Source organism: Choloepus didactylus, chromosome 13 (genome assembly GCF_015220235.1).
Source record: "Choloepus didactylus isolate mChoDid1 chromosome 13, mChoDid1.pri, whole genome shotgun sequence".
Taxonomy (NCBI): domain Eukaryota; kingdom Metazoa; phylum Chordata; class Mammalia; order Pilosa; family Megalonychidae; genus Choloepus; species Choloepus didactylus.
Window position 1 is genome coordinate 40,354,361 of NC_051319.1, and position 144,179 is coordinate 40,498,539.

Consider the following 144,179-nt stretch of genomic DNA (forward strand, 5'->3'; position numbering starts at 1 on the left):
ACAGCTTGGTGGTGTATGCTTTCTCTAACTAACCAGCAGATGGGGTCCATGATTCACCTCTTCCCCCCAAGTCAGTTCTCCCCAACTTTGTCGTTGTGGTGTGTGGGGGTCTGATTGTTGTGGGGTCCAGTTGGTGCACCAAGTTTAGGTACACTGTTGGTGCTGTCTGCCCTGAATGTGGGGCATGTGTCTAAGCAGTTAGGGAGGCAGGGCAGCTTTAATAATCAAACCTCCCAGCTGTTTCTGGAGATTTAAGGCTGTTGCAAGAGTCTAAACCTTCATTTCAGTCTCACCACAGATTGTCTCTGCTGCTGACCCACAAGTCTTTGGTATTGGTGTATGGTCCCTGGGATTTCTGAGTGGGTCCCTCTTCCAAGCTGTGCCCTTCTAAGGCTTCTGCTGAGGGAAGGTTGTGCTATGCCACAAGTTCATGCCGTCCCTCAAGGGAAGTTCTGGGCCACCAGGCCACGTAGGTGCGTTCCCAGGATGGCTCTATGGTGCATGCCAATTTCTCCCTTTTTGCACAGATCCGCCTTCCCAGCTCCAGAACAATTAGCTGTTGGTGCATGAAAGGCTACTGTCCACACCTGACACTGTGGCATGTGCTGTGCTGCTGGAAACACCCCCCATCACCCTGGGTTTCTTGGTGTGGCTCTGGGCTGTGGCCCCAGCACCAGGCAGGAGCGTTCCCAGCCCACCAGGAAGATGGCTACAAGGGGTGTGGTTTTTTCCCCTTTTGGCTTACCTCTGCCTTCCTCACTCTGAGACAATTAGCAGTAGGTGCATGAAAGGCTATCTTCCACACCAGATATTGAGGCATTCACACAGCCCATTCCTGCCACGCTTTACTATGCAATTCTCGCTGCAGTATCTGCAGCCATTTTTGTTTTTTTTTTTTTTAAAGTACTAGTCCACCTTCAAACGCCAACCCTCGGTTTCCCCACATCACAGAATGGCTGCGAGATATTCAGTGGCTTACTCACTCATTTCAGAATGCAGACTCCCAGTTTCACCAAGGACACAGTCCCTGTGGATTTAGCAGAACTTGTCCAGGTGGTGCATTGCTAGAACTGGTGTTCTGGGTCACTTTCTGGCTTTTATCTAGTATTTTTATGGAGGTGTTTTTTGCCCTGTCTCTCATAGCCGCCATCTTATGTTCTCTCTCTCCTCCAAGGGTTTTGAATCTCCAAGCATTGTTTAACCACACTGAGAAGTGAAAACTACCTTATGTTTGGTTTGCATCTTTAATTACAATTCATTTTGAGCAGTCTACTGCACTTTTTGGCCATTTCATATTTATTTTTTTCAGCAAATTGCTTGATTTTTAACATTTTAAAAACTATCAAGCCTTTCTGAACCTGATTTAAATTTTTTATTGGAAATGAATTTTGTTGTACATGTGAGGGACTCTGATGTCAGACTTAAATTTGCATATTCCACAATTTACTACTTGGAAGACCTTTGGGACATAATTAACCTTTCTTTGCATCAGCTCCTCTTCTAAAAAATGAGGACAATGATAATCTTCCTATAAAATATGGATGATTCTATGTTTTCTTATTTAATAATAAAATGGTTATATAATTTATCTTATCATATTTTATAAAATAAAATAAACAAGAAAAACACCATTGTTATCAGGCATCTCAACAAGTTTGGCAAACTAAGGCCTGTGGTCCAAATCCAGCCCGTCACTTGTTTAGGTGAAAAAAAAAATAATAAGTTGAACTGAAGAAAGACTATGTTCATTTATCTATGCATTGTCTATGGCTGCTTTTGTGTTATAATGGCAGATTTGAGTGGTTGTGACAGAGACTGTATGGACCGTAAATCCTGAAATATTTACTCTCATGTCTTTTACAGAAAAAAGTTTGCTGGCCCCTGGTCTAGACTGTAGTTTACTTCTTCCACCACCATGTAAGTCAGTGATTCTCAAACGTGAGTAGACATCAAAACCACTTGCAGGGCTTCTTAGAGTCCAGATTCCTGGGCCCACCTCCAGAGTGTCTGATTCAGTAGATATTGCTTGCAGTCTGGTTGTCCACATTTCTAACACATTTTCAGGTGATGCTGATGCTGCGGGTCCTGCAGCCATACTTTGAGAACCACTGACCTAAGCTATTTCACAAAAGAGCTACAAACATCCTAAGCAGCTGAAGTTGGTATTTACTTCCTTTTTCCTAAGATCAGATGAACTTCTTTTGCTTTGTCTGTTCATTTGCTTTTGTTTTCTTTGAGGGGGAGGAGATTCTAATTCCATGTGGAAGGAAAAAATAATCTCTAAACTCAGACACAACCAGGAATGCTAGTTTGCCCTGTCTCCTCCTGTTTAAGCTGTTGAACATCCCCAGCTTCCTCCTCCCTCCCAGAACTACTACAGTTGTCACCCAGGCAGCATCTCCCCCAGAGTGTAGCTTCCTAGACTCAGATGCTTTTACAGTCTTTTCACTGTAAGGCTGATCTGGGAATCTGAGGAATGATAACTGAAAACTAAAATAGCTCTGTTTGTGAGGATAGGAATTAGTTTTCTGCAGGAGCACTGTTCCTTTGACAATGATCAAATTATCAGATCACAAATTAGATGCATGTTGCAGTTGCAATGACTAAGTTGTTAACTAAAGATTAATGCATTTTTAAGCACTGGTTTGGGGGATGTGAGTGACCCTGAAACTGTGTTTAAAGTGAAATAAAAATTCATTTTAAGCCATCAATTCTATCTACAATTTCCTTCCATATTAGGTTTATTTTAAATTTTAAGTAGTGGAAAATTGATAACACAAAGTATAGCTTTAATCTAGGCTTCTTAAATTTTCATAAATTCCAATAAACAAGTATCTATTAAGCATGTCTAAATACACAGCATTGTAAGGTATAATAAAAGGATCAGTAAAAGATTTCCTTGTTTTCATGCATTTATGTAATAGGAGGGATAGAATTAATGTATAATTAATAATAATGGTAATAATATATAAATTAGTACATATGTAATGATAAGATGGTAAATGCTCTTAAAATACACAAATCTCTAGGAGATCAAAGAAGGGGAAAACCCCTTTTGGCAAGGGAGATGCCAGCAATTACCTTGAGGGATATCATATTGGCCATGGGTCATGAATGATGGCAACATTTCCACAGATGGACAGGAGGGATAAGGGCATTTAAGTTAGAAGGAACAGCATGTGCAAAGTGAAATAAGCAGACACAAAAGGCCAAATATCATATGATTTAGCTTATATGAAATAAACAGAATAAGCAAATTCACAGAGACAGAAAATAGCTTATGGGTTATCAGGGACCTGGGGGAGGTGGGATCAGGAGATGTTGCTTAATAGATTCAGAGTTTCCATTTGGGGTGATAAAAAAGTTTCAATAACAGATGGTGATGAGGGCAGCACAACATTGTAAATGTAATTAATACCAGTGAATTTAAGTTGTATATGTACCACAATAAAAATTTTAACTATTTTTTTTTTAAAGCAAGGAGTCAGAAAAGTATGAACTCTTCAGGATGTAAGGTGGTGCTGTTTGGTTGAATGTATACAAGTAAGAAATAGATGACGAAACCAAAAGTACAGATTTTATGAAAGGTGTACTTAATCTAGGTTGGGATATGTAGCAATTTTTGAGCAGGAAATGATCCGTTCAGAAATAAACTGCAAGTTGCTAAATCTGGCAGTACATTTCTGATATTTAGGAATAAGGTAAAGAATAATGAGCATCTGAATAGGGTGGTAGCAGAAGTTATAAAACGGGAGGTGAGAGATTCCGTACTACATGCATGGAATAGATAGAGCATGGTATAGAGTCAGATGTTTAAAATATATCATTTTAGGTACATATAAAAGTATTTAAGAATAATTAGGGGAATTGCTTGGAAAAACAAAGGACACAGATTGGTAGTTTTTTCTATGTGGTGATGTACAGCACAAAAATGGAAATATGTATACCAAAATATTAACAATGAGGAGATTCTCAAAGAGGTGATATCAGAAGCATTGTTTATTTAATTTTCCATTTTCCTTATTTCTACATTTTAATTTTTATACAGGAGTACATGAATTCTATTATAAAAATCTTGAAGTTCATTTATTAGAATCACATGCGTACTAGACTTGAACTTCAGTTTTCATCCAGGCTATTTTCAAAAAGTCCTCTTTAATATTTGTGCTGAACCATTTGTTATGTCAAATAAAGTATGATAACATATTGACTGATCATTTGTTAACATTATTGGAGTCACATACATTACTTTATAATACCACGCTCCTGAAATTCAGTATGGACTCATGGACTCTTTTCCCATTTAATATTGTTGGGAAACCAGTAAATAGTCCTTGGGATATAAACATTAGAAAATGTTAAGGATAAAATTTTAAAAACATGTCTGTATTAGTTAGGGTTCTCCTTGGAAACAGAATCAATGAGAGATGTCTCTGATTATCAAATTGTAAAAGTGACTCACACAACTGTGGGAGCGCATGAGTCCAAATTCTGCAGAGCCATCCATAAGCTGTCAACTCCAAGGAAGATGTCCAATGAACTCCTCGGAAACGAACCGACAACTTTGACGAACTCCTCAGGAAACGAACTGGCAACTTTGACCAGCTCCCCAGGAAATGCTTCACTGAGCAGCCGAAGAAGAAGTGAAGGTTCTCTAACCTTCCGGCTTATAAGCCTCCAACTGATCACCCGGACCAAATCCAGCCAATTGCATTCTCTCATCGTGGAAGGCAGGCCCCTTGATGAGTCATCAGTCAGCTGCAGTCAATTGACTGATGATCCAACAAACCAGCCCGTTGGTTTATTAACCAGCCTCAAATATCCTCACAGCAATCGTCAGGCCAGTGCCCGCTTGACAAGACAGCTAGGCCACCTAGCCAAGTTGACACATGAACCCAACCATCACAATGTCACATTTTGGAGGATTCTTAATTTTAATTCTGAAGGAAAGTGTAACTTGTTACAATGCTTCTTAAAAGCATAATTATCATGTTTGCGTGCTAAAGAAAACACTCCTACGTGATCGGAATTTACTGGTTTACCTAGGAAAAAAGTGGGGGAAAATCATTAAATTTATAATGGTTGTCATTTCTTCTGTTGGGATTATGGTGGTTCTGTTCCCTTCTTCTTCAATCTTTCTATATTTCTAAGCATTCCCTAGCAAAACTTAATATACACATTTCCTGCTCACTGTGAAAAAATTCTTACAGAGCATCATGTGTTAAATGTAGTTTTATATTTCTATCACTTTTACATCATTCAAATTAATAGTAAAGCTATATTAAATGTAAATGGGTAGAAACTTAAGGCTCTAACTCTGTTGCTTAAGTTATTTCAAATATATGACATTTATTTATTCATTGTATCAATTAAAGCACACACACACATACACATACACAATTGAACTGCTGGCAGGGGTTGAGTGTGAAGTTGATTATAAGAGCTGGATGAAACATAGCTCTGTTCAGGAAAAACATATAATATCACTGGACCATAGATTCCAAAGTAAAAATTGTAGTAGAATCTGGCAAGTGTTTAATAGAGATATGTACAAGACTCTATGGTAAAACAGGTTAGGAGATGCCTATTTCTTCCTAGGGAATTAGGGGACAATGTCTCAGAAGACTATTTGAGTTGAGTAATTAAGTATTTAAAAGGAGAATAGGAGTTCATAGTAAACAGCAGACAAAGGAGGAAAAATGTGTAAGAAAGGCATTAAGGAATATGACATATTCCCAGTTTAAGATGTTTCAAGCAAGGAATTATTTCATTTGCATTACAAAAAGATAATTCTGGTGTCAAATAGAGAAATGGTGGGTAAAAAGGAAAGTTCATTACAGAGTGGGCTTACCCTGATCCAGGTTGAATATTTTTTCTCTTTAGACTAGGGGCCTCTTTATATTCGAGGACCATTCTAAACACTTTATTATTAGCTTAGTAGTTATAATTTCTGTAGAGTTGTATAAACAATCTTATTACCAAATTCGTGTGTAGGCGATAAAGGAACACTGGTGAAAGACAAATATTCCAACTTCTAAATATTTATATGGTATGTTTTCTTTGGTGAAGACTCAGAGGTCCATTTGTGAATGGTTGAACGTTTACCCCTCTGATGACTCATGTTAGTCCAGATTTACCTTGCAATTTATTTTACCCTTAATTTAGACTTTCAGTGTTTCTTGATGTTCTAATAGTCCTTCTTTTAACTCTGAAATTTTGCTTCATGACTCATAAGAAACTTCCATGTCTTTATCAACTTAAATCTTCATTTTGAATTTCTTTATGTAACTGTAAGGTAAATAGATTAGTCATAGTTCTTTTTCTAAAGTTTTTGCAATTACTTGAAGCTATTTCTACTAAAATGATCAAATCTTATAAATATTTATCCATTTGCAATGCTAGTTTTTAAGTTCATCAAAGAGTTCATCTTCCCACAGGCAATTAATGGCCTTTGAAAGTAAAGAAGGATAAGGAGAGTCCACCATTATCATCTTTCCAGTTTTTTGTTTGTTTGTTTAAGAAAGCAATACCATTATTCATTTTAAACTGCTCAAATTGATATCCAGCAACTAATAGGTTAGTTAATTGCAGGGAAAGTTATAATGATTCTGTTTTAAAATAATTGGTGTCATCCACTATATACTTATACATAGCAGTTTTTTTTTTTTCTGAACTTGATTTCTTTGACATCTACCAAGCCAAGTCCAATAATATTCATCATATTATTTTGCATTGAATCATAAGTTGCCTTTTCCTTTTTATAAAGTAACTTCCCAAAACACATATTTTATCTATTAAAATTAGAAAGTTACCAGGTGTCTGCAGTTGGTAAATAGATGGGGTAAATGATGGTGCAAAACAGTGGATTGGATTTAAAGGGAGAAGATAAATTTGAGAATATAAAACAAAATTATAGAATATTTTAAAAAAATATAGCTTTTAAATGCCACTGCATACAAAATATTCTTTTTAGTTTTTATTTTGAAAAAGTAGAAAAGTTTATTAGTAATTAGAATATGCTTCTCTTATTTGATAATCAAAACTCTGAAAGTGCTTGATTATAGTTTATAGCCCTAAGCTATTTAAGGAACAACTAATAGCTTTTTTATACAACTCATTCAGCCAAATGAGTTAAATATATGGAATAAATAAAGCCCAATGTCACTTAGACTTCCTAGATCTGAAATATTTCAACTTCCATACTAGACACTGTCATTGATACATCTCTATTTTATACATAATTTTATTCCACTTTTATTAACTACCTTCTCTTCAAGTTGACTTGGTTGCCAAATGTTAATTCCAAAGGGTGACAGACTTAATATTTTGATCTGTTCAACTCTGGACAAGGTGCTTATAGACAAAAAGTGGAACAGAAACTGAGGTGGGAAAATCTTTCCTTAGGGAGGATGACTGCTATCAAGAAATGAAAGAAAAATAGTGTCCTAGAGAAAGTAAATTAGAAGTGTCCCTGAGTTTGTAGTCCTCTGCAAAAAGGGCCACTCAAGGGATGACATCAGGTGCATGAGATATGGCCCAAACCTACACTGTCTGTGATTTCTTTCCTTCCTTTTTTTTTTTTTGTTTAAAATTATTTATCAAATAAAATAAAAACACATTTCCAAACAAAACAAAGCAAAGCAATGGTTTCTTTCATTTCTTTCTTTGTTTCTTTTTTAATTTACTCTTGTCTTTGACCCATATTGTTTAATTCTCAGCTCTTTTGCATACTTTTTATTATATCTATTGAAAAAATAAATACTTTAAACATTTCTTATTTATGTAGTCTATTTTAGAAATATTTATTCAGGCAAACAAAACTACTAACTACTATTTTTAATTCTCTCTTCTCTCTGCTTATAAGAAATAAATGCAAGTATGTCTATTAAACACATTTTCCATTTTTCTCAATTATTCTATTTAAAAGAGAAATCTTTGCTTCCTGGTTATTAAGGATGTATCCTGACTTGCTTTAGACTAAGGACTATGTTGGCTCTGGCCCACAAAGTCCCCATTTTATTACATCCAAAGGCAGAAGTAAAACTGGGCATGTTTATCAAGCTAACAATAAAACCAATATTTGGGTGTAGTAAAGACGTTGAAAGATGACATTTGAAACCAAATCTCTTAAAAGGTTGAAGATAAAGAGATGTGGACAATTTGGGGTAAGAAAGAAATACTGTCCACAGAGGTTCAAAATGAGTATTTGGGGGCAGTGATTATGAGTCATCAGTAGTCCTCCTTTAAAAACAAAACAAAACAAAGCAAAAGGCAGCTCCTGTTGAGGTTGTCACTACAATTTATAAACAATAATACCCTAGTTTAGGACCTTGCATTTTTTAGAATAAGATCTAACAAAGAAGAGCAAATATTATTAAATGTTTGAAAAATAGCACCCAAAAGAAAGTTAAAAGACATAAGATTACTCATCCTTGATGCTAAAGCACAAAACCTACAAATTTAAACTAAAAAATAGAATATGTTTTAAAACAAGTAAATATTTTTGTCAGAACAAGAAACATTTGGATAGTTATAGGAAGGATTAAGGAATTATGTGTCTTTTTTCACCTCCCCCACTAAACTTCATGTGTGAAAAATAAGAAACTTTATTTGAATATAACTAAATGTAAATTATCTTGATGCCCTATTTCAAACAAGCAGCAGAATTTATAAATTTACCAAATTAAAAAAATATGTCAGTCAATTCTGAATTTCTCAGTCAATACAGGAATTTCTTCTTGCCCATTCTCCTTGTGTCTGGGTCTAAATTCTGGAGACCTAAGCCCTGCCATCATTTAAAGAAAGAATCTCATCCTTGGACAAAATGCTATTTACTGGTTTCTGTGGATGCTTCTTTATAACTTAGTTTCACTAGGCCTCTTACTCATCCTACCACGAGATCTCCTTAGACTCAATGGCCCTCTCTCAGATATGTGTTTTGTTTTTCTTTGTTTTGTTTTGTTTTTTTAGGAAAACTTTATGTTATTCTCTTACTCAGTGTGTACATAATGTGCTTGGGAACTTTCTCAGGCCTTTCCACCTTGATACACCAAACTACTACTCTTTCTATTCCTCTTCTGTCTCAGCAGAACTCTAGGGAGCAGAGATAACTGCATCCTACTTGTCATTTGAAAAGAAATGTAGATGAGCTCCCATATAATAGGTAATCCTTAACTGGGATTTCCTGGCATCCCGCTATTCCAAGGAATGGATCTGAGGGGATTGGATGGTGGAGGGCAGAGTTCAGGGCCTGTTTTCAGGGATACTCAACCAAATAACTTGCTTTCCCTCAATTCTTTCTCTTTAACCTAAACCATTTAATTATTCTCTGGTAGGAAAAACTGGCTTCTAAATTATTCTCTATTATTCCAAACATTTTTGTTTATTCCATAAACTCTGTGTCTGAAATCTTTAAATATTTACCTTTAGATACTTGAAAGACAGTTTTTAAAGACTCAAAAAAAAACTCAAAGAAACCACCATACACCATAGCAACAACAAAAAAAGCCGTATTTCAAAACCTTTTTTCTGCTATAACATCCTGAAGTCTATTCTGAAACCCCAAAATTGAGAACTGCCAACATTTCTGTAGGATTAACAATCTGCTGAGGACAGTGATTTTAGGTTATAGCCTTTCTGCCTGGTTGGAGGATAACTAACATAAAGGAACTAGAAACACATTGGTTTGACAGCACTGTAATATTTTGTAATGACTGGGGCCTGGGCCTGGGTACTAAGAATACCTGCCATGAATAACCACTTTAATTCTTTACTCACCAAAGAATTGGTTATTTGGGACTCTGCAGTATTCACTTATTTATCTGACTTTGTATTCCTTCCCTCTAAAAAACGTTCTTTTTGTTTGTTTGTTTGTTTGTTTGTTTTTTCCCAAGTTTGCGTCTGTGGATTTTATGGAGGAGGTGATTGGGTAGAAAGCTATCCAGAACAGTGACTTTGTAATTCATTCCCATACAGTGCTTACTTAAGATGCTGTTAAAGAATTTTATTTAATGGTATGTGTTGGGGATTAAGTCATGTCTTTCATAAAAGGCAAGTACAAAGTCACAATTCCTGGTCCTGTATGTATGCACCCATTTGCTAATTTGTAGATTTGAAGATGTTATTAGTTAAGTTGTACCCAAATTGAATGAGGTTGGGTCTTAATCCAATAAGGCTGAAGTCTTTAAAAGCACAGGAGATTGGACAAGAATGAGAAGACACAGGGAGCAGCCAGAGGCAGAAGTCAACTGAACCTGGAAGAAAAAGGAGAAGACACACCATGTGCATTGCCATGTGACAGAAAATCCATAGGAACCCCAAAGATTGTGGGCCAGTCAAAAGAAACCAAAAAAAACCAACCCCATGAGGAAGTAAGCCTACTAGCTTCTGAAACCATGAGCCAATAAATTATTGTTGTTAAGCCAAATGATTGAATATTTGTTTTAGCACTAGGAAATTAATATATGTTTAATGCAAAATGTTCTTAACAGACATAAGCCACTTCCTGAAAACTGTTTGTGATAGTCTGGCTCTAACTTAGCTTGCCTCAATATACAATCTAAAACCCATACTAATCACAATAACAACTTCTCATACATACACTTGCATAGGCACTGTGCTGGTTTGGAGCTGCTATGTACCCCAGAAAAGGCCATGTTCTTATAACCCATTCTTGCGGGTGCAGACCTATTGTGGGTAGGAACTTTTAATGAGGTTGTTTCATTTGAGATGTCACCCAGCCAATTAAAGGTGAGTCTTAATCCTTTACTAGAGTCCTTTATAAGAGGATAAAAGGTAGAGACATTTGGAGAGAGCAGAGAGAGAAACTCCCCAGAGATGCTAAGAGAGAACCCACAGACACTCAGAGAGAAAGCCACTGGAATCAGAAGCTGAAAGCAATGAAACCTGTGAGTGAAGAACCAGCAGACTTCAGCCAAGCACCTTGCTCACTGACAAAGAAACCCCGAATGTCAGCAGCTTTTCTTCAGAGAAGGCATCCTCTTGTTGATGCCTTAATTTGGACATTTTGATGGCCTTAGAATTGTAACTTGTAACTTAATAAATCCCTATTGTTAAAAGTCAATCCATTTCTGGTCTGTTGCTTTTGGCAGCTTTAGCAAATTGAAACAGCCACCCATTACTGGAAAAAAATCTATGTATTTTTCCTGTGTGAATTCTTTTTACACATACACATACATGCATCTTTTCAATCTTTTTTGTAAGACTAATGATTGTTGGTTAACAATTTGAAACCATTTGAAAAATAACTTTGGAATACGTATACTACAGAAAAATATACAAGCGGGCATATCTTAAGTTATATTGTTTCATTTATCCAAGATAAAAATCTTTCATACCTTCTGTTGTAGTTATGTTATATAGTTAGCCAATAAACAAGAAAACAAATTCAAACATTTTAACCTTGTTTACACAATCATCTATCCTTTTTTCAGAAGCAGATTGAAGGATATCATATACTTTCTTAGATTCAAAAAAGGAATATTGATTTAATTTAGAAATATGTATTTTCTATGAATAGGATCCCTGATTAACTAGACCAAGTCAGAAATTTACTAATCCATAAATGTATTAGTGTCCTATGGCTGCCATAACAGAGTACCACAAACTGGGCAGGTTAAAACAATAGAAATGTATTCTCTCACACTTCTGGAGGATAGATGTCTGAAATCAAGGTGTTGGCAGGTCCATGTTCCCTCTGAAAGTGTCTAGGGTCAGAATTCTTCTTTGTCTCTTTCTAGCTTTTGGTGGTAGCTAACAAACCTTGGCATTACTTGGCTTGTAGTTGCATAATTCCAATCTCTGCCTTCATCTCTGAATCAACTTCTTCTTTCTGTGTGTCTCTGTCTCTGTGTCTTATTTCTTTTTATAACAACACCAGTCATAATGTATTAAAGGCCACCTCTATTCAAGTATAACCTCGTCTTAACTAACTGCATCTTCAAGAACTCTTATTTCCAAATAAGGTCACATGAAGGTATTGGACATTAAGATATCTTTCTGGGGGACACAATTCCAATCATAACAGTCCACCTCTGGCCCCCAAAACCCATGCCCTCCCCATGTGTAAAATACAGTTGCTCCATCCCTGCATCCCCCAAATGCTTAACCTAACCAGGCATCAACTCTAAGTGCAAAACTCATTTAAATATAATATGGTCAAAAAGTTCCAAATATTTTCTTCTGAATCATCTAAATCAAATATGAGTTAGACTCTGAGTGTGGTCCATCCTAAAGCAATATGTGTGGACCTGTGAAACCTAAAAAATACACTTCTGATTCCAAAGTACTATGGTGGGACAGGCATCACATAGGCATTTCCATTCTGAAAGGGAGAAAATGGAAGGGATAATGAGGTACTGCTCTAAGGCAAGTTTGAAATCCAAAAATTGCATCAGGTTTCAGGGCTCTATGCTCACAGCAGTGGCCTTGCCTACTAGGTTCATACTTTCTGGTCAGTGGTGGCAGCAGCCCTGCTGGCCAATGAATAATTCTCAAGGTCATTCTTCCTGATTGGATTGGATCCATACATCCTGGGCCTGATCTCTTTAGCAAAAGGTAGTCCAACCACATCCTTGGCTCTGTCTCCAGAGCACACTATCCAGATAGGATGAGAATTTTCGTAATCATCAAGTGCTGGTTCCTATTTGCCAAATGAATCCTTCCTGAATTTATTCCTTTTCCCTAATATTCTACTATGAGCAGAAAGGAGAAATGAGGCCACATCTTCCACAATTTGCTTGGAAATTATGGTAGTTTTAATTATGTTCCCCACAAAGACATGTTCAAGTCCCAACCCCTGGTCCTGTGGGTGGGAACCCATTTGTAAACAGGTACTTTAAGATGTTATTAGTTTAGGTGTGGCCAAAGTGAAGGAGGGTGGGTCTTAATCCAATACTGCTGAAGTCCTTATAAGCAAAGGAAATTGGGCATGGAATGAGGAATTGGAAGAAGAGAAGGAAGACACAGGGCACCATGTCATCCTGCCAACACTTTGATTTTGGAATTCTAACATCCAAAACTGTGAGACATTAAATTCCTGTTGGTTAAGCCAACCCATTGTGTGGTATTTGTCATAGCAGCCCTGGAAAACTAATGCGGAAATATTCTCAACTAAATATCTACATTCATTACCTACAAATGTTCTTTTCTACAAAACAGCTGAATGTAAGTTAGCCAAGATTTTGCCACTTTACAACAAGGTTCACCTTTACTCCAGTGTCAGTGTCCAGTAGCACATTCCTCTCTTCCTTTTAAGGCTTCAGGAGAAGCACTTTTAATGTCCATATTTCTATGAAGGCAACGTTGGCCTTTTAAATCATGTGCTTCACAATTCTTTCAGTTACTACCCATTACTCAATTCCAAAGTCACTTTCACATTTTAGGCATTTGTTGCAACAGCTCACCACCTCCAGTTACCAAAATCTATATTAGTTTGCTGGGGCTGTTGTAGGAAAGTGCCCACAAACTGGCTGACCTAAAACAAGAGAAAGTTTTCTCTCACAGTTCTGGAGGCTAGATGTCTGAAATCTAGGTGTCATCAGGGCTATATTCCCTCTGGAGAATCTCAGGGAAGAATCATTCATTGCCTGTTTGTAACTTCTGGCTATGGCTGACAATCCTTGGTGTTCCTTGGCTTATAACTACTTAACTCCAGTCTCCACCTCCATCTTTACATGACTATCTTTTTATTGTTATTTTTTTGTCTTTGTTTCAATGCTTCTCTTCCTATAAGGACACCAAGCATATTGGGTTAAAGGCACACTGTAGTCCAGCATGACTTCATCTTAATTAATTACATCTTCAAGGACCCTATTAAAAAATAAGGTCACATTATAAGGTACTGGGGGTTGGAACTTCAACATATATTTGTGAGAATGTGATATAACTCATAGTAATAACCAAAGAAGGCTTCTATACCCCTGAAATTCTAATCACTTAGTAATACTTCTTTTACACATTTAATGTCATATCATATTATAAATTTGTGATTCTACAATTCTATTTAATCTCTTTAAGTAAAATTCTGGGTCTTTAAATTCTATCCAAAACAGAGAGAATACTCCACCTATATTGCATATGTATGAAGTGTTATGTCCCCAAAATTAAATATGTAACTCAGATACATATTGGAAGAAATAAAATTAAATTTTATAGTGGTAAGGTAACATTTTCCCACATTTCTGGATGTTTAAATTCAAAATGTGTGTGAGGAAAGTGAATTAGATACAATTTTAACTGTATAAGCCAACTATTCCTATATTTAAGATAAGCAATCCCTAAATTATTATTATTCTAAATTTCTCAAGATATTTACCTTATAATACTTTGCTTATGGAAAATGACTTCCCATAGGAGTATAGATGAAAATGAACAATTAAGACAAACAAACAAGGCATATAACAGTCAAAAATCTTAGACTGCAATTTAGGAGATTCTGCTTCTAACTCTGTCTCTGACATAAACTAGAAATGGGATTTTTATGCAGGTCATTGTTTTAGTTTCCTAGGCTGCTCAAAGCCAATACAATGAAATAGTTCAGCTTGGACAATGGGAATTTATTAGCTTACAGTTTTGAGGCTGAGAAAATGTCCAATCAAGACATCACCAAGGTGATGCTTTCTTCCCAAAGATCTGCTGCTGCCAAGCCTAGGCTCCTCAGCCACATGGCCAGGCACATGGTGCATCTGCTGGTCTCTGACTTCTCTTATGGGTTTTGTTTATTCAACTTCTTGATTCCATGGCTTTCTCTTCTCTCTTCTTACTTATTCCATTTAAAAAGGACTCCAGTAATAGGATTAAGACCCATCCTGAATGAGGTGGGTCACACCTTAATTGAAGTACCCTCATCAAAAGATCCTACTTACCATGAGTTTGCACCCACAGGAACTGATTAGATCTAAGAACATGCTTTTCTGTGATACATACAGCTTCAAACTGCCACAGTCATAATGGACTCTCTAGAATTGATTTTTCACATTTTAAAATAAATGAAAGCTGAAAAAATGTTTAAGGTTCTTTCCAGTGCTACATCATGTAATTATATTTTCTCACTTTTGGCAAAATTAAAGCAAAAATAGTCTATGCTAATATAGATAGCAGTAATGATGCAGAAGCATCATTAGGAGAAAAAGACAGACAATGGACCAGGGGCAATTGGGGGAGTATCATGCAAAAAGATACCTCTTTCTAATCAACCATCATATGGATCTCACATTGTACTTGCACATTGCTTTCCCTAACATTTTTCCAAACTGGTCTAAAATAATCATATCAACTAAATAACCCTTAAAGTAGCTGTTGGAAGCCTCTACTTTTGGAGATCATGCTCAATTGGGAGACAAATTCCCCTGTTGTTTTCTGTATCCTCTTAACTTTGTTCCCTAGCAGCCAAGGAGCTTTGTTAGAAGAGGTGATAAAGATGCCATGATTTCTGCCATGAGTGGTTAACATTTGATAGGAGAGATGGTTGAAGTCAAAACCACATGAAAACTAAATGAACCTCAAATCATAAAGTTATCATATCCTCATCACAACTGGTAATAATTTTATAGATACCTATCCTAGAGTCTAAGGTCCTCTGCGGTAACGTTCTGTCTCATTTCTAGATCCAAAGTGGTGAAAAATCTCAAAGTTTATTTCCAGTTCCTTCCATAAAATTAATTTTTACTCCTTTGCCAGTTGCTTCAAGTGCTGTACCTTTTAGGATTCTAATCTTGGTTTTTCACATTCTGAAAATTCTGATAAAAATACTATTTAATATTTACTATTTAGTTCTAACAAAGTAATTATGCTTTTACCCATTTCAGTTTTATTTTATAAACAGAAGATTTTTTTAATTTGTTTTAGTTTTGTTTTTGAATCTAAAACTATAGTCTTTTATTCTACCAGCCATACTCACTCCTGAGTGAATTCACTTGACAGCACTATGCAAACTACACAATGTAGTTTCAATGGTTGACTGCCTTTTCTTTACTTTTGGTTGTATCTCATGAATCCTCTTGATATTTTTCTTGCAAAGAAGTTAAATTTTTATTGCCACCTTGTTTTTCTTTTACTCGGAAAGAAGATAGAGGTCATATCTTAGTTGGTTTTCTAAAAATACACTTAGAAAGTATACTGAATAAAAGGGGCTTATGTAACATTTTGCTATGTAAGTGGCTGCCTCACAAAAATCAAAACATATATTGAAATTATCTAAAAAATCCATTTTTACAAATGTCTTGTAAGCCTAAAATCCCTGCCCAGAGTTTGGTCAAATTGCACAGTTAGAAGGCACAGACCTCCACACGAATGCCCTCACTTCAGATACTCACCACAAGTTTGGGGGTCTCCAGAAACACCCTCAGTTCTGACTAGCTGGCTACAAATTTGGAGTCCCCAAAGTCTCCCCCTAGTTTGACAACCCACTAAAATGACTCACAGAACTCAGAAAAGTGCTTTACTTATGATTAAAGTTTTATTACAGCAAAAGATACAAATCAGAACCAGCTAAATGAACAGACACATAGGGCAAAGTCTGGGAGGGTCCCAAATAAGGTATCACTTTCAGGGATACCTTACTCTCCTGCAAATCAATGTACGACAATACTCAAAAATTATTGTCAATCAGGGAAGCTCATCTGAGCTATAGTGTTCAGAGTTTTTATTGAGACTTCATTATGTAGGCATAATTGATTGAATTATTAGTCACCTGATTGTATGATTGAATTCTACCTGCAGGCCTCCCTAAACTCTCCCAAGTTTGGAATGATATCACATAGCTAAAAGCCTCAACCCTCTAATAACATGGTTGGTCCTTTTAGTATGGCCAAACCCCATTTTAAAACAACAGTATGGTCAGCTTTATTCTGAGTCATTCATTACCCTAAACTATCAGTTTTGTCATGCTGATCCATCATGATAAACAAAGACACTCCTATAGCTTGGGAAATCCCAAAAGTCTAGAGGTTACCTGCCCTCCCTCACCCTACTCAACCAGGCACCACGATAAAGATCAGATGTCTTTTGAAAAAAGTTTATTCTTCAAAACCCCACCGCTTTGTTAATTCTCCGGTAATTTTATATTCTAATTTTCTCTAATAGAAAGCAGAGTCTCAATAAACTGTCAAGAATCTATGTACTCAAGTACATCTACAAATTATATTTATTAACAGTTTTACTATATAAAAACAACTGTAGGAATGATGGACAATTCAATCAAATAGAATGTTTGATTTCAATCAAATAGCATGAACATTTTAAATGATTATTGTTTTCTGTTTTCCAGAAATAGCATGTTCTTTTGGGAACCGTATTCATACCACCTATTATAGTTAATATTCCTAAAGTAGTTTCAAATGTATCTACACTTTTAAAAGATTAAAACAAATATTTATTCTACACCATATTGTCCATGGAGGCAAACCAGAGCCTGGTTTATGTGTCTATCATAAAATGACAGATTTACTCCCAGTATAATGACAATTGGGCTGAAAATTATTTATCCACATCAGGCAACTTGATGAAAACTTTTCTTATTTTTGGACATTCCTGTTTTAATTCTTTATTGATTTTCCTACTTCTGTGAATAGTATCAATGTTCTTCTGAACTCCTAACTTTAAAATCTCAGGGTCTTCTCAGAGTTATATTGCTTATCGATCCTTCTGAAAACTGACACATCAATTGATTTTTCATGGAAGTTTATTTTGTATCCTCCTTTTCATTCATAATACTACCAAACTAACTTGGTAGTTGCTGCTCAGATTTATATACAATTTTACAATAGTTTCATAAATAATCAAACTGATTTGTGTATGTTTTAGTTTCCTAGGTTGCTTAAGCACATCCTATGAAATGGCTTGGCTTAAACAATGGGAATGTATTTGCTCATGGTTTTGAGGCTGAGGAAGTGTCCAAATCAAAGTATCACCAAGGCAGTGCTTTTTCCCAAAATTAGCATCCTGAGGATGGTCCCCAATGATCCTTGGTTCCTCTGCCACATGGCAAGGCAAATGGCAGTGTCTCCTTGGTCTCTAACTTCTTCTCCAGATTCCATTTCAGCTTCTTGCTGCTTGTGGCTTTTCCTCACTCTCTCTCAATTTCATTCTCTTATAAAGGACTCCAGTAATAGGATTAAGACCCATCCTGATTGAGGTGGGCCACATGTTAAGTGAAGTAAACTCATCAAAAGTTCCTACTTACAGTGCATTTATACCCACAGGAATGGATTAAATTTAAGAACATGTTTTTCTGGGGTCCATACAGTTTTGAACTATCACTGTCAGCATCAACTTTTACTACATTGGAAGAGTTAATCCTCATATCTTGTTTCTTCATGAACTTTTACAACACAGAATCTTGAAACTGTCCTTCACAATTGAATAAATTCAATTCTTAGTTTGGTATTTAAGGCTCTGCCTAGATTTTCAAACTCTCTCCCCACCCCACTACAATTCAACACAAATGATTCTTCTCAATGCTTATTTTAAAAACATTTTTATTAAAGTATAATTTGAATATGATGCAATTCACTAATTTTAAGTGCACAGTGCAAAGAGTTTTAATAATTTTATGTAGTTTTGCAACCATCACCACAATCAAATTTTAGAAACATGTATCATCCTGAATATTTCCTTATGCTTATTTGCAGTTAGATCCCTCTTCTGCCCCCAACCCCAGCCAATCACTTATCTAATTTCTGTCTCTATAGTTTTGCCTTCTCTAGAAATAGTACAATATGTAGTACTTTTGTTCTGTCTTCATTTAGCATGATGGTTTTGGAAATTCATCCACGCTGTTGTATGTATCAGCACTTTGTTCGTTTTTATAGTTGATGAATTCTATCATTTATGGATATACCACATTGTGTTTATCCATTGAAAAGTTAATGGATATTTGGATTATTTCCTGTCTTTCTTTTTTTTTCTTTTGCTATTTTGATTAATGGAGTTATGAAATCTATTTAAAATTATTTTGTGCACATATGTTTTAATTTTTTTGAGTAATGAAAACTGGGTCATGTTTAAACTATGTTTTCTTTTTTTAAAAAAAAAACTAACCTGTATTCTAAAATTACAGTTAGATTTCTACCAGTGATATATGAGTGTCCTAGTTTCTCTACATCTTTGACAGCATTTGCTATTAGCCTTTTTAAATTTTAGCCATTCTAGCAGTCTTTCTTTTGCTTTTAATTTAAATTTCCCTAATGGATTCTCATAATGGTAGTAATTTGTGTTTTCCTAATGACTAGTGATGCTGAGCCAATTGTAGATCTTCTTTAGTGACAAACTCTTTCAAATGTTTTACCAGTTTTGTTTCAATGGGGCCATTTATCAAAGTACTATTGAATTTTAGAAGTTCTTTACATTTTATGGTTAAAGCCCTTTATCAGGTACCTGTTATGAAATATTTTCACCATGTATGTAATGGTTTCTTTGAAGACAAACATTTTCAGTTCTGATGAAGTCCAATTTATTACTTATTATTTTTATTCATTGTTTGGATTTACATAATATCTAAGAAATTTTGCCTATATTTGCTTCCTATGTTTTCACCTATAAAGTTTTTTAACTCTGATTTTTAATTCTATAATCTATTTCAGGTTTATTTTTGTACTGTATAAGCTATGGGATGATGCTAATAATATATATGGCTATCCAATTTTTCCAGCACCATTTTTTGAAAGGTCAATTTATTCCTTCATTCAATTACTCTGTCTACTTTTTCAAAATAAATTGAACTATATAGGTAAATATCTATTACTGCAGTCTCTATTCTGTTCCACTGATCTTAGTGCTTATCTTTATACTAATAACCTGTTCTCTTGATTACTGTAACTTCATAATAAGGTTTGAAATGAGAAAGTTCCTATGTTATTGTTCAATATTGTTTGGCTACACTGGATATTTTACATTTCCATATTCATGTTATTATCAGTTCAGGAATTTCTACAAATAGTCATATTTGTATTATTGATATTCTGATAGGAATTCCATTACATCTATACTTCAATTAGTGGAGAATTATCTTTTAACAATATTCAGTTTTCCAATACATGAACAATGCATATCTCTCCATTTATTTAGGTCTTCTTTAATTTGCACATTTTGCTCATTTTTTTGTAAAATTTGTTCCTAAGTGTTTTATGTTATTTTTGAGGCTATTGCAAATGGAATTGTTTGAAATTGTTTGTTGCTAGTACACTGATCTTGAATCTTAAGATGCTGACAAAATAATTCCTAAGATCCAGTAATTTTTTTTAATTCCCTAAGACTTTTTATATAAAAGACTATATTGTCTCTGAATAATTACTTCCTCCTTTTGAATTTGTAAGCCTTTATTTCTTTTTCTTGCCTTATTACAATGACTAGAACCTCAAGTACAATGTTGACTAAAAGTAGTAGGAATGGTCTCCTTGCCCTGTTCCTGATTGTAGAGAGCTATATTCAGTTGTTAGCATTAAGTATGATGTTAACTATAGGTTATTAATGCCCTTTTTCAGATTCAGGAAGTTTTTGTCATAAATGTGTGTTTACTTCCAATCAAGTGCTTTTTCTGTATCTATTAATAGGATGTGCTTTCTATCTTTTCTTTTATATATTTATATATAATCAATTTCAGATACTAAACCAACCTTGCAATCTTGGGATAAATCCAGGATTTATATTGATAGTGATTTTTATATCCACTATTCCTATGCTGGTGTTCTCTTTGGGTTTTCTGTCAAAAGTGATATGTCACTTTTTACTTTTGATTCTGTCAGTTTGGTTTCCTGTATTTAAAGGGTTTGTTGTTATTGTGTATGCATTTATAATTTATATATCTTCTGAATGCATTGACTCATTATCATTATGAATTTGTCCCTCTTTATATAGAGTAATATCTCCTGTCCCTCAAATCTCTTTACCTTATATTAATAGAGCCAGTCCAGCTCTCTTAATGTTGCATGGTATATTCTTCATCATAATGTTAATTATTTTTCTCTTTCTGCTTTCATCATATTTTCTTGGTCTTGTCCTTCAGCAGTTTAAGTATGATGTGTCTGTGTGTTTGGGTTTATCCAAAGTAGGGACTTCTGATATTCTCAATCTGTTGATTAATGTTTTTCATCAATTTTTTTAACTATTTCTTCAAACATTTCTGTGTTCCCCTCTCTTCCTTTCTTCTCTTCCTGGGACCCTCATTCATATTTGATGTTACACTTTGTATTGTTCCACAGGAGATTTTCTCTGTCATTGTGACTCCATTTCAACATAAGGTCTTCACTCAACTATAACATTCTGTTTCTTTGCATGTCTTAGAAGTTTTTTGCTGAAAATGGACATTTAAGAAAATTTATTTTTGCTGTTTTGTGTTTGTTGTTAAGAAATTTGCCTGGACTTAGTCTGCAGAATCTTTCTCCCCTCTCAGAAAATGGCAGCTTTTTTAAAATCCATTTTTTTTTTTATTTTTAACTTGACTTCCTAGGTTTTCTACTCATGTTTGCATAGCTTAATATTCAGTCACAGATTGTCAGAAGTTATGCTCTAATGCTATGAGTCAGTATAATTTCCATACTCAGCCAACAAATCTATAATTGGGCTGGGAAATACAAATTACAGTCATAATGTGATAACACTATACACCATTTGGGTGGATAAATTTTTTAACAACCCTAAACATTCTGAGTATTAAAGAAGATTTAGAATAACTGCAGCTCTCATATATTGATAATATCTATGTTAAATGTAAAACACTTCAGAAAAGTTTTCGACAGATTCTAAAACTTTAAAAAGCATTCAACCCAACCATTCTAATCCTAGGAACTTATTCAAAAGTAATAAAAACACAAGACTTGCAAACAAATGTTCATGGCAGCTTTAGTCACAGTAGGAAAAAAATAAAATCAACTCAAATGTCTAATCAAACACAATGTGGTATATCTATAAAATAGAATACTATTCAGTAATAAAAAAGAAATAACAATACAATGCAAAACAAAAAATATCAATTGGTAATTGTGACAGCATAGATTTAAAAATAAGTATTCTGAGTGAAAGAAGCCAGGTATGAATGAAAACATTGTATGAGTCCATGTGTATAGAACCGTAAAGATGGCAAATTAATCTAAAATAACAAAATGCCAATAAGTAGTTCCCTGGGCTGCGGGCTGAGGAACAGAAAAGCTGCACATGGCCATTGGAAACTTTTGTGAATGAGGAAAGTGCTCTGTATTCTGATTATAGCAGTTATTACATGGTGTGGTGGTTTGAAGCTGTATGTACCCCAGAAAATCATGTTCTTAAATCTAATCCATTGCTTTGGATGTTAACCCATTTTATGTAGGACCTTTTGATGAGACTATTTCAGTTAAGGTGTGAGCCACCTCATTCAGGATGGGTCTTAATCCTATTACTGGAATCCTTTATAAACAGAATGAATACAAAGGCCACAGAAGCGAGAAGCTGAAAGCAATAAAACCCAGAAGAGAAGGGAGAGACCAGCAGATACCACCATGTGCCTTGCCTGTTGAAATCCAGCTGCCAGTCTTCAGGAAGAATGCATTGCCTTGATGATGCCTTGATTTGGACATTTTCTTGGACTCTGACTGTAAGATAATAAATTCCCTTTGTTCTGGCTGGGCCATTTCATGGTATTTGCTTTGAGCAGTCTAGGCAACTAAAATACATGGGTATGTACATTTGACAATGCTCATCAAATTGTGTAGTCTAATCAATGTAGTTTATTATACATGCCTTGTTCCTCAAAACAGTTAGCAAAATATGAAATTTGCATACATATCATTGTCCTTAATCCATTGACCTTCTTTTTTTAGAATATCTGCTTATGAAAATTTTGAGATGGATGGATACTTCCCAGTGATCAAGAGGAAACTAGGATGGAAGTGCTAAGTTTTAGGCCTTTAGGATGAAAAAAATGTTAACCCTTGGTATGTGCAAGTATTAGCTTAACCTAAATTTGACAATCTTAAATAACTTTAAATTGAATTCCACACAATTTCTTTTCTAAGTAATTGTTATTATAATTTGTGTTTTATAAATTATGATTAAAATAATTTTAAAGTACATGCCAATATTTGACTGATGATCAGATTCACATCTTTTAAAATTGGAAATGTTCATTTCATTAATTGAACAGTATATTTTAAGATCAGAATTAAGCTACAGCATCTTGTTAATCTGAAACATTGATGTATACATTGACAATTCAGATACGAGGTTATGTAGAGCTCAGGAAGAGAGCAGTTTAGCCACAAAATGTCAATAAGCTCTATCTCAAGCAGCAATTGCATTTTTTACTTAACTTAAATATTTAAATAGTTTTCATAATTTGAGCAAATGTGGTGTCTATTAAAAGATATGTGTGTAAATATGAAGCTTAATTTCATCACTGCTTGATTGACTTTAAACTGCTCCTGTGTTCACCAGCTCAAAAATTTCTGTTTGGCTGATTTACAAGCTTTCAACCTTTGAAATTTATTAAAAATTTCATCATATGGCCTCAAATAGCAAATTTAATTAAATTTCTTGAATATTCATTGCCTTAATCACATTTATAATTTATCTTTAAGATATCCCACTATCAGCTCACAGTTACGATACTGAAGCAGGAGTCATGTAATGTTTAATTAGTGGTCTTTACTAGCAGCTGTCTGCTTTCTTCTATTCAGTTTTCCTGTTCCAGAACTTTTGGATCTCTTAAAGGATACCAAATATAGATTCACTAAATAGGTCACAATCTAAAATAAGTATATTTTTCACCATATCCATATATAATGGCAGAAAATTTTAACCTTCTTGAATATGTGAATAAGCATACATATATGCTTATATGTGTATACTTATATACATGAACAGATAAGTAACTAATAAATAATATAAGTAGGGAAAAAATCATTGTCATCTATCAGTTAAGTAGTAAGTGATAAGCATTTGGCTATATGCTAGATACGCATTATCTTTAAAAATCAGAGCTATTCTACATATATAATGCCATCATGTCCATATCAAAAGCAGAGGATCAAAGAATGTTGGCCAAGACCAAACAACTAACTGTGGGTAGAAACCAGGTTGAAAAACAAGGTTTTCTTGGCCCCAAAACCCTGTTCTTTTCTTTGTTTCATGTTGCCACTAGGTGATTTAAAGTGAAAAGCAACTGATGAATTAAATTAAATAAAAATAATTTAAATAAAATTATAAATAATTTAATAAAATTTATTACTAAATAAAAATAATTTTATTATTAATATTCTGCTTTTGTTTCATATGTTCATGGAAATTAGAAGCTACTGAGATCAGTAACCCTGGCACTTGTCATAAACAGAATACATATCCACTGAGCCCCAAATTGTGTTAGTTTTCAGGATCCTTCATTTGGCCATGAGTCATCAAATTACTCTGCATTTTTTCATGCCCAACTCCACAGGACAATATCAAAAAGGTTTTAAATGGGAATACATATTTTACCATGTATTTTTTTTCAATCCTTTTCCTTCTCTCATCATCTAAAAGGAGTTCTAGCTTTTTTCATGTAGTGTTTGCCCTCTTTAAACATTTGAGGAAGGTATCAACACCAGAAATTTTTGACGTGGAATTGGAAGAAAATAGAGGTATGGAAACAACAAAAATAGTATAGTGTATTCTAATTACCCCCATTCTTGGGGAAGAGGCTTGCATGTCCCTCTCTACCCACAGGAGCCCACTAGGAACCAGATCCCAGGTGGCAAGCCTTGAGAGTGTGAGAAGGGTGCCAGCAGTCACCACTGAATGATTTACTCCCAGGTATGATTTTTTTGTTGTTGTTTTTTAACCACAATGTCTCAGCCGCTTCACCCTGCTCTTCCCCAGATGCTATACAATGATTCCCTGGCCTCCATAGCCCCAGAATAGTTGTTTCAGACACTTTCTGCCTGTCCACCAATTATTTTAAGAAGAAGAGTGAGCATTGCAGCCCCCTACACCATCTTCCCCAGAAGTCTCTCTCTCATACTCACCAAGTTTAACAACAAATAAAAACTACTCATGAACCCCCAACCTGGCCTAAATTGCTTTGTTAGAATACTTTACATATAAGTTCAGATAAAAAACTACGGATAGAATTTTTATGCTTATAAATCTTTCAGTCTAAAACTAAAATTTATAATAAATGCAAAAATAAATAGTGGATACACTCTTCATTGTATGCTTCCTTATTTCTTGCTTTCCTAGCTCCATACCTCCCTCTCTAGACCCATAATTAGCCTAGTGAGCCTACTGTTGGATTGTAGAAGTCTGGCTTGAAATTCTCAAATGTCACATTAATATTCCACTGCCTCTTTATCAGGCAAAGAATAAGGGGCCAGCAGCACAAGATACACTAGCTTTTCTTGGAAACAGTTTGGAAAATCAGTGGATTTAAGGTGAATTGGGCTAAAATTGCTTGTATATTCTACCAGAGAAGAACTGAACCTGCTATTTTGTTAAATGCACTTTTGAAGGGCCATGAGTGCTGACATTTCCTGATGGGATAAAGTGAGAAACTCCATCAGGTTGAGAAGGGAATATATATCTGGATATTTAGACCAGAGATGTACCTGTAGACAAACAGTAAATCTGCCAATTCAATAGCTACTAGCCCAGTGAAAAGAAAAACAAAACAAAATACAGCAAAAAAACAATGAAAAGAGAGCATGTTTTGTACTGCCCACTGACTTATAAAACTGCAGTTAAATAAAAAGAGAGAAATTATTCAGACTATGCAGAAAAAAAATGACATAATACCTTCAAAGGAGCAATATTAAAACTTATAGATTACTTTCTAACTTAAACAGCTGAACTAAGTATACAATAGCATAAAATAAAATAATTACCAACATAAAATTGATTGAGGCAGGCCATACCATAACTAAAGTAACCTCACCAAAAGGTACTACTTACAATAGGTTCACAGCCACAGAAATGTATTAAGTTTTAGAACATGTTTTTCTGGAGCACACACAGCTTCAAACCACCACAGATACAAACTTGACTCTCACTGTTGATGTTGATCTTTCATCAGTTGGCCGTTGCAGCATTTGCCATGTTTCTTCAATGAAAAGTTCCTTTTTTTTCCTTTGTCTATATTGTATTTTTAGATCAGGAAATCATTATGCCCAGTTCACACTTACAGGGTGGAGAGTTATGCTCAACCTCCTTGGAGTAGGAGTTTTCTACAAAAATTATTTGGAACTTCTCTGCATGGTGTTTCATTTATTCTTAACCATTTATTTATTCATTCATATATTAATTTATATTATTATGAATTTATAGATATTTATTTTGTACTTTAGGCTATAATCCAGTACTACTTTTTTAATTTGGTAGCTCAAATTATTCCAGCTTTGTCATTGGTTCTTCTTTTGACTGGCTCCTGTGTCCCACTGACATATACCCATCATCGTTGTTTGGTTGTTGTTATTTATTTTATTTTACTTTTTTATTCCTCTTTACTTTGCAGCATTACAAGATGCTTCAAGCTTGTAAATGTTATGAGATTTCTTATAGGAATTGCCTCACACAGTGGAGAATGGGAAGTCCAAATTCTGTAGGGCAGGCCACAAGATAGGAACTCTTGAGAAGGTTTTCCTTGAATTCCCCAGGAGAAGCTGCCTGGCTGAAGTTGAGTTGGAAAATTTCCTTCTAACTGCTGAAATCATCAGTTCTCCTTTTAAAGTTTCAACTGATTGGATGAGACATCACTCATGGTTGAAGAAAATCCCAGTCAATTGTAGATTTAATATAAAGTAGATGCAATCAACTTACCAAAGATTTAAATCCATGAAATATCCTCACAGTAGCAATCAGCCCAATACTTGCTTTAACAAACATTTGGACACCATAACCTAGCTAAGATGACACTGAACTTAACCATCACATCTTGTCTATTCCCTACCCTGACATTATAATCAGCCATTTCTCCTACCACAACACATAAATATATTTATGTGTAGTAACTCATATATTTATAAAGATTTCTATAAGTATCTATCTGTATGCAAAAACATTAGTTTATACAATGCATATCTAACACCATATAGATAATTTTAGCTTTCCCCCAACTTCCTTGTCTATAAACTTCCACATGATAGATAAGAAACTTGACTACCACCATTTATACAATCGTTCAATTGTGGAAAATAACTGTATCAACTAGGGTGCAGCACTTAAATAGTTTCTTTTGCCTTTCAGTATCCCCTCATATCCAAAGTAACTTTTAAGAAAATTTTTCCCTTGCCCTCTTCAATGAGATTATCTCATACATTTGGAATATAGTTAGGTTCTTTGGTCACAGTTTATACTCCATACTCCAATCTCCAGTCCTCCTAAATGGTTTTTTTAAAAATAGTTATTAGTCTCACTCTTTGTTGTAGAAAGTCTATGGGCTTTGACAAATGTCAAGTGCCATATATCCACCATTACAATGTCATACAGAATAGTTGTTCATACTAAAATATCTCCTGTGTTTCACCTATTCAACTCTCCATCATTTTCTTTGATCCCTGACAACAACTGATATTTTAATTGTCCCTACAGTTGTCTTTTTCAGAAAATCATATAATTGGAATCATACAGTATTTAGCCTTTTCAGACCTATTTATTTCACTTAGCAATATGCATTTATGTTTCATCCAGTTGTGTGTAGCTTTGTAACCTCATTAATTTTAGCACTAAATAGTAACCCATTGTATAGATATACAATAGTTTTTTCATCCATTCACCTATTGAAGGCTATTTTGGTTGCCCCCAGGTTTTGGTAATTATGAATGAAGCTGCTATAAACATTCATATGCATATAAGTGGAGTTATTTTATCAATTCATGTAAGTAAATATCTAGAAGCATGATTGCTGGATCATTTAGATTTTGTGTAGCTTTTTAAGAAACTGCCAATCTCTTTTTCATAGTGGCTAGTCCATTTTGCATTCCCACCAGCAATGAGTGAGAATTCCTTTTGCTCCCATCCTCACCAGAACATGTTATTGACATCTTTTATTTTGAGGAAGAGGAGCAAGTTTTTGCTGTACTAGTAGGTATATAGTGATATCTCATGGCTTTAATTTGCATATCCCTAATGACAAATGATATTAAGCATCTTTTCATATGCTTATTTTCCATCCATAGATCTTCTTTGGTGAGGTGTCTAGTCAGACATTTTGCCATTTTTAAATTGAGTCATTTTCTTATTTCATTGACTTTTAAGGGATGTTGTATATTTTGGATACAAGTCGTTTACCTGACACATCATTTGCAAATATTTCTCCCATTGGAGATTTGACTTTTCATTTTCTTAAAAGTGTGTTTTCCAGAGGAAAATATTATTATTTTGATAAAGTCCAACTTATCATTATTTTTTCTTTCATGGATCATGCTTTATGGATTGTATCTAAAAACTCATCAACAAATACAAAGTTTAATTTTTATATAAACTAAATTCACCACAAAATAGCACTTATATTGGATCTCATCTAGTGCAGATAGGTTAAAACAGATTATTCCCAAAATATCCCTTCTGTCCCTTGGGACTTCATTGTCATTCATTTCACTTATCCATATGCTAAAGTCACCAATACACATTATTATCATTGCTTTAAACAAACAGTAATCTTTTAGATCACTTATGAACAAAACAATTAAAATTAAAGCTTTTATTTTATCTTAAATTATTCCTTCTCAAAAGCTGCTTCTTTCTTAACAAAGATTAAAATATCTAACCTATATAATCTTTCTTCTGCCTGAAGAACTTTTAACATTTCTTGCAGAACAGGGTCTGCTGGCAATGCATTCTTTCTGTGCTATTTTGTCTCTGAAGAACTTTAATTCTCCTTCACTTTGAAGGACTATTTCACCACATAGAATGGTAGGTGGGTGTTTGTTTTTTTTTTTTTTTTTTTTAAATATTTCAACACTTTAAATATTTTACGCCACAGTCTCTTTTTGCCTACATAATTTCTGATGAGAAATCCCATTATTCTTACCATTGTTCCTCTATATCTAAGTAAATCCCTCACCTCCTACTTCTTTCAAGATACTTTCTTTGTCTTTGGCTTTCTGCAATTTGAATATGATACACTTCAGCATGGTGGTAGTGCAGTGTGGGGGATGGGGATAGGCCATACTTCTCTTCAGGGCCAAATTCCCTACTACACAGAACCTAGTAATCATAGTCATTTTAAATTTCTTCTCTGATAATTCCAACACTTGCATCATATCTGAGTCAGGTTCTGGTGATTGCTTTGCCTCTTAAGACTATGTTTATTCTTGCCTTTTGTAATGCCTTCTACGTTTTTGTTGAAAACCAGACATATTGTTTTGTGTAATAGGAACAATGGTAAAAAGGCATATAATGATCAACTCACATCAATTCTCCATGAAGTCTAAGCTGACTCCTCCAGTTCCTGCCAAACTTGCTTTCCTCTGAAATCATTCTCACAGTACTCATTTTCTCAGGCTTCTTTGGGGCTTGCCATGCATTGTCTTGGTTTTACTTTTCAAGTGTATGCAAGGTATCTAGAATAACAGGACCTTTTTAAAAACTAATTCAGAGAGGCAGAAGAAGATCTCAGCATAGAGAGGAGTGGAAGCTAGTTAGATCCCCTGGAATAACTAATAAACAACTGGGAACAACTAGTAAATAATCTGGAAAAACCACAGGGGAACAAACATGATTGTCCACTCATCATACACCAACCTGAATTGGGAGGAATGCCTGAGATTGCAGCATAAAATCTGTAAGTAAAAACTGTGGACCTGAGCTGGGAGCCCCTCCCCCAACAGCACGAACTACAAAGCCTCACTGTAGTAGAGAGCAGCACTCTCTGAGCAAGCAAATATAGCTCAGCCCAGCTCCAACTGTGGTTTTAAAAACAAACTTGGACTGCCAATACAAGTTAGGAATCCCCAAAAAGCAGACAGAGGCTTTTGGTGACAACTGACCTTGGAGAGCTGGAGGAACTCTCTGGGAGGGAGGGGGAGCCCAGAGGACCAGGTGCCATCTTTTGCTGACACCTCCCTGAAGAGGAACTTTCTGTCCCCTTTTTGGCACAGTGGAGAAAGTCTCAGAATTTCAGTTCCCAGTGCTCTGACCCAGACAAGGGTGGAGATAGCAGAGTCAGAAAGATTATACAAATGCAAATGATATCTCCCAAGGGGGTGTATTTTCCCTAAGAGGAAAGAGGTGGGGCTCAGCTGTACTACCCACCTTACATTCAGAACCATACCCCGGAGCCTGGGGGAAAACAGGCATAGGCCTCACCTCCTTACATCAGTCTGGAGCTTCAGGCTGACAGGCACCACTGCTGGGCAGAAAAGCACAGTGAATTGAGGCCTCACAGAGCAAATCAATCATCTAAGACACTCTCATGGAAACCAGATGCTATTGCCTTCTTCCAAGACCTGAGCTTGTTGCGGTCTGAGAAAACCTGATTGGGGTAACCAAAGAAACCAGATGCCAAGACAACAGAAAACTACAACCTACACTAAGAAAAACGAAGTTATGGCCCAGTCAAAGGAACAAACTTACACTTCAACTGAGATACAGGAATTGAAACAACTAATTCTAAATCAATTCAAAAATTTTAGGGAAGATATGGCAAAAAAGATGATGCATATAATGATATCATATGAGGTAGAAATCAAAACTTTGCAAAACTGGCAGAATCTATGGAAATGAAAGGCACAACACAAAAGATGAAAGACAAAATGGAGCCATACAACAGCAGATTTCAAGAAGCAGAAGACAACACTCAGGAACTGGAGAGCAAGACACCTGAAAGCCTACACACAAAAGAACAGATAGAGAAAAGAATGGAAAAATGTGAGCAATGTCTCCAGGAATTGAATGACAACATGAAACACAGGAATGTACATGTCATGGATGTCCAAGAAGGAGAAGAGAAGGGAAAAAGGGCAGAAGCAATAATAGAGGAAATAATCAATGAAAATTTCCCATCTCCTATGAAAGACATAAAATTATGCATCCAAGACGTGCAGCATACCCCAAACAGAATAGATCTGAATAGACTTACACTGAAACACTTAATAATCAGATTATCAAACATCAAATATAAAGAGAGCATCCTGGAAACAGCAAGAGAAAAGCAATCTGTCACATACAAAGGAAGCTTGATAAGACTATGTGTGGATTTCTCAATAGAAACCATGGAGGCAAGAAGGAAGTGAAGTGATATATTTAAGATACTTAAGGAGAAAAACCACTAATCAAGAATCCTATATCCGGCAAAACTGTCCTTCAAATATGAAGGAGAGCTTAAAATATTCTCTGACCAACAGACAATGACAGAGTTTGTGAACAAGATACCTGCTCTACAGGAAACACTAAAGGAAGCACTGCAGACAGAAAGGAAAAAACAGGAGTGAGAGGTTTGGAACACAATTTTGGGAGATAGTAGCACAGCAATGTAAGTACACTGAGCAAAGATGACTGTGAGTATGGTTGAAAAAGGAAGGTGAGGAGCATCTGGGACACCAGAAGGAAAGAGGAGAGATAAAGACTGAGACTGTATAATTCAGTGAAACCTAGGGTGCTCAATGATTGTGATAAAAGGTACAATTATGTTTTATCATGAGGGAGAACAAATGAATGTTAAAAATAGGGTGGTATTGGGGGGGAAATGCAATCAATGCAAGCTAGAGACTATAATTAACAGAAACATTGTATTATGCTTCCCTTAATATAACAAAGGCAATATACCAAAGCTAAATGCATATGGTGGGGGCATACAGGAAAGGTATGGGACACTTGGCATTGGTGATGTTGTCCGACTCTTTATTCTACTTTAATTTAATGCCATCTTTCCTTTTGTTGCTTCCTAGCTGTCATGTTTTGTTTTTCTTTCTTCCTTTTTCCTTTTTCTTTTGTTTCTCTAACTTCTTTGACTTTTCCTCCTTCTTTGTGGAAGAAATGGAGATATCTTTATATAGATAGTGGTGAAGGTGCTGAATACATAAATATGTGACTATACAGGGAACCATCGATTGTTTCTTCAGGCAGAATGTATGGTGTGTGAACAAAACCATCTTAAAAAAATGTGTTGAAGAAAGCTTGAGGGCACTATATTGAGTGAAATAAGACAGACACATAAGGACAAATATTGCAGGGTCTCACAGATATGAACTAATCATAATCTGTAACCTCATAGGCAGGGAATATAAGTTATCAGGATATAGAACAAGGCCAAAGAATGGGGAGTGGTTGTTTATTATGAGCAGAATGTTCAACTACAGTGAACCTAAATGTTTGGAAATGGACAGAGGTGATAGTAGCATGTTATTATGAGAATAACTAACAGTGCTGAATTGTGCGTGAAGGTGGTAGAAATGGTAAACTCAAAGTCATATATGTCACCAGAAGGGAAGTTGGAGGTTAAGAGATGGGAATGTATAAAACAGTGAATCTTGTGGTGGACAATGTCCGTGATTAACTACACAAATATTAGAAATCTCTCATGAACTAGAACAAATGTACAACACTATAACTAGAAGTTAATAACAGAAGGACATATAGGGAAATATATACCTATTGCAAACTGTATACTACAGTTAGTAGTATTTTAACATTCTTTCATCAACAGTAACAAATGTACTATACAAAAACTATGAATCAACAATGGAGGGGGTTGGTTAGGGGTTTGGGAGGATTTGAGTTTCCTTTTTTGTCTTTATTTCTTTTCTGGAGTAATGTAAATACTCTAAAAATTGGAAAAAAAATGTGGTGATGGATGAACAGCTGTATGATGGTACCATGGGCAATTGATTGTACACTTTAGATCTTTGGATAATTGTATGATATGTGAACAATCTCAATTTTTTTAAAAAAGGCATATAACGTGTATTTGTGTTGATCTGTCTAGGTATTGGATTGTGTTTAATTTCTCTTGTCACTATAGTTATCATAGACTTCATATTCTTATAGTATCCTCATTTATGTCTTCCTTCTTTGCTTTGGAGGATTTCATAGGTACTTTTTCTTAGGAGAGAGTGTGTATCTATAGCTCTTTAAGCTGTAACCCACTGTTGTTATGCTGGAGACTTTTGGTGTGGTGTTAGGATATGAGAGAGGTAGAATGTCACACAGTCTTCTGCTTAAGTCTCAGATTTTTAGCAGGTACATGTCTCAGGCCTGTTGCCTTCATAAGTGTTTCTGTCCTCCTGCAGTGGTATAGCTGTTTCCCCTTTATCCCTACTCCCTTCTCTGTCTGGTTGAAGCATTCCCAGCCCATTTCCTTGAAGCTCTATTCGCTGTTGACTGTGAGTCCACTCTATTTAGGTGAAACAGAAAGGCTTGAGGGTGCTGCAGTGGGGAGGAACTGTGATTGTGGTCTAGTGAAGTCTTTTCCCCTGAGAGTAGTCTTTTGATATAGAGAAGGATCTGGCAACAATAGGGTTTGGCATGATAACTCTCTACTCAGCTAGGAGGGAATATTTCCAGGCTCTTCACCATTAGAACCTTGTGGAGTTCCTGGAGGGAAAGTCCATGAAAGTCTGTGGTTGCCCTCAGACTTGGCCCCCAGTGGTTTCTTATTTGATGGTAGTCCACATTCATGATCCAGCAATTAATGAAAATTTATATTTAAATGTTTCTTCCAGTTCATTTTTTTTTCTTTTGTAATGATGTGAATGATGCTTCCAAGCTTTTTAGAGTTAAAGCTAAAATCAGAAGTTCTCTGTTTTTTCCTTTTTCAATAAATACCTATTGAGAACCTGCTTTGTGGAGGTAACTCTTAAGCACTAACAATTCAAAGATAACGAAAAAAAAAAAGAAAGAAAGTCTAAATTGAATCATTATGGACCTTAAAATTGAAAACAGATATTGTGCTAGTTCGTATATATTATGTCACCCAGAAAAATCCATATTCTTTGATGCAATCTTGTGGGGACAGACACATTCGTGTTGATTAGGTTAGAACCTTCTGACTGAGTGTTTCCATGGAGATGTGACCCACCCAATTGTGAGTAACACCTTTGTTTAGGGTGTGACCTCTTGATTGAATGGTTCCATTGAATTGTGGCCCTGCCCTTTCAGAGTGGATCTTGATTAGTTCACTGGAGTCCTGTAAAAAGAGTTCATATATAGAGGGACCAGAGAGCAACTGAGAGTGACATTTTGAAGAGGAGCTGCAGCTCAGAGAGGATAAAACACCCTAAGAGCAACATTTTGGAGAACACCATTTTGAAACACCACTTGGGAGCAAGCAGATGCCAGCCACACGCCTTTCAGGCTAACAGAGGTTTTCTGGATGCCAATGGCCATTCTTCAGTGAAGATACCCTAAAGTTGATGCCTTACTTTGGGCACTTTATGGCCTTAAGACTTAACTTTGTAACCAAATAAACTCCCTTTATAAAAGCCAATCTATTTCCAATATTTTGCATAATGGCAGCATTAGCAAACCAGAACAGACATTAAATAATTATGTTCAAATCTAATAAATTTTCTAAATAAAACAATAAATGTAACAAAAAATTATGATAATATAACAAAAGAGAATTAAGGGTTGCTATGAGAACACATGATAGGATGATCTCCACACCCTTATGCTATAATATCAAGAACTTTAATCAAATTTAATTCTTTAATTTCATAAATTTACATGAGACCTGCATGTATATAAAGAACTTCAGGCAGCAGTCACTTAGAAGAGAGAAGATAAAGCACGACTCCTGCAATTGCTCTAAAATAATTTTTTATATGAGTGCTGGGCTCACTGTAATATTTATAATATGAAATAACAAAATATGAGAAGAATGAGAAATACTGAGCCAAACCATTTCATTTACTACAAAGGGTATGTCATGAGCTTAATTCCTTAAAAGAAATCAAGCAAACATATTTGGGTGAAGAGCTGGTAATGGTGACCAAGTGGCACATGTGTGTTTCTACTTTTCCTTAGAGACAAAACAGGTTATGAAAACAAAATTTTGGCAGTAGCTTTTAAAAAGCTGTTATGCACTGGAAAATTTAAAGCTTTATTGGAAATTATTTAGCATTTCTCAGACCAACTGAACACAAAGAAATTTTACTACAAGTTTTTTTTTTTGCCATTATTCACAGAAAGAATTTGAATAAATAGCAGGATCCTTAGGGAGGAAAAGATATAGTACGTTTTATTTAAAGAGTACACCAGACTTCTTCAGCTGCTCAGTGAAGCTTTTCCTGGGGAGCTCGTCGAAGTTGCCAGTTCGTTTCCTGAGGAGTTCGTCAAAGTTGTCGGTTCGTTTCCTGAGGAGTTCTTCAAAGTTGCCGGTTCGTTTCCTGAGGAGTTCATCAAAGTTGTTGGTTCATTTCTCGAGGAGTTCGTCGGACGTCTTCCTTGGAGTTGACAGCTTGTTGACGGCTCTGCAGAATTTGGACTCGTGCGCTCCTGCAGTTGCTTACTCCTCCAGGAAAGTAGGTAGAAAGCCAGGAACTTCATGGACTGGACACCACAGAGCAATCTGACTTTGGGCATACTTCATACAACACTCATGAACACGTCGAACTGCTGAGATCAGCGAAATCTTTACTCTAAGAAGCCCAATACAGAAAGCTTCAAAGACTTGCAATTTGGGCAGGTCAAGACAAGAGCAGAACTAAGAGAGCTCTGAGACAAAAGGCAATAATTCAGTGGCTGAGAAATTTCACTAAACACCACAACTTCCCAAGAAAAGGGGGGTGTCCACTCATAGCCATCATCCTGGTGGACAGGAAACACTCCTGCCCATCGCCAGCCCCATAGCCCAGAGCTGCCCCACACAACCCAGTGTGATGGAAGTGCTTCAAATAACAGGCACACTACACAAAACTGGGCGTGGACATTAGCCTTCCCTGCAACCTCAGCTGATTGTCCCAGAGTTGGGAAGGTGGAGCAGTGTGAATTAACAAAGCCCCATTCAGCCATCATCTGAGCAGACTGGGAGCCTCCCTACACAGCCCAGCAGCCCAGAACTGCCCTGGGGGGACGGCACTGACCTGTGACATAGCACAGTCATCCCTCAACAGAGGACCAGGGGGTGCACGGCCTGGAAGAGGGACCCACTTACAAGTCTCAGGAGCCATACGCCAATACCAAGGACTTGTGGGTCAGTGGCAGAGACAAACTGTGGCAGGACTGAACTGAAGGATTAGACTATTGCAGCAGCTTTAAAACTTCAGGATCACCAGGGAGATTTGATTGTTAGAGCCACCCCCCCTCCCTGACTGCCCAGAAACATGCCCCATATACAAGGCGGGCAACACCAACTACACACGCAAGCTTGGTACACCAATTGGACCCCACAAGACTCACTCCCCTACTCACCACAAAGGCAAAGCAGGGGAGAACTGGTTTGTGGAGAACAGGTGGCTCGTGGACGCCACCTGCTGGTTAGTTAGAGAAAGTGTACTCCACGAAGCTGTAGATCTGATAAAATAGAGATAAGGACTTCAATTGGTCTACACATCCTAAAAGAACCCTATCAAGTTCAGCAAATGCCAAGAGGCCAAAAACAACAGAAAATTATAAAGCATATGAAAAAACCAGACGATATGGATAACCCAAGCCCAAGCACCCAAATCAAAAGAGACACAGCACCTGGAGCAGCTACTCAAAGAACTAAAGATGAACAATGAGACCATAGTACAGAATACAAAGGATATCAAGAAGACCTTAGAAGAGCATAAAGAAGACATTGCAAGACTAAATAAAAAAATAGATGATCTTATGGAAATTAAAGAAACTGTTGACCAAATTAAAAAGATTCTGGACACTCATAGTACAAGACTAGAGGAAGTTGAACAACGAATCAGTGACCTGGAAGATGACAGAATGGAAAATGAAAGCATAAAAGAAAGAATGGGGAAAAAAATTGAAAAAATCGAAACGGACCTCAGGGATATGATAGATAATATAAAACGTCCTAATATAAGACTCATTGGTATTCCAGAAGGGGCAGAAAAGGGTAAAGGTCTAGGAAGAGTATTCAAAGAAATTGTTGGGGAAAACTTCCCAAATCTTCTAAACAACATAAATACACAAATCATAAATGCTCAGCGAACTCCAAATAGTATAAATCCAAATAAACCCACTCCGAGACACATTCTGATTACACTGTCAAACACGGAAGAGAAGGAGCAAGTTCTGAAAGCAGCAAGAGAAAAGCAATTCACCACATACAAAGGAAACAGCATAAGACTAAGTAGTGACTACTCAGCAGCCACTATGGAGGCAAGAAGGCAGTGGCATGATGTATTTAAAATTCTGAGTGAGAAAAATTTCCAACCAAGAATACTTTATCCAGCAAAGCTCTCCTTCAAATTTGAGGGAGCGTTTAAATTTTTCACAGACAAACAAATGCTGAGAGAATTTGCTAACAAGAGACCTGCCCTACTGGAGATACTAAAGAGAGCCCTACAGACAGAGAAACAAAGAAAGGACAGAGAGACCTGGAAAAAGGTTCAGTACTAAAGAGATTCGGTATGGGTACAATAAAGGATATTAATAGAGAGAGGGGAAAAATATATATGACAAACATAAACCAAAGGATAAGATGGCTGATTCAAGAAATGCCTTCACGGTTATAACATTGAATGTAAATGGATTAAACTCCCCAATTAAAAGATATAGATTCGCAGAATGGATCAAAAAAAATGAACCATCAATATGTTACATACAAGAGACTCATCTTAGACACAGGGACACAAAGAAATTGAAAGGGAAAGGATGGAAAAAATATTTCATGCAAGCTATAGCCAAAAGAAAGCAGGTGTAGCAATATTAATCTCAGATAAAGTAGACTTTAAATGCAGGAATGTTTTGAGAGATAAAGAAGGCCACTACATACTAATAAAAGGGGCAATTCAACAAGAAGAAATAGCAATCGTAAATGTCTATGCACCCAATCAAGGTGCCATAAAATACATGAGAGAAACACTGGCAAAAGTAAAGGAAGCAATTGATGTTTCCACAATAGTTGTGGGAGACTTCAACACATCATTCTCTCCTATAGATAGATCAACCAGACAGAAGACCAATAAGGAAATTGAAAACCTAAACAATCTGATAAATGAATTAGATTTAACAGACATATACAGAACATTACATCCCAAACCACCAGGATACACATACTTTTCTAGTGCTCACGGAACTTTCTCCAGAATAGATCATATGCTGGGACATAAAACAAGCCTCAGTAAATTTAAAAAGATTGAAATTATTCAAACCACATTCTCTGACCACAATGGAATACAATTAGAAGTCAATAACCATCAGAGACTTAGAAAATTCACAAATACCTGGAGGTTAAACAACACACTCCTAAACAATCAGTGGGTTAAAGAAGAAATAGCAAGAGAAATTACTAAATATATAGAGACGAATGAAAATGAGAACACAACATACCAAAACCTATGGGATGCAGCAAAAGCAGTGCTGAGGGGGAAATTTATAGCACTAAACGCATATATTAAAAAGGAAGAAAGAGCCAAAATCAAAGAACTAATGGATCAACTGAAGAAGCTAGAAAAAAAAAAAAATAAATAAAAAAAAATAAAGAGTACACCAAAATTTTTAAAAGAATATTTGGTTCTTGACCCTTTCAGATATGAATAATGGAGCTGTCATTTCTTTACTAACTTTATAATCGTCCAATAAAAAAGCATTCACTGAGTTCTTCCTATGGGTCTAGTACTGTGGTAGTCACTTTAGAGTATAGTAGAAAACAAGGTTATGGTTCCTGTATTCATATAAATATGTATTCAAGTAAACATAAAATATGTATAATATGGGAAGCTCAATAATACATACCTAATTGCAAAATGGCTTCATATAGACAGTAAGTGTAAAGGAAGTTTAAAAAATGAATAATGGAAAGAAGCTTTCAAACTAGAATTGTCAGAAAAGTTTTAGTTGAAAAGGCAGGATGTGTGATGGCTCAGACTTATAATATGCCAGAGAAAAAAGGCAAGGATATTATTCAATGCAAGGATTGGTCTGAGAGGAGATTAAAATGAGTTAAATGACCCTGGAGACCATTAAGCTAGGACCCAGGATGGTCTGAATGGTCTGTGACATGGAGCAGGGATTAGCTCTAAGACTTTATTTGACTTCTCAGACTAGGAACTACTCAAAGGAGACAAATGTGGGAACCCATGAATCATATTTGACACATAGCATATCAGTCTACTCCAAAATGCTATAGAAATCAACAACCTAGCTGAGCTATGGCATTTACTTGGGGTGGCTGGAGTTCATATGGTCAAGTAAAATATAACATTCCAATGAATCAAGTTTCAAAAATTCTGAAAAGAGTATTTTTCTCCTTTTTAATACTATCAAATAGCCCTAAAAATCTTTTTTGTTTTTGAGGGCCTTAAAAAATGGATTATTACGATAAGTAATTGACTATAATTATACTCAGTACAATGTGGAAATTATAAGAAAGGGAACAGGTTTTCATAAAACCAAATAGACAAATTATTGGTAAATAATTAGTATAACTTTAAGTGATTCCTAGTATTTATGAGAGAATTAAATTGGTGTGGCACATTATGTGAAGTAAGGGAGCCTGTGTTTTTTATTGCCTCCAGAGTGCAATGGGCATTTGAAAACCATTGGTGCTTGAGCACACTATACAGCAATCACTAAATTGCAGTAACACCCATGACTTAGGGAATTGAAAAATAAAACGAATATCCAGGTCAGATTCCCTCACTTTTCCTTTTCTATTTTTAAATATGAAGTCTCTGATACAGAATGAAAAGAAAGCCCTATGAGAGGGAAGAGAAGATCAGGCTGCCAACAGGAAAAGATCTTAGAGTGCTTCGTGGAAGACAGAGATTAAAACTGCAACTTTCTCATGGGTGACAGGAAGTGAAGATGGATGCATCACCCAGTGCTCAGTGTTGTTCAGGAACTAAAAACAAGGCAGAGGAAAGCCAATGCAGAGCCCTTTCTCTGCGTGGTTCACAAAGCCAGGTGTAACTAAAGAGCACAGTAAGCTGGCGATGGAGCTGAGCAACTTGGAGCTTGTTGCCTTTTTATAGTTTTTTTTTTTTTTTTTTAATCTGAGAGGTCAGCAAAGCAACTTTTGATCAAATGAACTTTTCACAAAACATGCTAGAATCAGGACGAAAGAGTGGGTTTGTGTTGCTCATTCTTGTCCATAATTCACTTATTTTCACCAGAGGCGGCATAAAAATATCTCATGCCCTCTTCTAGAAGCCTAGAGGTAAGCAGACCTAAGCGCTGAGTCTTTCTGGATATGCCTTTCTCTCCAGATTTTGAAATGAGAGTTTGTTTTCTGACATCAGATCTCTGATGAGTTCAAGAAAAGTGGGTGCTTTTCAATTTGTCCAACTTTTTCTTTATTGTAAAGATTGGAATGATACTTTGCAAGCTTTTTATATATCAAAACTGAAACTGAAATTAATGTAAACTTTTAAAGAAAACTGTTATCCAACGAGACTGACTTGACACTTATTGAACATTCCAAACCAAAACAGTAGAATAAAATTTTTCTTCAAGTGCACATAAAACATTTACCAAGATAGACCATATTCTGGGCCACAAAAGCACATCTTAACAAACTTAAAATAATGGCAATAATTCAAAGTTTCTTCTTGGACCACAAAATAACTTAATCTGTAATTTTACGAGAAGGAATGATCTAGAAATGTCTCAAAAACATGGAAATTAAGTAAACCCTATATAAATCAAATCAGGGACAAAGACAAAGTCTTAAGGAAATTTAAAAAGTATGTATAAATTTAACTGAATAAAAATGAAAATTAAAGTTTTCAAAATTTGTGAATTATAACTAAAACAGTGCTTAGGTGCTTACATTGGAAAAGAAGAAAGTTCTCAAATACTAAAATAAGCTTGCCGCTTAAGAAATTAGAAAATAAAGAGCAAACTAAACCAAAATCAAAAAGAAGGAAGGAAATAACAAATAAGAGCAGAAATCACTGAAATTTAAAAGAGAAAAACAATAGAAAAAAAACACAATAATAAAACTAAAAGGTGATTCTTTTGTAAGATTAACAAAATTGATAAACCTCTACCCAGACTTCCCAAGTGTATCATCCAGGATTCTACCAGAGAAACAGAACCATTAGGAAACATATGTGTATATACATAATTTGTCCCATATAAAATTTCCTGTATAATTTTATGTGATAGCAAAGTCTGACTAGGCAAGTCCAAAATCTTTAGGACGGGCTGGCAGGCTGGAAAGTCTTGTCTGGAGCTTACACTGCAGTTGATAGGGAATACACAAATTGGCATTATCAAGAACAAAAGACAAAATGTCATTAGAGACCAGGAGGACATTAAAGTATAATAACAGAATATATTAGACGCTCTATGTTCAGAAATTTGACAGTTTAGATTAAATGGGGCAACTTTTTGAAAGGCACAAGTTACCAATATTCACTCAAAAAGAAATAGGTTAATTGAATACTCCTATGTCTAATTTTCAAAAATGTAATTCATATTTTAAAATATTTCAAAAAGGAAAACACCAGAGCCTAATGGTTTCAGTGGTGAACTCTACGATATATTCTCCATAATCTCTTCCAGAAATAGAAGCAGAGGAAACATTTCTCAACACATTTTATAAGGCCACCATTACTATATCTTCATAACTTAAAAAGATATCACGAGAAAAGAAAACTACAGATCATCATCCCTTATGAACACAGAAACATAGAACCTCAAAAGATTATTAATTATTCCAATACAGCAATATATAAAAAGACAGTACCTGATGACCAACAGCGTTGTCAGAGGAATGCAAGAAAGATTCAACATTCAAAAATCAATCACTGCAATTCACCATAGTTTCAGGTCAAAGAAAAAATATTCAATCATCCCGTTAGATTCAGAAAAAATAGAACAATTTGACAAAATGTAATATATATTTATCATAAAAACTATCAGCAAATTAGAAATGGAAGAAAATGTCCTCAGTCTGATTAAGGGCATTCTTAAGGAGCCTACAGCTAACAACGTATCTATCACTTTCCCCTTAGGCTTGGAAGTAAGGCATGTGTATCCTCTCTTATGACATACTGGGATTCTTATCCAGTGCAATAAGAAAGAAATAAAGAAAGAAAAGAACCAAAAGGGATATAAATCATAAAACAAGTTAAATAAAATTATTTTTATTTGCAGATGACATGCTTGTTTTAGAGAAAATCCCAAAGAGTATGCCAGATCTCCTAGAAGTAGTAAAAGAATTCAGCAAGGTTGAAAGATACTTGGTAAGCCTACAATATTCAATAGCATTTCAAAATTTAGTAAAGAAAAATTGAAATTAAAATAAAAAATACCATCTAAAATAATACCAAAAAACCTGAAATACTTAGGTGTACAGCTAACAAAATGTAGGCAGGATCTGAATGCTATAAAACTACGAATACTGATATGTACTATGTTCATACATTGGAATACTCAATATTGCTATGTTGTTCAATGTTGTTAAGAAGTCAATTCTCAATTTGATTTATACATTTTCTGCCGTATCAACAGTTTTTTGTTTTTGTTTTTGTTTTTGTTTTTTTGTTTTTTGGTCATTGTTGTTGACATCACAAACTAATTCTAAACTCTACATGGAGTAGTAAGGGAATTTAGTAAAAAAATTGGGAAAGAAAAAGATGAAGAATTCACATTATTCAATTTCAAGGCTTACCATAATACAATTGTAATCAAGAGAATGTTGTATTGCCAAAAGAATAGCCACTAAAACATGGAACAGAACAGAGAATCCAGGAATAGGCCCACATGAATAGAGTTAATTGGTTTTTGACAATAATGCAAAGGAAATTCAAAGATGAAAGGATTAGTTTTTTTTAATTAATGATGCTAGAGCAATTGGACTCACATATGAAAAAATAAACTTAATATATATCCCAAATTATACAAAGTCCACTCAGAACTGAATCCTAGCAGTAAATGTAGAATGAATAACTATAAAATTTCTAGAAGAAAATCTATGTGAATGTGGGATAGGAAAAATGTTTTTAGAGGTGATACCAAAAGTACAACTATGAAAGAAAAAAGGTGATACTTTATATTTATTATGATTATAAATGTTATTTGAAATAAACTAGTAAGAAAATGAAAGGCAAGCCCAGGACTTTAGAGGAAATATGGAAAATCATATTTCTGAAAGAGCTTTTATCCATAAATATATAAGGAACACTCTAAACTCAAACATTAGAAAATCTGGAACCAAATAAAAAAAAATAATAATAAAACCTGCCAAGGGACCTTGATAGACATTTCATCAAAAAACAATATATGGATGGTGAATAATCATATGAAAAAATGCTCACCAGCATTAATCAACGAGGGAATGCAAATTGAAACCACAATGATACACCTCTACAAACTTATTAGTGCTGCTGAAACTGTTATACCTCATTGGTGGAAATAAAATTGGCAGAGCTGCTAAGCACAACTCTGGCAGTATCTTATTAAGTTAAATTCCCACCATATGACTCAGAATTGCCACTCCTACATATCAACCCAATAGAAATGAAAATGTAAATTCACACAAAAACTTGTACAAGAATGTTTATAGTGGCTTTATTCATAAATACCAAAAACTGAAAAAAAGTCATCCTTTAATCAATGAATGAATAAACAAATTGTGGTGTATCCATGCCTCAGGAAAAAACGAATAATAGGATTGAATCTCAAATGCATTTTGAAAGAAGTCAAACCTATAATGTAAAAAAAATCATATAATCCCATCTATATGATGGTCTGGAAAAGGCAAAATTCTAGGAGTGGGAAACGAATCAGTGGCTGCCAAAAGTTAAGGGGATGGTGTGAGAAATTGACTGTAAAGGAGCAGCAAGAGGGAATTTTTGAGTTAAAAGAATTGTCAACTATAAGGAGCTGTGGTGGAGATACATGACTTTATGCATTTGTCAATCCCACAAAGTATAAAGTTGACTTTATATTAATTAAAAATAAATAACCTGGGTGTGGCAGGAAAGATGGAATGCAGACTGTGATAAAGGAATCTAATGTGTTACAAATGAATCACATTGCCATACTGAAGGGAATGGGGAGAAAGCAGCTAAATTAAGTCAGTCTGATAAATAATGTTTTAACTGGATGCTGTATGGAATACTGGAAACCCTTACTCTGGCACATTTTTTTTCCTCCTTTGGGCATGGGTTAGCAATTCTGAAATTAACTGAGAACTAGGATTGAACCAATAATTAAATATGCAGTAGATGATGAGGGGCAGCTTTCTTGCTTGGAAAAATACTTTACTAAGGAAAGAGAAACATTAGAATCAAGGCTGTGCTGCTAGATTGGAGTTGGAGCTATCAATATTGACTAATTTTCTCCCTCATATACACACATACTGATTAAACGATACAGACATAAATATACATGTGTATGTATTCAAGGCTTAGTATGCATACATATATTTCTGGCTTTATTGACTGAGATGGACTAGAAGTAGTGACACTCAGAGCAATGTGCACACCTAGGTTTCTTATCAAAAAAGATCATTTGCACCTGTCTAAAATATTTTCAGCTGACCGTGAAGGGATCCAGCTGATAGACTGATGCTCTTTGGGTCAGTTGGTGGTCATGTTTACATTATCTCTGACTGTAGCCGGGAGGTATGGTCAGTACATGTTGTCTACATCAGAGGAGATAACAGAACTAATGATTTTCTCATAGAAGTGACTGTGGATGTGGCTGTTTTCCTGTTTAAAAATAAAAAAAATTTGAATGTTAGCTACCTGCTGGTGAAACAAAAGTGAAAAGGCTTTCACAAACAAGGATCTTAAGGAGCTTAAAATTAAATAAAAGATGCAAAATTAACAGCACATAATAAGTTACATATAGAAATTGTGCACTAATAACAAATTAACCAGTGGGTTGTGTCGGATAAATTTTTAAAAAACTATTTAATTTAAGGTGGTCAGAGAAGACCCTCAGAGGATGTATTAATTCGGCTGATAACTAAAAGATGAGAATGAGCTATGTTAATATCAGGAAAAGGCATTTCAAAGTAGAGAGAAGGCTGTTGTAAAGGTTCAGCAAAGAACTCAGCATATTGGAGGAAAGAAAGGAAGAAGAGTACGGCTGGTGCATGGTAATTCTTTGTAATGGCTATTGCAAAGAAAACTGTCTGAATCACACAGGATTTCATAAGGAATTTAGATTTGATTAAAAGGTGGTTAATGTCACTACAAAGCTTGAAACAGGAGAATGATATGACATGTCTTATATTTTTAAAATAACTTAAAGGGGTGAAGAAATAGAAACATGAAGTTCAGGCCAAGGAAATAAGAGGGTTGCAGTTGATAAGGAAAAACTGATGGGTTCAAAAGATTCTTTGGAGACAGAATAAGCAAAATTTGATGATACATTAGATGTATTGGGTGAGAGCAAATGAGGAGTTGTGTGAAATGCAAAATTAAAAAGGATATCTAACTTAAGTTCTGTGTGATAAAATTAATGAAAATTTTAAAAATACCTAAACCAATGCTATACATAATTTATAAATATAAGCAGAGATAGTACCTATATAAGACTGTGGGAAAAAACAACAACGAAGGATTGTACCCCCCTCAAAGAAAAGAAAGGGAATATAATTAAGGAGAGATGACTTCAAATGCATCTGAATCATTTTATTTCTTTTCATTATCCGAAGTGAATATGGCAAAATTATAGTACTTTCTATGAGCACGAGGACAAATGTTATATACATCTTTTTTGGGTACATTTTGTAATTTAAGAATTCAAAGAAGAAAATAAAAATGGGAGGTGAGAAAAAGAAACAAGTATAGAAAATTTTTAAAGAAATGTTACTGGAAGGGGGTCCAGATAATTAGAGAAATATATAAAAGCAAATTTAGGGTAAAAGGGAGGAAAATGCAATGCACAAAATAAAATAAAATAGTGGGCTAATGTAGATATATAAACTTTTGGCATACTTCAGATTTAAACTTTTGGAGCTTGGCAATTTAGCTATTTAGAAACATTTTTAAAGAAAATAATTCAGCCAACACCAAGAAAATATTCCTTTGAGAACCTAATTACTAATGTCATCCAGAGGACATTCTGAAAACTCATTAATTCATAACACCCCCTTTTCTTAATTTAAGTCATTTATTCACAGAAAAGAAAGCTAATATGATCAAAAGCCTATTTACATAATTAACTAGCTGCTGGTGTTAAAATAAATATACTTACTCTTCAATCCATTTACAAATGTCTCTTTATGGGCAATAACAATGCATTGAAGATTTGAATCTAGATTTCATTCACTGTCAAAGCAATCAACCTTTGGCACATTTTATATTGCCCTGGATGTATAATAATAAGAGCTATTTGAAACTAAATATCAGTGTTTTTAATACTTTCCATTAACAGACATTTATTCAGTAAATTAATGCTGCATTTTTTGTTCCTTATAAATAAACATGGCCCATAGGAGTTTTGAATTTTACAATAACTTAATAATCCAAGCATCTCTTATTAATGTGCCCTGGACTCACACAGTAAAGCAAGAAGAATAAATTGCTAGGAAAATATAGTGACACTAGCATATTTATAAACTAAGATCTGAAAGACAATACTACAGTGTTTCAAGATTTCTATAGTTTGGAAGAAAGGTTGCAAGGATTTGTTGACATTCAAATCAGTTACAGTAAAGTAAAACTTTAAACTTCTTTAATCCTGTGATTATGTAGATCAGTCAAACATGGTTAAGTGAGACCAGAAATTAATCACCATCCATGTTATTTTTGTCTTTTTAGTAAGATGTAGACAGAGATCCCAGGCAAAACTTTGAACTCAACTGAAGAAACTGCATAAAATTTGGTTGCTATAATATCCTGTGAAAAAATATTGTTTTCACATTTTTACAAAAGAAATTGAGAAACATGAATTTAATAGGCAAAAAATGAAAACAGAAATTTAGGTCATAAGTTACCTTTTTATAGGCTAAGCAAATGGATAATTAATTATAATAGCACTCTATTTAGATGCTTTGTAGTTTATAGCTGGAAGTGAAAGGAATAATCTGGTTTTGAGCAGTAGAATGATTGCAGTCATCTAGGCCCAGCTGGAACATTTACCTCAATTGGTTTCCTAAATCTCAACTCACTCACAGTTTCTTGAAAAAGCATGTGCATAAAACCTTGAACAATTAAAACTTGGGAAAGACACTAATTCTTTGGGTTTCTGTAAAATGAAAAGATTGTACTGAATGATTTCTAAAGTATCTTCCTGTCTTAGATTCTGTGGTATTTTGAATAACCCAATCATCTGAAGTCTATTTGCATTCAGACCATTTAAATGATGAATAAAATCCTAAAATATAGTGATTGCATCCTTGAAATTAAGCAGTTTTAGGCCACTGGCAAATATTCTGACACACATATAAACCAATTTCAAGTCAATGTAATATATGGATAAGGAAGAAATTTCTTTCAAATATGTGCCAGAAGTAGCATTTTATCTTCAAAGAAGCAATATTCTATTTCTCATTAATATGTCCAGTTATAAATAAATATACTATCCTTTATGTGATAGGAAGATCAGTGCCAATTTTTCAGACTAATATTAGTTACTGAGTATTAGGACAGGGGTGGGCAGCCCTAAGGAATAAAGAGTCATTTGCCTCATTCCCCAGAGAATTAAGAAGCGATATAGCATACCATTGTTAATGCAAATCCCAAAGGATATGCCAGCTATATTGGGATATTAAGCCACTGGGCGTAATTTACTTAAATTATTAAAAAAAAATTTATTTTGAAAATTTACAGTGCTGTGGAGTTTCAAATATGAATCCTAAATTAAAAGTGACAATGTTTAATGTTTGTCACCAAGTTTAATGTTTGCAATGAATTTGTGATCAAGCTACTTCTCAAATGGAAAACTCTATGCTCCTGGGTCGGTAGCAGCAGTGATTTATTTATTCATCTCGGGTTTTCTGCTGGGGAAGAACATACAAGCATATAGAAAGCATAAATAAGAATATATGTCTAATTGTTAATTGTGATCTTATTCTGGAGACTGAGGAAGGGAAAGGGAAAAAAAACAAAACTATATATATTTCTGTAATGGTTTGCAGTTTTTCATCAGGGAATGTCTTAATTTTGTGATTCCTTTATTAACTCTAAACAAAACAAATACTTTTTGAAAATCTACTAATTGTTGTAAGGGACTGGGGAAATGCAGTGAACAAAACAAATAAAAACACCTAACTTCTCAGAGTTTATAACCTGGTAGACTAATCACAAAACAAAAATGAGATTATAAATGTGAAAGACAGACATTGAAAAACTCAGCTCCCTAAAATATTTCTCATTAATGATGTGGACAAAGTAATTGTTTTTCTAACCAATTTGTTTTTTTCAACTTGGCCTAATCTTTTAGTTGACTTTTATAAAAACCTATGCATTTAACGATCAGAAAAATAATCATGCCACATTTTCTTTTGTTAACACTCTACAAGAATGAAATGATACTTCATTCAGCACAGAACTGCTGATCTCATTTTGGTTTACTTGATTATAAAATGCAAATTATTGTATGATAAAAGTTACCAAATTATTTCCTTTTGACAACCTCAGATTAAAAAACAACCAAGCTATTATATAAAAATCCTTCTTAATTGTTTTTTAATATTATTAAATATATGACCTCACTTATTTAAGAACAATTCTATTTTTTCTTTAAATTGTACATATTTTTAAATATGATTTACTTTAAATTATTTTTAAACACTGAGGCAAAGTGAGGAATTTTAAGTCTTATGACTCATACGAATGAAAAATGAAGCAAAACTACCTAGTATACAGAAAAAGAGAAATAGAGAAGCATTGTACTATTGAACCATGTAAACACAAGGATCCACTTTTCCTCTGCAACTAGACATCACCAGAGTCTATGATCCCCTTACATTTCTTTAGCCCTGTTAAGGGCTATTTATCTATCCACATCAGAAGATTTAGGTGAGATGCAGCAACTGCATATCATACTGCTGAAACATAGAACATATATGCATTAGATGACTTGATTTTTATTTCTCTGCTTTCTTATATAAAACTCATGCTCAGTGGAGACTGGTGAATTCATTATGTCTACAAAATGATACATACATTCCCAACATCACTTTGCCTATAGCAGTCCCTTAACTGAGAATCCACCCACGTTCTCTACCAATCTGTCTGAATCTCCCCCATCCTACAAGGTTCTGATAGTCACCATTCTGCCAGAAAGCTACCCCAGGTCACTTCAGATTCTGCATTCCTCTCATGCCTCTGTTCAACCAGACCTCAGTACCCCCAGGGGCTGCCAGCAGGAAAATCATAGCCAGGCTTTGTGAGAGCACAGCACCTCAACTTCACCCAGGGGTTACTGGACAAGTCTGGAGAGATTGAGAAGCAGTTTTCAAAAGCATTTCAGGATATTCAGATAGAGACCCTAGATCTCTCATCGGACATGTCCTCATGTACTATGATCTATTGTGATGGCTCCAGGTGGCATTTCACAGTTTGTAAATTCCTGTGTTATTTGTATTTTTGTGTATAACTTTCCAAGATTGTGAAGAAAGGGTCTAACCACAAATTATTATTCTTATATTTTTTTCATATATTGCAGAATACTTATTACTTCACATTCGATGTATTTTTGAATGAAAGAATAAATTTATTAATTGCTTTTTAAAATAGTTTGTGGAATCTCTAAGTAGAAGAGCTTTTTTAAAAAGTAATTTTGTCATTTAGCTAAGCTTAGAGAAAAAAATCTATCACCACACTTCTAAATTATAAAAACTGTATACTGTACTTTTACTTTTCAGAGAAAGAAATATGGTGAGATCAGTCAGTTATAAACTGAGCACCAAGATAAAAATTGTCCTTTATTCTTCTTGTCTCCTAAACATTTTATGACTTTTGTCACATTTTGTGATATTACTTTCCATGGGATTGATCATTTTAGTGACACTACCCTGTATTTTAAAAGAATTGGCTTATTCATATGGAAGATAGTCATCAAATATCAGTCAGCTTATCCTTTGCAAGCTATTTTTATATACCTTTACACATGGAATACTTACGTGTATTTTATATATTTTATAAAGAAAGGTTCTAACAACAAACAGTAAATTATCTTATGTTGCAAAATGTTGGGACCAAGTAGAAATGATAGATTTCTTCTTAAAAGATAACAGCAAAGGAAAACACAGATGTATTACTTTTTCAAAGACTACTAAAGCTCTAGCAACTGCATATGACATGCTAAACCATAAGATACCCCTGGGGTAAGAAATGAAATGACTTCCTATAAGGGATGATTCCATATATGGCAGTCTCCCCCTTACTGCTTGTAGAGTAATCCAAACCAGGATCCCTCCTGTATAAGGATAATGCATTGGTCAGGGTCTATGAAGGAAAACAGAAACTGCTTCCAGCCTTTAAAACAGAGGAAATTGAATGTAGGGAATGGATTATATAAGGGATGGAGTTTATAAAAAAAAAAAAACAAAGGATAAAGGTGAACAGAAGAGCAACAGTGAGAAAGCAGGACACCCCCACCCACCCTTAGCCTGAGGAAACAAAGGGAGAAGGGCTTGACCCAGGGCCAATGGGCTGGGCCATGTGATGGAAACTGGAACCAGGGTGACCTGGTCCAGAAGAAGAAAGTCCCACAGATGGAAGCAAATGTTGTCAAAGAAGCCACCTGAGGCGGAGAGGGAAGAGAAAAATATCCTGTCCCATCTCTTGCTCTCTGAGCCCTACAAACCCTTTCCAGTGCTTCCCATTAGCCAAACCCTCCTGAAGCAGATAATACAAGAGCCTGGGAAATGTAACCAACAGTTTTCAGCCCCCGTGTGATCCTGGGCAGAGGAAGGGAAGGGAAAAGAATAGACCTGAAGTCTCACAGGTTCAAGCCAGGTGGAGATGGTCCACTCCAATTTTCTGAAATTGAGTAAAAAGAGGCACAGAGACATTTGTGGAAGTTGTCATCAGCCAAGACTAATATATGTGGATATAATAATGCCAGTTAGAGGACATTTATTGCACCAGTCTCTGAGGTAAGTTCTTTATACAAACATTTAAATTTTAAATAAACAGAAGAGGAAGGCATTATTGGTAATGTCATTTTAGAGATGAGACTCAAAATCAGACTGCTAAAAAGTGTCAGATTCAGTATCCAATTTGTTTCTATTTTTTGGTTCCTCAAACAACTTAGATATTCTTTACAACCAATTTCATATATTCTTTAAGAGCAAAAATTATATGCTACCTTTCATAACCCTCAGAATACTTAGACTAATGGAAATGGAGGGTACCCTAAAATTGCTTTGGCTCACTAGATTTTAATATTTTTAACTATCAAATAATATTGGCAAAAATCTAATATATAAAACATAAAGAAGCAGACCCACCCTGCTTTAACACCCTGAATTTTCCTTCTGAGTCCTAGGGTTTCATGGAGCATACCGTGAAGATCACTAATCTATTTAAACATCTTATTTAATTCAAGGAGAAAATAAGATCTAGAGATTTTAAAAGAAGTGTCTCAGGTCACTTGGATTAATATTGGTAGAAATGGGAATATAATCTAGGTGTTCTGACTCTCAGTCCAGTACAAGCTTTGTTATTTTTTTTAATTAATTTTCCATAGCATACTGTAATCCCATTGGTTGATAACAGTTTAAGAGCATTTATTATATTTTCTGATCAAGAAAAACCAAAGGGAAAATTATTAAATATTAAAAGAAGAAATTGAGAAGAAATTAAAATCAGATAACCATGCATATTATTTGGGACATACTCCATGCCTACCTAGATACACAGTTAACTCTCCAATTTAAAGATGGGAACTTGTAAACTAATATGAAACCAATTGTGGCAGGCTGAACAATGGCCCTCCAAAGACGTCCACATCCTAATCCTAGAAACCTGTAAATATGTTCCCTTAAACGGTTTATTAGAGAACTGTAGCTGCCAGTTTGATAATTACATTCTTGAAGGGCTCTTTCTGCTGGCATTTCCTGCTGAAATAAAATGAGAACTACCACCATGCTGAGAGGGGAATGCCTATCCCTTGCTGATCTCACAGGACTTTAGAGGAGGGATGTGTCTGTGGGGAGACACTAAATGTGGCAACTCATTAACTACTGGCCCTCTGAGAAGAAAAGCAAACAAAACAAATACAAAAACAAAGCAAACAAGAACAATGAATAATAATTAAAAAAAGAACATCTTTTCTACTGCCTGCTGCTTTGTAAAACAACTGTTAACAAAAATACTTCAAAGAGCATGAGAAAAAATTCAGTATGAATCTGTCTGTGGTAGACAGAATATAACACACAAAGGTGCCCATGTCCTAATCTCTGTGACCTGTGGATATGTTAGCTTACATGGTAAAAGACTCTTTGCAGATGGTATCAAATTAGGGATCCTGAGATGGGCAGATTATCCTGGATTGTCACCATGAGCCAACGTGTTCACAAACATCCTTAGAAGAAGACAGGAGGCTCAGAGTTAGAGAAGACAGAAGGTTGAAAGTTAAGTTAGGAGAGGTGAGAATATACTGTATTGCTGCTGGCTTTGATGAGCTTTGGACAAGAGCCAAGCATAAAGACAGCTTCTAGAAGCTGGAAAAGGCAAGGAAACAGATTGCCCCTAGAGCCTCCAGAAGGAACCAGCTTTGCTAACACCTTGACTTTAGCCCAGTAAAATAATTTCCTTCTGGCTCCCACAACTGTAAAATAATTGTTGTTTTAAGTCACTAAGCTTGTGGTAATTTGTTATAGCAATACTAGGAATCTAGTACAATGATTTAAGGGTTAAAGGAATACAGTCAATAGAACAGCCATTAGTAATTACAAGTGAAATATATGTTTATTTTAAATTTCTAAACTTTCTATTTTGAAATAATTTTAGTTACAGAGAAGTTGCAAAATTAATACAGATGCTTCCCATATGCCCTTTACCCTCTTACATATCCATAATACAATTATCAATAAGGGCAAATAATACTGATACAATACTATTAACCAAACAACTGACCTAATTTTAATTTCACCAGGTTTTCCACTAATGTCCTTTTTCTGTGCTAGAATCCATGCGAGATCCCACATTGTGTTTAACCATCAGTTCTCCTTAGTCATCTCCATTCTGTGACACATCCTCAATCTCCCCTAGTCTTTCATGAACTCAACACTTTGTAAAGTACTGGATAGATTTCTTATAAACTTGTCCTCAATTTGGGTTTGCCTGATGTTTTCTCTTGATTAGACTGATGTATATTTTTAGCAAGAATTCCACAGAAATTATGTGTTCTCAGTATAGCACAACAGAGGAACTATGATGTCAATACATTTTATTACTGATAATGACAACCTGGATCACTTTGTCAAGGTGGTAGCTGCCAGATTTCTCCACTGTAAAATTATTAATTTTTTTTTTCCTTTTTAATTACTTTTCAATAATGTTTTGGTATTCAGAAAGTTCTGCAGTTTTGCTTTAGGGGTTACCTTTGTCTTTTCACCTTTTTAAATGCATTTAGTCCACTGTTTTCTTGTTTAACCTTTTATTATCTGATTCATCAGAGTTTTTGCTTGTTTTTATTTGTTTTCAGTATCCTTCAATGACCTCCAATTGCCTATACAATGATGTACTTATACTATTTTCATCTTTTCCTCTCCTTTTTCCTCCTGCCTTTGAGTTGCATTATTTCAACTGTTCACAATATGTGGCATTTCGTCATTCAACTTCATTCTCACCGCCACCTTTTTTTAGTGGAAATACAAATGACCATATTTAAAAATACTTACCATCAGTTCTTTTGATGAAGTTTTCCCAATTATCACGTGGTTGGATAAAGTTCATCTTCCAGCAGTTTCCTAAAGAAAAGCTGATGGGTGCAGAATTACCTAAATTTTGTACCATGAGTTTTTCTACAGCTTTTATATTTGAAGGACATATTAGCTGCATATAAAATTCTTACTTCATGCTCTCTTTTATTGAGCTTTGGGAAAATGCTCCTGTATTGTTTCTTTGTTTTGCACATTTGTTTTGAAAAGTCTGCTGCCAGTCTATTTCTTTTACCTTTGTGGGTTATTTGATCTTTTATGCCTGGAGACCTTGAGGATTTTATCTTCATCTTGGAAATTAAATAGTTTTAATAGAATGTGTTTCAGAGCTGATCATTACGAGTTGATTCCCTCAGGTAGCTGGTGATAACTTTCAATGTATAGAGTCAGGCCTTATTCTATTTCTTGAATGCATTCTTGAATTATGGTTTTAAATATGAGGTATGTTCCATTTTTTTGTTCCTATTCTTCATGGACTCTAATAATATTAGCATCATTCCTTCTATGTCTGGCTAGCATTTCTACTACGTTCTTTCTGACCCATTTTACTTATTTCTTTATAACATTTTCATTTTTTTGGTGGTTTTTCTGTCTTTCCCCAGTGCTGCTTATAAAATTTCATGTGAGTCTATTCTCCCTTGGGCAGCTTGTTATTTATTCTTCATTTCTGAGACTTTTTTTTTCTTTTTCTTCCATTTCTTTTTTGAGTTCCATCAACATTCTTTTCTTTGTATAGTTTTTGAGCTTCTGATTCAAGGTGGCTTTCCTGCACTCAAATAATTAAGTATATCTAATTCTCTTTGGAATGTTGAATTATAATTTCCTTCTTCCTCATAGTTGTTTTTCAAGAGTTTCCTCATGTGATTTGTGGGAATTTCATTACCTGTGTTTGTTCAATAGGTCTGGGTGAACTTGATATTCTTTTTGTTCATTTTTATGGTATTGTGGTATTTTATAATATTTGCAAAGCCCATGTACTCGGGTTGTTGTTTATTGTTTTGTTATGAGGAGAACAGTTGTGAGTCCTCTAATTGTATGGTTCACTTTTGTCATACAGGATTTTATTTTTAGTTTTTAACCTGCTCCTCTCCACCACCCCCTATGAGTTTTGAAAAGCACCCTTTTAAATCACAGGTTAAATCATGCATACTTTAAATTCCCTTCCTTATAGACATAATCTGCTATACTGGGTATCTTTAGTAATTTCAGAACTGAAGGTAGGTTTAGTATTTCTGACAAAGCTTCTCATTTTCTGTCCTTTCATTCTCAATCACTCTTATACTTCTCATCAATACATATCCCACCAGTCCTCATAAGTCTTCCATTTAATCTTGTTTCCATTTTCCAGATTCTGTATTATTAAGTCTGAAAACAACTCTGAAAGACATATTCACTCCAGTTTGAGGGGAAGCTAAGCAGATAATTCTCCTATTCTCCAGAAAGTAGGAATATGGAGGAAGACTATAAATGAAATTGTCTGACATTTATGTACATACACAAAAGATACAAGTTTGGATCTGACCACAGTGAGAATCGAAAACACTTTCCAATATCACTAAATGTTTGTAAATAAAGGTGAATAGTTTTTCCTTTAAAATTATTTTTCTTAATATGAAAGCAAGATGTAAAAAGTAAAATATAACACTGTCACAATCAGTTCTTTTTGTAATGTTAGGAAAACCAATATATGTCTATATAAAGTGCATAAAAATAATATTATCACAAATATCCAAACCATGTAAAGGTTAAATGGTTAGAAACAAATGTCTTCACATATCTTCACTTTCTAAGATTTGATCTTTCTTAAGAAATACAGATAGATATATCATTACTATTAAAATATATAATATACATATTATTGATATTGCTCATTTCAAATTAGAAAATATTGTGAACCTATGTTCATGTGAATACAAGTTGTTACAATGCATTTGCTAATGAAGTTGCATACCATTCCATACGCAGTATACTGGTTATTTTTCCAGCTCTCAGTTCAGTTACTGTCCTTCTGTGCTCTCCTTTATACCACAGGAAAGCCAGAGGCTAACAAAATATATTTCCTGGACTCATTTGCAGACTGGCTTCAAGTTAGAGCCCATCAATAAGAGCTATTGGCAGGACACTGTACAAAGGCAAGAAAAAGATGAGCTTTTTTTTTCCCCACAGTTAGAAAAAGCTCCACAAATGATGGACAAGTGTGGGTTCCCAGCTTCCCATTCAGGCAGCAAGGTTCCAATAGCACAGTAGCAGCTGTGTTTCAGCATTTTCAGCAGCACACTCTCTGGGTTTCTGTTTATACTAATGTTGGATGACTGTGGCTTACTGCAGGATTCTGCCATAATGACAAGTAGTGGCAAGTGGCTGAGAACAGGGCTTCTTCTATCATGCTAGGAAATTTGTAGTTATAATGGCATAAAATAAATTATATTTGGTGCCTCATCATTTTGCCTAGTCATAAGCTCCCCTTTTGAGAGACCACCCCAGCTAGCCCTGCCCTGGGCATAACTGCAACTGGTAAGGCATGCACCTCCATAAGGTTTGGATGTTAAGAGCCACCCCTGGCTTCTCCAAATGGCTCTTACCACTTCTGCCCTCTGTGCTGTATAATTTAGTAGCAGGGGAGGTACTGCCATTTGGCTTGGGTGACAAGAGCTGTCCTCAGCTTCTCGGAATAGCCCTTGCAGCTTCTGCTTTTCACGCAGTATAGTTTAAAACTGCCAAACTCCAGTATCCGCAGGAAAGTCCTATGCCTTTCCCCTGGGTTACAATAAAGGCAAGAGCCAGGGACCCACATATCTTCCCCTTCCTCTCCTCCTCCACCACAGACCTTCCCAGGAGCCTAGGGTAGGTAAATCCTGGGGCCCTCTGCCATGCTCATTCTCCCCTCTTACCCTCCAAGACCCTTGATCTAACAAAGCTATCCTTTCATGCATTCTGAATATTCTTTCTTGCATTCTGAAATAGAAGACTGACTATGGTGTTTGAGCCTCTTCACCCAAAGAACTTCTCACGTAACATCCAAAACAGATCTGGTACTTACAACAGAAGCATCACCAGCTGCTGATACCCCAACATGTTTGATTTTTGTGTAATACCATTTTCCATTTTGCTTCTCTAACCACAGTGCATGGTAGCAGCCTTTGGTCTTTACTATTCCTGGGTAAATTCGCTTTTGCTTTTGACCTTTGGCCATTCTTTCTCCTTTTAAAAAAGTATATATTCTTTCTGTAGAAACACTTAAAATGGCTTCCGTTTTACTTCATGGGCATGTACTGATATATATTTATGATGTTATTTTTCTGATGAGTTGCCAAAAAGGATAACGGTTTCACTCACAATTTTTCCTCCTTAAAGAATGTTGAAGTAAATATACTTAGATATGCCTACTCATCTGATAATTTCCTTAGAATAAATTTAAGTACAGGAATGATTGGATAAAAATGTAATTGTTTATTTTTAACATATGCTGTCATATATTCTTCCAAAAATGCTGAAACATTTCATTCCCTCCAGTGCTGGAGGACACTGCCCTTGCCAGTGGCTGTTGTTATTTTTAAAAATCTATGATATTTCAAAAGCCTAAAAATCATGGCTGACTGATTTAGGAAAGAAATATGGCATCTTGCTACTTATGGCTTAAAGCAAAGATTACAAAATATTACATAAAGCCAATTTTTAAAAATAAAAAATGAAATCCAGGAAAAGTTCAATTTCCTACCTGTTCTCCTTGACTGAATTGCTAAGCTTGCTTTAGGCAATCAAGCATATAAGGTTCCAGAATAGCTGAAGAATAACAACCAACCACTACTATATAAAAACCTTTTAATGTTTACTATGGCATTTCCCACATTTTTTCATTTCAAGGTTCACTCAGTGTCTCAGTCGTTTCTTCATGGCACCTTAGACCAAAAGAAATACCTACGAGTTCCATTTTTTAAATATTTAGGTCCAAACAACTTAATAAGTACTTATGCCTAACCACTTAGCACTTGTTGGTCATTGCACAACTTCTCAAATATTGAAATTATATTGGACACCACACCCTCATTTCCTGTGCCACATTGATTTTAGCATAATACTTGGTTTCTATCAAGGCAACCTAAAGTCCAGCTTTGCAAATATATGTCACTATCAAAAATAATGTAGCAATCTATTATTAAATCTATGAACTACTTCAAGCTAGTAGTTTGTGTTGTGTCCAACAGAGGTTGCTATCTTTCCCTCAAAAATTTAAAATATCCCATAGCACCCCTGTGGTGCCTCGAACCTAGCTTGAGAACTTCAAGTTTAGATGTTTGTTTGTTTGTTTGTTTGTTTTTTTCCTGCACCCTGGAGATGGTAAATGTCATTGCCATCCTTGCTTTCATTACGATTTGCTTAGCTTGGGGTGAGGTTATTTCCACCCCAAGTATGAAAGTTTTCTGAAGACCAGCAACTTCTACCTGCATTTAGTTTAGACTCGTTCTTAATATAATCGCATCTCATAGAGACAGTAGGTTTTGTCCCAATTACATTTTAATACCTTTAAAGCTTACTCTCTCCTTGATTGTGAATGATGCCATGACTGCAGCTCTATAATTTAGTATGAAATGTCCTTTCAATATTAGTGTCTTTTAGCTTGTTTAAATGCCTAAAACTGTTAACATTTGTATCTTTATACAGTTATTAAATTGAGCTACTTTGGAATAGTAGAACAGATTGATTTGCTTGCTTTCTTAAGGGGATCAATTGGTGAAAAAAGGCTGTCATATAAAAGCTTGTTTCTTACTAGTCTTCTTATTTGGTTGGGTGTCTTTTGAAGAAATTTGGGAGGCAGTGTTTTAATCAATACCATGCAAAGTTTCAAATATCAAGAAAATCCTTGATCACACATTTAGCAAAGATGCAAAGTATCATTATTCCTTGGTTTCCATTTTCCTCACACAGGGTCATGCTTACACAGTTTATCTTCTCTAACTGTATTTAACCAGAGAGAATTTGGGGTCTCAATTTTCAAATCCTTTTTTTGCTTTACCACTGATTCATTTTAAGAATTTGGCTTAAACTTCAGAGCATGGAATAACACTTCTGAGAAATGTCTCCTTTTGCGGTCGGGGTTACTGCTTCTAGGGGGAGTGGCGGCCGGTAGCCGAGCCCTCAGCTCTCGGGGCTGCTTAAAGGGTACCGGCGGCGGGGGCTCTTTCCCGGAGGCGAGGGCGAGGCGGAGGACGTGGCCAAGGTCCTCGGCGAGAGGCGTGCAAGGTGTGGAGGGCGGCGATAAGGACAAAAACACTCTTCATACAGTAGGAGTATGCGCCAAAGAGATTTATTCAGGGGTGATTACAGGTTATAGGCTGGTAAGAGGGGCAGGGCTGGAAAGGAGGTGAAGTAGCCTAAAATGGCAATATTGAAGGGAGAGGGGCTAGGATTGGTTCTGAGAGGACGCAGGAGCCGTTGCAACGGGCGGGGGTTGTTCTGGCCACAGTGCATGCGCACTGGCGGTGGCAGGAGTGGCCTTGGCACAAGGGAGTATGTGGGTAAGATAAGGAAGTGGGGAAAGGGCAGTTGGGAGAAAGGCGGTTTCCTCCGGCAAGCCTCCCCTGCCAGTGACATTTTGGGTGAGGAAAAGGGAGCTGCCTTGACCTCGCTCCTCAGGCTCAGGGGGGCTGCAGAGGGCACTCACGCCCGTACCTACTACCCTCCCCAGGGGGTGATCAGGTCCCCTGGCCCAGGCCTGGTAAGTCGAGGCACAAGCTCAGACACCCGCATCCTTTAATACATTGTATTCTTCTAATGCTTTCAATACTAGACCCCGGGTACATTTAACCAAAAAAAAAAAAAGAGATATCATTTCAAATCCCAGTCAAATGAAAATAAACACTGACACACATACATTCAGAGTTTCAAAAATAAATTAAGACAACACTGGGTCAGTACCATATGGAAAAATAAAGTTGTTGCCATAGGAACATTAAAAGGTGTTAAGCTTATCCTCTCCTTTGACCCACACAGTTGGCTATTATCTTCAGAATAAGTTACTCTTACATAACATATTGTTCTCCTAGCTGTCAGCTGTGTTCTGACATCAAAAAGGGCAGGAATATCCAAAAGGGTGAACTATAGGGAGAGAGAATATAGAAATAAAGTCAGAAAATAATTGTATACTATCAATTATTTCTCACATGCTTAGTAAATATTAACTGGATTAAAACTGAAAATGTATAGTACTCCAACATTCCATACCTTAAATCAATGGGATTGGCTCTAAAGCCACTCTACATTTTTATGATTCCTTGAATAATTTGTTTAATTATCTTATCAATAATTCCACCTTTTGCTATATTCATGTTTTTTCATAATTTATTGCACAATTTTTCAGCAATGGTGTATATAAGACCCCTAGAAATTGGAAATAGACTTCAAGTCATTCATATAAAGGCTTTTTATCTGATAGTGGGTAGATCTTTCAGGAGAGATATAAATTTTTTAATTAAGAAGATAATTAAATACAGAATAATAAATTTTCTTATCTCACATTAAATTATTCTCATTGTAGGAGCTCAATGAAACATTCTTTAAAATACTGAAAAATCATAAACAATCTAGAAATCACATAGAAAATGATTGATATGTCATACATTTTTACTGTTAAAACTTGTCAATGTTTTATTTATTATATGTGCCCATTTGAAACTGTTACATACCCCAGGAAAGACTACATTCTTTAATGCAATCTTGTGGGGGTAGACTTATTATGGGTGGGATCTTTTGATTAGGTTGTTTCCAAGGAGATGTGACCCACCCAATTGTGGGTGAGAAATTTTGACTAGATTATTTCCATGGAGATGTGACTCCACCTATTAAAGGTGGGTCTTGATTAGTTTACTGGAGTCCTTAAGAGAGCTCAGGGGTGGACACAGACCCAGTCACTTGGAGATGGGGACAGAAGAACATTTGGAGATGCTAAGCTAAGAGACGAAGCCCAGAGTTTGCTCTGGTGAAGCCAAGAGGGGACCCCCAGACACTTAGAAAGAAACACCCTGGGAGAACAAGCAAGGATGCACAGGAGCTCAGAGAGAGAAGCTAAGAGAAGCAGAAGCCCAGAGACATTTTGGAGAAAACCATTTTGAAACCAGAACCTGGGAGCAAAAGACCAGCAGATGCCAGCCATGTGCTTTCCCAGCTCACAGACGTGTTCCAGTTACCATCAGCTATTCTTCAGTGAAGGTATCTTCTTGTCGATTCATTGGTTTGGAACTCTTTTATGGCCTTAGAACTGTAAATTTGTAACCTAACAAATCCCATTTAAAAGAGCCAATCCATTTTTGGTATTTTGCGTAATGACAGCTTTAGCAAACTGGAACATTATATTTCACAGCAAACAGGACCAAAACCAAATTTCAAATTTTTATCTACTTCCATGGAATTTCTAGGTTATGAGTAAGCTTTAGATGAAAAATTAAGTTTTGTCCCCTTCCTACACCACCCAGGAACTTGGTGATTGAGAAGGCACATGAGAATGTCAGAGCTTTTCTGCTTAGTGTTAGGTTTTCAAATGTGGGCATGAGAAAATTAGAGAGTATGAGGACTAATGAAGTGACATTTACAAAGGCTTCTTGGCATGCATAGTGTATTCGTTTCCTCTCCCAGTGTCTCAGAGGTGATTTGACTTCACTTTCTTAGAATAGGCCTTTCTCCTAGCACCTGTTCCCATCCAAATCCGTTATCAATGCCCAGCTCTGGGAATTCTTTGTAAGATTCTATACAGAATATTCTCAGTGGTGCCACATGATTGTTTCCTTGAACCACATGGAAAGCAGTAATTGTGCAATATTTATGGAGATCACAAAATTAGCTCTGTGTGCCAGAAACAAGAGAAAATATGCCAGAGCTGCAATGCATCTGTTTTATGCCATTTGGAGCGAGTTCCTATAGCTAATTATAAAGATTTTTCTTTGTCACCATCTAGAGTCTCAAAAGACCTACTTTCAAATAACATGAATAAAGCAGTGAATGTGTTGTGTGATGGTTTGACCTGCTGTTCTTAGTATATAAAAAATAAATAACTCCCACTCTGATGCCTAAAGACACAGGTTCTCAAGGTTCCACCTTTTAACCAGAAGCCATTGACCCTGAGTATTCTCCAATCACCTGATTTCATATTGTGGTTATGGTTCAAAAACAAATGGTTTATAATATCTAGAACACTAATTTAAGTCACAATTATATGTGCAGCATAAATATAATTTAGTTCAAATTTGAACACATTTTGAATGTCTAAAATTGACACATATCATCCTTTGGCCATGAGGTACTGATTTCTATTTTGAGATACTAACAAGCTAACAGGAATTTCTTGGCAGTGTTTTTAGTCATCACCTTTCTCATGCCATGAGGGTAGCTAGTGTTAGAACTAAAAACATTTTTATTGTTGCTGGTGGTATTTCTATTGTTTGAGAAAGGGTGAACTTTGTAGTTTTGTGAAAAGCAGTTTGATACTTTTTGTTGTTTTATCATTGAAGGCATTGATAAATGCTACTTACAGAAGTATCTTAATTTTTGTAGTCAGAATAATAGAAAATACTAAAAGATTTCTGATATTAAAATAATTCTATTTCAGTGATTTTGGGAGTTTGCGCAACAACTTAAGATGCTTCTTTTAAAAATTCCTCCTGATAATATAAAACATACTTTGGAACAAAGATATTTTTATCTGTTTGATTCCTTAAAGATACTGTGCTTTTTGTTATTTCCTTTACATAGTTTTCATTTTATGGCCATTTTGTATGGTTGTACAAAACTCTGTAAGACTCCATTTCCATTTTTGTATGTTTAATGACAGTTTTCCATCACATGACGGTCATGTGTTTTGAAGAGGATTTTTTTATTTAATTCACTCATAGGCACCATTTGGTTTTAAGGATTTGATTTTTTTTTTTTTTTACTTTATTTTTTAGGTTGCTTCACCTTTTCTTTGCACCCCTTTATTTGTATTGATAATCCTTTTGAGATGTATTATATTGAGGACTTTTTTCTGTTACTAATAAACTGGAAGCTTTGAGAACAAAGAATGTGTTTTATCTGCTACTATGTTTCTGGAAACATTGAGCATAACAATTTGTTTATTGTAAGGACACAAAAATATTGGCTAAATTTATGAAATTGAAATGAAATTAAATTAGTAGGGTAGAAAATGCAGGATATAAGATTAACTACAGTCAGGATCCTTTCCAAAGCTATCTGAAAATTCCCTTTCTTACATGGGCCTCTGCAAAAGGAGGTGTGGAGCTAGTTAATCCTCAACTGTCACCAGCCAATTTTCACTTTCAGGAAGGATGATGTTTTTTTTTACTACAAGCTGTGTGATCTAAGGGTAGGCAGCCCCACTCATTGGACTAGAAATACTTGCCTGATTCAATGCATGAGAAGCCTCAGACCAGTGGTGTTACTGGCACTCAAATTCCTGTGTTAACGAATTTCCTTGTTCTGGCAGCTTTATTTTTAGAAAGCCTATGATTTTATACATTTATTTGTATTCACATTGGCTTGGCGACAAAATCTTCACTAAAGAGAATGTTCCAACAGTATCTGGCAGGGATATTTTTGGATCAGAAATAAACAGGAATTTGTGTATGAGCAAGACTTTTCATGTGCAATGAAAGTTTGTTTTCAACTCCAGCAACTATGTGTGTTGTACTGTACTTTATACTCACATTCTTTTCAGGCCAAAGTGCCATCTGATGTAGAACAAGTTAGTGGACTCTGTCCTTCACAGTCAGACAAACAGCAATTTGGTACAGTTGGAACTTTTTCTTGGCTATGGTGGACTAGGGAGTCCAAAGCAAATAGAATTCTCCTAAATGAATGGCTGAGGTAGTTGTATAAGCTTAATTTCACATTTATCCTTCAACTAAGATTAGGGGTTAAGTCCCTGCCCTGGAAATTGCATCTTAAACTAGTGAGAAGTAGGACTCACAATATTAATTTTTTTTTTCTATTTCCTACAGCCATGGAATTTTTACCTTGACACGTAGTTCCATTATACTCCTTTTCAGAAATGAGTATTCTTTCCCTTCAGAGTTTGCTTGCTGTGTGAGGCTGTCTGTAACTTTTATTAATATGACTCACCAATGACTTTCTCAAATTGTCATTCTATAGTGTGTAGAAGGTCAGCTGGTAATTAAGTTGTGGGCATTCTGCAGAGTGTCATTAGTTGCCATTTTTCATCATGTCTGCTTCAATAAAGCACTGCTCTGTTCAAGAAAGACAACTGTGGATGGGTCTGAAAGATGGCTGGAACAATAGTCAGGGGGATCAACAAATGACAGTCCTGTGTAAAACCTCAGATTACTCAGGATAATTTTGGAATGTTTTAAATTATGGTATTTGTTTTTCAGATGCCATTCTTGAACATAGATATTGGTAACCACAGAACCTCAAAATTATTTAATGAAGAAAAAAAACTTGGCCCCAACAGGGGAAAAAAACAGTAATGGTTTTGTAACTGAGAAGTTAGGATTTAAGGGATGATTATGATTACTGAATCATTATATAGATATTCCTTTTTACTTTCTGGTATTTTAGAGTAGACAGAGGGAAATACCTGAAACCTGAACTATAATCCGGCTGCCTTGATCTGATAATGATTGTATAGCCTCTATCTTGTGCCCTTGTGATTATAAAAACCTGTGACTAACCTTCACTTGTATCCATTTATCCAGGTTTTTTTTTTTTTTTTTTTTTTTTTTTTACTTTAAAGTCTTTATGATCACTAAAGCAGCCCCTAATGTTTATTAATGAAGGGCTTTGGGTCAGCCAGAACAAACCCACCCCAAGTTAAAGTTATCTTGATAACCAAAGCTGGATCCAACTAAAATGTGCCCACTTGACATGTGCAGTAGCTTAGACTTTAACCTACAAGTCACCTATACCTCACTATAATACTAAAAATCATGCCCATCATCTTTTAAGGCTGCCATTTTCTTACATATGTTCTGTGACTAAGCACATAATCAATCTGTGCATGTGCAATAATTGAACCACTTCTAATTACATAATCTGGGGCCATTATACTCATTAGCCTAAAACCTGCCCATCTTTTGATACTATAAAACTATCAGAATTATTGAAGTTTGAGGAGCCAAATTTTGGACCAATAGGCCATCTGTTCTCCTGCTTCATGCCTAGAAGTAAAAACTCTTTCTTTTTGAAACCCAGTGTCTCAGGAACAGGTCATTTGAGTGCATTGGACAAAGAATCTACCACCTTAGTCTGGTAACAGTTTCACAATGATGTAGGACACTGTCCAATGGTTGTGGTTTCATGTGCAATATAACACAGATCATTCAGGTTATTTGCGAGATAGGTACATCTCACAAATAACTTGATTGCCATTTTCCACTCTAGCTAACTGTGGGGGTGACTTCCCTCAGGATTCTGTGTAAGCTATCCCCTGTTTGTACACAGCAGGGAAATTAGCCTCAGATAAATCCTAAATACACTTTCTTTATCTCAGTCTTTACCAAAGGCAAAAAAAATTAAAATAAAATTTTAAAAAGAGCTGGAAAGCTGTGTTCTGCCTTGAATATGATCTGCATGTTTACAATGTGCAATGCACTGACACGTTTAAACCTGCTAAAGCCTCTTCCCAAACTCAGAACATATTGGGTAAGTTGAGTAAAGAATAATTTCCCTTCTGATTAGAGTAAGTTATGTAGAAACTGATTGTCTCTTTGAGTTTTGATAGCTTAAGTTAATCATTTTTATTCAAGACTGTACTCTAAAACAGGATGCGTTTTTTGTGCAAGGTTAAATATTTTCATATGTTTAAAAGCAATTTTAATTTTTATGTTGTAATTTGGGTGTTCATAAAATTTTCAGTCATTTGACTGGGTTATTAATCTTATTGTTTTATTTCCATTAATTTCCTACAAATTCTTTGTCTCTTATATATGCTTCAAACATTTTCCGCAGTCTCTTACTAGCTTTTAAAATTTGTTTCTGAAATATTTTTTCATATAGAAGTGTTTAGCATTATCTAATCAAATTAACCAGTATGTTCTTATATAGTTTCCTTGTCTTATGGCTTATAAAATAGGTCTTCCTTATCCTAAAGTAAATGTACATATTTTATTTTATTTTTTTAATATTTTGAAAGTTTTAAATTTTCCATGTAATATCTGAAATTATTTATGGTATATGGTATAAGTCAGATTACAACCCATTTTTAAAAGATGGATATCCAAGTTTTATTGCACCCTGTATTGACTAGCCTATGCTTTGTTAATATAAATTTACCTGCAGTGAAACACACACTTTTTAACGTACAATTCTGTGAGTTTTAAAAACTCCTAAATATTCTTGTAACCTCCAATACAATTAAGATATCAAACAATTCAATCATAACAAAAAAATTCTTGTGTGGCCCTTTTTAGTCTAACCCCTCTTCAAATATCCATTCCTGGAAACTACTGATCTGTTTTCTGTGCCTAAAAGTTTGGAATCAAATGGTATTTTGGGCCTGGCTTCTTTCACTTACCATAATACATTTGACTTTCATCCATGTTGGCACGTGGTTAGTGTTATATTCCTTTTTATTCCTGAGTAGTATTACATTTTTTGGATATACCAAAGTTTATTTAATCATTCTCCAGTTGATGGATATTCATGTGATTTACAGTTTTGGATGATAGTTAACAAAGTGTCTATATACATTAGCATACAGGTTTTTACCTTAAGGTATGTTTTTTATTTCACTTAAATAACCTAGAAGTGGGGTTGTTGGGTCACAAGATCAGTGCATCTTTAATCATATGAAACAGGTTCTAATCAATCTATAGCATCTGAGATGATTATTTTGATAATATTCAATGTATCAATTTTTTGTCATTTGTGCATTTTGTATCTTATTTAAGAAATCTTTGCCTAACTGAAGATTACTATGTTTTTTCTCTATGTTTTCTTCTAGAATTTTAATAGTTTTAAGTACAATCCTTAGATCTATGGACCACAAGGAGTTAATATTTATATCTGATGCAAGGTAAAGTCAAGTTTTCTTGTTTGATTTTGCATATGGTCACAGTTATTCCAGCTCCATTTACTGAAAGGATTTTCCTTTTCCCATTGGCAAGTGTACTGTAAAAGAAAGAAGAAAAAGAGGAGGAGAAGGAGGAAGAAATCGAAGATGTTTACAACAGTAAAAAAAAAAACAAAAAAAACAAGTAATCAACGAAAACAAAAATATGGTTATTTGAAAAAAGAAATCAAATAGAAAAAATTATATCAATAATAATTACAAGAGAGGAGACACAAATTACTAATAACGAAAATTAAAGAAGGAATGTCATTAAAGAGCTTACAGACATTAAAATAAAATACAACTTTATATCAATAAATTTAATAGATTTATGTATCGTCTATAACATAATATATAACAGAATGCATATGAATAATAAAATATAATCTTCATATAAGAAACACTATATATGTGTATATATATATAGAGAGAGAGAGAGAAGAAATTAAATTCATATTTAAAACCCTTCCACAAAAAACAAAACCACCAAGCCCAGATGGCTTCACTGGTGAACTCTATTGAATATTTAAGGATGAAAAAATACAAATTCAACAAAAAGTCTGCCAGAAAATAGAAAAGGAGAAAACACATCTCAATTCATTTATGAGTACAACCATCATTACCTCATTACAAAAAACAGACAATTTCATTAGAGAAAAAGAAAATGTCAGACCTATATCCCTTATAAACAGTTATACAACTCCTTAGCAGAATACACTTAAAGAAAAACTGTATACGTAAAGTGCTAAACCTGATTTATCTTTTAGGTGAAAAGTAGGAACAAGTTAGGAAAATTTTCAAGAGGAATAAATTAATAATCCAGTCATGCTTCATATTTAACTATAAAAATTATTTGTTAATTATAGAGATGGAGAACAATTAGTGGTTGTCAAAAGTTGTATGGGGCATGAGAGGAGGGGTTTGTCTGTGACTACTATAATTAGGATGGACCTGTTCTGTATCTTGACTGTTGTGGTGTTCACACAGCTGATAAAGCATCATGGAAATGAGTGCACACACACACATATACGCACAAATAAGTACACTGAAAACTGGTAAGCCTGAATAAGGTCAATGGACTGTATCATGTTAATTTTCTGGTTATACAAGATCTTGAAGGGAAAACTTAGTGAAGGGTATGGGATTTTTCTGTAGTATTCTTACAATTGCATGCAAATCTATAATTATTTCAAAATAAAAAAGTTTATAAAAAAGTATTTGTCAGGACATTCTGAAAGGGTTAATACTTGTCACAAAAATAATTTTGCAAATCACTGAAAAGTAATCCAGGGGTTATATGAGCCATGCCTGAGTTTATCAATGATCATAACAGCAATAGTACAGGAAAAAAAACAAATTTCAACTCAACATATTAAATAAACTGGCAACTATTGGAGGGCAATTATGCTACTGATCTGTTCAACCATCTTATTTAAGTAAGCTTTTTAATCTCAGTTGAATGTCACACAAAACAGGATAAGGTGAGGTAGTCAGTAGGAACTAGTGAAAGCTTTCATAAAGCAGGCTAATGACCAGTTAAATTCTATAAGAGGAGATATTTACGCTACATCTCCATGCAGCATTGATTTGATTATTTGACTCTTCAGTCAATTAGACAAATAACCTATTCAGTAAAAGCTATTTAACCAGTTGTGCATGTAAAAGGAATGGATAAAAATGCAGTTGCAACAGAAAAGTAATTAAGTGATTAATTAATTAGGGTTATAGTTCTCCTTCATTTATTAATACTTAACATAATTTTGAGCAAAATCTTCTTCCTCTTCAGGAAGTTTATCCAGGTCTAAGAAAAATGACAGTGCAATTTGTTTCTTTGAGAAAATTTTTTAAAGTACATGTCACCACACCTATAGGAATGCAATGGGAAGATATCCTTTCAATATAAAACAATTGTTCTACCATTCAGAAATGTTCAGAGATTAAGATAGTTTACTCTTTTGAAGATATTAAGTCCTCTTTTTCTGGAAGTGTTCAATCACAGACACAGATGTTGAATCACAGCAATAATACAAAAATAATTCTATTTTCAGTTAAACAATTGGCCTGGAAGAACTATAAATTAATGTAAATGCATATATTATATTTAAAACACCCTTCTTAATGGATATACTTTTAAAAGGGGACCTTAAATTTAGATGGTCTGGGCAATCTTCTAACAATTCTAGCATAAAACTGCACTTGAAAATGAGGTAAACAGGGCTCATATATGTTAGTGGTGCAGCTCAGAATAGAACCCAATTCTCCTGAAGCTATAAAGACTTTGTTAAAACTGTTCTTTCTTTTCCTAAATATCAGATTTTGGTGAGTTTCCATTTCACATGTAAATGCTCAATTCCAAAAGGAATAAAAGAAGCAAGGAGTTGTACATATAACTAAACAATCATTAACATATTCCATACTTATTCTTTTTTTAACCCCCTATTTATTGCCATGCCTGTCAGGTACCCTACCAAGATCTTTTTTTTTTTTTTAATTTTTAATGCAATTTTATTGAGATTTATTCACATACCATACCATACAATCATCCAAAGCATACAATCAATTGTTCACAGTACCATAATATTATGCATTCATCACAATTTTTGGAACATTTTCATTACTCCAAGAAATAAAAATTATAATAAGAATAAAAATAAAAATATGAAAGAACATTCAAAACATCTTACACTCCCCCCCCCCATTATTCATTTACTTTTTGTCCCCCTTTTCTCTACTTATCTGTCCATACACTGGATAAAGTGTGAGCCACAAGGTTTTCATAATCACACAGTCACACCATATAAGCTATATAGTTAGAAAATTGTTTTCAAGAATCAAGGCTACTGGGGTACAGTTCAACAGTTTCAGGTATTTCCTTCTAGCTATTCAAATACACCAAAAACTGAAAAGGGTTATCATAAGAATAATATCCAGAATAACCTCTTGACTCCATTTGAAATCTCTCAGCCACTGAAACTTTATTTTGTTTCATTTCTCTTCCCCCTTTTGGTCAAGAAGACTTTCTCAGTTCCACAGTGCTGGGTTCTGGCTCATCCCCAGGAGTCATGTCCCACGTTGCCAAGGAGATTTACACACCTGGGAGTCATGTTCCACGCAGAGGGGAGGGCAGTGAGTTAACCTGCAGTATTGGCTTAGAGAGAGAGGCCACATCTGAGCATTTTGTCTTTTGGATTTTATATGTCGTATCTTATTTCATTTTTATTTTTTTCCTCTCTCTCTCTCTATTTACCTTTACTGATGGTCTTCATTTCCACACTCTTCTCCAAACCTCTCTCTCCTGCCCAATGTCTTCTTTATATCCTTCATCTCTTTTGCCATATCTTCCCTCAACTGGCTGATTTTATTTTTGAATTGATTTGACATATGTGTTTGAAGATCTTTATTTATGGATTTTTTCCCATCAGCCCTGCCTCCTCTCTGCTGGGAGAAACCTCCAGGTTCCTTTCCTGCTCGTTCCAGGTTTATCTGTGCTCATAACTTCTGTTCAGTAGTCCAAATTCGTTAACTAAAGCCACAGTTGGAGCTTGGATGGGCTACCTTCCCTTCCTCCTAGTAGACTACTTCTTTAACCCACAGGAAAGTGTTTCAGCTCATCCTGCAGTGCCGGTGGGGGAAAGGTGCCAGCTCTGCAGTTTGGGGAGCTTTACTTATAGCTCTTATGCTGTGATCTCAGCTGTTTCACCCATTCCAGACTGGTGTATGATGTTTGTCCAGTCACAGATGTCCCCTAAACAGTTGCTCTGGACTATTTACTAGTTGTTCCTGGCTATATGCTAGTTGTTCCAGAGGACTAACTAAATTCCACCCCTCACTATGCCACCATCTTGCCCCACTTCCTGGATTGGCTTTTACAATGGGGATTTGTTAAGTTACAATTTTAAAGTTTTAAGACCATAGAAATATCCAGATTAAGGCATCAAGAGGAGGACATCATCTCTGACAAAAGGCTGCTGGCATCCAAGGTTCCTCTGTCAGATAGCAAGGCATGTGGCTGGTATCTGCTAGTCCTTCGCTCGAGTTTCATTGCTTTCAGCTTCTGATTCCACTGGCTTCCTTCAAAATCCTACCCATTTTGCTTTCAAGAAAGTTGGGTTACTGACACATAGATCTCTCAAGATATCCAAATTAACCATCCTGAATATCAGACAACTCTTGGTGCATAATAAAATTTTAATTGCAGCCTCTTTTAAAGAGCTGGTGACTGAAGGAATCATTCACACAGCATGCAAATATCAGGAATAAGCTAACTAAATTGTACATGAAGTATTAACATGATACACAAGTGTTACTGAATATACTAAAAACAAATTTGAGCTTATTGACCTTGTGCAGCTCCAGGGATAAATAATGGAGAAATTTGGTGTTTTTCAACACAGAAGAGGAAATACGGAGCACTGGTAGGTATTTCTGTCAGTGGCTACAACCAGTAGCTTAATCATAATCACTTCTCTCATTCCACATGCCAGAGATAAGGGTGATAGACATGACAATCTGTCAGAATAAGACACCTTCAGCAGAACAACTAAATATGAAGAATAAGCTTATGCAATGTACATGTATTTATGACAGCCCTTAGGTAACCTGTCCATTTGCACAGGTGCACCTGGAAGCAAATGAGCAGATGGGTGCCTCCCAAGATTAGAGACTCATTTAACTTTATTCAAAATTAAGTTGTGTCATGCTTAAATAGAAGTTAGAGCCCTGGAAGAATTCAGTTACCTGTGAGTAACCTAAGAACAGTGAGCACATTTAAAAACTGTTTACAAGTCACAATTAAGTTAAATTTTAAGCTTTCATCATTTAAAAAAAAATCAGCATCTGTTATAGAATTATTTAACTCAATTTGAATTTAATTTCATTTAATGATATATTATTTAAAATATTCATCTGAATTACAGGTTGAATATTTTAAGTTTTCCAAGATAGTTCTAAATCAGGTTTCATGTTGCCTTTATATTAAATGAGAGGTTTTTATCCAAAAGGAATTGTCCTCATCTGGATTCTCTATTCAGGCCTACTTTCATGTTTAAAACTAACAAACTTTAGCACCATAATAATTATTTGAACAGAATTCTTGAATTTGTCAGTATTCTTTTCCCTCTGAATCTCTGAAGTCAAATCCTAGTAACTATCAATATTCTCCCATCTTGTCCACACCTTATTATCGGTAGCACAAGTCAGTGTAATCTCACCTTCTCCAAGTAAACGTGCACACCCATCAGAGTCTTTCTGCAATTTCTTTTTGTATTATGGGCAGAAAAGCACAGTGGCTTAATGCCTCAAAGGGTGTATCAATTTTCTAAGACACCCTCAGGGAGACCTGATATTGAATATTGCCCCCTTCTGTGATCTGAGCCTATTCTGGTCTGGGAAAACCTGACTGGGGTAACCAAGGAAACCAGATGCCTAGACAACAGAAAACTACAACCTACACTAAGAAAAATGAAGTTATGGCCCAGTCAAAGGAACAAACTTATGCTTTAACTGAGATACAAGAATTGAAACAACTAATGCTAAATCAATTCAAAAAGTTTAGGGAAGATATAGTAAAAGAGATGAAGCATATAATTAAAACACACGGCATACATGAGGTAGAAATCATAAGTTCGAAAAAACAACTGGCAGAATCTATGGAAATGAAAGGCACAACACAACAGATGAAAGAAACAATGGAGACATACAACAGCAGATCTCAAGAGGCAGAAGAAAACCCTCAGGAACTGGAGAACAAGACCCCTGAAAGCCTACACACATAAGAACAGATAGAGAAAAGAATGGAAAAATACAAACATCTCCAGGAATTAAATGACAACATGAAACACAGAAATGTACATGTCACTGGTGTCCCAGAGGGAGAAGAGAAAGGAAAAGGAGCAGAAGCAATAATAGAGGAAATGATCAATGAAAATTTCCCATCTCTTACGAAAGACATAAAATTACAGATCCAAGAAGCACAGCATACCCCAAACAGAATAGATCTGAATAGACCTACACTAAGACACTTAATAATCAGATTATCAAACATCAAAGACAAAGAGAGAATCCTGAAAGCAGCAAGAGAAAAGCGATCCATCACATACAAAGGAAGCTTGATAAGACTATATGCGGATTTCTCAGCAGAAGCCATGGAGGAAAGAAGGAAGTGAGGTGATGTATTTAAGACACTGAAAGAGAAAAACCAGCAACCAAGAATCCTATATCTGGCAAAACTGTCCTTCAGATACGAGGGGGGCTTAAAATACTCTCCAACAAACAGACAATGATAGAGTTTGTGAACTAGATACTTGCTCTACAGGAAACACTAAAGGGGGCACTACAGACAGAAAGGAAAAGATGGGAGTGAAAGGTTTGGAACACAATTTTGGAAGATGGTAGCACAGCAATGTAAGAACACTGAGCAAAGATGACTGTGAGTATGGTTGAAAAAGGAAGGTGAGGAGAATGTGGGACACCAGAAAAAAGAGGAGAGATAAAGACTGGGACTGTATAACTCAGTGAAACCTAGGGTGCTCAATGATTGTGATAAAACGTACAAATATGTTTTTACATGAGGGAGAACAAATGAATATCAACCTTGCAAGGTGCTAAAAGTAGAGTGGTATTGGGGGAAAAATACAGTCAATGCAAACTAGAGACTATAATTAACAGAAACATTGTATTATCCTTCCTTTAATGTAATAAAGGCAATATACCAAAGCTAAATGCATATGGTGGGGGCACACAGAGGAGAGGTATGGGACTCTTGGCACTGGTGATGTTGTCTGACTCTTTATTCTACTTTAGTTTAATGCTCTCTTTCCTTTTGTTGCTTCCTAGCTGTCATTTTTTTTTCTCGCGTGCTCTCTTTTTTTTCTTTTGTCTCTCTACCTTCTTTGACTCTTCCTCATTCTTTGTGGAAGAAATGGAGATGTCCTTACACAGATAGTGGGTGATGGTGGTGAATACATAAATATGTGACTACACGGGGAAGCATCGATTGTTTACTTAGGATGGAATGTATGGTGTATAAACAAAACTGTCTTTAAAAAATGGGTTGATGAAGAAACTTTGAGGGCACTATATTGAGTGAAATAAGGCAGACACATAAGGACAAATATTGCAGGGTCTCACTGATATGAACTAGTTATAATATGTAAACTCATAGACGTGAAATGTAAGTTACCAGGATACAGAATGGGGCTAAAGAATGGGGAGCAGTTGCTTTTATTGTTAGCTGAATGCTCAACTAGGGTGAACTTAAACGTCTGGAAGTGGACAGAGGTGACGGCAGCATGTTGTGAGAATGACTATCAGTGCTGAATAGTCTGTGAATGTGGTGGGAAGGGGAAGCTTAGAGTCTTGTATGTCACCAGAAGGGAAGCTGGAGGTTAAGAGATGGGAATGTATAAAACAGTTAATCCTGTGGTGGACAATATCCATGATTAACTGTACAAATATTAGAAATCTGTTTCATGAACTAGAACAAATGTATGACATTATAACTAGAAGTCAGTAATAGAAGGGCATATGGGAAAAAATAGATACCTATTGCAAACTATATACTACATTTAGTAGTGTTTTAACATTCTTTCATCAACAGTAACAAAGGTACTATACCAATACTATGAATCAGTAATGGAGGGGGAGTGATTAGGGGTATGGGAAGATTTGAGTTTCCTTTTTTTGTCTTTATTTCTTTTCTGGAGAAATGAAAATGTTCTAAAAATTGAAAAAAAATTTGTGATGATGGGTGCACAGCTGTATGATGGTACCATGGGCAATTGATTGTGCACTTTGGCTCTTTGGATAATTACATGGTTTGTGAACAATCTCAATAAAAAGAAATTGCTAAAAAAAAAAAAAGCCAAAGACACTACTAAGAAGGAAAATTATAGGCCAATATTTCTCATGAACATAGATGCAAAAATCAACAAAAATAGTAGTAAATTTGATCCAGAATATATATATATATATGTATGTATGTATATATATTTAATCATATAGCATGACCAAGTGAGATTTATTCCAGGGATGCAAGGTTACTTAAACTTTTGAAAAGTCATTAGTGTAATTAATTCATCACATGAACAGACTAAAGAAGAAAAATCATATGATCGTATCAATAGATGCAGAAAAAGTATTTGACAGCACTCAACATCCATTAATGATTAAAATCTCAGTAAAAGGAATAGAGAACTTCCTAAACTTTAAAAAGAACAACCACAGAAAACCTACGGCTAACATTATACTTGATGGCAAGAAGCTAGATGCTTTCTCCCTAAGATCAAGAGCAAGGCAAGGATGTCCTTTCTCACAAGTCCTATTCAATATCTTACTGGAAGTCCTAACTACTGCAATCCAGCAGTAAAAAAGGAAATAAAATGTATTCACATTAGGAAAAAAAAATAAAACTGTCTTTGCTGATGATGTGATTGCCTATATAAAAAATCCCAATGAATTCACAAAAAAATCCCTAGAACAAGTAAGCAATTACAGCATGGCTGCAAGATACAAGAATAATATACAAAAGTAAACTTATTTCCTATATACCAGAAATGAGCAATTTGAATTTGAAATTAAAAACACAGTACTATTTATGTTAGCACTATAAAAATGAAATATTTAGTTACAAGTTTAACAAAATGTGTACAAGATCCATATGAGGAAACCCATGAAACTCTGTGAAAGAAACCAAAGAGGATCCAAATAAATGGAGAGATATTACATGTTCATGGGTAGGAAAACAATATTATTAATATTTCAATTCTTCCCAACTTGGTCTATAGATTCAATGTAATATCAATCCCAATTCCAGAAGTTATGTAGTGGTATTAGAAAACTGATTCTAAAATTTATATGTAAAGGCAAAATACCCAAAATAGAAAACGTAAATCTGAAGAACAAAGTCAGAACACTGACACTACCCAACTTCAAGTCTTACTATAAAGTAACAGTGATCAAGATGGTGTGATATTGGAGAAAGAACAGACAAATAGATTAGTGGAATATAGTCAACTGATTTTTGACAAAAGAGAAAAGACAATTCAATGGAGAAAGGATAGTCTTTTCATCAAATGGTACTGGAATAACTAAACATCCACCTGCAAAAAAAAAAAAAAAAAAAGAATCTAGACACAGATGTTTATTCCTTGCACAAAAATTAACTCAAATTGAATCATAGACCTAAATGTAAAACTCAAAACTATACAGCCTTCTGTAAGATAACATAGAAAATCTAGGTGACCTTGGGTTTGGTAACGACAATTTTAGATACAACAGCAAAAGGATGATCCATGAAAAAAAAAAATTGATGTTGGACATCATTAAAATTGAAAACTTCTGCTCTGAGAAAGGTACTGTGAAAAGAACTAAAATACAAGCCATAGAATGGAGAAAATATTTGCAAATCATACCTTATAAAAGATAAAAGAATAAAATATATGAACCCTTGAAACTGAACAACAAGATAATAAACAACTTAATTACAAAATGGAGACAATATCTTAACAGACATCTCACCAAGAACATATGCAGGTACTCAACATCATATGTCATTAGGGAATTGCAAATTAAAACAACAATGAGGTTCCAATATACATCTCTCAGAAAGGCTATAATCCAAACTCTGACAACACCTCATGCTGGCAAGGGTATATAGCAACAGCAACTCTCATCTGTGGCTGGTGAGAATAGAAAATGGTATAACCTCTTTGAAACACAGTCTGGATTACCACATGATCCAGCAATCACACACTTAGGTATTTACTCAAATGAGTTGAAAACTTACCTCTGCTCAAAAAACTGAATGTTTATAGTAGCTTTATTCATAATTGCCAAAAGATTTCCTTGAATAAGTGAATGGATAAACAAAGTGTGGTACATCCATACAATGAGCTATCAAGCTACAGATAAACATGGAAGAAACTTATATCCATATTGTTAAGTAAAAGAAGCCAGTCTGGAACAGCTTCATGCTGTATGATTCCACAGCTATATCCCATTCTGGAACAGCAAAACTGTAGAGAGAGTAAAAAGATCACCGGTTTCCAGCAATCCAGGGGGAAGGAGGGGAAGGTGAATAGGTGAAGCACAAGACATTTTTAGGACAATGAAACTATTCTGTATGAATCTGTAATGATCAGTGCATGAGACTATGCATTTGTCAAAACCCACAGAACTGTACAACACAGAGTTAACTCTAATGTATAATGATGTATTAATATTGATTCATCAATTGTAACAACTATACCACATTAATACAAGATAACAATAATATGAGAAATTCTGGGGGGGGGGTGTGGGGAGAGTGGATAAATGGAGACTCATTTTCTACCCAATTTTTCAGTGAACATAAAACTGCTCTAAAAAATAAAGCCTACTAAAAAAAACATGGTACAAAGAAATTTTTTGCATAATTTCTAATGAAATTGAAAGTGCATTCACAACTTATGATACAGAATTCCACATTTAAGTATGAATTCTAGATGTACTCTTGCACATAAGCTCAAAGACAATTGTCTTTAAAGGTTAAAAATTGGAATAAAAATCAACAAAGTGTTGCATATCATGTGCTTTAATACTATAGAGCACACACGTAATTACAGCACCCTTATAGATATCAAGCACAATATATCGAATTAAGTATGTTTCTAAATGAAAACTATATTAATAATAATTTGTATAATTTATGCAAATTAATCATGCCTAAAATGATTCTACAACCTTTTTTGTGTAGACTGGAAGAATACAAAATACATAACCATAATACTCTAGGGATGAATTGAGCAAAATGTATTGAGGTAGAATGAAAGAAATCTTCCACTGGCAGTAATATTTTATATCTTTTATTAAAAAATAAAACTGAAGAAAATATGACAAAATAATACAACTGCCAATTTTACAGAGTGAAAAGAGGGTTCTTATATTATTATTTGAATTTTCTGTGTTTAAAGTTTCTCAAAACAAATTTTTAAGCATATACTTACTATATGAAAAGGTAAACTAAAAAGTTACCATTGCAGAGAAAAGTTTATTAAAAGCTAAAAATAGCAAGTAAACTTGTGAGCTCTTTTGGAAAATGATTCAAGATCCTGTTCTCTTTTTCAGTATTATTCAAGGAAGCTGACTAAGATGAATTTAGAGGAAAAAAAAACTAAAGGTTAATATAAAAAAATGCCAGGTATCTATGGTAACATCAGAAAAAGGAGCTTAATTAATGTAGAAGTGTGGCAATGTGAGAGACTGATTTTTAAATGTTTACATGTTACAAATATAAATAAAAGCCTTCAAAAATAATACACTACTTTTGCTGATGTACTCAAAAACAATTGATGCAATTAAATTATAAAGAGAAAAGTAACAGGAAAATCAAGAAGGAGACAATTGTTTAAAGGGATATAAGTGAAATGATAGACTCTCTCATCTCAGCCTAGCGAGGTGCCCCAGCATGTTGTCTCGAACTCTTGCTTCAATTTGTTCTTTGGCTCATATGATGTGTGGACTGCTTCTGAGAGGTTTTATAGCAATCTGAACACATTATTATAGTTATTAATCTTTATGTTTCCAGGAGTAAGTTGATTACTCCCCAGAGCCAAATAAATATATTTTGCAGTGCTATATAAATGAGTAGATGCAGAATGCACCACATTTTGCTTTCTATTTTTTCCCTTTAACAGAATTGAATGAACAATTTTCAGACTAGTTTGCTTTAGTACACGTAAATAGTTTCATCTTCAAAAGCCAAATGCCTAATGTTGAACACTGAAAGTGGAAATGGCAAGGAAATGAACTCTCCCCTAAAGCCACCAGAAGGACCACATCCTGGCTGATACCTTGATTTTAGCCCAATGTGACTTATTTCAGACTTTGGACCTCCAAAATTTAAGAGAATAAATCTGTGTTGTTTTAAGCCACTATTTTTGTGAGTGTTTCACTCAACAAGAAACTAAAGCAAAGCTTTCAATATGATACTTCTTATAAATAAATAAAATTTTGCTCTAAATGCATTATTCTGACTAGTAATTTGCCTCTTATGGAAAACCATGAAGAAATCAAAATTAATACTTTCAACTTCTTGCCTTATTGAGTTTTATTGTATTTTTCTATGGCCACTTCTCATTTCTTAAATCTAACATTTTTTTTCATTAATCATGAAAATACCTGAGAAACGTTTTCCACTTTCTTGTTTAACAGCCTTCTACCGTTATAAAAGGGAGCCAATGTCACAGGATGTGTTAGTGAATATGTACACTCACCGCACCTCACTATCAGCAGAGACCATTTTGGCATCAGATTTTTAAAAGTCTTATTTCCAGCTTCTCTATGCAGTGAGAATCGGATTAATTTCCCATAGTCATAGTCACATGTATAAAAAAATAAATATTACTTTAAATTACTTGAATTAGTTTATTTATGAGCCTCTATACATTTTGTTTCTGTATAAATTAAACTTGTCAAATGAGAATAATTCTGGTCATTTATGTTTATGGTTTTCCCCATAAATTTATGCTTTAGGGCCTTTGACAAACATCCTATCTCAATATCAAGCATCGAGTGTTTCCTAGGAAAATAAATTGTGTGAAAATGGACCATGGGGCCCCTCTCTCGATGCCTGTATTTAAATTCTCATAGGTTTCAAGAGAACATTTGTAAATTCTTATTAATGATTTGAGGGGGCATTCAGCATCCTCAAAAGAGATTTTTAAAAAGCCCAAGTGTATTCTTTTATTGCTTAGGCACCATGAAACTCTGCTTTGTTTCTTCACACAGCTGTTTCATTTTTAAAAGAAGCAGCCTTTATTCTAAGCCTCTAAGATGTGAATATCCTTGAAGCATTTAGAGAGCAACCCAGTGCCATATTACCATATCTGTTTCATGGTGTTTACCTTCGGTTGTCTTCTGTGTTTTTATGAGCTCACTGACTACGCTAAATCAAAGCACTTAAACAGTTTTACAAATATCCACTTGCCTGCTCATCCAGAACTCATTATTATTTGTGTTGAGAGATAATGAAGCTTCTGGCTTCACTGACATTATGATTTATATCTCCGTGAGGAGTGAAGGAGATTACAATAATTTAAAGTTATTACTGTATGGGCACTTTTTTGCAATGCACTGTTAAAAATTTTCACAGGTAATAACAACTCTCTTTTTTTTTATTTCTAGTGACAGACTTGAAAACTTTGTATAAATAAGTAAAAGAAAATTCCTTGTCAACTGATTGCTAGTCATCTCATTTCCCCACCCCAAATGACAAGTTACTTTTTATAGTTTCCAGTCAACCCTGCATTAATAAGTCTAATGTTTATAATACAAATGTACAGCCAAGAGTACACATACTTTAGTATCAAAGACGTGTAATATAAATTCTTTACATTAAAAATACTTTCAAAAGTGCATTTTAAAGTGTACTACAAATCAAATCATACTTTAAAAAGTGTTGAGTGCTATCAAAGAGAGTACTGTGATAAAAATCACATAGTTTTAAACAAATTTTTAATGTTCAATAGTTAGAGGATAATCTTAATATTCTGATCTGTGAATTTTTCACTATATTCATAAAAATGAGAAATTATAATGCTAAAGGAGCATGTAGCACAGGAAACCAAGATGCAGTATGCCTCAAAGCATAAAATCATCTAACTATATAATCCCTAAGGTGTGTCTATGCACAGATGTAATGAAGAAAATTGTTTCTCAGAATAATTTGAGTTAAACATTATGCCTCAGTTGCCTGGATATGTCAGTCCCCATATTCTCCAGCCTGGTCCACTTAAATTAAGGTCTAAATTTGCATTTTAATTTTCAAATAAAAAAATAGCTCAAGAAATTTGATTAGCTAATAGTTTAAGCTGTTCACTCCAAATGCCATATTTTCTACAAATATTTCTTAAAACTAGTCATAAACATAAAACTTTTACCCACACATGGTTTCTTTATACATTTTTAGCCAATGTTTAAGTACATGTACATGTAATGTATAGATACATAGCTATAAGTTATCTATTTTCATTGTTATGTTAGAAGGTTTAAAAATATCTATTGAATTTTACACTATGTAGTGTACTTACACAATTTTCAACATTTCTCCTGGTTGTACAATATAAAAAATAAACAGGAAATTAAGAAAATATTGTAGTAGGCATTCAGGAAAATGGAAATACATGATTTTACTATAGTATGTACTTATTTTGGAGGGGGCATAGGTCAGTAATCAAAAATTAATATAGGCAATACCAAAAGCATGATACATGAAAGAAAAATTGAAAAGTTGGAATATATTACAATTAAAATCTTCTGCTTTGCAAAAGACACTGTTGAGAAAATGAAAATACAAGCCACAGAATACAAAAAAAAAAAAAAAGAAAAAAAAAGCATTTGGAAAACACAGCACTGATAAAGGACTTGTACCCAAAATATTCAAAGAACTGTTAAATTTCACTGAGAAGAAAACAAACCACTCAGTTAAAATCATGGGCCAAAGACCTGAACAGACACCCCACCAAAGAAGTTATACAGATGGAACATAAGCATATGAAAAGATGTTCAATATCACTTGTCATTAGGGAGTAAGCAAATTAAAACAATGAAGATTTACTACATATATATTAGATTAATTAAAATTCAAAAAAAATGACAATGCCAAATGCTGACAGTGTTGTGCAAAAAGAGTAACTCTCTTTGCTGAGGTAATCCAAAATGGCACAGTTACTTGGGGTAGCATTTTGAAAGTTTCTTACAAAGCTAAACATAGTCATATCATACAATCCAGTAATTGCATTCCCATATATTGATTTGAAAACTTTTGTCCACACAAAATCCTCGATGTGAATGGCTGTAGGAGCTTTATTCATAACTCTCAGAACTGGAAGCATCCAATATATCCTTTACTAGGTGCATGGATAAGAAGTGTGGTGCACTTATCAATGGAATGTTATTTAGTGATTTAAAAATTTAGTTCTTAAGCCATTAAAAGGCGTAGAAGAACATTAAGTGCATGATTCTAAATACAAAAAGCCAATCTGAAAAGGCTGTATACAGTAGGATTCCAATTACAAGACAAATTACAAGCCAGAACTATAGAGATGGTCGCAAGTTAAATGGCTGTTAGGGATTGGAGGGAGGGTGATTTGAATACGCGATGCACATGGGATTATTTTGGGCTGTGGAATTATTCAGTATGTTGTAATTGTGGCTACATGACATAATGCAGTTGTCAGAACTATGGAATTTCACAACACATGTGTGAACCTTAAAATTTGCTAATAAAATTTAAATCATTTAGGAGGTTATATGATCCCAAGAAAGAATGCAGATTGTGAAACCAGAATCCAATTTTATTACAAATGTATGAACCTCACTGGGGGAGGTAGGGAAAATGCTAGCCACCTAGGGAAAGTTGGTTATAATTGGAGGCTGTAAGAAGAAAGGTGAAAGGAACAGTACATAAGCACTGCACTCCAGTTGATAAAATTGTATCCAATGAGGATAGGGGTTAAAATTATTATACTGCTATATATTTAACTGGAATTGAACAACTAAGGAAAAGGATGGTGAGTGGTAAGAGCTAGATTTTTCACTGTTGGATTAGGAATATACATAAAAGCAAGGGGAGAAGGCTAGAATGATCTGGGTGGCAATGGTTGGTAACATCAATATAAAGTCTTGTTTATCTTAATATAGATACAGATGGTGATATACAGAAATATTTTTAGATATGTTTATATGCATGGGTTAATATACACACATGTATTTCCATAGTCTGTCAGCTTATACTGCCTGGAAGCAATGACACTCACCAGCAATGAGCACACCTATCCCCAAGATTATGGTTTCTAATATCATCCTCCAATAAAAGGAACCAGGGCTCCTTGGAGAAAGGAATGATTTTAGTGCTGAGCAGAAAATACACATGATCACATGGAACATATCTTACTGGCAAAAAGTAAGAACATTCTCAACTCCTTACATATACTTTGATGGTATATGTCAAGGGGACATAGGAGCCAAACAAAGAACTCCCCATGGCCAATTTAAGCAACAAAATAAATAACATATATTAGATTACAACCCAAAGTATAAAATAAATCTCCATGAATCATACTGATATATATATAAATAAATGATTGAAAAATAAATGGAGGAGAACAAATCTTCCATGCAAAAAAAAAAAAAACTCAAATAATTTATGTAGATACTTAGCTATCAAGGTGTGGAACATAACTTGCCACTCTTTAAGTGCAGGCTGTGCATATAAATTTCCTTCCAAAAATTAATATGAGAAGGAACAAAAAAATATTAGCTTTACAGTGGAAAAATTTGACAATCATTACACTTCAGCCAAGTGATCAAAGTCAACATTAATGGTGATAAATCATGTTGACAGTATGTACTTGGAATGAGATGACTAAAATGGCACTTTATCTCTGGGGTCTTCCTCTGAGAAAAACATAAACACAGTCAAATCATGAGAAAAATATTTGACAAATTCCAAAGAGTGCCATTATACAAAATACCTGACCAGTACTACTCAAAGCTGTCAAGATCATTAAAAACAAGGAAAGTCCAAGAAACTCACAGCAAAGAGGAGCCTACAGAGACATGACAACAACTATAATACGGTATACTGGATAGGATCCTGGAACAGAAAAAGGATATTAGGTAAAAATAAAGAAATCTAAATAAGCTATGGATATTAGTTAATAATAATGTATTAATGAGTCCATTAATTATAACAAATGTGTCATACTGATGTGAAATGTTAATAATAGGGGAAAGTGGGTGCAAGGTATATGGACACTGTACTATTTTCTCTGTGTGTCTGCAAATATAAAACTGTTCTGAAAAACAGAGGCTATTAAAAATTAATGTAGCAAATGACAGGAAAGAAAGTGAAGAAAACTGAGTAAAATATTGCCTTTCATAAAATGATACTGAAATATTTTCAGAGTTATCTAAATCTCTGAGGATATTGAGCTCCAAGGATTATAAACCATATAACATAACAAATTAAAATGTAAAAAAATATAAAATATATTTCATATTTTACAGAATAGTTCACATAATTAATAACTAGTCATTTACTAAAAATTAATATTCATTTAGATATTTTCAAAATAATAGAAATATTGATTTTGCTGGATCTATTAGTCTGTGAACAGTTGCTGCTATGGCCATGTATTTCCAAAAAGTAAAGATGTTTTTATTGCTAGAAATTGCTTCTTGGTCATTAGAAGAAATAGCAGCTTATTAAAATCATATATTCAAAGTTTAAAATTATTCAAGATTTTATTAGCTAATTTAATATTTATGCTGAGTAATTTTTATTCTCTCTGTATATTCATGAAGGGAGAAGAATATTTTTGGATTTTGCCCATAATTTACATAGCTTATCAAAATTATATATATTTACAATATGTAGACTAATATCTCTTGCTTAGAAAGATTTCTGGACCAGGATAGAAAGTTGTCTAAGCAAAGTTCTGGAAAATGTGAAAGAGAAAGAGGGGGGGGGGGAGAGAGAGAGAGAGAGAGAGAGAGAGAGAGAGAGAGATATTGAGCAAGAGACCTCAAAATACCAAACATAACCCCTCTTGCTAAGTGAATGGCTGCTACTTCTTTACCCAACCACTGGAATGCTCCCACTTTATGACAGCGTCCAAACTAGAGCAAGAACCTGCTTCCTTAGACCCTTTCCCAAATCACCAAACCAAAACCCAAATTCTATAATGGATTCTTTCTAATACTGTACCCTCTTAGGGAACACACGGTGGGTTCTCCCACTGCAATGAGCAATAAATCCAACTTGTTCAACTATAAGTGTGTTCCTGGTGGTGTCTGATCAGAGGACATTAACATAAATCAAGAAACTGGCATTATTAAATCAGAGAAACTTCAAATTTCAGAAGGTCTTATCGGCAAATTCTCTCCATAAATTACTTAAACTTGGGAATTAATCTCTCCAACTAATACACTAGTTCTTTCAGAATATTAATATAATTTCTTACCGCTTAACATGGCTTATTATAGAAAATTGCATCCTTTTGGTAATCGAAGAGAGGATCGCCATCTCTCTCATCCATTTGGCCAGGATCTTCCCAGCCATTAATCTTGTCTTGTTTTCCCCTTGCTTCATCTTTCTTCTTGCTGCTTATTGCTCTGTGTTTGACCTTTCCATTTATAAAGTGTGTGTCATATTCATTTAGAACTGGTGTTACAGAGGGTGGAATAATTTTTGCATCAAAACATTTATCCCATCCAAGTTAAAGATTCCTGAACTAGAAGATCTGTAATAAGAAGTGGTCAAAATGCATTAAGTATTAAATTTGTATGTTCTTTAAAGTAGAATGTGGTGATATAATGTGAAAGTGTTCTGCAAGGTTTTTATTCTTGTTTTGGAAGTTTCAAATTCAGGGACATATTTTCTGATCAGTTCTTCAGTGTGTCTAATGACTTCTCTATTGAGTTATACTCTATATTCAGCTCTGACACTAACACGTCATGGAATATTGATTAGCAACATACATATAGTTGGTGAATCAGTGTTTGCTTTTGACATCAAAGTGGGCTAAACAAGGTTTTAGAAGGAATAATAAAATAACTGGCTAACTATTTATTAATCAATGATTCTATCTACATATCTATCTGCTTACCTATTTATCATTTATATTTCACTCCATTCACTCATCCATTCATTTATTCATTAATCTGTCTGTTTGGTTGATTGTCTGCCTGTCATTTGTCTCTTATAGTTTAAGTCCTCGGGTTTTTCCTGTGTTATGTGATTTGGAACAAGTTACCTCTCTAACTTCATCTCATAACACTTTCCCTTCTACCAACTCAGTCTCATTTTTGCTGTCATGTCCTACCTCAGGGTCTTTGCATTTACTCTCCAGGGTTAGAAAGTCCTTCCTACAGAAAAACATTTGGCTTTTGCTCTTTCTTCAGATCCTTTATCAAATGCTACTTTCTTCATGAGGACTTCCCTGAACACTTTCTAAAATTGCTCTCCCTCTCCAAAACAATTCCTATCCTAATTCCCTATTTCTTTCTGTTTAAAAACCAATATTTAATACTATATATTTTTCTTGTTACATATATATATATATATAAATTTTTTGCAAGACAATGTATTTTGAGTAACTTTATTGTGATTATGAGATTATAATTTAAGTTGTATATGTAAATAAATGTAAATGATATTTGCATGACTTCTAATGCAATTATAATATCCATAGTCAAGTCAGAATCATTGAAGATAAGTGTAGCTTTAATTGATGCACTAAATTAGCTTTAATTCAGAAAATAGTGCATTTAAATAATGATTTTGAAATCCCATCTAATGGAGAAAAGCAACAATTTTAAATAAATATTGGATGCTTATAGGGTTAATTCAGTCACTTTTCCTTAGGATACAAAATTATAAAATACATGTTATTATCTGATGAAACATAAATAATAGCTGTGACATCTATGTTAATTAGTCAAAAGATTGACTGAGTCTCTTAGAATTTTCAAATTCTAGCTTTCATTTATGTAAAGAATTACCAACTGAAAAATAAATCATGAATTACTGTATAATACCTATTTAATGGAAAACAGTATAGTATATACATGGAAGTAATATGAGGTGGTTTCTAATATCTGGTTTATATCAAGGACAGTATTATGAAACAATCAATAACATCTGATTCTTGGTGAAATATGAAAGGCTTAAATAAAATAAACTTTAAAGTACTAATAGCCTCTTCTTTATAGTTTTCAAGAATGTGGATTCTTAAGTCAGACTGTCTCTCTTTTTAATTCTGACAAAGTGACTGTAGGGTATCATTAAGTTAAAGACTCTTAGAAGAGGATTTTACTTATCCATAGATGAAATCTAGAACTTTAAGAAAAAAATAGGATGTTACCTTATTGTTATGTGGCTCTGATTCCATCTTTAGTTATTTCTTGCAAGTACAGTACTTTCAAGATAGAATTTAATTCATGGAACAAAACTAAGTTCTGTCTTACTGCAGAGAAGTTATATTGCCTAAGTGCTAGGTAGAAAGTAAATAAGCATTATTCATTGTGGATTTAATATTTATCATAATAATAAAATTATATATCAATAACTGTATATGACTTCCAAGTAGAGTGGAATGATTATACATCTTTATCTATGTTGACTTTTGCCTTGTTCACATGACTCAGCTTGAGCAAATGTATATGGGCAGACACGAAATTGTGCAATGCCAAACAGATAATTTAAAAGGCACTGCATATTTTCATTTTCTTCTCTTCCCTTCCTGCCTTCCACCATGAAATGAGCATGCCCCAAACAATTGCTATTCCTTTCACCTCTGTTGGGGAATGAGCGATACATGTTGCAAACCTGAAGCCAGGCATAGCAGATTTCCTCATGCCATGGACTAATGTTCGGATTATTATAAAAAGTTTCAAAAAGAGATGACTAGGCAGCTTATATAGAAGGATAAAATGTACTTTATATTGTTCTTCAAATCAAGAGCACTTTTCCAGATGTCAGGTTTGTCATGAGCATTTTAAGGGAAAACAGGTATCACTTTTACTCCCAAAGCATCTTTGTCCATTTCTCAAATAAGAATGGACTTAGAAGATGTCAAAGATACATATAGCCCTCAACAAAATGTACAGTTGGGGAGATGAAATGGTAATTACTGTGTTATGTGTGCTTTGAAAGATCATCTAAGAAAACTAAGTTTAGACTTGTTAACTGACAAAGTTAACAACAAGAAAATTGGAGGCGGAGGGGCAAGATAGTGGCATAGAGAGGAGTAGAATTTAGTTAGTCCCATAAAGTAACTAATAAACCACAAGGAACAATTAGTAAATAATCTGGAATAACTGCTGGGGGACAACTGTGACTGAGATCACAGCATAAAATCTGTAAGTAAAAACTGCAGAACCACACCAGGAGCCCCCTCTCCCCATGGCAGGCTGAGCTACAAAACCTCAATGTGGGAGAGACCAGCAGCCTGGAGTGAGCGAAAATAGCTCAGCCCAGTTCCAACTAGGGTTTTAATTAATAAATGTGGACTGCTGAGTACAAGCTACAAACATAGACAAACCCCTAACAAGCAGACAGAGGCTTTTAGTGATGGCTGAACTTAAAGAGCCAGAAAACTCCTGTGTCCCAGGATAGGCAGCCCAGGAGACCAGGTGCTATCTCTGGCTGACAGGCAAAACTGGGGGGCTATGGACTGGCTCTGAAAAGGGGCTTTCTTTACCTTTTTCTCTCTCTCAACCTGAGTGGCTCAGTGGAGACAGTCTCAGCCATTTTCAGTTCACAGCATTCTGACCCAGACAGGGGTGGAGGTAACAGAGTCAGAGAGACAATGGAGCTATTCAAATGCAGAAAACAACTCCCTAGGGGGTGTGTCTTCCCTAAAAGTAAGGAGATGGGACCCAGCTATAGTGCCAGCCCTCCCTTCAGAACTCAGACCCCAGGGCCCAGGGGAAAACAGCCAAAATAGAAACTAAAGAGGCCACAACTCCTTTAGCCAGTAGGGAGCAACAGGCTGATAGGTGCCACCTGCTGGGCAGGTTAGGAAAAGCACAGCAGCTTGAGACCTCACAGGAAAATCTGTCAATCTTTTAAGACACACCCTCAGGGAAATGTGAGGCTGAATATAACCCCACTCTGAGATCTGAACCTGTTCTGGTCTGGAAAAATCTGTTTGGGGTAACCAAGGAAACCAGATGCCTAGACAACAGAAAATTACAAACTACACTAGGAAAAATAAAGATACGGCCCAGTCAAAGGAACAAATTTACACCTCAATTAAGATACAGTTGAGATATTGTTTCACATTAATGAAACAATCAAAGATTTTCAAAGAAATATGCTAAATCAAATCAAAAACCAAATCAGCAACTTCAGGGAAGACATGGCAAACGAGATGAAGAAAACACTGGGTGAACATATGGTAGCAATTGAAAGTTTTAAAAAACAACTAGCAGAATCTATGGAAATGAAAGTCACAACACAACAGATGAAAAACACAATGGAGACATACAACAGCAAATCTCAAGAGGCAGAAGAAAACACTTAGGAACTGGAGAACAAGACACCTGAAATCCTACACACAAAAGAACAGATAGGAAAAAGTATGGAAAAATATGAGCGATGTCTCAGGAAATTGAATGACAACATGAAGCACATGAATGTACATGTCATGGATGTCCCAGAAGGAAAAGAGAAAGGAAAAGAGACAGAAGCAATAATAGAGGAAATAATCAATGAAAATTTCCCATCTCCTATGAAAGACATAAAATTACAGATCCAAGAAGCACAGTGGACCCCAAATAGAATAGATCAGAATAGACCTATGCCAAGACATTTAATAATCAGATTATCAAACATCAAAGACAAAGAGAGAATCCTGAAAGCAGCAAAAGAAAAGCAATCCATCACATCCAAAGACTATGTGCAGATTTCTCAGTAAAAATTATGGAGGCAAGAAGGAAGTGGTGTGATATATTTAAGATACTGAAAGAGAAAAAATGCCAACCAAGAATCCTGTATCTGGCAAGACTGTCCTTCAAGTATGAGGGAGAGCTTAAAATATTCTCTGACAAACAGACAATGAGAGAGTTTGTAAACAAGAAACCTGCTCTACAGGAAATACTAAAGGGAGCACTATAGACAGATAGGAAAAGAGAGGAGTGAGAGGTTTGGAACAGAATTTTGGGTGATGGTAGCACAGCAATTTAAGTACACTGAACAAAGATGACTGTGTGGTTGAAAGAGGAAGGTTAGGAGCATGTAGGACACCAGAAGGAAACAGGAAAGATAAAGACTGGGAGTATATAACTCAGTGAAACCTAGAGTGCTCAACAATTGTGATAAAATGTACAAATATGTTTTTACATGAGGGAAAAACAAATGTATGCCAACCTTTCAAGGTGTTAAAAATGGGGTGGTATTGGGGAAAAAATACAATCAATGCAAATTAGAGACTATAGTTAACAGAAACATTGTGTTATGCTTCCTTCAATGTAACAAAGGCAATATACCAAAGTTAAATGCCTCTAAGAAGGGGACATAAGGGAGGGGTATGAGACTCAGCATTGATGATGTTGTCTGACTCTTTTATTCTAATTTAGTTTAATTCTATCTTTCCTTTTGTTGCTTTTTAGCCGTCATTTTTTCCTTTCTTTTTTTTTTTCTTTTGTCTCTCTACCTGCTTTGACTCTTCCTCCTTTGTAGAAGAATTGGAGATGTCCTTATATAGATAGGATGATGGTAGTGAATGCATAAACACATGATTATACAGGGAACCATCAATTGTTTACTTAGGACAGAATGTATGGTGAGTGAACAAAACCATCTTACAAAAAAGTGTTGATGAAGAAAACTTGAGGTCACTATATTCAGTGAAATAAGTCAGACACATAAGGACAAATGCTGTATGATCTCACTGATAGGAACTAATTATTATATGTAAACTCATAGACATGAAATATAAGACACCAGGATAGAGAACAAGGCTAAAAATAGGGAGCAGTTGCTTATTATGAGCAGAATGTTCAACTAGGTTGAACTAAAGCGTTTGGAAATGGATAGAGGTGATGGTGGCATGTTATTGTGAGAATAACTAATAGTGCTGAATGGTTTGTGAATGCAGTGGAAAGGGGAAGCTTAGAGTCACATATGTCACCATAAGGGAAGCTGGATGTTAAAATATGGGAATTATAAAACAGCGAATCTTGTGGTGGACAATGTCCATTATTAACTGTACAAATATTAGAAATTTCTTTCATGAACTGGAACAAATGTATGACACTATAACTAGAAGTTAATAATAGAGGGGCATATAGGAAAAATATATACCTATTGCAAACTATAAACTTTAGTTAGTAGTATTTTAACATACTTGCATCAACAGTAACAAATGTACTATAACAAAACTATGAGTCAATAATAGAGTGGGGGTGGTTAGGGGTATGGAAGGATTTGAGTTTTCTTTTTTTGTCTTTATTTCTTTTCTAGAGTAATGAAAATGTTCTAAAAATTGAAAAAAAACATTAATTGTGGTGATGGATGCACAGCTATATGATGGTACTGTGGGCAATTGATTATACACTTTGGATCTTTTGATGATTGTATGGTATGTGAACAATCTCAACAAAATTAAATTTAAAAAAAAAAGAATAAGAAAATTACCTCTTCTCTAATAGGACCTGTGTACAATCATTTTTCCTGGTTCTTCACCCAGAACTTCCCGGAATGTAAATGGTCAAACTGCTATTTGACCACTTACTACTCTGTTTCTTTTTTCTCCTTCTTGCCTCTTTTAATCTCCCAAAACACTTTCTATTTTCTTACATGTTTTAAGTTAAAGAAATCTCTGGGAATTAAACAAAGAAGTTGCTATTTTTGTAAGTGACTGACTAACAAAAAGATTCAGTGTACCTAAATGAAAATTATTCAGTTGTATGCATCTGAAAAAAAATCACAGTGGATCAAAGAACAAAATAAATATCTAATGCATATTTCATCATATTTGCCTAATACATCTTAATTTTGTTTTAACAGAGACCAGTTTCTATGAAGGGAGTATAAATCCATTCCATCTTTTAATAGACCCAAAGCACACCATCACAACAAGAATGATAATTATCATTTAATGAACAATACGTGCCAGAGCACTGTACTAAATAAAGTAATCAGGATGAGCAAGATGCTGTTGTAGTAATAAATAATCTGTGAAATCTCAATAATCTAGTATTATAAAATTTATTTCTCATTCATTATGGTCTGGCAGGGGTTTCCCTCCACTTCCTGATGATTTCTGGCATTGCCAAGGTAGGGAAAGTGAGCGATGGAAGAGAGGAAGAGACAGATAAACTTTTAAATGCCTCAGATTAAAGATGACACATCATTTTGTTTCACTTTCTTATTTGCCAAAACAGTCATATAGTCACAATAAAAATAAATTAGGCTGGTGAATGTTGTTATCCTGTCTTCCCAGAAAGTGAAAATTGTTCGTTGAATGATTAGGATGATCTTCACTAAGTGAATATCATGTGTCATCTTTTTAAATCCATTCAATATCCCTATGAATTTACTCTATACCTATTTATTGCAAGTGATCCCAGATCTCTAATACAAAATCAGAACTACTTTCTGCTTCTGTCACCAACTGTATCATCATGGAGTTTTTGGCAAAGATATAAATATAATTTGCTCCCAGAAGCAGATTAGCTAACTGACCATATTTATGTGATCCAAGTTCATTTAGCCTCATTCAATGTCATTTGGGAGACCCTGTCCCCAAAGTGGATGGCTGCCTTGACAAGAAATGGGAAGGATATCATGTTCTCAAGCATATTAGGCTTATCTATCCCACAGCAATAAATCACAGGTTCTAGGAGCCATTTTAGAACAATAATTGAAGAAATAACATGAGGGCTTTTGTAAAAGTGAAAATTTAGAAAGGAAAATGAGAAGACCAAATGAGCAAAAGAGACAAGAATGAACAGTCACACCAACAGGAAGAAGTCAACAGATCAACAGAGTTGGAAAAGAGCAGGCAGACCCTCAACATCTCTAACAATACAGATGCTTCATCCACTTTTCACTTTCTCATTTCTGTCTTTTTTTCCTTCTTTCTTCCTGTCTTTTGTTTTATTTCTTCTTTTCTCTTCTCTGGCATTTGTCTTTTTAGCTACTTTTCAGAAATGTTATTGAAAAGTTATCTTGCTTTTACAAAACTTAAAGGGAAGAGTCCAAATTCAAGAAATTTGCCAGATTAATCTTTGATAAAAGGTAAAACTAAAATAGAACAAAACAAAAATTTCAAGTCTTTTCTTAACTCCTGCTTACTCCTTCATCCCACCCTCCTTTCCTTCATAGAAAGCAATTAAACGAAAGTCAGTGCATGACCCTTACTTAGTGCAAGGGATGAGATTATAAAATCAGGTTTTTCAGTTTTGGTCTCAAAGGAAAGCTGGGTTCAGGCAGGCATGTGCCAAGCTACTGCACCCTGAATGCCTGATGCTTCTATATTTCTCTATATTTTTAGTGACAACATTCAAAAACCATTTCAAGAGTTTATAAAAACCAAATGACTTCCTAGAACATTACCATTAGAGCATTTTATGCTACCATAAAAGAGGCACTAATTACCACAGGAAGTTAGGGACAGCTTTATATTTTTCCCTCTAAATTACATAAAACATTGTAAGCTCTATATTTAGTATCATTTTTGTCACAAGTTCTCTTTAGATTTAAATATAGAGCATTTCCAAGTTCATTTTGCTAAGCTTGCGGCTAAAGAATGATAAATGACATATTTACACTGTAAGCATTTCTTAAATATTAATAGAGATAGTGAGTTTATTTTAGTACTTGCTCCCTCCTCCCCCACCCTATTTCATTTGTGTTAAATAATCACCAGACTGAGTTCCATATCCGGGCCTCCCATTTTCTGCTTGATTCCAAATCAGCAACAATAAAGACTTCCTGGAAGTGGAAAGGATTGAAACATGGAAGATTCCAATGAGAATGCTCCAAAAGTTGTCTTCAAACTGCAGGCGCTAAACCTAGATTGAAAAGGAAGGGAGGCAACAAATTGTTGCCTTGCAATGGTGGGGCAAGTATCATTCTGAGGTGCAACAGTAATTACAAACCTACTCTCGGCCATCCCATACATCGGAACAAACCTAGTAGAGTGAATCTGAGGTGGATTTTCTGTAGACAAAGCCACATTAAACTTCTGGGATAGGGTAAATTCAAGTGTAAATGTTTTCAAACATTTTGCTATACTGTAGTTTAAAGATAAAGTTTCTTTAAGGTCCACCAAGCAAGAATATTTTTAAAGAATTCAAAAGGAAAACAAATGACTATGGCATGCTTTCCATAGACATTAACTGCAACACTGCCTGGAACGATGGATAGGCTAAATTATGTGCTGAATACAACAGCACTTTGAGTACAGTCAATTGTTTCTTCCAGTGTTTAATCCTATTCTAGTATTTTTAAGATCCATTTTACTGTTTCAGAGACAAGCTATAATTTGTCAAGTTATTGTATTTTAACACAGAGATATGGTATAAGTGGGTACTCACTGAGTACTAGACAACAATGACAATAATTGTCTGTTAAATGTGCACAGAATTTCAGCAAATGCAACACAATTATAAGTCAAATATATTCCCATATATTTATCACAAAAACCTGAGGCTAGAGTCATTTAGTAGCCATTTAATACCATATAATTAGTAATGGTTGACACAGGACTTGAATCCAAACTTTCCTCACTCAAAGTCCAGGAGAAAAACAGAGCCATGAAACAGAAACTTGGCGTTAAAAATAGACTTTGTTATATCATTGTAAGACATAATCATTATAAAACTGTGCTGTCAACTTTGCAGGTAAACTCACTGCTCTCCCCCCTGCATGGGACAAGACTCCCAACGGTTTAAATCTCCCTGGCAATGTGAGACATGACTCCCAGGGATAAGCCTAGACCCAGCATCATGAGATTGAGAAAGCCTTCTTGACCAAAGAGAGGAGAGAAATGAAACAAAATAAAGTTTTAGTGGCAGAGAGATTTCAAATGGAGTAGAGAGGTCATTCTGGAGGTTATTCTTATGATACCCCTTTTTAGTTTTTAGTGTATTGGATAGCTAGAGGAAATACCTGAAACTTGAACTGCACACCAGTAGCCTTGAGTCTTGAAGACGATTGTATAACTATATAGCTTACACAGTGTGACCATGTGATTGTGAAAACCTTGTGGCTCACACTTTCTTTATCCAGTGTATGAACAGATGAGTAGAAAAAAGGGGACAGAAATTAAATGAATAGGAGGGGATGGGGGATGGGGAATGGAATGTTTTGGGTGTTCTTTTATACTTTAATTTTTTTCTTTTTTTTTTTTGGAGTAATGAAAATATTCAAAAATTGATTGTGCTGACCAATGCACAACTATACAATGGTACTGTGAACAACTGATTGTACACTTCGGATGACTGTATGGAATGTGAATATATCTCAATAAAATTGAATTAAAAAAAATCTACCATCATCATTATCTTGCAAAGGGAGGGAAGAGTACAGAAAATCAACTCTCTGTGTGTCTCATTAGAAAGATGCTACCTGTTTTTTTTTTTTTTTCCAAAATATAGATCCCTGATCCCCTCTTCTAGTGTTCCTTAAGGAAGTAAAATAATGAGAAATGTGGAACACCATGCATTCATGAAAGACAATTACATACCTGCTATGCTGCTCTTTGCTTGGATTTGAACAATAAAAAAATGAACTCTCCTTGCCCTTAAGAAGCTTATGTTTTTCTGGAAACAGAAAAATATACATACACTGTCAATTCAACAAAATAATTACTATAAAATGGGTATATAATAAATATAAAATATCTTAAATACTTCTGATTTTCTTAAAACCTCCGCTTACCCCATCTTATAATATCTTCTTTATACGTCTTGTGGAGATGCAAAGATCACAACAAAATATAAAACTTTCTGTGAATAATTTTTCTTTCAGCAAACCAGATATGCATCTTAACCAAGGGAAGATTCTGGAAGAAAACTGGGTGTCTAGCTCCCATTCTTGAGATCCTTCTGCCAATCTTTCTATTTGGTCTGGAATTAAATAATAACAGAAATATAAGCAGGGATACTATATTGAATTTTGTAGGCTGTGCACATACAAAAATACCTAGCAAAGAGTCACATGAAGGCTGAAATTCAACCTACATCCCACTAGCAGAGCCATGAACCTTTGCAGTGAGCTGTGTCCATGCACTGTCTTCCCAAAAAAGGAATTCATTTCCCAATTCATTTAAAGTTACATTATGGACTTATGGTAGCCCAGAGTTTTAGGTATTCATTTACTGTGCAGGATCTCAAAAGTCTGTCCCTGTGAAAGCTCTCCTTTTAAATAATCCATCCACTCTCAGCTCAAGGGCTCATGGGAGTCTTAACTTCAGTATCTAAGTTCAGAATCCTCCTGCAGGATACATTTGTCCATTTCACACTGTCCTTTTTGAAGATGATGCAGGGTAATAGGCCCAGGTCTCTAAGACTTGTAAGGGAATCCATCTTCCTTAATAAATGTAGCACAGAGTATTTAGATGTTAATTACTAGAATGAAAATTCCCAGATAGCAAAGAATTCCTATGTATCAAAGCAGTCCAAACTATTTCTACTCTAACCTGGGGTGTTTTCACATGTTGATAAATGTTCTAGTTTGCTAATGCTGCCAGAATGCAAAACACCAGAAATGGATGGGCTTTTATAAAGGGGGTTTATTTGGTTACAAAATTACAGTCTTAAGGCCATAAAGTGTCCAAGGTAAGTCATCAACAATTGGGTACCTTCACTGGACGGTGGCCAATGGTGTCTGAAAAATCTCTGTTAGCTGGGAAGGCATGTGGCTGGTGCCTGCTCCAAAGTTCTGGTTTCAAAATGGCTTTCTCCCAGGACGTTCCTCTCTAGGCTGCAGTTCCTCAAAAATGTCACTCGTAGTTGGTCTTGGGGTGTTTGTCCTCTCTTAGCTTCTCTGGAGCAAGAGTCTGCTTTCAACAGCCATCTTCAAACTGTCTCTCATCTGCAGCTACTCTCAGCTTCTGTGCATTCTTCAAAGTGTCCCTCTTGGCTGTAGCTCCTCTCCAAAATGTCACTCTCAGCTGCACTGAGTTGCTTCTGTTTGTCAGCTGATTTATATGGCTCCAGTGATTTAATTCAGACCCACCCTGAATGGGTGGGGTAACACCTCCATGGAAATTATCCAATCAGAGTCATCACCCACAGTTGGGTGGGGCACATCTCCATGGAAACACTCAAAGAATTACAATCTAATCAAAACTGATATGTCTGCCCACACAAGATTACATCAAAGATAATGGTGTTTGGGGGGACATACTATATTCAAACCAGCACAATAACCCTATTTCCTAAACAGTGAATCCCAGCATCCTCTTTCACATACATTCATACTCTAACCCACCTTATATCCGAAATGGTTTCTCCCAATTCCTCTTGGTAGGCTTGCTTTAAAATTGTCCTTCTGCTTCTGCCCTGGACAGCATGTTCCACAGTGTAAGGGCCCTATTCTATCCTGGGCAGTCTTGAGATAGCAAAACACTAAAGACTAGCAGGCCTCAGAGGCATATTGTCTACATTTCTCCTTTCTGCCCCAACTCCTTGTCAGCTTCTACCTAAGTGATACTCTTTCATATTCTACCATCAAGAAGTCCTCTTTCATCAATACTCTGAAGCATCTGTGCCCGAGAAGACCAAGAGAGATACATTTCCATTCCATTTCCCATCTAGATTTTCCCTGATATCCAGTTTCTGGTATGAGAAATGCTCCTATTTTCCACCAAGGTAGGCAATGTAGTGGTGGACCCTAATCTTCTGAAGAGACCTTGCCACAGAGGCTTGACTTTTTTTTACAACCCTACAGGAATCACTTCCATCTTTACCAAGAGATATCAGAAAGGACCTTGGTTACAAGATTTTCCTAAGAATCCTACTCTGAATGGAACTAATTAGGGAATACCTAAATTTTTCATGGATCAAATAGGAAGAGATTACTATGAGAACCATTCCTATCATTAGCTAGAAAACATCCTCAGAGCCATCTCACCTCACATCTATATTGGCAGTTCTCCAAGATCCAGCCCTACCATATTTACTAACACCCCTCTTGCCCACTCAGTGGTGCACACCTTGAAGCCTCTTTGTTCCTGCTGCCTTGAGAAGCTGATTTATTTTATCTATGTTCTCCCTAGTATTCTAACACTGATCTCAGCTGATCAGACTACAATTTTCACCTCATTTTTTGGTTGCTAGTCTGGGTTTGTTTGTTTGTTTGTTTCCTTCATTATCTACAACTTGATGCAACCCAACATTTCTGCAGTCGAGAAGGGGAAATTAGAAGCCATTACAGTCAAGAGCAGAGCTGACTATGAAAGCTGAGCCAAGCTGCCAGGTGTTGAAAGAAGTAGCCAATTAAAACAACAAGTCAAAAAACAGAGACAGCACCAGCTCCTCCACTGTTCTATGTTCCTCTGTGGAATATGGAACCATACCACAGGGTGAGGGTCAGATGTATCATTGAAGATATGGGGGTGTCTCACTGCCTAAGGAGTTCCCAAACAAAGGCTCCTGCAGGTTTATTGACCTTGAGACCAGAGGACAAAATGGTAAGAAGGAGACCAAGGGATAGAATGGTAGGAATAGAAAAATTCTTAGTACTGAGCCAAAGTAGACAAAAGTGTTTTCACGATCTCACCTCCACCACTCCCTCCCCATAGGAGGACACAGCAGAGGCTTCTGAAGGCTTTGGTTTCCAGCCCTTAAAAGGGATGTGCCTCAGCCTAGGGATGCAGATATGTATAAGAGCATGAGTGGCCAGAGGGGCCTGTGCCCTTGACATGAACTCCCATCACAGACTGCAGTGCACTGGCTGTGCACCAAGTCTGATGTGTAGAGGGCAACTTCCCCCATGAAACCTGCCAGGTAAAGCCTTTGTAATTGCCAGTGGGAAAAAAAAAAAAAAAAATCACACATGGGATTTTGGCCAAGAGCCAGACTCCTCCATTACACTGTAACAAATGTTTACCTGAAAAGACAATTAAAGGAATTTTAAAAGGATAGAACTCTAGAAATGCTAATTCAAGCCACATTTGCACAGTCCTAAAAAAGAAGAAAAAAAGGCTGATTAAATAAATTCATACCTTGGAATCACAAAAGCAATAATAGTCCCTAATAAATCTGACAATTTTTTTGACACAATGCAGAGTCTCCAGAAGAAATCTGTGGAAACAATTAGCCTCAGTTTTGAGGGAACTTTCAATAGAGACATACATCAGAGATATTGCACATTTGATTCCAGACCACCACAATAAAAAGAATGTTGCAAGAAAGTGAGTCTTATGGATTTTTTTGGTATCCCAATGCATAAAATTATGTTTACACTATTCTATAGTCTGTTAAGTGTGCAATAGCATTATGTCTAAACAGTGTACATTCTTAATTTAAAAATGCTTTATTGCTAAAATATGCTAACCATCACCTGAACCTTCAGCAAAATCTGTTTTGCTGGTGGAGGGGCTAGTCTCTGTTGACAGCTGCTGACTGATCAGGCTAATGGTTGAAGTGGCTGTGACAATTTCTTAAAATAAGGCAACAGTGTAGTTTGCTGTATCAATTGAATCTTCCTTTCACAAAAGATTTCTCTGCAGTATATGATGTTTTTGATAACATTTTAAGCAGAGTAGAACTTCTTTCAAAATTAGAATCAATCCTTTCAAACTCTTCTGCCGCTTTGTCAACTAAGTTTGTATAACATTCCAAATCCTTTGCTGTCATTTCAGCAATGTTTACATTAAAATGTTTATATTGGGTATGATTCATGGCACCCCAAAACAACTTCAATTATAACATCAAAGATCACACATCACAGATCACCATAACAGATACAATAATAATGAAAAAGTTTGAATAAGTAAGAATTGACAAAATGTGATATAGTGATAGAAAGTGAGCACATGCTGTTAGAAAAATGGCACTGAAAGACTTACTTGATGCAGGGTTGCCACAAACCTTCAATTTGTAAAAGAAAACACTACAATATCTGTGAAGTGCAATAACAAGAAGCACAATAAAATGAGTTGTGCCTGTATAGTACAGCATACTAACGGCAGTTCTGTGGGGTCAGGAAATATAATAATTGGGGATTGTCACTGAAAACAATCCTTGGAAAATATTATGAGGTAAATGATTTTTGGAAATGAAATTGCCTTAAAATGAATTGAGAGATGTTACCCAGGTAAGGGTCCAGTTGTAAGCAACTTAACCCTGATTAGAGAGTGGAGAGGGATGGGCATGAAATAACAAAATGTGCAACCCCAGATTAGTGATTAATCAGTAGACCAAATAAAAGGTAAAACTAAAATGAAATGGAATAATTTGAATAAAATGAATTTGAGCAGAGTTTGGTGATTATTCTTTAAATGGATATTTATGAAGCAAACACAATCTGTATGGCCATATGATAGTAGTATTTTTAGGATAAGGATGACCAAAGAAATTAAGAAAAATACTATGTAAATATTTTGGCAAAGTGGTTAGCAAAGGATATGTCTCAATGCTTATTTAGAGTAGAATAAAATAAAGTTATTAAAGTAAAATGATTAAAATGAGCATATGCAGTAATATAGAAAATATGTTGAGTAACAAAGCTTCTGGGAGATAACTAAAAAATCTTTTCTTGTTATATGAGGCTCTCCTGCCATTGTCACCAACCCAACTAATTCAGCCAGAAACACTATTTTATTCTGCAAAAAGAGAGAATATATAAAAATTCAACATAACCAGACTATTTTGTATTTTTTGCCTTCAAAATAACTGATATTTAAATAAATGTTTCCCAATCTTATCTATCTTTAAAATAGACTCTTTCAGTGCTTTGCTGGCTCCAAAACACTACTCTCAACAATATCCTCTGTTCCTCTTAATGTTTTAATGAAATGATTTTTACTTGTGGCCAATATTAGACTCGCCTGGGAAAAAATTTTAAAATGTAAAGAAATAAAGGAAGTTTTAAAATACATAAATTATTGTGTAAAATTTATAAAATCCATTTCATGATAGTGGATTGTGGTGGTTTGAAGCTGTATGTATTCCAGAAAAACATGTTCTTAAAGTTAAACCATTTCTATGCCTATGGACCCATTGGCAGTAGGACCTTCTGATGAGGCTACTTCAGTTAAGTTGTCACCCATCTCAGTCAAAATGGCTGTAAATCCTCTTAATGGAATTCTTTATAAGACAATGAAATCCAGCCACAGAGAGAGAGAGAAAGCCACAGGAAGCAGAAGCTGAAATCAAGAAACTCAGAGGAGAAAGGAGAGACCAGCAGACATCGCCATGTGCCTTGCCATGTGGCAGAGGAGCCAAGGATCGCTGGTAGTCAGTATTTGGGAAAGCATCACCTTGATGCTTTGATTTGGACATTTTCTTGGCCTCAAACTGTAAGCTAATAGATTCCAATTGTTTAAGCCATCTCAGTTCATGGTATCTGCTTTAAGTAGCCTAGGAAACTAAAATACAGACATAAATACACACACACACACACACACACACACACACACACACACAGATTGTACATTAGTTGATGGCTGTAAATATGATGGACTGTAGTTAATAGTACAATTATAGTTAATAATACAGTTATAAAAATATTCTTTCATGAATCATAACATATACCACACTAATGCAAGATGTTAGTAATAGGGTGGTATATGAGACCTCTGTAGTTTGAATATTTTCTGTATGACTTTTTTGTAAACCTACAAATTCTCTAATAATAAAAAGAAGAACAAATTATTGAACACCTACTATGTGCCAGTCCATGAAAACAAAATGAAACAATAATCTCCATGAGCATATCAAAGCAGTTTAAAAATGGAATAAACTGAAATTTATATAATGTAGAGATTTTTTTATCTACCTATTTTCACATCTGCAGTCAGTACTCCTAATCATTGAGCCTTTATGGGAATGATTAGTCATATTATGGCAGTAAAAAAAAAGGTGTTTTTTGTATTTGCTCAGATAGCCGTTAATAGGTAATCCTGAATGTTTAATTAGTTTTCAGAGGCTGGCTTAAAGCATATGTTTTACTAATAGACAAATGTTTAGTGATACGTATCTGCATCTACAATATTAACTTCCTATTAGAGGTAGATACCACAGAAAACATACTGATTTTGTGCTGTTTCCCTTTAGTCACTGTCTGCTACATTGTGGTTTGCCATTGTTCTGTGCATTCTATTACTTATGATAATTCCTGTATGTTATCATTTATGAAATAAAATAAAATTCTATTCTTGTGAAAAACTATCTTCAATAAAACCTTTAGTTTTGTAATCACAAGGAGAGGCAAACATCATCTTATGAAAACAAAACCCTGTCTTGGAAGCAAAATATCTTATTTTTCAGTACATACTAATGTTTTTCAGTATCTTTCAATGTTTTCATATATATAGGAATGACCTCAGAAATGATATCCTTTGACATTATTTCTATGCATATGCATTGCATTTGAAAATAATTTATATCATGTTAAAACCATATGTAATAATACTTTAAGCCAGTGTTCAGAGTGGGAACTAATAGGATCATAAATTGAAGGCTCCCATATCATGCAGTTCCCTGATCTGTCTGCACAGTGATACTCCAGAGGATAATAATTTTTAACTATTCTTCCAAATAGAAAATATTATATACAGATATCACTTTTCCAACCAAATATTCCTTATTATACACACTGTCCTATATCTTTTGCTTCTGAATATATTCCCCCAAATTATTTCATGTCAATATATGCAATATATAGAAATCTTGCCTTCATTTTAACGGCTACAAAATATTTTTATATCCATTATATGCATTTTATACATGCATCACAGCTTTAAACTCTAGTCCCAGGCTTTATATATTTGCAAGGAGCCTAGTGGTAATACTAGGAAATTGTGGTAATGTCTAATGTTAACTCTAATGAATATGAGGCTCCAAGAAAAGTATGTGGAATATTTTTATGCCTCATGTGGTAAAAATAAGTAACCTATGGCTAAGAATAAGCAATGTGAGCCCACTCTTCCATCCTGACTCCAGCATATTCAGTCAATAGCTTTGTATAGTCAAAAGTTACTTAACTGAAAACTCAGATTTAAGGAAAATTAACAAAAAGTAACAGGCTCCAAGTTGCTCAGCTACTCGCCAGCTCACTGTGCTGTTTAGTTAAACTTGACTCTGTGAGCCACCCAGAGAGAAGGTTCCACCTTGGCTTTCCTTTGCCTTGTTATCAGCCCCAGAACAACAGTGAGCAGTGGGCAATGCAGCTATCTTTACTCTTTGTCACCCATCAGAAAGCTGAAGATCTAATCTTCCGTCTTCTGTGAGGCACTCAAACATCTTTTTTCTTTTGGCAGGTTGATCTTCTCTTCCCTCTCACAGCAGGGCTTCCTTTTCATTCTGTATCAGATACTTTGTATAAAAAAACAAAAAAGGAATCAATTTGAGAGTGTGGGGTGGATATTTATGTTACTTTTCAATCCTAAAATGCATTTCTTTAGATGTATTTGTTATTTTATGATAGTGCATACTATACCCAAACCCCTTGTTTAACAAATGTCAGTTGTACTCTGGAGGGAATAAAAAACATAGGTCCTTGTACTTCACATAATCCACCAAAACAACAAAATTCTCTCATGGTGACTAGGAAATACTAAGCATTTTACAGATTATGTACCAATAATTTGCCTACAAGATTTATGAAAACCTGTTCCCTTTCTTATAATGCCCACACTGCAATGAAATGCATAATTATAGTCATCTACCTGTCTTGATACTCCATTTATAAGGACCAAGCAAAAAAGGATATTTTAGAACTATTTGATATGAATAAAGATAGATATATTATATTTATAAATATAAATAAAGATAAAGATATAAAATAAAAATTGTTCCCAGGATTAAAAAACTGTACTTATTGGAATGTTGTTTCACCTGAACATGTGAACCCAGCCCACACCAAGTAAATTTCATTGACTAGTTAGCTCATAGTTTTGCTAATGTTTTAGATTAGATGGATCTGCTATGTTTCAAAAATGATTCATGAGTCCCCATGTGTGTCTCCTCTGAGTAGTTTCCAGACTAGGATGCAAAATAAAATATTTCAGATCCTCCCAGGTCCTAGCTAAATGATCTCTAAGATCATTTATCTCATTCCATCCTCCACTCATACTGAACCCAGCCCTGAATAATATCCTTGCCTTTCTTTTCTGGTCATCGAAGACATACTTTACCTCACACCTAACATTTGTCTTTCCTCCGCTATCAAATCTTTTTGACAATAACCTCTTCATATTATTTATTCTTTAAACTCACTTTGATTACTGTCTATATCAAACATTTTAGCAATTAAATATACAGCATTGTGGTTCTTGAACTGCACATATTTTCTCCAAAATACTGTGTTTTGTTTGAATAAGTGAACCATACCCTGTTTCCTATGTATATCAAACCATATAACAAAGTCACTGTAACAGTGTTGGGCACATGGTAAGAACGCACTAATTGCCTGTACATTTCATAGTTGTAAAGTTAATGAAGATATGGTGGCTGTTTAGTTAATTCTTGAACGGATCCAGTAACAAATGCCCTTTTAAAAATTCTGGTTTAAACTTTAAGTAAAACACATTATTTCTTGACCTACCTCAGAATGTTACCATGTATTAAAAATCAATATTTTGAATAATGGGAAAATGGCTTTGTGCTTGGTTGTTCTAGGAAATGTTTTATAAAAATTTTTGCATCTATGTTCATGGGAGATATTGGTTTATAGTTTTATTTTCTTGTTATGTCTTTGACAGGTTTTGGTGTCAAGGTAATGCTGGCCTCATAGAATGTTTTGAGAAGCATCTCTCCTAATGCAAAAGGTTTTGAACAGTTAGAGCCATAAATCCCCTCAGGATTTAAGAAATATACATTCATAAATCTATTCCAGAACATTTCTAATTGTTTCCAGTAAGAGGTGGAAATTGCACTTTTCCTAAGAAATATTTTAAGCAGTTATATCTCCCTTATTGTATTATAATGTTTCTCCAGAAGTCTTTTTTTATACATTTATTCTATTTTTATCAGTCTATTATATACAGAATGGTAAGTACAGTGCTACGCTATTATTCCCCCACAATATTTAAAAATCAAACTAGAAACATTTTTTAAACTCTCCTAGGTATTTGTAATGCAGGATCCCATTATTTGTGAATCTGAGGTGAGCTCTATTTTGAGTGTAACAGGAAACCCAGGGTTGACTAAAGCAAAAACCTTAGAGTTAATAAATTTGGCTTCAAAATTTTTTCATTCATTTTATTGAACTTCAGTTTCCTTTAAGACAGAGAACACTTCTGCAACTGAGTCTCTGAAAGCATCTTGCAAAATGTCGAAAGAAATTTGTGCCAAATAAATGTCTGTTAGAAGATAGCTGGTGCTTTAAAAGGCTTTATTAGGGATGTACCCATCATGAGGTTTAAGACATCATACATGTCTGTTCTTTCTATTGTCCCCACCCATGCACTCAGCAATGTGCATCTGGTTATAATTAGCCTTTCTGAAATACCTGAATCTGTTGAACAGAAGACTTGATTCTTGATGATAATTGTATAACTATATAGCTTTTATTGTGTGACCATGTGATAGTGAAAACCTGTTGACTGACACTCCCTTAAACCAGTGTATGGGCAGATGACTAATAAAATAATGACAAAAATATACAAATAATAGAGGGGGATTAGGGGTATGGGATGGTTTTGGTGTTCTTTTTTATTTCCTTTTTATTCAAAAAAAACTTTTTTCTTTATTTTGGATATTGAAAATGTTTGAAAATTGATTGTGGCAATGAATGCCCAACTATATGATGATACTGTGAGCCATTGATTTTATACTTTGGATGGTTTACATGAAGTGTGAGTGTATCTCAAAAAATTGTTTTAAAAATAATAATAATCAAATAATAATAATAATAATACTCCCTTCCATGGACTATCTTTTATTCTGTACTTCTTCCTCTTCCTTTTCTGTCTATATGTAATCAAATATTTTCCCAGCTAGCTACCATTTTTTTAAAAGAAATTCATCAGTTAACGTGCATTTAAGGTATAAACAGTTACCAGCAAGAAAGCTTTTCTTGCCATCAAAAGTTGATATTTATACATCAGCAGCAGATAGAAAGGAGATATTTCTGATACAGGGGTTCCTTAGAAAAATACATTGATAAATATGAGATTAGGTCTTTTTTTTCATATTAACATATACTATAATTATTTCTCTCACTGTTTTGGTTTAAGAGACACCTAACATTTAAAGGCACTTCTATAGAAAATCAATCTCAACTTTCATGCTTTTAAAATTTTATTAATATAAGTCTTAAGGCCATACATCATTTGCAAATACTGGGGAGTGGTTTTGTAAACCTCCAGGTGCACATGTTGCATTTCTAATGTAAGCTCCAAGCCCTCTTAGCAGAACAAATATACTTCAGGTCTGAGCATATCTGCATGTTAGGCACTATCAGATTCCTCATTTACTTCTCTTCTTCAGACTTTGCCTTTTCAAATATGCCTTATAAATTCTTATTTATTTATGAAACTTTTCTAACTACTGTAGCCTAGAATCTTTCATATGATTCCTGTAATTCTAGATGTTAGAAAAATCATCACATATTCGAGTTGAAGATCATTTAATTTAACCAAACATTTGAGAAAACTGAGATGCAGGGGGATTAAACAAATTGCTGCATATAAACCAGCTTGTTTGTGGTCTATCGAGGTTAAGAGTCATATCAGCTAGTTAATAACATGGTGTCCTCTTGAGCAAATCATATTTATGAATGAAATGAATGAAAGCTCATGTTTAGTACTAGAGAAGGTATTTCACTTTTGCTATTTTTTCCTCTTTCATAACTCATATCTCAAATTAGTTTATAACTTGCTTTGAAACCATGAACAAAATTTCCTTTCTATTCTCCACGAAAGTGACTAGCACACAGTGGTTAACCTAAAATGGTATACTGTACATTTCTTCTTTTTTATACTTTTTACTTTTTTAAAAATAAGACTATGTAAAGCCATGTTCATAAAACAGAAGAACTAATTATTTGGAAAGAGGAGCATGGAAACAAAAATGGGTATAAGGAAAAAGAAACCAGACCAAGCTAGGCAGGTTGCCATGGTAACACTAGGTTCCAAATTTTATTTTAAATTGTTTGACATTTCTTGGCTACTAAGGATACAGAGCACCACCTAGTGGTTAATTTCAAATTAAAACCATCCAACCTTTCAGGCTTAACTTCCAATCAAAATGAAAACATTTCTTCTTCTTTTCTTTCTTTTTTTTCCTTAAAGAAGCAATGCTCCAAGTCTGAAGAACATCCTTTAGAGATTCAGAAACAGTCAGAAATTTTGTGTGCATGTGCAAAATACAGACTTTCCTGTTTCGTGATTTATAATTTGCTTTTCAGGGTTAAACAAACAAACGAAACTATTATTTGTCATGAAGGACTGTGGACTGAGTTGGTACATGGTGCATTGTGGGAACAGGCTCAGGCACAACAGAGATTTTCCATAAATGGCTGCTTTATTATTTACACAGCACAAAGGGTCCAAAAGAGCAGGGGAAGAGATACCATCATGGCCAGTTCCCTGAGAAGGCCTACTGCTCCGGTCAGGGTTAGTGGATGGCTATGCACACCATGCTTCGTGTTCAAGATGAGGGATGCCTGTGTTGCCAGAGACCAGGCTATTATATACCCCAGAAGCAGGGGGCATAATGGTGTAGCATTCCACCCTGATAAGCAGCTAGGGCTGCTTGTTTCCTTTTTGGTGTTCCAGGTGCAGTGGGGCCTTTCCATTATACCTAACATCCTTCTCCTGCTCTCCCTTCCTCCCACTCCTCCCACTTCGAAATGGAGACACATTGAAGCATCTGCACACAAAGAAAAGGAGGAGGGTAGACAGGGCTGTGCATGTCCATGTTTTCCTCAGCATATTTGCTTAAAACTTTTGAAAAATATGTTGCATAATATCATATTAATCACATGATATTTGCTTAAACCTTTTGAAAAATATGTTGCATAATATCTAAAATTGAAATTTTATATGTAAAATTCACATATAGAGTTTATATCATGCTCCATTTATAAAAAGTTCCTATTTTGATGAATTTACATTAAGAAAAAGAGAAAGAAAGGTTATTCATTCTGTAGAAATCTAGATGCATTTGCAGGGAAGATAGATTCCAATCCATAAATACTTGCTCTCTTCCTCACACCATTAAATGTTGGCCTTCTTTTGTCATATACCTCACCATATGTACAAAGAGAAAATTAGACTCAAAGTAAAAGTTATTGCATTCCAAAAATATACTCACAATCAAAACTTGACCAAGATTATTCACTTTATATTTTGAACTTAAGGATAATAATACCTTTTGAATCCCACATAAATTATATATACCCCAATAGAGTAAATACTCTTAGGTCTCTAGAGCATAGGATTTTAACTTTCATATTTGGGTCTTTTGTTTCAGAAAATATTTATTTCCCTTTTCCCCCCAAATATGGACAATGTATCATGTTTTCATGGCCTTTGTATATTGTGCTGTATCGTTCTACCAATTCTCTTCCTCTCATCTAACTACTACAATTCACGGACCCAGATGGGAGAAATACTAAAAAAGAACAAGAAGATAGGTTTGCAAAGCTCATTTATATAAACATTCAGATTTCCCATAAACCAATGTGCTTGTGGTCAATGTATCTATCCTTGCTATTTTCTCTCCTTGCAGTATCCATTTCACCTTCTGCGTCCAGAATAATTCTCACTAATCCCTGAAGCAGCACCTGGGAAAAAAAAAAAAAAAAGCCCTCTGCAACTGGGTATACCTCCATCTCAATGATTTTCAGTGTTGACTGCACATTGAAATTACCCAGGGATTCTAAAACATATCAGAAATTTTTATTTAGTTGTTCAGGATGAAGCCTGGCCTTTGGTATTTTTTTAAAAATTCTTCAGAGATTCCAAAGTATGGACAAAATTAAGAAACACTACTCTATTTTATACTTTCTATGTTAAATTGAAATCATGTGTTTATGTTTGTATCTGCCTCAACTTGATTGAAAACTCTTTCAGGAAAGAAATTTTATCTTATTTGGTATTTTTACACCTAGCCTTTAAGAGAGAGTTTGATATATATAGATACTCAATAAATATGAATAGAAGAGTTTGGTATATAGAGATACCCAATAAATATGACTAGTACTCAGTTGAACTGAAGATCCCGATAGGAACACAGGTTTATAAAAGTTCATAAATGAAGAATTTGGAATGGGTGAATCCTGGGGATAAGGCAGTCCAATATAGAATGTCATTAGGCAATGTAGAGGGTATCCTGAAAGAGATATGGTGGGCTGAGATAAATGCCAGGAACATAGGTGAGAACTAAAGAGAAAGCAGAAATTCTTGCCTAATCTGTTACACTAATAAACATCAAGTGCAGAAGTAGCAAAGATGGGAATGGTTATAAGATGTTTATCCTCCAACTTGTCCCACTTAATGTTGGTTTGTGCTCAAGGATGCATGGCACCTGGCTGTGCACCTTTCTGCTATTATCACAAGATCCTAAGCAATGGATAAGACAATTAAATAGATGAAGACCATGCATCAGTAGTCATCACCCCTCCCCCATCCTTATCATCAGCATTTGGGCACAAAACATAAAAAACAAATAAGGAGACTTTTTTTATAACACATTATTATCAGGAACATGAACATGGAATCTGACACTGTCTTGTGTTATGGTGATGCTTTATCACTTGACATTTCTATAGGGTACTGCTAAGTTATGCTGCTGTTAAAGCTCAATGCAACCAAGTTAAAACATTCAAGTGAGATCTTCTTAAACTACATTAAGTGTTTTTCTTAGCATTCTCTTTTTTGTTAATCACAAAGGATATTAGCATCCTACAGAACTTTTCTATCATTTCATAGTGTTTACTAACTTGTGGGTTCCAGCCTTGTTTGCCCTAATATATTTTCAGCTCCTTGAGAAGAAAAGTCTATGTTTCTTATTCCTTTGGTAAAGAATGACCACATCTACAGGTACCCACCAACCTTCCACTGTTAAATGAACTGACCTTAATAACTGGACACAAAGAATTTGTAGAGTAATTAACAGACATATATTATTGACCATCCAATGACTGTATTGTGGAATCACTAGCTAAAAATATAATCAAAATAAAAAGATAGTGATCTATACTAATTTCTAGTGGGATGGAGTTGAAATGACATTGGCCTAGAGATACAGAATCGTAGAAAACTAGCCCCAATTTTGAAACATTGAAAAGAAAACAGCAACCTCAAGCAAATCACTTAAAATTAGGGTCATCTATCTTCTCATTTATTCAATAAATGGAATTGAGGACTTTTGAATAAAGACAAAATGAAGTAATAGAAGTAAAAGCCATTTGTAGAACATAAAATGCTGTGAAATTTCCACTGAAATTTGAAGGGCTATTGAAGATGAAGATTTTTCATAAGACTGCAATTGATTTATGGAACTGGTTGTACAGAGCATTAGAATGAGAAATGCTAATTTTATGTAACCATCACTTCCCTTTAGAAAGGAGTAAATTAGAGAAAAAATGGCTCCAGTCATTAGCCAACAAGCCATTGCAATCATGATGTGTTTCAGTATGTTATAATAATATTAATAACATTTCCTGAGCTCTTAAATATTGCCAGGATATCCTAAGCTATATGAAGCCATTATAAAATATTAATAAAAATCCCTGAAAGTGTAATCTTGTTGGCCTTTTCAGTTGAGGCAATTCATTCTTTCCATAGTAAATAATTATTGAGATACCAGTAGGTGCCAGGACTTTTAGACGGTTAGAGATTTTGCAGTGATTCAGATACACTATTTCTGTTCATGGGGCTTGTTTTTAGTAGATGAAGACAGACAATAAAAATAAACAAAGAAGCTAAAAAGAAAAATAACAAACAGAGAAGTACTATACAAAGAATCAAAACATGCGATTAATGATGAGTGGCTGGACGAACAAAGAGGAAGACCTCTCTGAGAAAGTGGCTTTTAAACCTAGAGGTGATGACTAGAAAAATATAAGCCTTACAAAGATCAGAGGAAAAAGCATTCCAGTGGAGAGAAGAGCAAGTGTAAAGGCTGTGAAACAGGAATGAATATGGCACCTTTGAAGAAGAGAGGAAGGCTAACATGGCTAGAGTACACAGAAGGAAAAGACATATGAGATGAGACCAGAGAAGTAAACAGAGATCAGATCACATAAGGGCTTCGTAATTGAGGGTAAATGCTTGGATTTTATTCTAAACGTAAAGGTTGAGAGGGATGCTATAGAGTGGAGTGGATTAATAACACATATGATATTTAAAATCACTTTGCTTTAGAGAGTTCAGATTCCACAAAAGCAAGGGTGCAAATACAGACACCAAATGGGAGGCCACACAATAGACAAAGAGAAATGTGATGAAGTCTTGGACCAGAGTGGCAGAAGTTTGAAAGAACAGACATATAGAGATCTAAGATATGCTTTGCATTTAGAGTCAATAAGACCGTGGTTGGATGAGATCTAGAGGGAGAGTAAAAGAAGAGGAATTAAGAATGATGCTGGAAATTTTGACCTGAGCAACTGGGAAGATGGTTTGCCTAGCGAGTTGTGAAGACTGGGAACAGAGGGTTGGAAGTACATTTTGGAGCTGACACTTGAACTCTGATCTTCCTATGCCAGAGAGCATACCACTTTTTGACAGAAGAAAGATCACTGGATTAATTACATTTTATTTCCATATTTACATAACTTTGGGGAATTCTTGTAAAACATTATATTTTGGAAGCCTTTTCTTCAACTCCTGTGTGCATCTGGTTAATCATTCAGATTACTCAAAGTACACAATTTTATGTTCTAACATTCTAATCTCATTTACATATCTACACAAAAATCATGAGAATAATAACACAGGAAGCAACTCAAAATTTTCAAGGACTAAACTGAAAAGCATATTTAAATGCTTCTGTAGCAGGAAAATTCCAAGAAAGAGAATATTTTTCTTAAAATATGGTAAAGTTAAAAGGGAAGAAGAATCATCTCATTCCCCTAGCAACATGCCTGACACGTAGTAAGGACTTAATAATATTTGTTGAACTTCCCTAAACACAATATTTACTTGTATTAGAAAAATTTAATCATGATCATCACAAAAGCTAAAAGATGAAAGGCTATGGCTTTTCTAAATTTGTAGCAGATTCCTTGGGTTCTGTGTACACATTTAGAAGCCTTACCAGGGAAGAGAAGTGGCAGGTGCACTCCAACTACTTTTCTGCTATGTGACAAAAATAGACTTTCACATGAAAAAAAGTTTCCAGGGATAAAAATAAAAGTTTGAAATGTATTGTTCTAAGCTAAAGCCATCATTTTATTTTATTTTATTTTATTTTATTTTATTTTATTTTATTTTATTTTAATTTTTGCTATGTATTTCCCCAGGTTTCCTACTTATTCTTCTGTATTGTCATAATTTAGGATGAGGAGGAAAATTTTACACTGATACTTAGCAACCATGGTATATACTTATTAGAATTTACGTCTCTCAATATTCCTGCATGTTTTAGTGATTTTAACAGTTTATCCTTAAAAAATAACAAATCAGGATAAAAGAAAATGTGATAGTATATGAGAAAAAGGGAGAACAATGAGAAATGATTTAGGAATGCATTTCTCCTCTTTTTGGGCACACTAAGGGCTTAAGCAACTTTCCAGCAAAGAAAGATGTATCACACAGCTGCTGAGATCCAATCCCATCTTAACACTTCATTTCATGGACTTGAACCACTCTTCACTCCAGTCTCTGGCATTTCAAATATGGCTCCCCACCTCCGCCCCACCAATATTTTTGTTTTTTTATCCCTAGCAAAAATAAACATATTCTCCTTTCTCCCTTAAGAATATAAATTCATAACTGTGAGGAGAGTAAACAACATATTTAAAGGGTGTATTTTCCTTAATTCATTTTTTCTAAGTATGTGGAAGGTATTTGGAGGAAGAAAAATACATGGATATATAAAAATGACATTATATGCATGTGCTAATCCTTTAAATCAAAACCAAATGGTGGGATACCAATTTAGAATTTATTTTCCAAATGAAATAATGTGAATTATAGCTAGCAATCACAAATAGTATTTTCCTATACCCCTTCTAATCAGGGAACATTATCCCCACAGTTTCTTAAATAATGAGATCGTCGATTTCACTGCTTTCATCACCTGCACTATCAAATGGAAAAATTCCACTTGGTTAAATCACATTCTTACATAGACGCATAATGGGGAAATCATTGTAGGAAAAACCATGTTAAAAGTTATGACCCAATTCTGTCCAGGTAAACGATCTTAATATCACTTTATAATTTTATATTCCTTATATTAAATTGCTGATTTAGATTTGAATGAAAATCTTGAATAATGATGTAGAAATAACCTGAATTTAGGCAAATAAAAAATAAACTTCATTATATTGTTAAATAAAATGATGTATTTAATCTGGAAAATAACAGAAAAGGTACAATTACATGTAAATATATGAGTAATTATTATCTAAAACACATTATGTTTTATACACTATTGCACTGACAACACTTTACATTTTCACATTTCAAGACTTTCAGAAAGCATTCTCAACTCTCAGATTCCTTCTGGGTCTACATAAAATCCCCTGCAATCCAGTTAAATGTACTGAATATTTACCATGTGTTTGAGCTAAGGACAAAAGGATGAATAAGGGAAAAATTCTGGATAATTAAAGAGCTCCTTAATTATACTGTTTTCCCAAGGTTCAATTAAGATGTTAGCCCAGAATTCATTAGGTAGCATGCTTTGCTGGAAATGGTTTGTGCTAGATGGTTCTCTGATCCACCCATTTACAGGGCTGGTGTCTAGTTAAACAGGAACCTTGTAATATCATTTTGCTATTATCAATTAGAATTCAGATTCTTAACTGGAAATTTAAACATACAATCATCAACATTCAGCAAATATTTGTTGATTTTTGACTACACTTAGCATATGAAATACATACTAAAATTCAAATCATCAAGTATTTATTAAATACCTCCTTTCAGCAAGACATTTTAATACCATAAAAAATGATTAAGGCACTGGGCCCTGAGGAGCTTACTTACAGAATGGAGGGCGTCAATATAGAATCACAATCAATCTTATCACAAGGAAGTTCATCAAGAGTCTGTAAGCAGAGCCATCAAGTTTAATGAAAATTCCAGTAAGGAAGGATTTGTTCTTAGCAAGAAGACCCAGACCTGGGATAATTTCACAGAGTAGGTGTCCTTCAACAGGATATCAAAAATACTGACAAACAGTTAACATCTTTGCAGGATGTGAAAATAACTGAAATAGTGTGAGAGAAGTGTAGGTTACTACATATTACAAAAAAGTGTTGAATGCAGTTGGATTCTATGAGGAATGGGTGTGGGGACTGGGCAGCAAGTGCAGGTATAGAGGGTCACAAGACAGGAAAGTCTAAGTACTCAAAATGTCACACTTAACAGTATCAGTTTATTCTGCAAGCAATGGAGAAACAATGTGATTCACTGAACTATATTTTTTCATGTGCCATATAAATGTTTCTATCTAGGAATTCTAGTGCCTAGGAACAGTTTAAGGAGATACTATTGAAAAGACAGAACAAAATGATGTCTTTAGCAATGTTACTTTCAATATCAAAGAAATTAGGAAGAGCTTACACAATTACCAACAGGGAATTAGTTCAATAAATTATGCTTCATTTATTTTACGAATTATTATGAAGCTAGTATAAAAATAATTTTAAGTAAATAAACTATTAAAAACTAGAGGGAACAGTCCCTCAGAAATAAAAATTTAATGAAATGAGTATGTGTCTAAAAATATTTTAAATTAAAAAATAATATTAAGTGCATATATGATTAGAATCCTATGTTTTGAAATATGTATGCATTTCTAGGAATAATAAAAAACTGTCCCCTTAGAAAAAATGTTAAAAGTAGTTCTCTTTGGATAAATATTAATTTAAACTTTTAGTTTGTGTGCATTTCCTGAATCTTCTACAATGTACATGTAATAATCTTATGGCAATATGGGGACAATTAACAGCACTTTTCAAACTAAAGAGAAAAATTCTAAGGTGAATGAAATTACTCAGATCAGTTGCCTAGCAAGATGTGTATGTACCAGGGAGAAATGGAGAATGCTGTTGTTTCAGTGTCCGGGAAAAGTTTGTAATGTCATTTTCTAAGACAGTGAACTCAAAGTGAGGACATCTTGAAGATCACGGCTAATTTGGCTTTGAACAAGATGTTTAGTATGGAAGTTCCATATGGAAATGCCAATAAGAACCTGGAATTTTTGCTCAGAGCTCAATAGAAAGCATAGCTTGCTAGGAAATGCTTGAGTTCACAGAGAGGTTGTCTCTTGAAATTTAGGAATCATGTTTTGGTATTCTTAGGGTGAAATGCTTATTCCACTGTGGAAAGCACAGATGTCTGATCATCCTAAATGAAATTCTTTTTAAACTTGAAAAGCACCTCTAATTAAATGCTAAATAAAATAAGAAGTGCTGCTGCTCTGAGAAATATGAGCAGAAAACTCAGAGGAACATGGACTCTCTTTCAGGAAATTTCATAACCCAAATTCTCCCTTCTCAGAATGGTAACATTATATATTGGGATATAACTGAATCTATTCATTACCCCTAGAGAACAGTGATAGTCTAATAGAGGTCAGGTAACCATATAAACTAGTTATCAATAAAATCCCCCCAGACTCTGTTATTGTGTGAAACAAAATATCAAATATTAAAATTGTACAACATATACTAAGAATTTAGTATATTATTGTTTTATCTTTTAAATACCCATATTTTAAAGCATTAATATTTACTTCATTTCAACTTCTTTTTGTTTAACAACTTATACAAAAAGCATTCCAATTTCAAATGGAAAAACCAATCATATTTTCATATAATAGCATCCAAAAATAAGAAGGAAGGGAATGAGGCAGTAAATAAGACAACTGGACTATGTAAAACTAAGACAAATTTAACTGAATGTACAAACCAATATACTACTATTAATTATCTGCCTGCAACACAAATTATGACTAAAAGCTCTCATGGCTTATATCACAGATCAACTACTGTCTTGATACTTCAGTTCTCATTTATTTGTTTTGTATAAACAGTGGCTGGTATCTATTAGGTTTTATTGGCACTTGGAATAAAAATATTTTGTGAGTTTCAAGTAAGTGATAAATTGAGTTTGCATTTTACTTTTCAGGAATGTATTACAAAACCATCCTTTCTTTTACTTATCTGTTAAGACACTTCACTCTCTTTATTCTGCTTCTATCAAAATCTTTGTTTCTCACAGGTGTCCTTTATTGATTCCTTCTTTTTAATCCCTAAATATTGAGGTACCCTGAGGATCAATTCTTGGATATCTTCTCTGTCTACATGTACTCCCTAGGTGATCATATCCAGTTCCTTGGCTTTAAATATCATCTATTTGTTGATGATCCCAAATTTACATCTGTCACCCCAACCTCTCCCCTGAACTCTAGACTCACATATCCATCGGCCTGCTTGGTATCCCCACTTGTAAGTCTAGTAGATTTCTCAAACTTACCATATCCAAAAGGAAACAATTACCTCTCCCACCTCAAATATTACTCTTAATGTTGTCCTCACCTCAGTAATTGACAACTCCAATATTGCAGAAACTCAGAACAAGTAATGGAGTCATTTTTTTCCTTTCTTTCACATTCACATGTGAAATAGGACTTCAGCAAATCACATTATAAAAATATGTCCAGAATCTAATCATTTCCCACTGCTACTGCAATCACCTTAGTTCAGGACACCATTATTTTAAGCTTGGACTATTTTAAAAGCCTTGTAACTGATCTCCATATTTCTACTTTTGCTCTTCTACAGTCTACTCTCCACTGATAAATCAGAGCAATTCCTTGTAAAGCCTGTTTGATAATGTCAATCTGCTCCAAACTTTCCAGTGGCTTCCCTCATCATCCAGAGTAAATCCAAAGTCCTCACAATAGTCTACATGGCTTTTCATGGTCTGATTCCCTGCTATATTTCTGGTATCTCTTTCTACTCCAGACCTCCCCTCATCCCGCTCTAGCTATACAGTCCTCCCTGCTTTACCTCAAATATGTTATACAAGCCCCTATCTCACATCCTTTGCATTTGTTGTTTCTTCTGCCTAAAATGTGATTTCTCCAATAGCCACATGGACTAATCTCTCACTTCTTTCATGTCTCTATTCAAATGTTAAGTTATCAGAAAAGCTTTCCCTGATCCCTTTAGATAACATGGCACCCCAATAATCTATTTTATTTTTCTCCATAACATTTCATTACCTGACAGACATGCATTTGACTTTCCTTTCTTTTTTGCTCCCTGCCCCACAACACACACACACACACACACACACACACACACACACACATACACTAAAATGAAAGGTCTGTGAGAACTAGCACTTTCTTATTTAGAGTTGGTTACTGCAGCATATACTGCTGCTATAATAGTGTCAGCAAAGTAGTAGATGGTCAATAAATCCTTACTGAATGAATAAATGAATACCACAATATCATATATAGAAACGATCCTGTTCTAGTTTGCTAATGCCGCCGGAATGCAAAACACCAGAAATGGATTGGCTTTTACAAAAGGGGACTTATTTGGTTACATAGTTACAGTCTTAAGGCCATAAAGTATCCATCAACAAAGGGTACCTTCACTGGAGAAAGGCCATTGGCATCCAGGAATCCTGTTAGCTGGGAAGGCACATGGCTGGCGTCTGCTTGCTCTCAGGTTGCATTTCAAAATGGTGTTCTCCAAAATGTCTGCAACAGCTTCCCACAGCCATCTTCAAAATGTCTGTCTCAGCTCCAGCTAACTCTGAGTTACTTCTGTCTGACTTATATAGTGCTCCAGTAAACTAAACAAGGCCCATGCTGAATGGGTGGAGCCACACCTCCATGGAAATTATCCAATCAGAGTCATCACCTAGTTGGGTGGGTCACATCTCCATGGACACTGAACCAATAGGTTCCAACCCAATGCACACTAATATGTCTGCCCCCATAAGAATGCGTTAAAGAATATGGCTTTTTCTGGGGGACATAAATATACAAACTAGCACAGATCCCTTAATTTCATAAATAACTTCCTGATAGAAATGTGGAAAAAGAACAATATGTAAGCATATATTTGTACATAGGTAGGTACAGAGAGAGAGAGAGAGAGAGAGAGAGGGTCTGTTTCAGTTTGCTAAAGCTGCTGCAATGCAATATATATCTGAAATGGATTGGCTTTTACCATGGGGATTTATTAACTTACATTTTACAGTTCTAAGGCCATGAAAATGTCCAAATTAAGGCATTGACAGGATGATACCTTCTCTGAAGAAAGGCTGCTGGCATCTGGGACACCTCTGTCACATGAGAAGGCACATGGCTGGTGTCTGCTGATCCTTCTCTCCTAAGTTTGGCTGCTTTCAGCTTCCAGTTTCAGTAGCTCTCTGGGTTTTTTCTGTGTCCTTTATCCTCTCATAAAGGATTGTAGAAAAAGGATTAAGACCCACCTTGAATGGGTGGGTCACATCTCAATTGAAATAACCTAACCAGAAGGTCCCACCTACAACAATTCTCACCCACAAGAATGGATTACAAGAAGATGGCCTTTTCTGGGGTACACAGCAGCTTCAAACCAGCATAGATTCCAATCTCAAAAACAAAAATATTTTTAAATCCCTAACTCCAACTTACTTTTCAGACACTGTTTTGAAAAAATGTATTTCTAATGAGCCACATACATTCTTGATTTTATTTATTTTGTTTCTTCTGCAAATATAAGACAATTTCTTTCCAAATGACATTAAAATTCATTTTTAATGTAGCTGTAATAATCTATCTTTTTTCTCATATTCTTAGTTCTCATTGAAAATCATTACTTTTAGTGTTCCTGTTTTCCATTACTTTTACTGCATATGGGACAAAAGCAATAATATATCTATGCATGCACCAACAATGCTGTGAAGACAAAGAAATCGACTGCTGAAACAAGACTATTGACTGGAAGACAATTCTACCATGAAAAAGCTTTTATTGTATTTCATCAGCTTGTTTACTAATGTCCAAGTCTGGTATTACAAAGGAAGATTTGTAGTCAGTGTATGCATATGTGAGCTGTGCAAAGTCCAGTGTAAAGTAAGTGCAGAATAGGAGAAAATTAAGCTCACATGATGATATGAAGCTAACTGTGGCACACTTATCCCCAAGATCTAAGCCAGTAGTTCTCAAACTCTATGATTTATTGAATCTCCTGTAACCTTCTATTAGAAACTCAAAATCTCAGCCCAACCCAGGTAATATGATTCCACAGTTCCAGAGCAGCACCCAAAATGGTATTTTTAACAAGCACCTCTGGTGCAATCAGTCTGGGAACTATACTCTGAGAAATGTATTTAAATGAAGAAAATATCATAGTAACGTATACTTTTACACAGATACTATTCAATTTCTATATTAGAAATAAATTTTCTCAAGTAATTATTTTTCTAGCTTTTTTGGATTCATGTTTATTGGCACAATGGTCAGACTCTAGCTTCAGTTTCATAATTGAACTGAAACTGCATTTAAGGAGCTACACTTCCTCATCTCTACTCCTTCATCTCCCTGAAATGAGGAACATGATTCATTTTTTGCCATCATATTCATTTTTGGAGAGTGTAGATAATAAGAATGTGTCTAGCAGTGACTTTTAAGCCTCAGGCTATTCAGTAGCAACATATAACTACAACTTCAATTACTCTGTCAGAAAATATTGCCCCATCCCAAGGAAAATACCATAATGGAGGTTTCAGAGGATACATTTCCTGTGAGTTTGAGAAAGCTACAGTATTTAAAGGATGGATAAATCTTCTTTTGGCAGAATTCCAAAAACCTGTCTCAAGGTCAGTGCTAAACAAAGGTTCTCTGTAGCTAGAAGTTTGGATATAATTAACTATTACCCTATTCAAACCACATTTATTATAATCAAAGAATTATTTTCCAAGGCAATGAAAAGATCATTCTTAAGAAAGAAAGGGACTTTTGTATGCACACTAATTCCTTATGCGTTATTGTGCAAACATTTTGGTTGTTTTATTTAAAAAAAAATCTTTCATTTAGCATGTGATCTAGATTCAAAAATTTCAAAAAAACAAAGTTGATTCCATAATACCCCTTGATATAGAATGTTAAATTTTAAATTAGATAAAATACAACTTAAATCATCTAATAAGCCAAACTTTAACCATAGACTAAAATAAATGCCTGGGTTTCTGTGGGTTGGATTCTTAACTAAATGAGTATTTGAGAGACTGATACCAATCAATGTGGGCATTCTCTGCCCGATGCACACAAAAGAGCCAATTCTGTGACACCAGAGTTTTAAAGAGAAAAAGAGTTTCCTGTCAAGCACAAAGCAAGGAGATCCGAAGGCCTATGTGCCTTACATTGTCTCCCAGAACTGGAGAAACTTTCAGTATTTTATAGCATTCAAACAAAGGCAGTAGATTTAGGATAATGAGCAAGGTGGTCAGTTATGGGCTGACTCATATTATTTTGTTAATAATCATTAACGGGGCTACATGCAGGAGCACCAGACTTAAGGGACTATGTACAAGGGCACCAAACTTCAGGGCTGCAAAACAAGATAAGGAGATACAAGCGAGGCCAGTCACTAGTTGTCTCATTACTATCCAGCTGCAAGGTAAAGATTATGCAGTTACAAAATAGCATCAGTAACAAGGAAGAAGGCACCTGGGTTACAGTCCAGTGAGTTAAAATAGTTACAGATATTAGCTTCTGGCTAATTCAAAATATTAACATAAATCAAGGCTTCAATTCAGTGAGATATAACAGTTCTTGGTATTTAGTTTTGGCTACATTGCAATGTATCAGAAAGTTAGTTAATGCCTAAAATACAATTAGGTGGACTAAAATACACTTGTTAATTTTTCAGCTACAAGACTCTAGTAATTGTTTATGGTGTGTTATATGTATATAAATATTTCATGTATGTACTCAATTCATAGGGATACCTGAAATATTTTAATTTATCAGTAGTTAAAAACTGCCATTCCCATTAAAATAAAACATGAGTAAACAATTATGACAATAAAGATATCAGGAAGCTATATGGAGCTAAGTATATTAGTATGCAATTTTCAGATGCAAAAAATAAAATGCCGTCCTCAAAATGGTTTAAAGAAAAGACAATTTTAGATTTTATTGCAACTGATAAATTCTGTCATGGCTGGACTATTTCATGTTTTTGTTTTTGTTTTTTTTTCCCCATCATAGACTGATTCTAACCCCACAGGAAAAGTTATCTTCTGCGAGTCCTGTGTCCTATTTTGTCAGCAACCCAAGCAGAGAATGGAAATCCTGTCTTCCCCAAAAGTTTCGGTAAAACCAGGGCTTCGGACAGCTGACTTTAGGTAGGTCAGGAGTCAACCTGAAACAATCCCTCTGATTAGGGTTTGTGCTGATTGGCTTAAGTGTGGTCACAGTCACATCTTCATGCTGGGTTGGAGTCAACTCTGCCAGGAGCACTGGGTGGGGAAGCAGGATGCTTTCCTCAAAGTAATATCAGGGTTTCTTTGCAGGATAGAGGGAAAATAGCAACTGAGTAGGCCAAAACAACAGATGGTTGTTCCATCAAAAACTGCCACACATTCAATTAATATTATTGGAGATAAAGTGACTATATAGGTTAATTGTATAAACAAGTGCAGGAATAGTTCACACTCTTCCATTTTGAACAGGGCTAGAAATGGCAATATTGACTCCCTTTAGCATTCTGCTTTATGTTTGGAAAAAGGGTCTAAGTTTTTCTCCTAGAAGGAGGGGAAGACTCCATAATGCCATTCATTCCCATATATTCTTTGCATCATGCTTATTTAGGGAATTATAAGACAGAGAGAATCAAAGCATTGCGGTCGCAGTTGACTCTTCTGGGGGGGGGGGGTGGCGGCTGGTTGCTAAATCCTATGCTCTCGGGATTGCTCGGAGGGTACCGGCAGCGGGGGCTCTTTCCCAGAGGCGAGGGCGAGGCGGGGGACTGGGCCCGGTCCCCGGCGGTGGCGTGCAAGGTGTGGAGGGCAGCGAGAAGAAACAGGCGGGACACGTTTCTTTGAGGGTGAAGAAGCCAAGAGAGTTTATTAGGGGAGAGTACAAGTTTATATAGGGCGGTATAGAGGGCGGGGTAGCTGTAGGGGTTAAAGGCTTGGATTGGTTCTGAGAGGGCGCGGAGGTTGTATGAAAAGGGGCGGGAATTGCTCCGGCAATGGGGAGGGTGGGAGTTGCTATGGTAACGAAGAGGGTGGAGGGTGCGGGTAAGGCACGGGGGGGGGGGGGGGGTTTCTCCGGCAAGCCCTCCCCAACGGTTGTACTTTGGGGTGAGGAAATGGGGCCTGCATTCGGCTCCACTTTCTCAGGCCCGGGGGCCCGTGGAAGGCGCTACCACCCGTGCCCCACTACCTTTCCTAGGGGCTGATCAGTTCCCCTGGCCCAGGCCCGCCAAGTCGGAACTCGATAACAGTGTCCCGCAAAGCATAAATAGTAACCTGTAGCAGCTCTGCCAATCCTATTTCAAAAGTTATTCTCAATACTCCCATAAAATGTGACTTCTTAACACTCTTTACCCATTCTGGATGAAAATTTGTTTTAATTTATTGTCAATCATGGAAAGCCTCTGTGCCAGTTTGAATGTATTATGTCCCCCAAAATGCCATTATCTTTGATGCAATCTTGTGGGGGGCAGATGTATTAGTGTTGATTAGATTGTAATTCTTTGAGTGTTTCCAGTAGGTGATAACTCTGATTAGATAATTTCCATGGAACTGTGGCCCTGCCCATTCAGCATGGACCTTGATTACTTTACTAAAGCACTATATAAGCTCAGACAGAAGGAGCAAGCTTGCAACAGTCAAGAGGGACACTCTGAAGACAGCCTTTGAAAGCAGACTTTTGTTCTGGGGAAGCAAACAGAGGACAAATGCCCCAAGAGCAACTAAGAGTGACATTTTTGAGGAACTGCAGCTTAGAGAGGAACATCCTGGGAGAAAGCCATTTTGAAACCAGAACTCTGGAGCAGATGCCAGCCACAAGCCTTCCCAGCTAACAGAGGTTTTCCAGACATCATTGGCCATCCTCCAGTGAAGGTACCCAATGGTTGATGACTTACCTTGGATACTTTATGGCCTTAAGACTGTAACTTTGTAACCAAATAAATCCTCTTTATAAAAGGCTATTCATTTCTGGTATTTTGCATAAGGCAGCATTAGCAAACCAGAACTGCCTCTGCGCCAGTTTGAATGTATTATGTCCCCCCAGATGCCATTATCTTTGATGTAATCTTGTTTGGGCAGACCTATCAGTGTTAATTAGATTGTAATTCTTTGAGTGTTTCCATGGAGACGTGCCCCACCCAACTGTGGGTGATGACTCTGATTGGATACTTTCCATGGAGGTGTTGTCCGGCCCATTCAGGGTGGGTCTGAATTAAATTTCTGGAGCACTATATAAGATCAGACAGAAGGAGCAAGCTGCTACACCCAAGAGGGACACTGTGAAGAAGGCACAGGAGCGGCAGATGAGAGAGACATTTTGAAGATGGCTGTTGGAAGCAGACTCTTGCTCCGGAGAAGCTTAAGAGAGAACAAACATCCCAAGAGCAACCAAGAGTGACATTTTTGAGGAACTGCAGCCTAGAGAGGAACATCCTGGGAGAAAGCCATTTTGAAACCAGAACTTTGGAGCAGACACCAGCCAGGTGCCTTCCCAGCTAACAGAGATTTTCTAGACACCATTGGCCATCCTCCAGTAAAGGTACCCTTTGTTGATGGACACTTTAACACTTTATGGCCTTAAGACTGTAACTGTGTAACCAAATAAATCCCTTTTATAAAAGCCAGTTCATTTCTGGTGTTTTGCATTCCAGCAGCATTAACAAACTAGAACAGCCTCTAAACTAAACTTTTCCTTACATAAATATGTAGACTAATTTGTTTTTCATTTTCCCAGTTATTTATAATTCCCTATTACCATTTTCTTGTTAAGTTCCAATTCTACATTGGATAGTATTTAGGAATTAATGATTTGCATTTAGAGTATATTCTGTGCTTCTATAAAAGCTTATACTGACCAATATATTTAGTTTCTTCCTTTGCAATATCAAGTTTGTACTTGGACAGTTAAATCAATAATGAAATTGACACAAGTGGAGGAATTAAGCCATCACTTTTTTCATGGGAATGAAGACAGAAATTTAATCAGAATATCTACATTTTATAAAAAGATAAAACTAGACACATCTAATAATTAACATGGGATGAAAATTTCACGTAGTAAAAATCTGACAGGAAGAGATTAATAGATCCCCACACCATTATGGTAACTAAAATTATTCCTTTTCTCCCATTTTTAATAGATCATAGACTGTTATTCAATGTATAAATAAAGGAATAGTTTTTGTCATCATGGTGATAGATTGATGATGGTAGGATGTTTTCTAGGGCTTTAGTTTTCTAGGGCTGCTGTAGTAAAGAATAACAAAGTTGTGCCATTTTGAAACTGTTATGTACTCCAGGAAAGGGCATGTTCTTTTAATTCAATCATGTGAATTCAGACTTATTGTGGGTAGGACATTTTGATTAGTTTGCCCCCATGGAGATGTGACCCACCTAACTGTAGTTGAGACCTTTGATTATATTATTTCCATGGAGATGTGACCCTGGTCATTCAGGGTAGGTCTTAATTAGATCACTGGAGTCCTTAAGAGAGCTCAAGGGCTGACACAGACCCAGATTCTTGGAGACACTGTAAGATGCATACGGAAGGACACTTGGAGATGCTAAGGTAAGAGATGAAGCCCAGAGATTGCCCTGGAGAAGCTAAGAGAGGACTCCAAGATGCTTAGAGAGAAATGCCCCAGGAGAACCAAGCAGACAGCTGAGAGAAGCTAAGAGAGACAGAAGCCCAGAGACATTTTGGAGAAAGCCATTTTGAAATGCAACTCAGGAGCAAAGATGTTCCAGACACCATCAGCCTTCCTTCAGTGAAGTTATCCTCTTATTGATGCCTTAGTTTGGACAATTTTATGGCCTTAGAACTGTAAATTTGTAACCTAATAAATCCCATTTATAAAAGCCAATCCATTTCTAGTATTTTGCATTCTAGCAGCTTTAGCAAATCAGAACAAAAGTGATGTCACAAAGTATCCTAAAGTGGCTTAAAACAAGAGAAATTTATTATCTCACAGGAAAAGTCTGAATTTGAGGTGTTGGCAGAGTCATGCTTCCTCCAACAGCTATAAAGGAGAATCCTTCCTTGCCTCTTCTAGTTCCTCATATTTTGCTGTCAATCCTTGGTGTTCCTTGGCTTCCAGCATTTAATCTGCCTTTGTCATCACATGACAGTATTCCCCTGTATCTATATCCAAAATTTCCCCTTCTTATAAGCACACTAGTCATATTGTATTAGGCCAACCATAATCCAGTCTGGCCTCATTCTAACTAATCACATCTTCACAGACCCTATTTCCAAATAAGGTCACATTCATGGGATGCAGTTTAGGATTGAATGTACCTTTTGAGCAACATAATTCAACTCATAACAGTTGTTAAAAATAAAGGAGTTGACAAGCCATCTAATTTAAACCTTATTTTACAGAGGTGTCAAAGTGCACAGCAACTAACATGTGTCAAAAGGCATAGAGCTCCCACATAAATTGAAATTAGAACAGAACTAAACCTACAAAAAAGACAACATGGCCTTTCTTCCTTTTTAGTAATCTGTGTAAGAATAATGACCTATGCCTAGATCAACTATTGTGTCTTCTGTTATGTTCTTACTACCTTAAAACCTGTTTCAAAATGCAAAAACATACAAACTTTATAACCCTAATAGGTAGATATTGAAAGTGATATGTAAAAAGGTCAGGAAGATATTATCCTTCATGGATTTTGTTTACTGTGTAAACTCTGCCATTAGTTCTTTGCAATTTCATTATAATTAAATGGAAAAGTAATTAGTCTGCCAGTAGTTTTAATTTTAACATTTGAAGCTGAAAGCTCTTCTCAATTTCAAGGTGATTTAAAAATAATGAGTTGTTCTCAATATAATAATATTAGGTCACATAAGAGTGCAAATCAACTGTCCAAATATTTCAGTCTGTTCCAAGAGCTACAATCTAACCAAAACTTATTAATTATGTTCTTAATTATTACCTGGTCAACACTGCAAAACTTCTGAGAGGTTATAGAAAAAGACAGGGTTTGTCTCACAAATATTCAGCAAATAGATCAGTTAGACAAATTATATAGAGAAAACATTAAATAGAGAGGAATGCAAAGAACACAATAAAGGACTATATTGTGTTATGTAAATGCACATACATGGACATTTTCAGACTGATAGAGAAAGAAACAATTCCAATAAACTGTATGTATCCGAATCTCTTGAATCTATTCTGTCCTGTCTCTCTTCTTCTATTCTCTAAGTTATTGCTTCTCAAAGGGTGGTTTACAGACTGCTGGGAGCCCCTGATATCTTTCCAAGGAATCCAGAAGTCAAAACTATTTTCTTATTAAAATAATTTTTTTCTCTTTTACTCATGTTGGAAGTTGTACAAATTATGCATAAACAATGGTGGGTAAATTGCTGGTTGCCTGGTAAATATTGTTAGTGTTACCAAAATGCACTGGTAGTCATTTAATTCTTCACCTCCATGCACACACACCAAAAAGAAAAAGTTTCACTTAAAAATGTCCTTGATGGAACAGTAAAAATTATTTTATTAGTTAAGTGTTGACAATGAGTGCACATCTTTTTTAATAGTCTGTATGGAAAAATGAGAAGTACACATAAAACATTTTGTTGCATATGGAAGTATCATGGGTATCTGGAATCAAACCATCATGTGGTTGAGTTTCATGTTGCTTTTATTCAAAGACCAAGATGTTTATTTGATAGAACGACTGACAAACTATAGTTATTCAGACTTAGATGTTTGTCAGTCATTTTCTCAAAAGTTAATGAAGTGAGCTTGTAACTTCAAATAAGCAACTGAAAATATGTGTTGCCAAAGATAACATTTGAGTTTTCAATTGAAAATTAGAATTCTGGATTACTTATATTCACCACTAGTGGCCTAACTCTTTCCAAATTCTTAAAGGTTGTTCTGAAGCAATTGTATATGAAAATAAATGTGAATTTCTAAAAATATTGCATAATGAAATGTGTCAATATTTGGTAGATATGAATAATGTGGTAAACCAATATTTTCCAAAAGACCAATTAATTATGTTGTAAAAGCATTAATGGGGGAAGAAAATCCATTCAAAATGAAACATTACCAGTGTATTTTAATGTAACAGCATACAAAAATTTATTTATATAATTTTAGATTCCACAATTGGAACTAAACTTTAATAGACTCCATCTTGTTAAATTTTGATGTAGTAAAAGAAGACTATCCACAGCTATCCAAAAAAAAAAAATAATAATTAAAACATTCCAGCCTCTTCCAAAACATATCTGTGTGAGGCCAGGTTTTCTTCATATACATCAACCAAAACATTGATTGTTTTGAATCCAGAAACAGATACAAGAATCTGGCTGTCTTATTATAAGCCAACCAAAAAAGAAATGTACAAAAATGTAAAACACTGCTATTCTTATCACTGAGTTTTTGTTTAGAAAATGTATTTATTTTTATAAACATACGACTTTTATATTGGGATATAATGAGCTTATTACTGATATTTTAAGTGAATTTAAATTAATAATTTTTAAAAATTGTTTTAATTACTAATATGTCAAATTTGCAAAATAAAGCTAAAGCTATTTGAGTCCTCAATAATTTTTAACAGTGTAAAGGGGTCCTGAGACCAAAAACCTTGAGAGTCACTGCTCTGAGTCTAAACTTTCATCATATGCAAATTGGATCATTATAACAACCTCCTTAAATGATCTCCATTATCATTCCTGTCTGTGCATGCTGTATTTGTTAGCAGTTTTCTTGTCTCCTTGTCCTCATCCCAATTTATGAAGGTTTAGACTTAAACCTTCATAAATTCAAGTATTTTTATACTTTACGATCCCATTAGGCACACTTGACTTATATTAACAATGTACAAGTTAGCAATACAGCAATTTAGGAGGTAAGATATTGCTAAATGAAGCATTCACAAACTTATTAACTTCCTTCTCACTTATTTCTGCTCTACCATGTGTTTTATCTCATTCATTTCTATTGTCTTATAAATTTAATTTTCTATTAATGTTTTTTAAAAACCTGAGGGAAAACTGCAATTGTGTAGGAAAGTTTCTGGAGCAAAAAGTGGTATACCAAAGATGATTGAAAATGTTAGATGGTAAAAATAAATTGTTCTAGATCTTAGAGGATATATTTTTCTTCTTTATTTTTGTTTATTAACCTTATTAGGAAACACTGTCTTTGTTTTCTCTGACTAAACACAAATGCAGTTCAGAGGAGAGAGTAAAATAATATTTACCAAAAGTTTTATATATAAAATAATCCAGCATAGGCAGTAAATCAAAGTATAGACACCTAGAAATTAAATTTAGAGATACTAATTATGGGACCTTGAACTGCAAACATGCCAGTATTTTGAAGCTTATTAGTCTGCTATAATGAGCTAGACACTGTAATTGAGTCTATATGATTATGAGAGATAAAATTAAAAACAACTGAGTTTTTCCTGACTTTTTTATTCTTAAATTATCAATCATAATTTTATAATTTTTACAGGCAATTGACAAGCAATTTTTATAATGTTATTTGGCTTTATTTTTTCTTTGTCATCTTTCATAATTCATTTTTCAGCTACTTCTCATGTCGAAGACTTCAGAATGTGGTACAGTTTTCACCTCATTGTAATCGCCAAAGAAAAATTCTTTACCTAAAAGGAGATACTTTTTGGGTAAACTAATAAAATATTTTATCCACTTTCTTATGGATGGCAATAATGTTTTTATTATAAAGTCAATACAAACATTACTGAAATATCTGAAATAGAGGGGGGAAATAATCTGTAAAAGTTCATCATCCTGAATATGATAGCACTGTACAGTTTCTCTGTTACTTAAACTTTTGTATGGTTTTTTAATGCGGTTTATATGGAATTTTATATTGTGCTTTACATTTTCAAATAGAAAATTATTTGGAACTAAGAGACCTAAGAGAATACCATTTATTCTAAAAGAACAAGAGAGAGTAAAATATTACTGCATGTTATGAATTATATAAGCAATTTATTGTGAAAGAAAATAGGGAAAAATTTGAGAAGGCAGGAATTGGTTGGTGAAGTTACCAGGTAAGTGATGTATTGTTAATACTGTGAAGTTCAACTAATGGTTGTGTAGGAAGATGAAAAATATCAGTCATTTTGGTCACAAAAACCCTAAATCACAGAGGGATACGTTAACAAACATTTATTTTGCATTTAAACTACCCATCTAATACATTTCTTGGATGGTTCTGTACCATGTAAACACACAAACACAGGCCAACAGGGGCTGTACTACCTTATATTTTGATCCACCATCTGGAACATGAGGCTAGCCTGTTTGCTGTAATAAGGGAAGCAAAGAAAAAGAATCCCATAACTGCATTCTTTAGCCCAGAATCAGCCACATCACTTCTTCATACATCCTATTGGCCAGAACTAATCGTATGTCCCTGCCTCACCATGAAGAAGCAGGAAAATACAGTCTTCTGTATATGTCACTAATTTTTTAGTGACATCACTAAAATCACCAGTTTGCTAATGCTGCTGTTATGCAGCACACCAGAAATGGACTGGCTTTTATAAAAGGGGTTTATTTGTTTACAAAGTTACAGTCTTAAGGCCATAAAGTGTCCAAAGTAAAGCATCAACAATGGGGTACCTTCACCGAAGGATGGCTAATGGTGTCTGGAAAACTTCTGTTAGCTCAGAAGGCACATGGCTGGTGTCCACTTGCTCCCAGGTTGCGTTTCATAATGGCATTCTCCAAAATGTTGCTCTTGGGGCATTTTGTCCTCTCTCAGCTGCAGCTCCTCTTCAAAATGTCACTCTCAGTTGCTCTCCAAAATGTCATTCGCAGCTTTCCAGATTCTGGTTTCAAAATGGCTTTCTCCCAGGATGTTCCTCTCTAGGCAGCAGCTTCTCTCTCATCTCTTGTGAGTTCTTCAGTGTCCCTCTTGACTGTAGCAAGCTTGATCCTTCTGTCTGAGCTTATATAGTGCCCTAGTAAACTAATCAAGGCCCAGGCTAAATGGGAAGGGCCACTCCTCCATGGAAATTATCTAATCAGAGTTATCACCTACATTTGGGTGGGTCGTATCTCCATGGAAACACTCAATCAAAGAATTGCAATCTGATCAACACTAATACATCTGCCCCCACAAGATTGCATCAAAGATAATGGCATTTTGGGGTACATAATACATTCAAACTGGCATAGTCACCCTGAAGGGGAGGAAAATTAGATATTGGTAAGCACTAATGCTGCCTATTGCATAAAAATAGACGTATTTCTATTATATTTTATCTGCTTAACTACCATTCTCTATCTTAATAAGTATTCAAATTTAAATTAGATTAAATGTAATCAAATGATGCATTTATATTTCCAGAATTTTAAGTAATATTTTCTCCTTTTACAAAAAAATGACAAAAATTTAAAAATGATATTATTGATGTATGTATCTATTTGAACCTGCAATTTGAAATATAGATTTTTAACTAAAGTTTGTGCTCTTAATTTTATAATTACTTTGGGAGAGTAAATTATTTTTTAAATGGCCTAGGAATCCAGATTCAAATACTTGCTGCTTGACAACAGGCAAAGAACTTTTCTTTCTGAACTTCATCTATAAAATAATAATCCCATATATTTTTGAGGCTGGTGATATGGAAAAAACAAAATAAAACTCACTTTTTTGGCATTTCATAAGTTAGTAAAAATCTGGTAAAATCATAATGAAATAGATAAATCATATATTTTGCTAATTACCATATAATTAGTATAACATTCTAGATAAAACAGATTATATTAATATAATCAAGTCATTTATTGCCTGACTACATTATCATAACAAAATAATTCAATAGAAAGAAAAAAACTCTGGCATAAATATTTTCATTTACACATTATTAATAATAATGAAAAAACTAAATGGAAAAGAATAAGGAAAAAGTTAGATAAATTATGACTATGGAATACATGTTATTCATCTAATAAAATTATAATCAAGAAAACTTAATGGAAATATGGACTTTCTTTTGGGAGAATGCTAGATTGAAATTAAACATGTATGTTAATTGCATGGTGTTATGGGTTGCATTGTGTCCCCATAAAGATATTTTGAAATCCCAATCCACGGGACCTGTGGATATGAGTTTATTTGGAAATATAATCTTTGCAGATGTAATCAAGGTAAAAATAGGTCACACTGAATTAGGGTGGACCCTAATCCAATATGACTGGTGTCCTTATTAGAAGAGGAGAAGAAACACAGACACATAGAGGAGACCTCACATGGAGATGGAGGCAGAGATTGGAGTTAAGCTGCCACAAACTAAAAAACAACTAGGGCCACCAGAATTTGGGGACGGAAAGGAAGGATTCTTTCCTAGAGCTCCCAAGGGAGCAGGGTCCTGCCTACACCTTGATTTCAGACATCCAGCCTCCAGAACTGTGAGAGAATAAATTGCTGCTGTTTGAAGCCATCCAGTATGCGATACGTGGCTACTGCTGTCTTAAAAAGGAATTCATGAAACAGTGGAAGTATTTGACAGGTTAGGGTGGTAGAATTGTAAGAAAATTCTAGTTTTTTTTTTTTAAAGAATTTTTTTGGAAGGTTTAATTTATTTAACCTTTGATATTATTTCTTTCAAGAAAATATAATTCTCCTCAATTAGCTTAGCCATAATAACACCAGATTTTGTATTACAGCATTTTTTATAAGCTAATAGTTCATAAGCAATCTTTTCAAACCATTCTCGAACTTCCAATTCTCACTGCCACACAATGATTCAGACCCTTTTATCTCTTGCTTACATTATTGCAAGAGCCTTCCAATTGGTATTCCAACCTCTATTTAGTTTTCAGTGTATCCACTATACAAAATTTCTCACTCCTTCTTCCTCTCCTTCTCTCCCTCTACCTCTCCCTGCACACACAAGTTCATTCTAAACGATTCTTTCTGAAATACACACTTCGAGATGGGTGCTTTTTTACCTAAAAATATTTGATGTCTTTTTATTTCTTGCAATTCAGCAAGTCAAAATTTGGTTTGGCATTTTTCATCTCTTACCTTTAGATTTTTACGTTTAAACCTGGAATCTCCATCCACCTCCATTTCAGCTCTCTCACCTCCCAGCTAGAAACCAAGAAAGTAGATGGTATCTAATTTATTAACTTAATTAGGCTGTAATGAGTAATAATTTAGAAGAAATGTCAGATTTTGTCCTTTTTGCTTGTTTTCATAGTAAAGATAGTTTCAATAAAAAAATATATTGCTGTATCAATTATTTCTTCATACCAAAACATCACAAAATGCATGGTTTAAAATGATCATTTAAATTATCTCATCATTCAGAATTTGACTGTGGTTTTATACTCTAGAACATCTTGGGGGGATATTTTCTGTGCTGTCATATCTATTGTTATCTGCCATGTCCAGAAGTAGCTGAATGGTATAAGATGTCTTCACTCACAAGTCTAGCATTGAAAAACTGTTGCCCAGGGGCATTGGTTTTCCTCTCCATGGCATTTCACTCTCTAGCAAGTCCTAGATTCTTCACCTAGTAGTTCAAAGTCTCCAAGTCCAATAACAACAACAAAACAGACCAGACTCAATGTGTCACATTTTTCAAGCTTCTGCCTTTGTTACTCACTAATGTCATTGGCCTAGCAAGTTGCACAGCTAAATCACATTTAAGGGCTGATGTAAAAGGATCCACCTCTTCATTGAAGGTTGAGAAAATTTCAGTAATTTATATCTGTGTAGGAATTTGCCCATTTCATCACATTTGTCAGGTTTTTTTTTTTTGCATAAAGATGTCCCTAATATTCCTTGATAGTGTTCCCTGGTATGGCACGGAATTCTTCTGTATCTGAAAGATAAAGTAAAAACTCCTTAAAATCAGCTGCAACCAATATCCCCATATCTACACATACACACACACACACACACACATACACACAGTCTACATTTTAATTACATCATACTACTCAAAATTATTTCAAGAAGTCATGTACTATCCTACTTCTTTACTTCAGAGGACAAAGAATACATTCATTGGCGCATTCGTTCATTCATATTTCTTGAAGATCTACTATGTTCCAGACTCTTAAGACAATTGAGACACACAAGTGAATGAAAAGAAAGCAAAATTAAATGCCTTCTTGGAGTTTTCTAGATTTAGTCTCCAGTTCATGAGAGTAGACTAGGCTGGAGATATCAATTTGGGCATCATCAGCATAAGTATGATATGTGAATACATGAGGTAAAATGAGATCATCAAGGGAATGAGTGTAGATAAAGGAAAAGGGGTAATGGGTGAGGAAGAGAAGAGGATGCACCAGCAAACAGACTGGTAGGCTCAATGGAAGGGAGGTCACATTAAGGTCAATAGATTTTTGGATTTGTAATTCTAGAGGAAGTGAACTAATCCATCAAAGATTAGGATGTACAAAACTGAGATTATGGAAAGATCAAAGTATTGATATTGACATGGTATAGGGCATGACCATGAGAATGAGTGGCTACGGTAAGTGATGGCCAAGCTCTTTTCAGGGGAGTAGTTTAAGGGACTAAGGGTCAAAGCATGGTAGAATAAGCTCTGTATATACTCAAATCACCAAGAAATAAGACAAGAGTAGAGGTGGAGATAAATACGAAGAGATAGTAGCTAAAAATCATTGAGAAATGAAAGGGTTACCCAGATATTTGTAGATGACAGCACAGTGAGGACTAGTAGTGATGTGCTGCAAGACAGGAGGTACAAAATTATGAGTTTTAGGGAAAAGTGGGGGAGAGAAGTCTGGAATTATCAGTGAGGAACCAGACAAATATTCCACCCTCAAGCCAGTGGTCTTAGGGGTATGGGAGAAAAACAATACACCAATTAAGAAGGATACATAAGAAAAAGTATCATCAGGGGAGATCCAGGTTTCTGTTAGAGTAAGATGGTGAAGGAAATGCTCAAGGTTTACAATTTAGGAAATTTTGCTACTGGTGGACCATGAATTGTAAAGGATTTGCTAGGGAAGAGAGATGGGTACTGAAATCTGGATGTGCAGGGTTAGAGCTCAGGAGACAACCTAGAAGATATGTGAAAGTCTGGCACTTACTATTGTAACTGCAGAAGCATCATGAGTTTAATTCTAATTGGATCAAGTTATATAGTTTGAGAAAAAAATATGATTGTTGTGGAGTGTGGAGTAGTGAGTGTTGAGGACCTTATCTTGAAATCTGTCTACAAATGTACAAAGATCTTGGGAAGCTAAATCTAGCTTTAGTGCTTACAGATGGCTCTTTACTCCTGTTTATGGTGGAGAGGGGGCCTGAGGAAGCTTGGCTTTTATCCCAGTGTACAGAAATAAAGATCCTGTCAAGAGTTGCATAGAGTTACTCTGAGTATATAGATAGAATTGAAGACTTCATGGAAAGTTTGTCTTACTCTAAGCATAATTCCCACATACCCCCTGTTGATGAAGGATGAATGCTTGGGGAATTCACCACATCCTTTAAGGCCCAGCTGAAATATCAATCCCTCTATCTTCTCTGACCATGACAAAGGAGCAGATTTATTTCCTCTTATTTTTCCCTTAGCACTTTGTTCACCCAAGTATCTCCATATGTGATAATTTGTGTCTGTCTGACTTCTGAACTAGACTGTGAAATTTTTATCACAGGAATAACTGATCTTATTACTCAATATCTAGCATAAGGTTTGTCATACTCAAGAGACAACCCAGGAGGTATGTGGAAGTCTGGGGCTTACCGCGGTGACAGCAATTTCTAATAAGAACTCGAGTAGTGCTGATGCTGCTAATCCTCAGCCACACTTTTAGTTACTGAATGCTAGAATATATCCAATAGTAGGCATTTATACATTAAAATTTTGATTAAGGTACATGGCTCTTTAGGTCATTAAAAAATATCCATATTATTACTGCTTTGTTATCAATAAACTTTTTTTTCTTAACTTTTAAATTTGCTTTGTTCCAATCTTTAATAAATCTTTGTATTTTAATATTGAAGTCCAAGTAACATTGCATTATGGTTTCTAGAAGATTGAGTCAGAGAAGCTAACCATAAAGCTTTCTGAGGAAAAGCAGAAGTAGGTGACAAGAAATCAACTAGAATAATGCCCTCTGATATGTTTACCAGTCTTTTTCCCTTAGTGGTCAAAGGGCATACAATTCAGAAGAACTCATCTTATGTGATAGCATGTTTAACCTTAGATCTCAGGAAACAAGACACAATTTGGACAAGAGCTTCAGTGGCTCTGACTAGTCAGTCAACTTGTTAAACAGTCTAATTTCTTAGTAGTTGGGTCTTACTAAATTCACAATAAAGATTGTGTTTGGAAGACATTCTCTGTTATAGTACCATGTGATCAATATTTTAAGAAGTTTCTGGGGAAAGTGATCTGCTAAATTCATCTAAGGTCAAAGCACAGGGATTTTGAATTCCAGAGTAGGGAAGTATATTCTACTCCATAAAGACATTGAGTTCAATCTGCTTCTAGACTGAACATAATGCAAACACACTAATTAATTTCATTTGGAATTAACTTCATGAATTTATGATTTATTAACTTTAGGTTAAAGAAAAAAATACAATTTTTTTCTAAAATAATGTACATTTTTTCTTTTATAACCACATATTTTTTATTTTTTTAAATCTCTACTTTAGGGATATTTTTAATTCAACAGGAGTGAGTGCCATAAAATCAGAAAAAGAGTAATATATCAAGCTTTTCTATGATAAAAATAAAAAAAAACTCAACATTTACTTAAATATTTTGAGATGCATATATTGATAAAAATTTCACTCAAATAAAATCACAATATTAAAAATATGTCTTTAGAACTGTTGTATTACATGTCTATTAGTTAGGACACTGATGTTTTATGTCCTTCTTCATTTAACGGGTAAGTTCTGCAGAACTTTTAGAGCCTGTTAGATGCTTCCACACTTTATGTTTATAGAATATTATATAAGTCTAGTTAAAGCTTTACCTGTATTTACAACATAGAAAAAGCTTAAAATATTGGATAATAAGAAATATTATTATCCTTTACTCATTTCACTCAATTATATTTGATAGATGAATTTTATAATTAAATTATGCTTAAAGATTTCTTCAGTTTCTTATATGACTTTCAAAGTAGAAACTTTTAAAATCCCTATTAAGAAATCTAGCAATTTTAAGTATAATTATCCATTAACTGAAAATTTAGGGCTCAGTAATCTTTACAATTAACTACTTGTAAATAGCCAAGTAAAAACTTCAAAATTATATCAATCAAAATTGTATGCTAAGAGTTTTCCACAGTAATATGGTCGTAATAATACACTAATATCTTTAATGAAAAAACTTTATTTAAAAATATATTTGGCTGTACAGAAATATTTGGTATATACTATGGTTATTTATGTGTTCTAATTTTTTTTAACTATTTTTTTGAATGAAATTAAGTTAAAATAAGTGTCTTAGTTTGCTAATGCTGCAGAATGCAAAACACCAGAGATGGATAGGCTTTTATAAAACGGGGGTTTATTTTGCTACACAGTTACAGTCTTAAGGCCACAAAGCATCCAAGTTAACACCTCAGCAATCGGGTACCTTCACCAGAGGATGGCCAATGGCGTCTGGAAAACCTCTGCTAGCTAGGAAGGCAGCTGGCGTCTGCTCCAAAGCTCCGGCCTCAAAACGGCTTTCTCCCCGGACGTTCCTCTCTAGCAAGCTTGCTCCTCTTCAAAACATCACTCCCAGCTGCACTCTGTTAATTCTCTCTCTCTGAGTCAGCTCATTTATATAGCTCCACTGATCAAGGCCCACCCCGAATGGGCAGGGCCACGCCTCCACGGGAACATCTCATCAAAATCATCTCCCACAGCTGTGTGGGGCACAGTCCAAGCAAATCTAACCAGCACCAAAATTTCTGCCCCACACAGGACCACAAAGATAATGGCATTTGGGGAACACAATACATTCAAACCGGCACAATAAGTCTATGTAATTTTTCTCATAATTGCTAAGGTTCATTTAAATATTCTTTTATCCGGCACTCACAGAAATCATATAAAAGGATGAGACAGTGTTCAGGCTCTGCAATTTTTTTTCTTTTTATTCATTTCATGTTAATATTTAAAGGTATACACTGGGAAATTGTGCTTCCAGATTTATTTAAGAGACATTTTGTGTTAGAAGGGTTGGTGGGTTGCAGTAGGCAGCCAGTCTTTCTCTACACTAGTCATTTTAGTAATACCAGCCTTTGGCTTATCTGAAGATCCTTTTAGAAACCAAGGAGAAATAATTTCCTCTTTTTCCAAGAAAGACTTGACATTTACTCATTTTTCTTCCAGTTTATTAAATTCAATCACTAACTACTGCCTAGCCTCTACTTCTACCCTATCTGTATAGCATGGCCAAATGACCTTTCCCTATACTCCATCAATGCGGGACACTGATTACGTGCTTCAACTTGGCGGGCCTGGGCTGGGGGACCGGATCCACCCCTGGGGAGGGTAGTGGGCACGGGCGACAGCGCCCTCTACAGCCCCCCGGGCCTGGGAAAGTGAGGCCGGAGGCAGGCCCCATTTCCTCACCCAAAATACACCACTGTTAGGGGAGGCTTGCCGGAGGGAACCGCCTTTTCCCCACCCCCTTATCTTGCCCGGACACTCCCCGTTGCCAGTGCAACTCCCATCACCACCAGTGCGCATACATTGTTGCCAGACACCGTTACCGGAGCAACTCTCGCCCCTTTTCAATCAACCTCCGCGCCCTCTCAGAACCAATCCAAGCCTTTAACCTCTACAGCTATCCCGCCCTCTAAACGCCCAATATAAGCTTGTACTCTCCCCTAATAAACTCTCTTGGTTTCTTCACCCTAAAAGAACCGTGTCCCGCCTGTTCCTTTCTCGCCGCCCTCCATACTTTGCACGCCTCCCGCCGGGGACCTGGCCAAGTCCCCCGCCTCGCCCTCGCCTCCGGGAAAGAGCCCCCGCCGCCGGTACCCTCGGAGCAATCCTGAGAGCCTAGGATTTAGCAACCGGCCGCCACCCTCCCCCAGACGAGTCAACTGCGACCGCACATCAAAATCCATCTGTCATTTGACTTTGATCTAATTGTTCATAACTTGTGTAATTCTCACTTTCCAATCTTTTCACTTCTGATCTGAAGCCAAAAAAAAATGCTATTATAGAAAGACTCTGTATGCTTCATACCATTGGACTCTTGTGGTATGCCCTTTTCTCCTACCTACTGAAGATTAAACCCTTCAGTCTCCACCCTTATCTTCCTTTCATTTAGAAGAAGATAGTGCCCTTCCATTTCTTCAAAGCAGCCACAGTGTATGAGCTCTAGTTTCCTTCAATTCCTTACTCATGAAAGGCAAGGCAAGCACATTCATTTCCTTCTCCAAAATATTCCATTTTGCTTTTGCTGATAGTTTCTTATTGAAAATACTTAAAAACCTCCTAATAATAAAAACAAAACAAAATCAAACAATTTTATCTTGGCCTTGATGCCTTCTCTGGCAATCATTTAGTACCTCAATTAAATATATATATATTGTTATCAGACCTACATTTTATTTCTTCTTTATTCAAGCCCTTAATTGCCTATTTTATCTACGGAGTTATGAAGCATAAATTTTCAGACACCATAAGAATACTTTATTTTTCCCTTGTACCAAATCCAGGGTTTTTTTATTTATTTGTTTGCTTTGTTTTTTTGTTTGTTTGTTTGCTATTTTTTTGTTTACCATTGAATTTACCACTCTTGGGATTAAATATTGTTTTCCAGCACAGCCTTAACAGTCTCTTCCTCTGTTGTAACACCCCAGGGTCCCAAACTTCCTACATTTTCCATTAATCTTTCCCTCACCCCTATATGATATTTTCCATTGAAATTTAAATTCAATATATCTTAAGCTCATCTCTTTTCATACCAAACCTGTTCTCCTTTGAAAGTAACAATTTTTCTGTTGTGCAAATATGAAAAACTTGATATCAATAAATTTGAAAATGTATGTTTAATGGAACAATTAATGAAGCATCAATAGACTAAATAGCTGACTTCTTAACAATGGAGGCAATAAAGATCTAAAATGATTTCCCATTAATATTGGAAACAAAGCACGGATATCCATACTGGCACTTTCTATGTGACAACATACTAGAGGTTTTAGCTAGTGGAACATAAAAAAAAAAATAAAAAGAAAAAGAAATTAAACAAACTGATGACATCCAGATAGGAAAGATAGAAGTAAATTATCTTTATTTGCAAATAACATGATCTTGTATGTCAAAAATCCTAATGGAGAAAAATTGCTGGAACTAATAAGTTTTAACAAACTCACAGAACACAAGATCAATACTCAAAATGAATTCTATTTCTATACATTAGCAACAAACAATATGAAATAAAAATCAGAAAACAATTCTATTCACTGTAACATCCAAAAGAATAAAATACTTGGGAGTAAATTTAATAAGACAAGCATAAGACATACACTGAAAATTAAGAAAACATTGGGAGAGAAAATAAAGATCTAAATAAATGGAGAGACATATCATGTTCATGGATTGGAAGAATCAATATTATCATGATATCACTTAGCTGCCAATTATCTATAAATTAAATGTAATCCCTACCAAAATTTCATCAGGCTTATTTGTAGAAATTGCAAAATTCATTCTAAATTTTTTATGGCAAAGCAAAGGAACTAGAATATATAAAACAGCTTTGACAAAAAAGAACATATCTGGAGGGTTATAAATCCAATTTCAACTTGGAAGTGACAGTAATCAAGATAGTGTGGTATTGGAGCATTCATAAGCTTCTAGATCAATGGAACAGAATTGGAAGTCCAGAAATAGAACATTATTTATGCTCAATTTATTTCCAATAAACATACCAAGACAATTTAATGAGGGAATGGTAGTCTCTTCTATAAATGGTGCTGGGCCTATTAGATATCTAAAAACAAGAAAAAAAAATAAAGAGGTTGCACCCTCACCTCACACCATACACAAAACTTATCTCAAAATGGATCATAAACCTAGCAATTCCACTTACATGAATCTATCCAAGAGAAAGAAAACAAATGTCCACACAAAGATATGTATACCAATGTTTAAAGCAACATTACTCATAAGACCCCTGCCTGGGAATAATCCAAATGTCTATAATTGGTGAATGGAGGAACAAAATGTGGTATATCCATAAAATGGAATAATATTCAATAATAAAAGTAAAAAACTACTGGCACATACATTGACATATTTTGATGAATCTCAAAAATATGCTAATAATATATAGTATGATTCCTTTTATATGAAATGTCTAGAAAAGGCAAATTTCTAGAGATAATAGCCAATGAGTGGTTTTCTAGGGCCAGAGGTAGGAGTGAGGATTAACTGAAAACAGGCATGGAGCCACTTTTTAGGGCAATGGATATATAGAATAAACAACCACCTCGGTGTGCCTGAGATTAAGAGGTTTCCTGAGACGTGTACTTTCTGTGCTGAAAAGTCCTAGTCAAACTGGGATGAGTTAGCCATGCTTTGAAATATTCTAAAACTGGACTTTGATGATGGTGCACAACTCTAGAAATTTGCTAAAATCATTGAATTATACACATATACAGGTTAAATACTATGGTACATAAATTATATTTCAATAAAGCTGCTAAATTAATAAGATAAAAAAATTAGGCATCTCTCACAATTATTGTATTGATTATTAAAGTAAATATACTAAAATAAATATTGGAAGACAATAAATGTCAAAACTAATAAAAAATGTTTCTCAATTTACTGAAATAAAAATCTATACACTAATTTTTGTAAAAAGAAAGTTACAGATTGTGTATTAATTCTTTAAGAAATGACAATTTTACTGTTTAGGACATAAAAAAAAACTAAAAATTATGATGACATCCAATGCTTAATTAAAGATGTTACTCTTTTGGAGGGTAGGTTGGCAGTCTGATAAATTCAGAGCATCTTCATTTTAACCTTTTTCCCTGTGGGAAATCCACTTGGTATTGAAACAGCTGTTGAAATTTTTTAACTTCTTTTTTTATGAACATATAACACGTAAGAATAGAACTGGCTTTGGTGAGCTCTGTTCTCAAAGTTTGAATGTTTTACCTGAAGAAAATTATTTTTTTCTCAAATAAATCAACCCACGTGGTTTTAAAATAATTTTATTTTACTTCTTATTGAGGAGAGGTTAGAAGATACAAGAACACTTCATTTTGCATTTATACTACCCTATGGATCTCTAATAGATTAGAGTAGTGTTTAAGGAAAATAGCCAGAAGTATTTCATGATTTTAGGGCACCTGAAGGAAATCATGATTGTAAACATGCATCTCCCAAATAACTTGACTCTAAGGACCCACTGCAGAGCTGAATTAGTTAATGCCCCTTTTCCAGGAATCCCTTTCCTCACACCACACTCTCTGTTGCCAGGGTTATACCAACCAAACTCTTCCCCACCCCCAAAGGAAGCAGAAGGGGAATTAGAGGAGAGAGAAAGGTTAGTCCAAGAATTCATGGTCCAACATCCTAACTAACTTCAGAACAGATGTAGAAACACCTAGATAGGTTAATGGGAAATCTCAGTTGATTCTAAAAGTGTATCTCAGAGAACTGGTAATTTTCAAGTCTGTTTGCAAACCTCAGTATCCTTTCTAGCACCACGGCATCCCTGAACTTATGATTTAGAAATAGATAAGAGAGTTATTAAGATGAAAACAGACAAAATTCTCCCTTTGCCAAGATGTTTTTTAGACAAAAATAAGGAGAGTCAAAAATATCAAATACTTATCTAAAAGCTACAATGTAAATACTACAAATGACACTATTTAAAATAATGGACAAGTTTAGTTTCTGTCACTCCTGCCCCCCAGTATACCATCAACAAGATTAAATCTCTGTGCACACACATACACACACACACACACACACACACACACACACATATATATATACACAAACACATATATAAGAACTAACTGTAGAAAATAAAGAATGCTATACTTTTGACATTTGAATCTTACATAAAAATTTTCAACCATGACAAATTTCAAATCCTAGAACACAACATACTGTAATATTTTTGACAAGTTTTCTTCTGTAATGGAAAAAAAAGAATAAGATAGTACCTGCAGAAGAATGTGGGATCAAGAGAAATTTTCTTTTGCTAATAAAAATATGATTTTCTCCTTCAAGTCACTTATCCCGTAAGGTCAATAAATTCCTTCCCTAAATAATTGTGTCTTCTCATTGAGTAAAAATTCTTGTATTACTAACATCTATTTTTCTCTCTTCTCACAGTTATTTTCTCTGCTTTCTATCCCTACATCTATCTCTTTTTCCTTCCTGAAATTTTTACTAAATATGATATCCTGGCAACACATTGATTTATGGGTTATCAAAAGCTTCAGAAGAAAAATCTCTGGGAATATTGGTGAATGAGTATACCTCATATTTCACACCACAAGATGCATAGGGGTCAGAATTATGTCTTCTACAGAATTCTAGAGAGTTCACTGGAAAAACCTAGAATCCTGTAGAACTGCAAGGGAAGAGAGGATTATTTTACATTCTTTGCCTAACCCACAAGTAAATATACCTATCTTTATTTTTATCTCTTATTCTAACATCAACTCTTAGTTATTAAGTTCCCTTTCTTCCTTTTGACAGCTGATTGCTTCTATTTCTTTAACCTGATAAAATATCCTTAAAAGCATACCATTAACGTTTGCTCTTTTCCAGATACACTTCTTACAAAAAGCTGAGATAAAAACAGGTCATGTTTTAAAGTTTGTTTTTATTAAGTAGTACAATGTCATATTTTCTGAGCTAAAATCATACATCTATGAATATGAATTAAACTGCACATATTGAAATAAATGAGATAAAATTTAATATGCTGCAGCATATTATGAAAATGTGTAGTAACTTTATGTTACTTACAAACACTCTCATAAGATTAGCAATCAATTTAATAGGCTCTAAAATACTGAAAAATCTTAATTTTAATAAGCATGATATGGTACACTACATATAGGAACTAGTAGCAATTATAATCACGATTTTATCAAACATACCAAAAAGATACATATTTGCCTCAAATTTCATTGGAATCGTGTTATAAGACTGGGTTCTCCAGAGTAACAGTCAACACATTTATTATAAGAATTGGCTCATGCAACCATGGGATTAGCAAGTCCAAATTTCATAGGGCAGGCCACATATTAGGAAGTCTGATGAAAGTTTCCGAGAATTCCCCAGGAGAAGCTGACTAAGGTAGAGATAGAAATTCTTTCTGACTGCTGAAATCATCAGTTCTCCCTTTAAGGCCTCCAACTGATTTGATGAGACTTCTTTCCATTGTTGATTATAGATGTAATTAGCCATAGATAGCAATCGACAGACTAATGATTTAAATCTACAAAATACCCAGTGCTTGCTTGACTAAACAAACAGACATCATAACAGAGGCAAGTTGACACATGAATTTAACCATCAAAAAGACTCTTCACTATTAAAAGGATATTCAGTCTAAAATATCTGTGCATTGTCTTAAAAAAAGAGGATAGAGCAGGAAACAGGGGCAAGATGGCGGCGTAGAGAGGAGTGGAAGCTAAGTAGTCCCCCTGGAACAACTACAAAAAACCAGAAACAACTAGTAAATAATCCAGAATAACTGTGGGGGGACAAACAAGACAATCCATTCATCATACACCAACCTGAATTGGGAAGAATGCCTGAGAACACAGCATAAAATCTGTAAGTAAAACCTGCGGAACCGGGTCGGGAGACCCCCTCCCCCATAGCACGAGCTGCAGAGCCGCGTGGTGCCACAGAGAAGCTCTCTCCCAGCAAGCGAATACAGCTCAGCTGAGCTCCAACTGGGGTTTCAAGTAGCAAGTGTGAACTGCTCACTACAGGTACGCAGCCCCAAAAAACAGACAGAGGCTTTGGGTGACGACTGACCTGGGAGAGCCAGAGGGTTGCCTTGGACTGGGTCTGAAGGGGACTATCTGTTTCTTTTTTGGCTCAGTGGAGAAAGCCCCAGTCATTTTCAGTTTCCAGGGCTGTGACTCGGGGAAGGGTGGAGACACCACAAGCAGAGAGCGAGATCATTGAAATGCTAATGACCTCCACCTGAGGGGTCTGGCTTCTCTAGGAGGAAAGGGGTGGGGCCCTTTCCATTCAGAACTAGACCCCAG